Consider the following 144179-nt stretch of genomic DNA (forward strand, 5'->3'; position numbering starts at 1 on the left):
ATCGCCTCCTTTGAATTCCATGCTGTCACAGTTACCAGCCCTTTCAAGCTTAACATCCTTATCATTTATCGCCCTCCAGGTTCCCTTGGAGAGTTCATCAATGAGCTTGATGCCTTGATAAGCTCCTTTCCTGAGGACGGCTCACCTCTCACAGTTCTGGGTGACTTTAACCTCCCCATGTCTACCTTCGACTCATTCCTCTCTGCCTCCTTCTTTCCACTCCTCTCCTCTTTTGACCTCACCCTCTCACCTTCCCCCCCTACTCACAAGGCAGGCAATACGCTTGACCTCATCTTTACTAGATGCTGTTCTTCCACTAACCTCATTGCAACTCCCCTCCAAGTCTCCGACCACTACCTTGTATCCTTTTCCCTCTCGCTCTCATCCAACACTTCCCACACTGCCCCTACTCGGATGGTATCGCGCCGTCCCAACCTCCGCTCTCTCTCCCCCGCTACTCTCTCCTCTTCCATCCTATCATCTCTTCCCTCTGCCCAAACCTTCTCCAACCTATCTCCTGATTCTGCCTCCTCAACCCTCCTCTCCTCCCTTTCTGCATCCTTTGACTCTCTATGTCCCCTATCCTCCAGGCCGGCTCGGTCCTCCCCTCCCGCTCCGTGGCTCGACGACTCATTGCGAGCTCACAGAACAGGGCTCCGGGCAGCCGAGCGGAAATGGAGGAAAACTCGCCTCCCCGCGGACCTGGCATCCTTTCACTCCCTCCTCTCTACATTTTCCTCTTCTGTATCTGCTGCTAAAGCCACTTTCTACCACTCTAAATTCCAAGCATCTGCCTCTAACCCTAGGAAGCTCTTTGCCACCTTCTCCTCCCTCCTGAATCCTCCTCCCCCCCCCCCCCCCCCCCTCCTCCCTCTCTGCAGACGACTTCGTCAACCATTTTGAAAAGAAGGTCGACGACATCCGATCCTCGTTTGCTAAGTCAAACGACACCGCTGGTTCTGCTCACACTGCCCAACCCTGTGCTTTGACCTCTTTCTCCCCTCTCTCTCCAGATGAAATCTCGCTTCTTGTGACGGCCGGCCGCCCAACAACCTGCCCGCTTGACCCTATCCCCTCCTCTCTTCTCCAGACCATTTCCGGAGACCTTCTACCTTACCTCACCTCGCTCATCAACTCATCCTTGACCGCTGGCTACGTCCCTTCCGTCTTCAAGAGAGCGAGAGTTGCACCCCTTCTGAAAAAACCTACACTCGATCCCTCCGATGTCAACAACTACAGACCAGTATCCCTTCTTTCTTTTCTCTCCAAAACTCTTGAACGTGCCGTCCTTGGCCAGCTCTCCTGCTATCTCTCTCAGAATGACCTTCTTGATCCAAATCAGTCAGGTTTCAAGACTAGTCACTCAACTGAGACTGCTCTTCTCTGTATCACGGAGGCGCTCCGCACTGCTAAAGCTAACTCTCTCTCCTCTGCTCTCATCCTTCTAGACCTATCGGCTGCCTTCGATACTGTGAACCATCAGATCCTCCTCTCCACCCTCTCCGAGTTGGGCATCTCCGGCGCGGCCCACGCTTGGATTGCGTCCTACCTGACAGGTCGCTCCTACCAGGTGGCGTGGCGAGAATCTGTCTCCTCACCACGCGCTCTCACCACTGGTGTCCCCCAGGGCTCTGTTCTAGGCCCTCTCCTATTCTCGCTATACACCAAGTCACTTGGCTCTGTCATAACCTCACATGGTCTCTCCTATCATTGCTATGCAGACGACACACAATTAATCTTCTCCTTTCCCCCTTCTGATAACCAGGTGGCGAATCGCATCTCTGCATGTCTGGCAGACATATCAGTGTGGATGACGGATCACCACCTCAAGCTGAACCTCGGCAAGACGGAGCTGCTCTTCCTCCCGGGGAAGGACTGTCCGTTCCATGATCTCGCCATCACGGTTGACAACTCCATTGTGTCCTCCTCCCAGAGCGCTAAGAACCTTGGCGTGATCCTGGACAACACCCTGTCGTTCTCCACCAACATCAAGGCGGTGGCCCGTTCCTGTAGGTTCATGCTCTACAACATCCGCAGAGTACGACCCTGCCTCACACAGGAAGCGGCGCAGGTCCTAATCCAGGCACTTGTCATCTCCCGTCTGGATTACTGCAACTCGCTGTTGGCTGGGCTCCCTGCCTGTGCCATTAAACCCCTACAACTCATCCAGAACGCCGCAGCCCGTCTGGTGTTCAACCTTCCCAAGTTCTCTCACGTCACCCCGCTCCTCCGCTCTCTCCACTGGCTTCCAGTTGAAGCTCGCATCCGCTACAAGACCATGGTGCTTGCCTACGGAGCTGTGAGGGGAACGGCACCTCAGTACCTTCAGGCTCTGATCAGGCCCTACACCCAAACAAGGGCACTGCGTTCATCCACCTCTGGCCTGCTCGCCTCCCTACCACTGAGGAAGTACAGTTCCCGCTCAGCCCAGTCAAAACTGTTCGCTGCTCTGGCACCCCAATGGTGGAACAAACTCCCTCACGACGCCAGGACAGCGGAGTCAATCACCACCTTCCGGAGACACCTGAAACCCCACCTCTTCAAGGAATACCTAGGATAGGATAAAGCAATCCTTCTGCCCCCCCCCCCCCCCCCCCCCCTTAAAAGATCTAGATGCACTATTGTAAAGTGGCTGTTCCACTGGATGTCATAAGGTGAATGCACCAATTTGTAAGTCGCTCTGGATAAGAGCGTCTGCTAAATGACTTAAATGTAAATGTAAATGTTTGTCATTATGGGGTATTGTGTGTATATTGATGAGGAAAAACATGTATTGTCATTGTCATGTTCCTGATCTGTTTTCCCTTGTTTTTGTATTTGTTTAGTATGGTCAGGGCGTGAGTTGGGGTGGGCATTCTATGTTGTGTGTCTAGTTTGTCTGTTTCTGTGTTCAGCCTAATATGGTTCTCAATCAGAGGCAGCTGTCAATCGTTGTGCCTGATTGAGAATCATATATAGGTGGCTTGTTTTGTGTTGGGGATTGTGGGTGGTTGTTTCCTGTCTCTGTGTTTGTGTTCTGCACCGGATAGGACTGTCTCGGTTTTCACGTTTGTTGTTTTGTATTGTTGTAAGTGTTCACAGTTCGTTAAATTAAACATGTTGAACACTAACTGCGCTGCATTTCGGTCCTCTCCTTCATCCCAGGAAGAAAGCCGTTACAAGAATTAGATCGTAACGTAACAAAATGTGGGAAAAGGGAAGGGGCCTGAATACTTTCCGAATTAACTGTACATGCTTAATCAATAATATTACATTTTATCTGTAAAAAGCTTTTCAAAAACCCAAAGTGCCACAAAATTGTACATAATAAAACATCAGCTCAATAAAAACACATATGGTAGCTCTGCTTCTAGCTCCTAAGCAACTTTGCAGTATTTTGTTTTTTTGTGAGTTATTTCTTACATTATTAGCCCAGACTTTTTTTGTGTTAATACATACAGCCGGAAATAACTTTCGATCCTTTGCTCGTACCCCCCAGGGTAATTTCATTTATTCTAGAGGCTACTCCAAAACACTGCTGGCGGAGAAGAGGTATTCGGAGTGGACTTCTAGTCCGACTCAGGAGGCGTGCACACCATCCACCGCTTCAGAGTAAATTACTCGCTAAATGTTAAGTATTTTAATAATAAAGTAGACGAGCTCAGAGCGATGATCTCCTTTCAGAGAGACATCAGGGATTGTAACATACTCTGTTTTACGGGAAACATGGCTCTCTCTGGATATACTGTCCCCATCCATACAGCCAGCTGGGTTCTCAGAACATCGCACAGACAGAAATACAGAACTCTCAGGGAAGAAGAAATGTGGGGGTGTATGTTTCCTGATTAACTACTCATGGTGTGATTGTGATAACACGCAGAAACTCAAGTCCTGTTCACCCAACCTGGAATAGCTCATAATAAATAACCTCTCACTCGACATCAACAAAACAAAGGAGCTAACCTTGGACTTCAGGAAACAGCAGAGGGAGCAAGCCCCTATCCACATCGACGAGACCATAGTGGAGAAGGTAGAAAGCTTCAAGTTCCTCGGCATACACATCACTGACGATCTGAAATGGTCAACCCTATCATCCAGACAGCGAGGTCAGTACAGGTGCACCAAAGCTGTGATTGAGAGACTTAAAAACAGCTTCAATCACAAAGCCATCAGATTGTTAAATAGCCATCACTAGCTGGCTTCCACCCAGTTACTAATTAAACTAAAGTAAAAAAAATAAAAATAAAAAGTAACTCAATAAAATAATAATGTGGCTATGTACACGGGGTAACGGTTTTGAGTCAATTTTGAGTCTTCAACCATGCGGGGATGCAAGGTTGTCGAGGTCATTTGTACATGTCGGAAGTTTACATACACTTAGGTTGGAGTCATTAAAACTCGTTTCTCAACCACTCCACATATTTCTTGTTAACAAACTATAGTTTTGGCAAGTCGGTTGGGACATCTACTTTGTGCATGACACAAGTAATTTTTCCAACACTTGTTTACAGACATATTATTTCAGTTATAACTCAATGTATCACAATTCCAGTGGGTCAGAAGTTTACATACACTAAGTTGAATGTGCCGTTAAACAGCTTGGAAAATTCCAGAAAATGATGTCATGGCTTTAGAAGCTTCTGATATGCTAATTGACATCATTTGAGTCAATTGGAGGTGTACCTGTGGATGTATTTCAAGGCCTTCCTTTAAACTCAGTGCCTCTTTGCTTGACATCATGGGAAAATCTAAAGAAATCAGCCAAGACCTCAGAAAAGAATTGTAGCCCTCTACAAGTCATCGTCATCCTTGGGAGCAATTTCCAAACGGCTGAAGGTATCACATTCATCTGTATAAACACCATGGAACCACACAGCTGTCATACCGCTCAGGAAAGAGAAACGTTCTGTCTCCTAGAGATGAACGTACTTTGGTGCAAAAAGTTAAAATCAATCCCAGAACAACAGCAAAGGACCTTGTGAAGATGCTGGAGGAAACAGGTACAAAAGTATCTATATCCACAGTAAAACGAGTTCTATATTGACATAACTTGAAAGGCCGTTCAGCAAGGAAGAAGCCACTGCTCCAAAACCTCCATAAAAAAGCCAGACTACGGTTTGCAACTACACATGGGGACAAAGATCGTACTTTTTGGAGGAATGTCCTCTGGTCTGATGAAACAAAAATAGAACTGTTTGGCCATGATGACCATCATTATGTTTGGAGGAAAAAGGGGGAGGCTTGCAAGCCAAAGAACTCCATCCCAAATGTGAAGCACGGGGGTGGCAGCATCATGTTGTGGGGGTGCAGGAGGTACTGACTGGTGCACTTCACAAAATAGCAAAGTAGCAGCAGGTTAAAAACAATGCGTCTGTAGTTAAATCCGAGACATGTTACGTTTCGTATAGTATTAATTTGTGGATGTCCATCATCCATTTAGTATGATATGTTACAAATTATAATTCGCATGATATGTTACAAATTGCAATTCGTACAATATGTTACAGATATGGAAAATGCACAACATGTTACAAATTTGAAAAAACATATGATATGTTACGAATTCCAATATGTTGTGGCTAACATTAGCTAGGTGGCTTGGTGGCTTATGATAATTTTAGGTAGCTGGTTAATGTTAGCTCTAGGGGTTAGCGTTAGTGGTTAGAGTTGAGGTTAGGTTTAGCTAAAAGGGTTACGGTTAGGGTTAGGATTAGCTAACATGCTTCGTTTCTATGAAGCTAAACAGTAGTAAGTAGTTGCAGAGTTGCTAATTAGCTCAAATGCTAAAGGTGTCCTTGGCATTCACATTATATGCCCACCCACCCAGCCCGACCAACCACCCTCTGTTCCTATTTTATTTAACCTTCTATCTTTTGTCTCCATACCAAACGTAACATATGTTATCATACAAATATGAGTGTCCCCTACTTACGTTCTTTATAGTCTATGATACCAGTCCGGCTGATTTGACCAGAGGGAGGGGATGTAGCCAGTCTGCCAGGAGGTGTTTGTGGTTGATACTGGGAGGTGTTTGTGGATCATATTTGCTGGGGTTGAGTGGGAAAACTCTCTGCCAAGGTCCCTGACCAAACAGGTGCAGAGATGCAGAGCAGACTGAGCAATAGGTGGATTTCCCTCAAGTCATTGGATGCAGGGGATAGGTTCAGCAGTGCTGGTAATGTTTCTGGGTCTGCACACCACTTGTGCAAATGTCAAGCTGCATCGGTGAGGCTCCTGTTGCAGGGTTGGGGCTGTCATGGAGGGCAGCAGTGGCTCAAGCCTGTCCTGTAGATAGCCGTTTGGAGGGTAACCAAATGATGCCTCGGGTCATTGATCTACACAAAATACTCTATAATGTTAAATTGAAAAAGAACGTCTGACAAATATTAACAAATGAAAAAATATTCAATTAGTAAAATATATTAAATGTAGACTGCGTCTGTCACCAGGCCTCGACGAGTCTCCACCTGGTGGCTTCTCTGCCACAATACATACCATTATCTTTTTGTAATACTCAGTGTTACACTGTACTGTACTTACTACATTAACCCTAACTCTTACCCCAACCCAATTGGAAATTACAATACTTGTTACATTGTACTTACATGAATAGTTACAGAGTATAACCAACACTGCAAACTGTTAACAGGGAATACACACACAAGACCCACAAACTATTTATTAACAAGTACACAAGTAATTTTTATTTATGCAAGCACATTTTTTCAATTGAAATCCTGCTACGTAAGTAATCTTTCTGTTGAAAGTACAAAAGACTAATTGTAGGATAAAGCCGAAAGCATTGTCAAGTCATTTACTGTAGAAGCGACGTTGGCACAAGAATCAGTTTAAGACATGGTTGATAGCTCATTACAAACTAAACAGAGACAACTCAAACAATACAGTCTATTATCAGTAGTATAATGCTGTTAGCGTGGGGGGGGGGGGTTTAGTACTGCACATAAAGGGTTGACACAGCAAGACAGGCAAAGTGTAAATAAAATGACTTTTGAGTTAATAATTCTATACCATTAATGCATGTCCATGCCACGAAAAACATCTAAATTCACAGTCTTTACCTAACATTACAGTTATCCAACTCGGAGTTGAACATCAATGCGCTTACACCTAGAGAGAGCACAGAAATGGTCAAATAAGTTCCCAAAACTAGCTCTTAGAAATACTGATTAAACAAATATTGCCAGGCAATGAAATGGTAGGCCACCTTCGGAGTCCTATGGCATAAGGATGTGTAAGCAAGACAATCACATTTTTGATGTCATAAACATAATAACTAACTGTGTGACACACACTTTTCTTACGTCTGATGAATCCACCAAAAAGTGACATGTTACACCAACAACTTTTTTTATCATCAAGATTTTTGTAAGACTGAGAGATCAGTAGTGGATTCAACCACAGTAACTTATTTTTTATTATCTTATGAATTGTCCTGAATTTGTAGTGCTAAACATATAAGTATGCATTTATATCTCAATATATACAGCGCAGAATCTGCAAAAACTTGTTTTATACTAGTATTTATAAAGTTAAACTTTATGAAATAAAAAAAGAGGGTATGAGAACATATTTGCATGTGCTTGTGTGGCGTATGATTAATAAAGACATTCGAATCATTCCCAGTTCTTGGAACAGGATTCTCCAACCCTGTTCCTGGAGATCTACCCTCCTCTAGGTTTTTGTTCCAACCCCAGTTGTAACTAATCTGATGCAGCTGATCAACTAGTTAATTATTAAAATCAGGTGTGCTAGATTAAGGTTGGAGTGAAAACCTACAGGGTGTTAGCTCTCCAGGAGCAGGGTTGGAGAGCCCTGCGTTACAGTCGATACACAGCTTTAAATTCGCAAGATGCCTCATAAAGTAACAAAATTATTAATTGTTTATCATTTTGGGGACTAATTTTTTCTTGGATATTGACCTAAGTGTTTCCTGTTTAACAGGCTTGGCACAGCTAGAAAATTATATTTTTTTTAAGTAAAAATTTGGTAACACTATCGTGTAACCGGAGTAAAAAATAAAGAATATGCTAAAATATGATTCAAATTTCTTTCACTTCAAAGTTAATATTACTAGATCCCTGGCAGTACTGGTATGTAAAGGCTTCAGGAGATTTAAAAGTTCCCCTTTGTGATTAAAAATATTGAAGTCTTCAAAACTGATCACCCACCATTTACATAGTTCTTTAAAATGAGATCTAAATAGACACACAAACACGAAAAATGTGCTTGAAACCCTTTTAAGCCCCAACTGACCACCTCAAAAATGAAGAGAAATAAATAATACAAGGTGGAAAAATAATGACACTTGATCAAATCCAAATAAAAGTTCTCCAAAGTAAAAACCTATACGAAAAATACTGCTGCTAGCTACGTCTAATTCTACTAAATACTACCAAACTACCAAATACTATAAAAAACACAATAATACAGGTGATGATGATAATAATAATAATAATAATGCAGTCCATGAGAGTGATAATGGGGCTTGTCATCTGAAATGCTGTTTGGGGGGGTTGTATGAGGGTCCCCCGGACCACTTTGTCATATGATGCACCAGTGACATCAGAGGGGGCGAGGACCCCGGGCGCCACCCACCCCCCTCTTTAGGGGATGGTGGAGAGGAGGGGAGAGGGTGGCAGGGCCAGGCCTCCCGCTGGCCTTATGTGTAGGCGTTGAGACGTTCCTTGGAGCGGGTGGAGTGGATGTCGTGGAGCTCCTGCTCTTCTTTGGACTTGATGTCCTCATACTTCTGCATCCTGCACGCGTCCTTCACGTAGGCCCAGTTGGCCGACAGCACCATCAGGTAGTGGATCTGAAACAGAGATAAGTCCCCCATAAGTTCATTCAGGGAGAAAATAAAAAATGCCGAAAATGATTGGTCTTTCAATTCTCCACTGACATTGATTTGGGAAAGAAGAATGCCTTCCACGAAATGGAAGAAAGTGTACCCTATTTTCACCATGTACTTAATTGGAAAACACACTTTTTTTGGGTCCATTTCTCTTTCAAATGTGGAAAAGTCTTCACAAATGAATATACCCCTCTAATCAAGCTTCATGCTCTATCAGAAGAGAGATGTTCACATCATGACATCAGCAGAAATATAAAGTGCTATAATTGTGGCTCACGTCTTTTTTTCAAGCTGAAAAAAAGAGTTACAATAGGTCTTCTCGAGGCGAAAAACAATGTATTGATTATGTATGTTCTTTTTTTGATGTAAAATTGTGTAATTTCACTGACATGCCAGCAGGTGGCAGTACATTCGAAAAAATGGGCGGTATGCAGGGTTTCCGTGGCAGCAAAGGATCCTTTGAGACACTGCCATTGTGAATGTATTGTGCTTAAATGGCTGTGGTTGTTACATTGCCACACCTTTCGAATTGAATCTTGGACATTATTAGCAGCCTGCTAATGGATTTAAATCTACACAAAGACCAACTGGTCTCTAAAGGATTCGAACAAAAGCTGCAGTCTGAGCTGTGAGGACTGGAATAGTGAAAACACTCTACATCCATTCCGTTTATCATCTCGTCTTAGTATTTTGTCTTATTAATCATTTAAATAATCATTAATCGCTGTCTGTATCTGTGTACCACCACTGTTTAATTTTGCCAGCAATTTGTTTCGTTAAATGTTGCGCTGCACTTTGCACCATCATCATTGACTAACGACCACATTCCCTTTCTTAGAAAATGGCTCCTCACAAATTACTGAGTGATGTTTTCCCCAAGCTCTGGACCTTTCTTCTCCCAGTTTCCATGACAACGCTGTGACATGCCTTGCATCTCTGAGAGAGCGAAAAAATCTTCTCTCTCTACTCCGCCAAATACTGCCTCACTAGCCACACCCACACGCATGTAGCAAAACATAGATTTGTACTGTAGCTATAGAAATCAACCCAGTAAACGCTTGTATTCGACCTATTAATGTCATATTTAAAATGGCCACGTCAAATCAAAACCTTGTACTTCCATTTGTAAGCCTAGTTCAATAAAACAGACATGTCTGATTCATATTTTCTCACATGAGGAACATGAGGTATAATCCATACAGCGGCTTGTACAGATGTCAGCGGCTCATACAAATGGCATGGCCCATTAGATGTGATATTGCCTTCAAATGGATATGAATCAACGCTGTAATGTCAGATGGATCAAAACAGAGATAGAAAAGTGATTGGTTTTTGTGTCTCACCATAGCAATGACAGCAGCTCCAGCACCAGCCAGGGCACAAATGAACAGGTGGAATGTCATGTCCAGCTGTGTTAAAGACAAAGGAGAGGACTTGTTAGTCAGGCTTCCCCTTTAAACTCACCTTTTACTTTGTGGTCAAATGAATTACTTGAAAAAGAAAAGCCTTCGTGTAAATGGGAATGTTTTTAAATGCATGGTTATTCTGGCTTTCCAACATCACTATTTCAATATTACTTGAGATGTTTTATTACTTTGGAAGCAAGAATCACATATGGCACGAACAAACATATACTGTACTCACATGGTATGTCAATGTTTGTCAAGTGTTTTATTTGATATACCTCATTTGATTCACACATTTTATAAAACTTCTCAGAACCAGCACATACAGTTTTCCCCTCCCCAATTGGCACAATACCTGAAATGAGAGGAGAAAAAAAAGGCCACTTAGATATTTGCACCTGTTATTTCCACTGTGGCAAATACAAGACCGAAATCAAACTAAACCATGAACCTGTCCTTTACACATCATGCCTCTCCAAAGCTGTATTTCACCTTTGCAACCCATTCATGTGCAACAGTAACAACACTTAGTAAAGCTGTCCATCATTAGCTCACCCCATGGACAATACTGTATGTAGGAAAAACCCCAGAGAGAAGCATCAGACCAAGCTATATCCTGATTCTTTACCATACTGGCGCGGGTCCAAGCACAGAGTAGCCCCCTCCAGGATGGTGGTGTTTTGGCAAATGGTCCAGATGTTGAAGTACATGAAGACGGGGAGGGAGGTGAACGCTGTCACCCCGAGCCAAGCCAGCATGAAGATGTACGTCAGCATGATAAACTAAGACAGATAGAGGAGACTCGTTAGATTCCAGGTTGCAATTGCTATACCGTGCTTCAAAGAACGATTTAGGAATAACATTGACGTCCCACCAATTTCCTATCGGGATTTATTGAGACCGAGTCTGTATCGGTGTGTCCCAAACCTCTCCTCAGGTACTCCCCATTCCACTTATTTGATCTATTCCAGCACACCTAATTAAATTCATCATGGACTTGATGATTGGCCACTTGAAACAGGTGTACCAGTACTGGAATAGAAAGTGGAATGGATGGGGCTACTCAAAAGAAATTTGGGAAACATTATGCCCATTAACTTCTAAATTATTACAATAATTGTGATATATGGCAAAAAAAAAGTTTGGCCCCCTAAGGGCCATCGCATTACATACAGGTCATTCATATAAAACATAACGAGATACTCTTGAATGTCAATAAACCTTATCATGCAGTGATCAGTTATCCCTTACCCAAGCACTGACGCAACGTCCACAGGTGGTGATCTTAAAGTCTCCATACAGGTCCTTGATGGCTCCGCTGGTAAAGAAGCCCTCCACCATCAACAGAATGCCGTAGACAAAGAACGCTGAGGCGATGCCATAGATCACGTACTTGATTATGTCAATCCTAGGGGAAAAAAGGCAAATGTGTACTTTTTTATTTATACAGTAATTATACAAGTGACTTATTCTCCCCCAGAATGAAATCGGGGAGGGGGCAGTGGATCTGTTCTCCGTCCGTTAGTACATTAGTGCGGTCGTACATTCGTCACACGAGATATCTCAGACAGCACTGGACTGATTTTGACGAAACTTGGGTGAATGACCTGGGTGTCTTGCAATAGAGATTTGTAATCTAAAAAATTTCACTGATTGGAAAAAGATGGGTGCTATAGTACTCAACTGAAATTCCAAAATTACACCGATTGGCCCAAGGGAGGGTGCTATAGTGATCAACGGAAATATCAAACTTTGAACAAGCATGTCTCCTGTCATGTTTGAGCTATTGTCATGGAAATAGGTTCATATACAATACCATTCAAAAGTTTGGACACACCTATTCATTCAAGGGTTTTCCTGTATTTGTACAATTTTCCACATTGTAGAAAAATAGTAAAAACATCAAAACTATGAAATAACACATATGGAATCAGTTAGTAACCCAAAAAGTGTCAAGCAAATCAAAAGATATTTTAGATTTTTCAAAGTAGCCACCTTTTGCCTTGATGACCACTTTGCACACTCTAGGCATTCTCTCAACCAGCTTCACCTGGAATGCTTTTCCAACAGTCTTGAAGGAGTTCCCATATATGTGACCCGTTTCAGGAAACTAAACGTATGTCACGGGTCACTACTTCACAGGAAAGACATTTTTTTTTTTAAATCAAAATATCTTTTTGGGCAGAAATGACTTCTTGAAACGTGAACTTTCATGTTTTTAAAAACAAACTTGTATGCCATCTGTAAATACGAATAAAATTGTTAAATTACAAGCCTAGTTGGTTAAAACACAGAAAAAGTTAGCAACCTTCCCACTAGCCATGATTGGCTGAGATAAAGAGTGGACATGCTGAGCTGGACATGCCGAGAGATGAGTTTGGATTGGTCTGCCATATAGCACGCTTCTGTCAATTTGAGCTGGTCAGTATGTGTAATTACTCCTGTCTAACGCAGCTTTTTTTAATGTATCGTGTAGTTAAACTTAACAAAAGACTCCACTATGCAAGTATCCATTGCAATAGAATGTCACTGCAACAACTGTTTCAGAGCACTCTCGTCTGTGTGTGCCAGAGTGCAAAATAACGGATGAATTTATGTTGGAATGTACAGTACCAGTCAACAGTTTGCACACACCTACTCATTCACAGGTTTTTCTTTATTTTTACAATCTTCTACATAGTAGAATAATAGTGAAGAGATCAACACCATGAAATAACATGGAATCATGTAGGAACCAAAAAGGTGTTAAACAAATCAAAATATATTTTATATTTAAGATTCTTCCACCCTTTGCCTTGATGACAGCTTTGCACACTCTTAGCATTCTCTCAAACAGCATCACCTGGAATGCTTTTCCAACATTCTTGAAGGAGTTACCACATATGCTGAGCACTTGTTGGCTGCTTTTCCTTCACTCTGCGGTCCAACTCATCCCAAACCATCTCAATTGGGTTGAAGTCGGGTGATTGTGGAGAACAGGTCATCTGATGCAGCACTCCATCACTCTTCTTCTTGGTCAAATGGCCCTTGAGGATGACCAGTGAAATATTCCTGCTGGAGTGTGTGCTACGGGTAGGTGTTGCTATGGTGACCAGTGAGCTGAGATAAGGCGGGGCTTTACTTAGCAAAGAGTTATAGATGACCTGGAGCCAGTGGGTTTGGCGACAAATATGTAGTGAGGGCTGGCACACGAGAGCATACAGGTCGCAGTGGTGGGTAGTATATGGGGCTTTGGTGACAAAACGGATGGGACTGTGATAGACTATATCCAGTTTGCTGAGTAGAGTGTTGGAGGCTATTTTGTAAATGACATCGCCGAAATCAAGGATCGGTAGGATAGTCAGTTTTACAAGAGTATTATTGGCAGCATGAGTGAAGGAGGCTTTGTTGCGAAATAGGAAGCCGATTCTAGATTTAATTTTGGATTGGAGATGCTTAGTGTGAGTCTGGAAGGAGAGTTTACGGTCTAACCAGACAACCAGGTATTTGTAGTTGTCCACATATTCTAAGTCAAAACCGTCCAGAGTAGTGATGCTAGTCGGGCGGGCGGGTGCGGCAACAATCGGTTGAAGAGCATGCATTTAGTTTTACAAGCATTTAAAAGCAGTTGGAGGCCATAGAAGGAGTGTTGTATGGCATTGAAGCTCGTTTGGAGGCTTGAAATTAATTAAGGATCGGCATCCCATCAACGGGACAGTTGTAAATCATTCAGCGCGTTTTGTCAAGATCGCAGATTTTAGAGTAAGAACAAATGTCGGTTTATAGAACTGTCTTATATCGGCTGAAAGCTTAAATTCTTGTTAATGTAGCTCTACTGTCCAATTTACAGTAGCTATTACTGCGCAAAAATGCCATGCTATTGTTTGAGGAGAGCTCCTAACAACAAAACTGTTTTTTTCCCCACGATAGGTTTGATAAATTCACCTCTGAAGGTGAAATGTGTACTTACATTCTGAAATCTTGCTCTGATTTATCATCCAAAGTGTCACGCTCCTGACCTTATTTCCTTTATTTTGTCTTTGTTTAGTATGGTCAGGACGTGAGCTGGGTGGGCATTCTATGTTATGTGTTTCTATGTTTAGGTTCATTGTTAATTAGCCTGATATGGTTTTCAATCAGGGGCAGGTGTTTTACGTTTCCTCTGATTGAGAACCATATTAAGGTAGGCTGTTCACACTGTTTGTTTGTGGGTGATTGTTCCTGTGTTAGTGTTTATGCCACACGGGACTGTTTCGTTTGTGAGTGTTCGTGCGTTCTTCGTTGTCTGTAAGTTCTCATGTTCAGGTCTATTTACGTCGTTTATTGTTTTGTTGTTTGTTAAGAGTTTTTTTCGTGTTTGTCTTTCTTTAAATAAATCATTATGTCTTCATACCTCGCTGCATATTGGTCCGATCCTTGCTCCTCCTCAGACGAGGAGGAGAACGAACGTTACACAGAAAGTCCCAGAGATAACATGAAGTGTCGTTTGGTTAGATAAAATCATTTTTCATATCCTAAAAAGGTCCGTATAGCATGCACTAACGATTTTGTATTTCCACTCGTTCAATTTGCAAAGAAAGGAATCTGTGAAAATCTCACCCTAAATGTTGTTTCAACGAGTCAAATCACATTCGTATCCATTCCTCAGAGATCCTAGAAGGTAACAATACTTCACTATTTCATTAGGGGTGTAGTATATCTTATAGTGACCATATTTGTTCAGAGAGCGTCGCCTTCATGGCACACCGATGACGTGTGTGGCCATCTCTTGAACGACTGTATCTTTGTCAAATAAGCACCAATCGTGGTCAAACAAAGCTAGCTAGATAGCCAATGAGCTGGGCTTTATGGGAGTAAACTGTGTATATGTTGTAAAATGTAGTTTCTTACCTTGTATGACACCATGCCTTTCATTTTGGACAAAAGTATAAGGATATTCAGGGTTATGAAGTTATGAAAACTGGTTGTTTTGCAAATTTTGAACTTATAATATGGCTACTACTACTTGGAAAGCTAAATCAAAGTCCAAGTATACAGATTTGATGACATACTTGCAGAGAAATGGAATATGAATGTGAATGTCTTAACGATTTCCCCAAATGTACCTGTGGACTTCACACTAAAAGTCTTGAGGATCAGTCATACTCCAGGTTATCAATTTGAAACTTTGCACATACACTGCTGCTATCTTGTGGACACTATCTGAATTGTAACCAGAGTGATGGCTATAACAGTCATCTTTCTCTTGCATTTCAAAGATGGTGGTAAAAAAAAACACCAGTTGTTTTTTTCTTTGTATTTTCTTCTACCAGATCTATTGTGTTATATTCTCCTACATTCAATTCACATTTCCATAAACGTAGAAGTGTTTCCTTTCAAATGGTACCAAGAATATGCATATCCTTGCTTCAGGGCCTGAGCTACAGGCAGTTAGATTTGGGTATGTAATTTAGAAAAACATTTTAAAAAGGGGACTATCCCCAAGACGTTTTTAACACAGTGTCCAAAGAAGGGCCAGATGTATACAGAATGGTGTCGTCTGCGTAGAGGTGGATCAGACAATCACCAGCAGCAAGAGCGGAATCATTGATATATACAGAGAAATGAGTCGGCCCGAGAACTGAACCCTGTGACACCCCCATTGAACCTTGTGGCACCCCCAGCTTTCAAATCTTTGGGGATCTCAGACGATACAAAAGAGAGGAGGAACAGGCTAGTAATAGGGGTTGCAACAATTTTGGCTGATAATTTTATAAAGAGAGATTCCAGATTGTCTAGCCCAGCTGATTTGTAGGGATCCAGATTTTGCAGCTCTTTCAGAACATCAGCTGTCTGGATTTGGGTGAAGGAGAAGCAGGGGGGGCTTGGGCAAGTTGCTGCAGGGGGTGCTGAGCTGTTGGCCGGGGTAGGGTTAGCCAGGTGGAAATACGGCCAGCCGTAGAAAAATGCTTATTGAAATGATCGATTATCGTAGATTTATCGGTGGTGACAGTGCAGTGGGCAGCTGGGAGGAGGTGCTCTTATTCTCCATGGACTTTACAGTGTCCCAAAACGTTTTGGAATTAATGCTACAGGATGCAAATTTCTGTTTGAAAAAGCTAGCCTTAGCTTTCCTAACTGACTGAGTATATTGGTTCCTGACTTCCCTGAAAAGTTGCATATTGCGGGGGCTATTCAATGCTAATGCAGAATGCCACAGGATGTTTTTGTGCTGGTCAAGGGCAGTCAAGTCTGGGGTGAACCAAGGGCTATATCTGTTCTTAGTTCTACATTTTTTGAATGGGGCATGCCTATTTAAGATGGCGAGGAAAGTACTTTTAAAGAGCAACCAGGCATCCTCTACTGACGGGATGAGGTCAATATCCTTCCAGGATACCCGGGCCAGGTCGTTTAGAAAGGCCTGTTCGCTGACTTGTTTTAGGGAGCGACAGTGCTGAGGGGTGGTCATTTGACCGCGGACCCATCACGCACGCAGGTAATGAGGCAGTGATTGCTGAGATCCTGGTTGAAGACAGCAGAGGTGTATTTAGAGGGCAAGTTGGTCAGGATGATATCTAAGAGGGTGCCCATGTTTACAAATTTAGGGTTGTACCTGATAGGTTCCTTGATCATTTGTGTGAGATTGAGGGCATCTAGCTTAGATTGTAGGACGGGTGTTAAGCATATCCCAGTTTAGGTCACCTAACAGTAGAAACTCTGAAGATAGATGGGGGCAATCAATTCACATATGGTGTCCAGGGCACAGCTGGGGGCTGAAGGGGGTCTATGACATGCGGTAACGGGTGAGAGACTTGTTTCTGGAAAGATTTTTAAAAGTAGAATCTCGAAATGTTTCGGCACAGACATGGATAGTATGACAGAACTCTGCAGGCTATCTCTGCAGTAGATTGCAACTCTGCCCCCTTTGGCAGATCTATCTTGTCGGAAGATGTTATAGTTAGGGATGGAAATATCAGGATTTTTGGTGGCCTTTCTAAGCCATGATTCAGACACGGCTAGGACATCAGGGTTGGCGGAATGTGTGCTAAAGCAGTGAGAGAAAAAAAACTTAGGAAAGAGGCTTTTAATGTTAACATGCTTCATGCACCAAGGCTTTTACAGTTACAGAAGTCAACAAATGAGAGCGCCTGGGTTATGGGAGTGGTGCTGGGGGCAGAATAGAATCAAGGCATGATGTACAGGCCAGAGTATGGTAGGATGTGAGTACAGTGGATGTAAACCTAGGCATTGAGTGACGATGAGAGAAGTTTTGTCTCAAGAGAAACCAGTTAAGCCAGGTGAGATCACCGCATGTGTGGGGGGTGGAACAAAAGGGATATCTAAGGCATAATGGACAGCGCTAGGGGCTCTACAGTGAAATAAGGCAACAATCACTAACCAAAACAGCAATAGACAAGGCATATAGACATTAGGGAGAGGCATGTGTAGCCGAGTAATGATAGGGTCCAAAGAGTAGCACTAGATGAGTCAGGGAGCCAATTCCGTAGTCACTGCTTCGCTAGGCGAGCTGGAGACACGGTGATTCAGACAACTAGCAGGCCGGGGCTAGCAGATGGGCATCCGGCGACGTCGCAACGGAAGAGCATGCTGAAACCACCTCGGACGGTCCCGCGGCAGACCAGTCGTGTTGGATCGGCGGGCTCCATGTCGGCAGTAAAGGGTCCAGGCCAATTGGCAAAACAGGTGTTGTAGCCCAAGAATTGGCTGGTGGACCTCTTTGGCTAGCCTGGAGATGGGCCTAGCTCGAGGCTAGATCCAGGCTAACTGGTGCTTGCTTCAGGACAGAGACGTTAGCCAGGAGTAGCCACTTGGATAGCAGATAGTTAGCTGCGATGGTCCGGTGTAAAGGTTCAGAGCTTGCGGTAGGAAGATGTGGTAGAGAAAAAGCAGTCCGAAATGCTCTGGGTTGATATTGCCCTGGCAGACTGGCAGGAATTGACCGGGTTGAGGCTGGCTGATGTCTGAGTTAACGTTGAGGACCGCTAGCAGTGGCTAACTGACTTGTAGCTAAACTCAGCAAAAAAAGAAACGTCCTCTCACTGTCAACCAGGCACTATTTTCAGCACACTTAACATGTGTATATATTTGTATGAACGTAACAAGACTCAACAACTGAGACATTACCTGAACAAGTTCTACAGACATGTGACTAACATAAATTGAATAATGTGTCCCTGAACAAGGGGGGGGGGGGGGGGCAAAATCAAAAGTAACAGTCAGTATCTGGGGTGAACATCAGCTGCATTAAGTACTGCAGTGCATCTCTTCCTCATGGACTGCACCAGATTTGCCAGTTCTTGCTGTGAGATGTTACCCCACTCTTCCAACAAGGCACCTGCAAGTTCTCGGACATTTCTGAGGGGAATGGCCCTAGCCCTCACCCTCCGATCCAACAGGTCCCAGAAGTGCTCAATGGGATTGAGATCCGGGCTCTTCGCTGGCCATGGCAGAACACTGACATTCCTGTCTTGCAGGAAATCACACACAGAACGGGCAGTATGGCTGGTGGCATTGTCATGCTGGAGGGTCATGTCAGGATGAGCCTGCAGGAAGGGTACCACATGAGGGAGGAGGATGTCTTCCCTGTAATGCACAGCGTTGAGATTGCCCGCAATGGGAACAAGCTCAGTCCGATGATGCTGTGACGCACTGCCCCAGACCATGACGGACCCTCCACCTCCAAATCGATCCCGCTCCAGAGTACAGGCCTCGGTGTAACGCTCATTTCTTTGACGATAAACCAGAATCCGACCAACTCCCCTGGTGAAACAAAACCGCGACTCATCAGGGAAGAGCACTTTTTGCCAGTCCTGTCTGTTCCAGCGACGGTGGGTTTGTGCCCATAAGCAACGCTGTTGCCGGTGATGTCTGGTGAGGACCTGCCTTACAACAGGCCTACAAGCCCTCAGTCCAGCCTATTGCGGACAGTCTGAGCACTGATGGAGGGATTGTGCATTCCTGGTGTAACTCGGGCAGTTGTTGCCATCCTGTACCTGTCCCGCAGGTGTGATGTTCGGATGTACCAATCCTGTGCAGGTGTTGTTGCACGTGGTCTGCCACTGAGAAGACGATCAGCTGTCCGTCCTGTCTCTCTGTAGCGCTGTCTTAGGCGTTGCACAGTACGGACATTGCAATGTATTGCCCTCACCACACCTGCAGTCCTCATGCCTCTTTGCAGCATGCCTAAGGCACGTTCACGCAGATGAGCAGGGACCATGGGAATCTTTCTTTTGGTGTTTTTCAGATTCAGTAGAAAGGCCTCTTTAGTGTCCTAAGTTTTCATAACTGTGACCTTAATTGCCTACCGCCTGTAAACTGTTAGTGTCTTAACGACCGTTCCACGGGTGCATGTTGATTAATTGTTTGTGGTTCATTGAACAAGCATGGGAAACCCTTGCAATGAAGATCAGTGAAGTTATTTGGATTTTTACGAATTATCTTTGAAAGACAGGGTCCAGAAAAAGGATGTATAGTTAGCTGGCTAGCTTCTGATGGGGGTTCCGGTTCTAAAGAATAAAAATAGCAGATCCGTACCACATTGGGTGAGGCGAGTTGCAGGAGAGTATATTCAGTCCGTAGACGGAAAGTGACATTAAAATACATACATAAGAAATTAAAATATATATGAAGAAAACGATGTAAACACAATACAGGACGGGACAAGACAAATACACACGTCTGACTGTTACGCCATCTTGGAAGTTATCAATGTCATGATGTCACAGTCAATTCATTGAGATCAACCATTGTGTTACTATCAGTATAGTCTGGCAAGACTACTATTAGTACAAATGTCTGCCCGTAAAATCAAATCATTTTTTATATCAATGCATCTCCCTTTCAAGCAGTATAGTCCATTCTCTAACATACCGCCCATAGTCAGCTATCAACTTAAAATTTCCAGCAAAGGGAAAAAATCGAATTCTTTTTTTTCTCTCTCTCTCATTAATCCATTAATCCACACAACATACATTGGAATAATTGTCACTAATTGGAACAAAGAAGGAGCGCTGCATCATTCGTGGGGGACATGTTTGTCGACTTGTTTGAGACAGTGTTCTTTTACCAGAATACAATGTTTGTTTTTTCTGCCTCGTCTGCAATTACTGTACATAGCAGCTGCTTGGTATAGGAGTAACTTTCAGTTGGTACACAGCAGTACATCTTGAATGTTTCCAGTGTAGCTCCCAGGTGTGTAGTCTACTCACATGGTGAACACGTCCAAGGAATCCACGGGTCCCCGGACCACCTCGAAGTAGTTCTGCAGGATGGTGACGGTCCCGGAGAGGGCCTCGTGCCCGCAGCCGCAGAACAGTGCCACCCCAGCGTACAGCAGGATGGTAGCGATGAGCGACGGGTACGGGATGCCACCCAGGCATTTGATGCAGCACTCCAGGCATCCTGAGCACACACAGAGGAGAGACAGAGAAGGTCAGACATCACTCGTGAAAGATAAAAGGGAATTGTCACTATATGCAGTAAATCGCAGCCATGGGACAACAGAAGGTTGGAGAAAAACATGATTGAGAGTATTTGTTGAGAGTGCTGGACAATAATCTTGAGAGGAATCAATCAGACTAACCTGGGGTCAGTTCAAGGCCTTTTTCCGACCACGACAACAACTAAAATGTTGTTCTGATAGTTGGTAACCATTGTAGTAGTTACCATAATCAATATGGTAACTGTTTTTAAACATTAATATTATGTGACTGGGTGGCACACTTCATGGGGTTTCGACACAGGAAATTCTTGCCACGCCCTGACCTTAGAGTTCCTTATTATTTTCTATGTTTGGTTAGGTCAGGGTGTGACTCGGGTGGGAAAGTCTATGTTTTCTATTTCTTTGTTTTTGGCCGTGTGTGTTTCCCAATCAGAGGCAGCTGTCTATCGTTGTCTCTGATTGTGGTTCATACATAAGTTGTCATTTTCCTTTTTCGTTTTGTGGGATCTTGTTTTTTTTGTTTAGTGTTTCTGCCTGACAGAACCGTGTGCGTTTGTTATTTTGTTTGAGTGTTTTTGAATATTAAAATCATGAACACTTTCCACGCTGCGTCTTGGTCCACTCTTCATTCAACAAACTAGAGCCGTAACAATTCTTCACCTAAGAACAATGTGGTACAGTATGGTATCTTTATACACAGTGGTCATCCTCCACACATTGGTGAACTGCAGTCTAGGTCCAGAAATTGATATACAGCTTAGTATGAGGAATGAGATGAACTCAACTGAACACCTACTGAACCCAGCAAAGCCCTGGTGCAGTTGACCCTTTCAGCCTGAGCCCTAGGTGAAGTCTGACCTCTAGGCATTCAGGCCGTCCACTCTGTCTGGCCACACATCCCAGGGGATCAGGGGGAATAGTTAATAAGAGTTCTCCGTTCCTCAGTCTGTGTCTTTGTGTCTGTGAATGGAATGTAAGGATGTATTTGACTGGATTATTGTTTCATATTAGGAAAGCATCACACACCCATGGAAATGTTAATGCTTGTGTATGTATCTGGACAGTGAGTTAATCCTATGAGTAATGGCTGCTATGCCAACATACTCTACAAATACATTTTGTACATGCGTGGCTTTCTTTAAGGCTAATGCAATATGCATCAGGTTTGTCCCATTTCAATTTTATTAGTGAACCTCACTCCGGTCAGATATTGAGTCAAATAGTATTTGCTCTCCTCCCACTGCACTCTGAAATATGCTCCCCAAATCAATGAACAGCGCTATTGAAATGCACAAATGTAATTTCACGCTCATACGACTGGAGAATTTCCTCCAGTGCATCCACATCGCTTGATGAATTCTTCCCCATTCATCCTTATTCAATCCCCACTCACGTTTCCCATTCAAAAAGAAGTCTATAAACCAAGCCGAGTCCATTTTTATTGTAATTCTCAAAGATACCAATCAATTACATCTCCAACATAGCAGCCAGGCAGTCATTTACTCTATCACGCCTCGTGTTGATCTTCCCTTTCTCTGCGATGCGAACGCAATAGCCCTCTTCTTCCTCCCTCCTCCACGCTCTGCTTATGTTTCTATACAGACTGTGAATGGAATACCAAGTAGTCTAGCTAGCTGCCACAGCCTGCTAGGTTGGGGAGGGCTGAGAGTCTCAGACTGATCCTCATCCTAGGCTAGCCTATCTGCATCCTCGCAGTTGTAATCCAATGCCAGCCTGTATCGTCATGGCCGATTCACATCATTTCCCAGCTAGGACATCTCTATTTAAGGGCTCTCTTCACTTTCAGTGGGAATGGGTGACAATAAGAGTGTCAAGTGTGCCTAGCTGTAACAGAGACCTCTCTGTTGTATTGAGGGCATGCAACTTAATTGCCCATTGATGTTAATGACTCGTCATGTTCGTTAAAATGGTTTAATTAGGCTTATGCATTATTCAGGTGTGTCACCCATAATTGGAGGACACATTTATTTGAGCTGTATTTTAAAAGGGTAATCTGAAACTTTGTAATGCTTTACACTAAGTTGTGTCTATTTATCATTACAAACCATTAGTATGTTACAACACATGTAAACTACACAAGTTTAAAATAGGAACCTAAGGTAAACATGTATATATAAATGTTTGTCTTCTTTTCATAACTTATACATTTTTTGGCATAGCTTGGCTTCCACACTTCCATTGCAGAAACGTTGCAGGAATTGACATTAGTGTTGATGTATACGCCTGCCATTGGAATCAATAATGAAACACCGTGGCTGCTCACGACTGGACAGAGTTAATAGGCGGTGGTGGGATATATGGATCACTAGTCACGCCAAATACTGTTATAATATCCCTGGGACCTGAACAATGAAGACTAAAGCTACATGGGATAGTGTTGCCATGGCAACTGGGATGGATATGGGTTGACATCACATCAAACTCTGTCTCGAGGGATAGGGAATTCATGATTGGCAGGCAATTGAGGTTACGGTATGCTTTGTCAGTATAAAGGCAATTAATTGATGGTATCATATAATGACAAGGATCGGTAGCAAATTCGCATTAGACCAATAGGCCGATAATATACAGTATGTCGTCAATATATTGTATAAATAATTCCAACGACCGTATGTATCACCAAAAGATAATTTGGCCATATTTTCATTACTCATTCAATATTTATAAGCGGAGATACCATATCTTGGCATTAACACAGATTTCCATGGCACTTTTGTCTTCTAACAAGTTTTCAATCTCAACAACTCTCCACTGGAAAACAACAGCTACTCCTCCCAACAGCTACTCCACAGTCTAATTTCACAGCATTACATTGATCTTGAGATTCCTGACTCAATCTTTGTGTGTTGATGCTATGCTAAGGAAAATGACAACTAGTGTGAATTGACTGAAAGAGCCAGTGGATGCTTTCTTCATAATTTAGCAAGGCAGCACAGGCACAGCACAGCGCCAGCCACTTTCATCCGTTATTCACGGCGGCTGCAATAGTGTTACATTACCTGGGATGAGAAAGATCCCTTGAATGAGCTACCACTGGGTGTTCCAATTGATCATGTTCACAGTGAAATATGATTGGGTGTGTTGTTGTTGGGTATCAACTGGCCAAGATCAGTTTAGGTGCACTGTAAACCTTTCCCTGTAAAGCTACAGCGTTATACTGGTGCCAGAGTTGCCAGCTTAATGCTGTAATTTTGCTTTACAGCAAAGATGCTGTAATATTTTACAGTACTATTTTCCTTAGTAAAAACATATTACAGCATCCCTGCTGTAAATGTTTTGTGTATATGTTATGAAAGGGAGCATTCACTCTCTCTAGTGCGATGTATTTAGCAAGAAGACAAGGTTTGCTAGCCTACTGTAGGTACCAGTCTGTTTGTGCCATCATGCCACTTCTTGCTACTCCTTGTCATGCCAAAACTGAGAGCAGCTACAGTGTTGCTTGGAGACAAGTTAAATTAACTGTTACATCTGTTTTCACAGAATGGCCAAAGGTGGCTAATGGTTAACAATTACATATATTGTCTTTTATAGCCTACTTAACTCATATTTATAAATCAAATCAAATTGTAATTTGTCACATGCCCCCAGTTCAACAGGTACAGTGAAAGGCTTACTTGCAAGCCCCAACCAACAATGCAGTTAAAAGAAAATTTAAAAATACCTACGAATATAAAAGTAACAAATAGTTAAAGAGCAGCAGTAAAATAACAACAGCGAGGCTAAATACAGGGGGTACCGGTACAGAGTCAATGTGCGGGAGTGTCACGTTTCTGACCTATTTATGTTAGTTTGTTATGTGTGTTAGTTGGTCAGGACGTGAGGTTGGGTGGGCATTCTATGTTTTCTGTTTCTGTGTTGGTTTTGGGTTGCCTGGTATGGCTCTTAATTAGAGGCAGGTGTTTGGCGTTCCTCTAATTAAGAGTCATATTTAGGTAGGCGTTGTCACAGTGTTCGTTGTGGGTGATTGTCTTCTGTGTCTGTGTAATTGTTTGCACCATATGGGACTGTTTACGGTTTGTTCGGTTTGTGTAGTCTAATTGTCCTATTCGTGTGTTCTTCTTGTTTTATGTAAGTTCGTCGTATAGGTCTGTCTACACCGTTTGTTGTTTTTGTTAGTTTAGTCAAGTTCGTGTTTTGTTAAATAAATTATGTCTTTTCACTACGCTGCGCCTTGGTTCCCTCAATACTCCTCCTCTTCCGAAGATGAAGAGGAGGAGGGATGCCGTTACAGAATCACCCACCAAATCTCCAGAACCAAGCAGCGGAGTAAATGGAGTAAGGGACAGGAAAAGAAGGAGGAATGGACTTGGGACGATATATTGGACGGGAAAGGTTGCTACACATGGGAGGAGATCCTGGCTGGTAGGGATCGCCTCCCATGGGAACAGCTGGAGGCACTGAGGAGAGCAGAGGCTACCGGAGAGAGGAACCGGAGTTATGAGGGAACGTGTCTGGCACGGAAGCCCAAAAAGCCCGTGAGTAACACCCAAAAATTTCTTGGGGGGGGCTAAGAGGTAGTGGGCCAAGGGCAGGTAGGAGACCTGCGCCCACTTCCCAGGCTTACCGTGGAGAGCGGGAGTACGGGCAGGCGCCGTGTTACGCAGTAGAGCGCACGGTGTCTCCTGTACGAGTGCATAGCCCAGTGCGGGTTATTCCACCTCCCCGCACTGGTAGGGCTAGATTGGGTATTGAGCCAGGTGTCATGAGGCCGGCTCAACGCGTCTGGTCTCCAGTGCGTCTCCTCGGGCCGGCATACATGGCACCTGCCTTACGCATGGTTTCCCCGGTTCGCCTACATAGGCCGGTGCGGGTTATTCCACCTCCCCGCACTGGTCGGGCGACCGGGAGCATTCAACCAGGTTGGGCAGGCTCAATGCTCAAGAGTGCCAGTATGCCTCCACGGTCCGGTATTTCCGGCGCCGCCTCCCCGCCCCAGCCTAGTACCTACAGTGCCTACACTATGCACTAGGCTACCAGTGCGTCTCCTGAGCCCTGTTCCTCCTCCACGCACTCTCCCTGTAGTGCGTGTATCCAGTTCGGTGCCTCCAGTTCCGGCACCACGCACTAAGCCTCCTGTGCGTCTCCAGAGCCCTGTACACACTGTTTCTTCTCCCCCTACTAATCCTGATGTGCTTGTCCTCAGCCCGGTGTCACCAGTGCCGGTACCACGCACCAGGTATAGAGTGGGCTTTGAGAGTACAGTGTGCCCTGTCCCTGCTCCCCGCACTAGTATGAAGGTGCATATCCTTAGCCCGGTGCCTCCAGTTCCGGCACCACGCACCAGGTCTACAGTGCGCCTTATCCGGCCAGAGCCATCCGTCTCCCCAGCGCCATCTGAGCCATCCGTCTCCCCAGCGCCATCTGAGCCATCCGTCTCCCCAGCGCCATCTGAGCCATCCGTCTCCCCAGCGCCATCTGAGCCATCCGTCTCCCCAGCGCCGTCTGAGCCATCCGTCTGCAATGAGCCTGCAAAGCCGCCCGTCTGCCATGAGCCTGCAAAGCCGCCCGTCTGCCATGAGCCTACAGAGCCGTCAGCCAGACAGGAGCCGCTAGAGCCGCCCGCCAGACAAGAGCCGCTAGAGCCGCCCGCCAGACAGGAGCCGCTAGAGCCGCCCGCCAGACAGGATCTGCCAGAGCCGCCAACCAGACAGGATCTGCCAGAGCCGCCAACCAGACAGGATCTGCCAGAGCCGCCAACCAGACAGGATCTGCCAGAGCCGCCAACCAGACAGGATCTGCCAGAGCCGCCAACCAGACAGGATCTGCCAGAGCCGCCAACCAGACAGGATCTGCCATGAGCGTCGAGAGCCGTCAGCCTGCCATGAGCGTCGAGAGCCGTCAGCCTGCCATGAGCGTCGAGAGCCGTCAGCCTGCCATGAGCGTCGAGAGCCGTCAGCCAGCCATGAGCGTCGAGAGCCGTCAGCCAGCCATGAGCGTCGAGAGCCGTCAGCCAGCCATGAGCGTCGAGAGCCGTCAGCCAGCCATGAGCGTCGAGAGCCGTCAGCCAGCCATGAGCGTCGAGAGCCGTCAGCCAGCCATGAGCGTCGAGAGCCGTCAGCCAGCCATGAGCGTCGAGAGCCGTCAGCCAGCCATGAGCGTCGAGAGCCGTCAGCCTGCCATGAGCGTCGAGAGCCGTCAGCCTGCCATGAGCGTCCAGATTCGTCAGTCAGCCATGAGCTGCCCTTCAGCCAGAAAGGGCTATATACCCAGAACTGCCCCTCAGTCCAGAGCTGTCTCTCTGTCCGGAGCTGCCTTTCAGTCCGGAGTTGCCCCTCTATTATGATCTCCCTCTCTTTCTTGATCTACCTCTTTATTCTTATCTATCCCTCTGTCTTGATTTATTCCTCTGTCCCGGTGCTGTCCCTGTCATGGATGTTACAAAGAGGATTTTGTGGGATATGGGTGGACATTTTTAGGGGTAGATGGAGGTTGGGATTGACTATGGTGGGGTGGGGACCTCGCCCGGAGCCTGAGCCACCACCGTGGTTAGATGCCCACCCAGACCCTCCCCTAGACTTTGTGCTGGTGCGCCCGGAGTTCGCACCTTATGGGGGGGGTTATGTCACGTTTCTGACCTATTTATGTTAGTTTGTTATGTATGTTAGTTGGTCAGGACGTGAGGTTGGGTGGGCATTCTATGTTTTCTGTTTCTGTGTTGGTTTTGGGTTGCCTGGTATGGCTCTTAATTAGAGGCAGGTGTTTGGCGTTCCTCTAATTAAGAGTCATATTCGGTTTGTTCGGTTTGTGTAGTCTAATTGTCCTATTCGTGCGTTCTTCTTGTTTTATGTAAGTTCGTCGTATAGGTCTGTCTACACCGTTTGTTGTTTTTGTTAGTTTAGTCAAGTTCGTGTTTTGTTAAATAAATTATGTCTTTTCACTACGCTGCGCCTTGGTTCCCTCAATACTCCTCCTCTTCTGAAGATGAAGAGGAGGGATGCCGTTACAGGGAGCACCAGATAGTCAAGGAAATTGAGGTAATATGTACATTTACATTTAAGTCATTTAGCAGACGCTCTCATCCAGAGCGACTTACAAATTGGTGCATTCACCTTATGATATCCAGTGGAACATGTACATGTAGATATAGTTATTAAAGTGACTATGCATACATAATAACAGACAGTAGCAGCAGTGTTAAAGGGGGGGGGGGGGGCATAGAAAATAGTTTGGGTAGCCATTTGATTACATGTTCAGGAGTCTTATGACTTGGGGGTAGGAGCTGTTAAGAAGCCTCTTGGACCTAGACTTGGCGCCCCGATACCGCTTGCCATGCAGTAACAGAGAAAACAGTCTATGACTAGGGGGGCTGAAGTCTTTGACAATTTTTAGGACATTCCTCTAACACCGCCTGGTATAGAGGTCCTGGATGGCAGGAAGCTTGGCCCCAGTGATGTACTGGGCTATACGCACTACCCTCTGAAGTGCCTTGCGTACGGAGCCCAAGCAGTTGCCATACCAGCCAGTGATGCAACCAGTCAGGATGCTCTTGATGGTACAGCTGCATAACATTTGGACCATGATAGTTTGTTGGTGATGTGGACACCAAGGAACTTGAAGCTCTCAAACTGCTCCACTACAGCCCTGTTAATGAAAATGGGGGAGTGCTCGGTCCTCCTTTTCCTGTAGTCTACAATCAACTCTTTTGTCTTGATCACGTTGAGGGAGAGGATGTTGTCCTGGCACCATTCGGCCAGGTCTCTGACCTCCTCCCTATAGGCTGTCTCGCCGTTGTCGGTGATCAGGTCTACCACTGTTGTGTCATCAACAAACTTGATGATGGTGTTGGAGTCATGCCTGGCCGTGCAGTCATGAGTGAACAGGGAGTACAGGAGGTGTGTTACAGCGTGCAGATGTGTTGTTACCTACCCTTACCACCTGGGTGCGGCCCGTCAGGAAGTCCAGGATCCAGTTGCAGAGGGAGGTGTTTAGTCCCAGAGTCCATAGCTAAGTGATGAGCTTTGAGGGCACTATGGTGTTGAACGCTGAGCTGTAGTCAATGAATAACATTCTCACATAGGTGTTAATTTTGCCCAGGTGGGAAAGGGCAGTGTGGAGTGCATTAGAGATTGCATCATCGGTGGATCTGTTGGGAAGTATGCAAATTGGAGTGGGTCTAGGGTTTCTGGGATAATGATGTTGTGAGCCATGACCAACCTTTCAAAGCACTTCATGGCTACAGATGTATTACATCTGGAATCCTGGCTAAACTGCCATGTCATATTACAACAACAAAGTTAATGCCAACACAAAAACTTTTTTGTCCCTCTGACATCAATGCATGCGGATAGAACAGCAGGCTTTCTAGGAAACCATACACAAAATGTATAATTTTACCAAATATTTAGGAGGAGGTGAAGGAAGAAACCACATGGAGAAAGTTAGGTTAAAAAAGATTGTTGAAAAAGTCAAAATAATTTGTGTTAAAGGATGCTTGCATCTAAACCAAAGTAGATACTTTTAAGATTGTTCTATACATCAGTTGGGGGCTCAATGATCTTCGATATGAGGTCCAAACCTAGCATGAAAGTGCATCCTTGTGTGGGATAATATAATCAAAATGATTGCCTTGGGTTAAGTTGAGCCAATGGTTGAGTCAATGGAAAGCTGAGACAAAAAGTTTTCTTCCCAGGCATAATGCAAGGCGTCGCTGGGATAGGAGGTAACATCAGGCCTGGCCTATGTTAAAAGTGTAAGAAAATGTATAAAGTGTTTGTTAGGCGTTAAGCCTGTGTTAAAAGATGCTTAATTAAAGAGTGACTGCCCCTAAAAAAAAAAAAAAATCCCTTTGAAAACAGCCTATGTGACATCGATATGAGTAAAAAACATGTATTCTAGTGTCAAAATTGGCTACAAAGTGTAAATAGGATAATTTTGGTCATAAAGTCAGTCTCGTCTTAAACAAAGTTTGGAACAGTGCGTCCAAATGAGTAATTGAAGGTTGGGTTTGGATTATAATTATCTCAACAAATCATGCCCCTTTTTGCCAAGCTCCACATGCAAATCACCCCCACGCCCACTTTGCTTCCCTTCTTGAATGGGGATCTCTTTCATCACCCCCAACCAGCGCGTTCAAAGGACCACTGCCGTTTGAGACTGAAAAGCCCTATATGGATTGAACATGCAATGTCTGCTTCCAGCAGGATGCACAGCCAACAACTATGGTTGGAGCCTGTCATGATGCTGAATAGATGGTTGGAGTTTGTTGGTCCCCAGTGGTGGTGAGTATACCAGCAGCTAGACCATAGACTGCTGGTTATGTATTTGGTAATCTTATACACCTGTCAGCAACGGGTGTAGCTGAAATAGCCAAATTCACTAATTAGAAGGGGTGTCCACATACTTTTGTATATATAATGTATTGTTTTACGAATTCTGCCAGTAACAGTAATGGCAACATTGCCATTTAAAGTAAATTTGACCACATCATATGGCAAAGTTGTTTCCTACTAATTATTTGCCTACTTTAGCAATGTCATCATATTTCCATGCCACTGTAACTTAGTGTAATTTAGACTGAACAGTCACCAGCATCCGAGGTGCAATCAATGTCTATGGCACAAATAAATATTGGATGCAGCTATGGTGGTACTAGCTAACTCATGTCTGACTACTGTACAACAGTGTACTAACTAGCAGCAACAAACTCAAACCAACCCAGGGCCATAGCAAAACATGTCACAGTTGGTTGCATACTGTAACGTATTCACTGGCCTGAATCTAATTCAATCTGGAGCCAGTCCGTCTACATCTGCCATTATGGTCAGATTTGCCAAATGGAGGGTGAGGGAGAGCTTTATCTGTCTCTGTGTGTGGAGGAATGGTGGTCTAAAGTTTTTGTCCTCTGCTTGCACATGTGACGTGCTGGTAGAAATGAGGTAAAACGGATTTAAGTTTGCCTGCATTAAAGTCCCTGCCCACAAGGAGCGCCGCTTCTGGATGAGCATTTTCTTGTTTGCTTATGGCCTTATTCATCTCGTTGAGTGCGGTCTTCGTGCCAGCATCGGTTTGTGGTGGTAAATAGATGGCTACGAATAATATAGATGAGAACTCTTTTGGTAGAAAGTGTGGTCTACAGCTTATCATGAGGTATTTTAACTCAGGCGAACAATACCTCAAGACTTCTTTAATATTATACATCGCACACCAGCAGTTATTGACACATAGACACACACCCTCGCCCCTCGTCTTGCCAGACGTCGCTGCTCTGTCCTGCACATAAGATGTTACAGTTTTTAATGTCCCATTGGTAGGACAGTCTTAATCGTAAATTGTCCAGTTTGTTTTCCAATGATTGTACGTTGGTCAATAATATGGAGGGTGGTGGTGGTTTACCTACTCGTTGGCAAATTCTTACAAGGCACCCCTTTTTCTCCTTTTCTTCACGCGGGTGACTGGGATTTGGGCCTTGTCTTGACAAAGCAGTATATATATCCTTTGCGTCGGACTCATTAAAGAAAAATCTTTGTCCAGTTTGTGGTGAGTAATCGCTGTTCTGATGTCCAGAACTTCTTTTCGGTCATAAGAGACAGTAACAGCAACATTATGTACAAGATTAGTTAGAAACAATGCGAAAAAAACAAACCAAATAGCACAGTTGGTTAGGAGCCCATAAAAAAATATGGGACACCACACAGGAAGGTATGACCACTCTGACATGTTTCCAAGGTAGCCCTATTACCACTGGACGAAATGCCGATAGCCATTGTATCAGCTGGGAATGACAATGAAATGTGCACATTGTTATATTAGCAGAACACTGCTTCTATAGTATTATATAAAGGTTGTTTATTCTACATGGATCTGTTACTACATTTGACAGTTATCAAAACACTTAAGTTTAGAATATCTACATAAATTCAGCAATTGCGTTCTTCTCACATTACACTGTAGGCTACTGACCTATTCAAAGCTTCCTTTGGCATCTCACCATACACCTGCCTGTAGTTATTGAACTCAACCTGCAGGAGGTTTGTTTGTCTGCAGGCAAGGTTTTGACAGATGGGTGTGTCTTGGTGGTGGAAAGCACACACCCACATCAAACCACACCCCCAAGCCAAACCGCTCCGAATGTACACTGCTCAAAAAAATAAAGGGAACACTTAAACAACACAATGTAACTCCAAGTCAATGACACTTCTGTGAAATCAAACTGTCCACTTAGGAAGCAACACTGATTGACAATAAATTTCACATGCTGTTGTGCAAATGGAATAGACAAAAGGTGGAAATTATAGGCAATTAGCAAGACATCCCCAAAAAAGGAGTGATTCTGCAGGTGGTGACCACAGACCACTTCTCAGTTCCTATGCTTCCTGGCTGATGTTTTGGTCACTTTTGAATGCTGGCGGTGCTCTCACTCTAGTGTTAGCATGAGACGGAGTCTACAACCCACACAAGTGGCTCAGGTAGTGCAGTTCATCCAGGATGGCACATCAATGCGAGCTGTGGCAAAAAGGTTTGCTGTGCCTGTCAGCGTAGTGTCCAGAGCATGGAGGCGCTACCAGGAGACAGGCCAGTACATCAGGAGACGTGGAGGAGGCCGTAGGAGGGCAACAACCCAGCAGCAGGACCGCTACATCCGCCTTTGTGCAAGGAGGAGCACTGCCAGAGCCCTGTAAAATGACCTCCAGCAGGCCACAAATGTGCATGTGTCTGCTCAAACGGTCAGAAACAGACTCCATGAGGGTGGTATGAGGGCCCGAAGTCCACAGGTGGGGGTTGTGCTTACAGCCCAACACCGTGCAGGACGTTTGGCATTTGCCAGAGAACACCAAGATTGGCAAATTCGCCACTGGCGCCCTGTGCTCTTCACAGATGAAAGCAGGTTCACACTGAGCACATGAGCACATGTGACAGACGTGACAGAGTCTGGAGACGCCGTGGAGAACGTTCTGCTGCCTGCAACATCCTCCAGCATGACCGGTTTGGCGATGGGTCAGTCATGGTGTGGGGTGGCATTTCTTTGTGGGGCCGCACAGCCCTCCATGTGCTCGCCAGAGGTAGCCTGACTGCCATTAGGTACCGAGATGAGATCCTCAGACCCCTTGTGAGACCATATGCTGACACATGCACATTTGTGGCCTGCTGGAGGTAATTTTGCAGGGCGCTGGCAGTGCACCTCATTGCACAAAGGCGGAGGTAGCGGTCCTGCTGCTGGGTTGTTGCCCTCCTACTGCCTCCTCCACGTCTCCTGATGTACTGGCCTGTCTCCTGGTAGCGCCTCCATGCTCTGGACACTACGCTGACAGACACAGCAAACCTTTTTGCCACAGCTCGCATTGATGTGCCATCCTGGATGAACTGCACTACCTGAGCCACTTGTGTGGGTTGTAGACTCCGTCTCATGCTACCACTAGAGTGAGAGCACCGCCAGCATTCAAAAGTGACCAAAACATCAGCCAGGAAGCATAGGAACTGAGAAGTGGTCTGTGGTCACCACCTGCAGAATCACTCCTTTTTTGGGGGTGTCTTGCTAATTGCCTATAATTTCCACCTTTTGTCTATTCCATTTGCACAACAGCATGTGAAATTTATTGTCAATCAGTGTTGCTTCCTAAGTGGACAGTTTGATTTCACAGAAGTGTCATTGACTTGGAGTTACATTGTGTTGTTTAAGTGTTCCCTTTATTATTTTGAGCAGTGTATAATTACTTAGGTGTTGCCAGCTGTGGGTATGTGGGCAGGATTAAAATGAACTCAACCCAAGGAACACTGTTACGGTACCTTCAATTCCATGACATACAGTACCAGTCAAAAGTTTGGACACACCTACTCATTCAAGGGTTTTTCTTTATTTGACTATTTTACACATTGTAGAATAATAGCGAAGACATCAAAACTCTGAAATAACACAAATGGATTCATGGAGTAATCAAAAAAGGGTTAAACAAATCATAAAATATTTTATAGTAGCCACCCTTTGCCTTGACAGCTTTGCACACTCTTGGCATTCTCTCAACCAGCTTCACCTGGAATGCTTTTCCAACAGTCTTGAAGGAGTTCCGACATATGCTGAGCACTTGTTGGCTGCTTTTCCTTCACTCGGCGGTCCAACTCATCCCAAAAGATCTCAATTGGGTTAAGGTTGGGTGATTTTTGAGGCAAGGTCATCTGATGCAGCACTCATCACTCTCCTTCTTGGACAAATAGCCCTTACACAGCCTGGAGATGTATTGGGTCATTGTTCTTTTGAAAAACAAATGATAGTCCCACTAAGCGCAAACCAGGTGGGATGGCGTATCGCTGCAAAATGCTGTGGTAGCCATGCTGGTTAAGTGTGCCTTGAATTTGAAATAAATCCATGTCACCAGCAAAGCACCATCACACCTTCTCCTCCATGCTTCACGGTGGGAACCACACATGCGGAGGTCATCAGTTCACCCACTCTGCATCTCACAAGACACGGCGGTTGGAGCCAAATATCTCAAATTGACAGATCAAAGGACAGATTTCCACCGGTCTAATGTCCATTGCTCATTTTTCTTGGCCCAAGCAAGTCTCATTTTCTTATTGGTGTCCTTTAGTAGTGGTTTCTTTGAAGCAATTCGACCATGAAGGCCTGATTCATGCAGTCTCCTCTGAACAGTTGATGTTGAGATGTGTCTGTTACTTGAATTCTGTGAAGCATTTATTTGGGCTGCAATTTCTGAGGCTGGTAACTAATGAACTTATCCTCTGCAGTAGAGGTAACTCTGGGTCTTCCTTTCCTGTGGCGGTCCTCATGAGAGCCAGTTTCATCATTGCGCTTGATGATTTTTGCGACTGCACTTGAAGAAACTTTCAAAGTTCTTGAAATTTTCCACATTGACTGACCTTCATGTCTAAAAGTGATGATTGACTGTAATTTCCCTTTGCTTTTTTGATCTGTTCTTGCCATAATATGGACTTTTTTTAACCAAATAGGGCTATCTTCTGTATATCCCCCTACCTTGTCACAACACAACTGATTGGCTCAAACGCATTAAGAAGGAAATAATTTCCACAAATTAACTTTTAACACATGTTACACATGTTAATTGAAATGCATTACAGGTGACTACCTCAAGAAGCTAGTTGAGAGAATACCAAGAGTGTGCAAAGCTGTCATCAAGGCAAAGGGTGGCTACTTTGAAGAATCTGAAATATACAATAAATGTCGTTTTGTATAACACCTTTTTAGTTACTACATGATTCAATGTGTGCTATTTCTTAGTTTTGATGTCTTCACTATTATTCTACAATGTGGAAAATAGTCAAAAATAAAGTAAAACCCTTGAATGAGTAGGTGTGTCCAAACTTTTGACTGGTAATGTATATATATTTTTTCTAACTTCTCGCAAATCTCAGTTTTGGAAGAGACTGACTTTATGACCAAAAGTATCCTATTTACACTTTGTAGTACATTTTCACTCTAGAATAAATGTTTCTGACTCATATCGATGACACAAAGGTCATGTTCAAAACAAGAAGTTTCTTTTTAGGGGCTACCGCTCTTTAAAGGGACAGTGTGAGATTCTGGTAGACTTCCAGTCATTGTGCTTATGCTAGTTAGCATTGGCTCGCAAAACTACCAACAACTTCCTTCAAACTGCACGTACAGACATAAAAAATGGTATCCATGAGTTCATCTGAGTCATCTGCTTAATTGCCAGAATCTTGCACTATCCCTTTAAATGATGATCATACTATGCTCTTGAACTTTATTTGTATGAAACCTTCAACTTAGGACACCATTAAATATAAAATGAACTTACTACGGTACATCAAAACATGGCTACATGTGGATAAGCTCTAAGCTACAAATAAATGCTGAATCAAGAGACAGGCTCCACCTTCAATTGACCCTTCCCTATGCCCCGTCCCAGAATTTGGAGCAACCAATCGCAATGTTCTGGTGGATAGCAACTGGCATCAAGTCCAACTCCTCGATCAAGCTCAGCTTGGTTGAAGCCAATGAGGGCAATGGCAAAAACAGAGTTTATCAAATGACAAATTGTTTAAATTGGCTAAATAATTGAACAGTGCACCAAGGGTACTTGCAACTGTGATTCCTGAAATGCAAGGCCTGTTGGAGTATTTGTTAATCTGAAATTGCTTGGTTGCTGGTTAGCTAGATCTCAGTCTCATTGGCCACCATTGAAAGTGTTTCTAATGCTAGAACGCCAGATAGTTAGTTAATATGATTTGTTTACTCCAATTGAACGTTAGCTAGCTAAGTTAGCTAAACTTTGCAAAAAAAGAAATGTCCTCTCACTTTCAACTGCGTTTATTTTCACCAAACTTAACATGTGTAAATATTTGTATGAACATAAGATTCAAAAACTGAGACATAAACTGAACAAGTTCCACAGACATGTGACTAACAGAAATGGAATGTGTCCCTGAACAAAGGGTGGGCAAAAGTAACAGTCAGTTTCTGGTGTGGCCACCAGCTGCATTAAGTACTGCAGTGCATCTCCTCCTCATGGACTGCACCAGATTTGCCAGTTCTTGCTGTGAGATGTCACCCCACTCTTCTACCAAGGCACCTGCAAGTTCCCAGACTTTTCTGGAGGGATGGCCCTCACCCTCTGATCCAACAGGTCCCAGACGTGTTCAATGGGATTGAGATCTGGGCTCTTCGCTGGCCATGGCAGAACACTGACATTCCTGTCTTGCAGGAAATCACGCACAGAACAAGTAGTATGGCTGGTGGCATTGTCACGCTGGAGGGTCATGTCAGGATGAGCCTGCAGGAAGGGTACCACATGAGGGAGGAGGATGTCTTCCCTGTAATGCACAGCGTTGAGATTGCCTGCAATGACAACAAGCTCAGTCCGATGATGCTGTGACGCACTGCCCCAGACCATGATGGACCCTCCACCTCCAAATCGATCCCGCTCCAGAGTACAGGCCTCGGTGTAACGCTCATTCCTTTGACGATAAATGCGAATCCGACCATCACCCCTGGTGAGACAAAACCGCGACTCGTCAGTGAAGAGCACTTTGTCAGTCCTGTCTGGTCCAGCGACGGTGGGTTTGTGCCCATAGGCAACGTTGTTGCCGGCGATGTCTGGTGAGGACCTGCCTTACAACAGGCCTACAAGTCCTCAGTCCAGCCTCTCTCAGCCTATTGCCGACAGTCTGAGCACTGATGGAGGGATTGTGTGTTCCTGGTGTAATTAGGGCAGTTGTTGTAGCCATCCTGTACCTGTCCCGCAGGTGTGAATTTCGGATATACCGATCCTGTGCAGGTGTTGTTACTCGTGGTCTGCCACTGCGAGGACAATCAGCTGTCCGTCCTGTCTGCCTGTAGCGCTGTCTTAGGCGTCTCACACTACGCACATTGCAATTTATTGCCCTGGCCACATCTGCAGTCCTCATGCCTCCTTGCAGCATGCCTAGGGCACGTTCACGCAGATGAACAGGGACCATGGGCATCTTTCTTTTGGTGTTTTTCAGATTCAGTAGAAAGGCCTCTTTAGTGTCCTAAGATTTCATAACTGTGACCTTAATTGCCTACCGTCTGTAAGCTGTTAGTGTCTTAACGACCGTTCCACAGGTGCATGTTGATTAATTTTTTGTGGTTCATTGAACAAGCATGGGAAACAGTGTTTAATAGCTTTGACTGTATGCTTACAGTGCAATTGTAATAACAGTCCACCACAACATACCCAAGAATCTTCTGATTAGCAAGGGGTAGTCTGTTTAATTTCACTGTGTAATACAACCACAATTTGAGATCATTGAAGAGGGGTTTTCTCTTGTAGTTTGAATGAGGAATTGGGTTTCAGAGGGAAATGTTGTCTGATGTTGCAACAGTAACCAAGGGGGGCGGGCTTAGAGAAGGATCAATTGTCCCCCACAGAAAAAGCCCCTCTTCAAAAATGTAAGCCTGTAATTTGGCCGTGACTAGTCTCTCCAGTCCAATCAACAGAAGGCGTCTCGCTCTAATACAAAGAGAAAGGACAACCCCCTCCCATGACCCCTCCCCATTCCCACCTCTCTCCCATCTGTCTGCACCATGTCCGACAGGCAAAAGGGGTACACAGACACACACAAATGCACATAAGCACACAAACGTGCACGCATGCACAAACCCTCAGAAACCCATGACTCATATAAATGGTTGAGGTTGCCATCATATAATGGTCACCTCTCATAAAACATTGATGATGCAAAGTTTGATGATGAAGAGGTGAGGAGACAGAGAGAAGGAGAGAGAATACACGAGAGAAAGCAAATGAGTGCAGTTGGAGTGGCTTGTGGTGTACGTAAGGTACATTTGCACATTTATTTTTCACTAGATCTGGAAGCCTGGAGACTTACACTAAGCAGTGGGGGGGTATGGTTGAATGTTTTAGTCTGTGAATGTCGGAAGAGTTCGTGTCTTGACACTCGCTTTCCCTATACCGTTCGTTCGGCCTCTTCCCCTGCCTGGAGCAAGCAGGTTTTCAGAGCTCTCCACACCCCTTATTACTCTGTGCATGTTTAATCAACCAGTATGGTTACCATGTCAACCACGGTGCAAAATCTGAGAATAGACAGGGTACTTCAGAGCTGTGACCCAGTTACTGTGTGTCAACAAATTCACTAGGACAATGGGTGAATGAGACTCATTACACAGATAACCCTCTGGGGTGAAGTACAGTACAGGCCCAGGTCAGGTCTGAAAGCCCAGGCATTGGTTTTGAAAGGGACTGAATTAATCAAGCCCCCAACCGATGTACATGCTTCTGTAATGGTTGGTGAAATATTTAACCATGCTAGCAGGTTTCGTGCAGTTGTCTCCAATGTGTGATTTTAAGTTCAGTCCAAAATTATAAGATTTACCATTAAAGTTTATAGATGCTCAATTCATATTTCTGGTAATATGATCACATCATATAAAATCATAACTTTCGATAAAAGATAAGACATTCCCGACCGAAAAGTTATTGAAATATGGTGTCGTGTTTTTTGAGCACCTGCTGGACATTATTGAGAACAATGAGAAAACCCTCAGACGTTGGCCATTAGGGGAGAGTGGGGTATGTTGAGCCACCCTTTATACGAAATAATATACAAAATATATAATTTGACCAAATATTAATGAAGAGGTCATCATTTCATGGAGTCTGTGAAGAAAGAAACCACATGGAAAAGTGGTAAGCAAGTTAGGTCTGAAACTGATTTTCACCAAGTCAAATACATTTATTGGGTTAGAGGTTTCATGATGCTTGTATCTAAACCAAAGTAGCTAATTTAAAGATCTCTATAAGCTTCAATGTGAGGTCCTAAACCTAAAAGTCCTAAACCTGAAAGTGCATCCTTGTCACTGTGGGCTAATAGTCAAAATTGTTGCCTTGGTGTAAGTGGCATATGTTTAAATTGTAAACAAAAAGTACAAAGTGTTTGTTAGGTGATAAAACCTGTATTGAAAAGATTCAAATGCTTTAAAATGATTGAAAGACAAAAAATGATTGTGTCGAATTGTGTTTACAGAACATTCTGAAATATATAGGACCAGTCAAAAGTTTGGACACCCATTCATTCATAGGTTTTTCTTTATTTTTACTATTTGTACATTGTAGAATAATAGTGAAGACATCAAAGCTATGAAATAACACACATTGAATCATGTAGTAAGCAAAGAATTGTTAAACAAGTGAAAATAGAAGATTCTTCAAAGTAGCCACCCTTTGCACACTCTTGGCATTCTCTCAACCAGCTTCATGAGGTAGTCCCTTTGAATGCATTTCAATTAACAGGTGTGCCTTGTTAAAAGGTATTTTTTATAAAATAAAATGTTTATCCCCTTTTTTCACCCCAATTTCGTGGTATCCAATTAGTAGTTACTGTCTTGTCTCATCGCTACAACTCCTGTACGGGCTCGGGAGAGACGAAGGTCGAGAGCCATGCGTCCTCCGAAACACAACCCAACCAAGCCACACTGCTTCTTAACACATCACGCCTCCAACCCGGAAGCCAGCCGCACCAATGTGTTGGCGGAGACACCGTACACCTAGTGACCTGGTCAGCGCACACTGCACCAGGCCCGCCACAGGAGTTGCGATGAGACAAGGATATCCCTACCGGCCAAACCCTCCCTAACCCGGACTACGCTAGGCCAATTGTCCGTCGCCCCATGGACCTCTGGGGACCACTGCGCCACCCGGGAGGCCCGTTAAAAGGTCATTTGTGGAAATTATTTCCTTAATGCGTTTGAGCCAATCAGTTGTGTTGTGACAAGGTCGAGGTTGTATACACAAGATAGCCCTATTTGGTAAAACCCCAAATACGTCCATATTATGGCAAGAACATCTCAAATAACCAAAGAGAAACGAAAGTCCATCATTACTTTAAGACACAAAGGTCAGTCAAGTGCAGCCGCAAAACCATCAAGCGCAATGAGGAAACTGGCTCTCATGAGGATGGCAACAGGAAGGGATGACCCAGAGTACCTCTGCTGCAGAGGATAAGTTCATTAGAGTTACCAGCCTCAGAAATTGCAGCCCAAATAAATGCTTCAAGTAACAGACACATCTCAAAAACAACTGCTCAGAGGAGACTGTGTGAATCAAGCCTCCATGGTCGAATTGCGGCAAAGAAACCACTACTAAAAGACACCAATAAGAAAAAGAGACTTGCTTGGGCTAAGAAAAACAAGCAATGGACATTAGACCGGTGGAAATCTGTTCTTTGGTGTGATGACTCCAAATGGGATATTTTTGGTTCTAACCGCCGTGTCTTTGTGAGACGCAGAGTTGCATTCTGCAGCGATACGCCATCCCATCTGGTTTGCGCTTAGTGGGACTATCATTTGTTTTTCAACAAGACAATGACCCAACACACCTCCAGGCTGTGTAAGGGCTATTTGACCAAGAAGGAGAGTGATGGAGTGCTGCATCAGCTGACCTGGCCTCTACAATCACCCAACCTCAACCCAATTGAGATGGTTTGGGATGAGTTGGACCTCAGAGTGGAGGAAAAGCAGCCAACAAGTGCTCAGCATGTGGGAACTCATTCAAGACTGTTCGAAAACCATTCCAGGTGAAGCTGGTTGAGAGAATGCCAAGAGTGTGCAAAGCTGTCATCAAGGCAAAGGGTGGCTACTTTCAAGAATCTAAAATATATTTTGATTTGTTTAACATTGTTTTGGTTACTACATGATTCCATATGTGCTATTTCATTATTCTACAATGTAGAAAATAGTAAAAATATAGAAAAACCCTTGAATGAGTAGGTGTGTCCAAACTTTTGACTGGTACTGTATGTAAATATCTTTGTTAGAAAGTGTATCATATTTCCCTTGGCGGAGTGATGCTGAATGTAAAAGATGGCTCAACTTAACCCCACTCTCACCTAATAACTGTGACAACATTTTGGGGAACAATTGGTGGAATTCCCTTGACCTCCATAGGGATGCAGCTGGAGTCCAAAACAATGGAAGTGGAAGAGCAGGTCAGCTGGCAGTGGAGAGAGCCAGAATTCACTGTGTGAGAAGATTAACTCCATGGATAATCCGTTTTTGGGAGAGGGAAAACCATGTATGAAACCATGAAATGTCACAGGCCATGTTAGAGGGGCTCAAAATGTGCAATGCTGCATTATACCACAAATGTCCAGTTTGTAGGGGACAATAGAGCATATGATGTGTGGTAATGGTTCCAGATTACACATTTCATTAGTTTAAATGTGATATACTACAGCAATACAATACCTGATTTTTCCCTCTATTGAGCCTAGACTCCTGAGCACATTATCACACATTGGCAATAAAACTTGATCAACCGAGTTGAACAGAAGGAGATCTAATTCCTTCCCTTGGCTCAGGTAGTCTTAACAGGTGGGCCTTACTCAATTTTTCCTTTCGTTCAGAGCTGGAGCAGTCACAGCAGTATGTCATTACAATTGCTACCTAAAGTGGAATTGATTCCTCGGTATCAAGCGAGGACAGATTGTGACTTCATTCAATGTTTTAACATAACAAATTTGTTTTGATTTAAGCCATTTTTATTTTTGGGGAATTAGGATTGTCCACTGTTGTTGTCGTTGACTTGTGGCACGCGGCATGAAGCGCTACATTTGGCTAACAGATGAAGAGAGCAGCTGGTACATCTGACTCACAATCTGAGATTTGCAGTCTGAGGAGGACCATAGAGATCCCATAATACAATATTTTCCAATATTTGATCAGTTTCTTGAACCCTACAATAATTGTAAGGCCCAATCTATAACTCTGTAATTGACATAATTATTAAGAAGTACCCCTCTTCCATTAGAAAGCTAAACTACATCTGTAATATCAGTAGCAATATAACAGAAGATCAACACTAAGATGATCAATTCCTGTCACATGACAATTGAAAGTCCCTTAAAATAGACCTTGTAACCCTTTGTTAATGGTCAAAAAAAAGAATGTGATGCAAACTATTTGTGGGTGTTTATTGTTATTTTGATGATTTACAAAGCAGTACTGAGAGGTATAAAATATGCTCTTTTACAATGCATGTACAGTTACGTTGTGTCTGAAAACCATTAAATGTCATGTTACGTACAGTACGTGCATGACATTTGCTCTTCTCTCATGTTAGCCCCCTGGCTAGTCCATGGTGCCCCTAATGCCAGGAAAGGGCTCCAGATGACCTATAGAGCTCTGGTCCACATATAACAGGTGACCTCGTAGAAGGTGACAGTTGGTGGAGGAATGACCCCAGAGAAAGTGCACTTACAAGTGATTGTCCTCTTAAATACATCATGGACTCAGGGTTCTCTGAGGTTGGGGGGTCAGATTGTGACCAGACACCCCAAAATGATAGGTTTGGTCACATAGACTATTAAATAAAAGCATAACTGTTTAATGACGCTGCTTCCTGAGAGTTTGCTCAGATTTCTGGTTACAGCACAGAGCACATAACAACACTGTATATATAAGTGTGGGGGGGGGGGGGGGGCATGGTAAAAGCTAGGTGGCATGACTAGTGAAAGATCAACGACTTCAGTTCAGACTAAAATCAACGCTTCTGTAGCAGTGTTTGTCGTGGATAATCGTCTCAGAAATATAACACTATTATAAGAACTTGTAAAATCAATAAAGACTTTTAATACAATGTATCACAAGCCGGGGTGATCCGCGGATCACACACCTTCCCAGAGCACTGGCTCTGTCTTATATACACACACACACACACACATGAGAACATTACATACATTAATTAAATTACTTCTCCTAGGTCATCTGCCACTATTATCCTTCATTTCAGGCTTCCTGCTTGTTTTCGCCCAATAACGCCTGTATCCGCTCTTGATTAGATTATAATGGTGGCAGGACCCTCTTGTCTCCTAAAATTAATATATGTCTATCTTACCCTAAGCACTTATGGCCTTTACCCTAAGCACTTATGGCCTTTCCTCTCTATTTTATCTTCATAATGGTGTCCTGCTGTAACGTCCTGACCAGAGTTCTTATGTGTTTTGCTTGTTTAGTGTTGGTCAGGACGTGAGCTGGGTGGGCATTCTATGTTGTGTGTCTAGTTTGTCTGTTTCTGTGTTCAGCCTAATATGGTTCTCAATCAGAGGCAGCTGTCAATCGTTGTCCCTGATTGAGAATCATATATAGGTGGCTTGTTTTGGGTTGGGGATTGTGGGTGGTTGTTTCCTGTCTCTGTGTTTGTGTTCTGCACCAGATAGGTCTGTCTCGGTTTTCACATTTGTTATTTTGTTATTTGTATTAGTGTTACCGTTTATTCGTCTAATTAAACATGTTGAACACTAGCCGCGCTGCATTTTGGTCCTCTCCTTCATCCCAGGAAGAAAACCGTTACACCTGCTCTTTCCATAAATGCACTTCAAGGCACGTATGGCTTTGGCCATCTGCTAATCTTTGGTTTCCTGTATTTACCAGAATGGCAAATGCACTCATGTCTGCCTTCTTCTCCTATTTTCTAATGTACACCTGTCTATTGTTTAATAGTGTGATATCTGCCTCCATATGTAACAATAACTCCTACATGTTCCCGTTCATTGTTTGCAACAATGTCAAATGATCTCCACAACTCCTAAGAATGTCAAACGGAAAATAATTTGTCATCTAAGAAAACACCCCAAAACATTAAATATAGACATCATAAAGCCATTTGAGAGGCCCTCAAGGCAGGGACTCCAAGTCATTAATTGTCCTTCCTCCCAGGAGGGTTTTAAATCTCCGCTGTCATGTGCTCTTAAGCCAGTCTTTGATAACAGCAAGGTGACCATGCTGTTCTTTTCATCTAGCACCAACGTAGTACAATTTGCAGTGGGCATGGGAATAATTGTCTCATCCAAGCGACAAGAGACTTAGAACTCGTAATATAAGAGAAAGGCCCAATCTTCCCTTTATGAGGGGTTGTTGTTTTATAGGTAGTTTATAGATCATTATTAGATCATATGTAGTGTGTTAATCATTATTACATAGTTATAACTCAGTGTTGTTTTGGTGCTTGCCAAATAATAGGTTTATTTATGGCTGCACTGTGGATTACTACTGTTATTTTTTTTTAAGTATACCATAAAACACACAACCTCACTGTGAGGGTAATACTGTGAGACCATACTCAAGTCCCCCTCAATATGGCTACTCTAGCTGTGCATAGTCAAATGTATTTTCCTTGTGTCAGTACTTGAAATGTCATGACAGTTTTGGGGCAATTTTCTGTTTGTTTGATGTTGCTTTTTCTGTTTGGGGGGGGGGGGGGGGGGGTAGGGATTAGGTTTGCAAGGTGGAACCAAACTGCAAATATTAAAGGAGAACCAAAATTCCATTATTTTCTAGTGGGCAAGACACACTACATATACTATAGCAGCATGTAGGCCAGCCTATTACATTGGCGCTTACATTATTCATGCATTCGGACCGCATAATTGCAAACAGGAGCATCAAATCATCTTGTTTCAAGCACTAGACATCTAGCTAAGTGTCCCTAGATGAAGTTCTAGCATGTGTAACAGTGTTGCTTCCGTCCCTCTCTTTAGCCGAACCTGGGCTCGAACCAGGGCCCCTCTGAACACAGCAACAACCGCCACCCACGGAGCTCCGTTACGTATCGCTCCACAAAAGCCACGGCCCTTGCGGAGCAAGGGAAATAACTTCTTCAAGGTCTCAGAGCGAGTGACATCACCGGTTGAACACTACTAGCACATACCGCTAACTAGCTAGGCATTTCACACCGGTTACACCTGGTCCCGGACCTGTTTGTGCTGTATCCAACTCCTATGATCATTGTCCTGGTTTAGCATGACGTAAGGCCATAGGCGTTGGATGTACAGCACAAAAAGGTCTGGGACCAGGTTACTGAAGTTCATCAGTCAGTGTGTTGATTCAGTGAGGAAGCAATAAAGAATAACGTTAATGTGAAGCAGCACTCAGGCAAACTGCTTTAGCGCCATGTTTTATGTATAACTTTCCAGATTTGATGGAGAAGATATGTGCCAGTTGGGCTGCAGAACCAGTAGCGGAAAGCGTGGCTGGCTAAGTAATTGTATGTGGACTAACTAGCTGGTTCCTTCAGTCAAATGAATGGATGTGGTGTACTACATACATGCATGTAAAGCCTGGGTGCTAGTCTCTTTCAGATGGATCAACATTGAGGGAGATTGCCAACTGTATGATGTGACAGATTGGGATTCAAGGATATAGAATTCACACAGAGTGCACACCTAGTAACGGTGACTGATCGGTATTTAATCAACACTGCTATCAGGAAGTTTCCGGTAGTCATCCCACAGGTTGGAGACATTATAGTCTTATAGAGTCATGAACCATACTGTGAAAATAGAATTCCTGAGACAATGTCATATTGCAGCCACTAATGGTATTAACACCTTACCAGACAATAAAGGTATGCCACTTAGCAATAAGTATTTCTAGGTAAACTAGCATCCATGACACTCACACACACACACACAAACACACTCATATGCACACAGACACTGAGTACACTGATTGGCCAGGGTACCAAAATGTAATCTGCAGGAACGGAGCAGAGAGTAGCTGCAGGGATGATGACTAGACTTGGCCAGTGCCATGGTAACTGTTTCAGCTCTCACTCATGCCTGTGAAGCACTCACTGGTTTTCAGGGATGAGAGGAAGGAGGGTGGGAGGGACGGGGGGGAGGAAAGAAGCACAGACGTATGAAGCCCTGTCACGTGCACAGAACTTGGGATGGAGGGAAAAAAGGAAGGAAGGAGGAGTGAAGGGGGGTGACACACCTCAGAGAATGATAGCATCCTTTTGTCATACAGTGAGCAATTTTATTAATATGGAGGAATGCAAATTCAAACTAATGCCAGCGCCCTGGTAAACAAATGTATTTATACAGTACACAGCTATTTACCCCTCAAACATACACTTAACACTGGTTTAGTGGGAGGGGGTGGGTTTGCATTATAAATAGCAACCCCTCTGCACAAAGCAAACAACATACCCTGCATGCACATGAACAAGAGAGAAATTCTGACATGCAACAAATCCAGATTTTTTTTTGGGGGGGGGGGGGAGTTTGTTAAAATAATAAAAGAGCTTTGATTTAAATACAATAGCTGGACATGTGGATAGTCTGGATACAATGGTTTTATTAGTGAGCGGAGCTGGCTCGAGGTCTCTTGTCTTCAATGTTCCCCTGAGCCATCTCGACAGGCATGCGAGAGCCTTACCGAGACGCCTGTGAACAAAGACAATTCTCCCTGTGCTTTCACAGTCAACGCTCATAGAAGCAGTTCACACCACTCTCTGACTGTCTCGACAGCGGACGAGACACAAACACACTTCAGTCAAGCAGACACTCAGTGGACAAAGGAACAACCATAACAGATGCTCTTTATACCCAGAGTATTAACCAACTATTTACCCAATCCTTTCTGAATAAATAGTCCACTGACAGACAGACTAAGAAATTAGGGGAAGATTTTACTCAAAGGGAATCTCAATCCATCCACTTAAATGTAAAAAATACTCTCTCTTTCCTTACCTTTCTGAGTCTGACCCTCATCCAAATCTTCTTCCATCTTGGCTATTCTAGATGTAGAGCAACTAGAGATGTGACAGAAGCTCCTTGGTTTGCAGGTTCAAAACCCTGTTTCTTTGTGTCAAAGATAGTCCACAGAGCCCTCCTTCTCTCTCGCTTTCCCTCTTGCTCTCTCACTCTCTTTCTCGGTCTCTCGGTTCTGTGTTAAGACCGCTTGTCAGCAGTGATTTCATTCAAGTGGTCGTGCCGTGAAAGAGATCATTGCATCTTCACAGCGCTGTCCATTGCGAGCAGCTCTGGCAAGTGCTGGAAACCTGTTCTCTACAGTGGAGAAAAGGGGGGGGGTCTCAGTAGGCATTATGTTTGCAGGAGGGCGGGCTAGCAAGCGCAGGTGCTCAGAAAGCAGAGAGAGGCAATGGTAGAAACAGTCTCAACCATGAACACTGACCCGAGCAGGCGGAGGAGTTGCTTCGTTGGGTTGAATGTGTCCTTCGCTATCAAATAATGTTTTAAAACATGTTTTTATTCATAATGTCCATAATTTTCCACCTGTGGGCTGCCATTGTAGTACTCCATTCAAATACTGGTTCACTTTAAGACATAAATGGTCATACATGGTCATACAACAAAGAATAAAACTGTATTTAGTATATAATATCAGTTTAGTTGTTTACCTTAGGACGTGCATTAACCACAGTGATAAAATAATAAAATCCCCAAATTATCCTGCGGCATACTCTCATAGAAAACAGGTGCTAAGTAGAACCAAAAAGGGTTCTTCTGCTTGTCTCCATAAATATATACAGTCCCTTCAGTATGTATTCACACCCCTTGACTTTTTCCACATTTTGTGTCACTGGCCTACACACAATACCCCACAATGTCAAAGTGGAATTATGTGTTTAGAATTTTTTTTTTACAAATTAATAAAAAATAATAACCTGAAATGTCTTGTGTCAATAAGTATTCAACCCCTTTGTTGTGGCAAGCCTTTAATCAATTCAGGAGTAAAAATGTGTTTAACAAGTCACATAATAAGTTGCATTGACTCGCTGTGTGCAATAATAGTGTTGAACACGATTTTGGAATGACTACCTAATCTTTGTACCCCACACAAACAATTATCTGTAAGGTCCTTCAGTCAAGCAGTGAATTTCAAACACAGATTCAACCACAAACACCAGTGAGGTTTTCCAATGCCTCGCAAAGAAGGGCACCTATTAGTAGCAGACATCGAATATCCCTTTGAGCATGGTGAAGTTCTTACTTACACTTTGGATGGTGTATCAATATACCCAGTCACTACAATGATCCAGACATCCTTCCTAACTCAGTTGCCGGAGAGGAAGGCATTCGGTCAGAGATTTCACTATGAGGCCAATAATGACTTTAAAACAGTTATAGAGTTGAATGGCTTTGGTAGGAGAAATCTGAGGATGGATCAACATCATTGTAGTTACTCCACAACACTAACCTAAATGACAGCGTGAAAAGAAGGAAGCGTATTTACAGAATAATTTTTTGGGGAAAACATGCATTCTGTTTGCAATAAAGTAAAGTAAAAGTAAAACTGCAACAAAACCAAATGTGGCAGAGAGATACACTTTATGTACTGAATACAAAGTGTTATGTTTGGAACAAACACAACACATCACTGAGTACCACTATTCTTATTTTCAAGCATCGTGGTGGCTGCATCATGTTATGGGTATGCCTGTGATCGGCAAGGACTAGGGAGTTTTTTTAGGATAAAAAGAAACAGAATAAAGCTAAGGCACAGGGGCAAAATCCTAGAGGAAACCCCAGTTCAGTCTGCTTTCCAACAGGCACTGGGAGATTAATTCACCTTTAAGCAGGACAATAATCTAAAACACAAGCCCAAATATACAATGGAGTTGCTAACTAAGATTACGTTGAATGTTCCTGAGTGGCCTAGTTACAGTTTTGACTTAAATCGGCTTGAAAATATATGGTAAGACTTGAACATGGCTGTTTAGCAATGCTCAACAACCACGTTGACAGAGCTAGAATAATTTTAAAGATTAATGTGCAATATTGTACAATCCAGGTGTGCAAAGATCTTAGAGACTTACCCAGAAAGACTCACAGCTGTAATCATTGCCATAGGTTATTCTAACTTGTATTGACTCATATAAACACGTCGAAAAACCCTTCTCGCCTTCCAAAGATTCCATCTTGCCTTCCAAATAACCATCCCTTTCGTACAAAAACAGTTCTTAGGATGAAAACGTTTCTAGTCACAAACCCTTCCCACATGAAAATATACTATGGTAGAAATACTATGGTATTCACTGTAGTGAATAAAGTCCTCAAAGATACTACCGTGATAACGGTAGTATTTACTGTTGTATACTGTAGTATTTATAGATAACTAAATATTGGATTGATTGGGTGGATTGATGGATGGTAGACACTGGATGGATGGTAGACACTGAAAGTCCCCCAAGAAATGGTTGATGCATTTAAGTCCGGGAATATGTCAGTATCAGACAGGAAGGGTATGACGTATTGTGTTATTGTATCATGTTATGAAAGACAACCCCGAAGGGGTGTAATGACGTAGCATGCATTAATGTTGTTAAGTAAAACTACAGTGTGTCTGAAGTGATTTCAAAGAATCACATACCAAGCATTATTTATGCAAAGTACTACGTAACATACATTATATCTTAGGTGAAACTGGAAATCTGTGCGAAGATGATTCTTATCACTAGGATGATAACAGATAGATTACCACAATGTCTCACCTGATATCAGTTTACCATGCATGAACTGGGGTCCCTGATGATCTTCTTGGCCTTCCTGCGTAGGTGTCCTGGAGGGCAGGCAGTGTGCTCCCAATGGTGCATTCGGCTGACTGTACCACCCTCTGTACCGCCTTGCGGTCAGCAGTGCAGGTCAGTATGCCCCCTATGGCGCTCCTGTAGAACACTGTGACAGGCTGAATTTTTTCGGACTCTTGAGTTTGAAGAAACTCTGTCGTGGCTTCCTCACCATGGTGTCCATGTGGTTTGACTGTTTCAGCTCCTGAGAGAGGTGTACGCCGAGGAACTTAACATTTTTGACTCTCTCCATGGCGGACCCATTGATGAGGATGGGGGCGTGTCCAGCCTGGTTCCTCCTGAAGTTCACAATCAGCTCCTATGTTTTGCTAATGTTGAGGGAGTGTTTGTTTACCTGGCACCAATCTATCAGAGTGCCCACCTCCTCCCAGTAGGCCATCTCATCATTGTTGGTAATCAGGCCTACTACTGTCATGTTAGCAGCGAACTTGATGATGGAGTTGGACCTGTGACAGGCCACGCAGTCATAGGTATACAGGGAGTACAAGAGGGGATTGAGGATGCACCCTTGGAGGGCCCCCATGTTCAGGGTCAGTGTGGAGGAGGTAATGATGCCTACCTTCACCACCTGGTGGTAGCCCGTCAGGAAGTCCAGGACCCAGTTGCATAGGGAGGAGTTTAGTACCAGGGCCTTGAGCTTTGTGGTGCGCTTGGAGGGCACTATGGTATTGAATGCCGAGCTGTAGTCGATGAATAGCATCCTCACATATGCATTCCTTTTGTCCAGGTGTGTGAGGGCAGAGTGCAGTGTAATAGCGATTGCCTCATCCATGGATCTGTCGGGGCGGTAGGCGAATTGGAAAGGGTTGACTGTTCTTTGACTAGCCTATCAAAGCACTTCATGATGACGGAAGTGAGAGCTATGGGTTGGCAGTCATTCAGTTCAGTTACTTTCTCTTTCTTGGACGCGGGGATGAAGCAGGTGGGAGTAACTGCCTGAGCTAGAGAGAGATTGAAAATGTCTGAAAACACAACAGCTAGCTGGTCTGCAGACGGGATGCCGTCTTGTTTGAACGACTTACCTACGTCCTCCGTGGAGACCATAGCTCAGAGTAGTTATGCTCGAAGCGAGAGAAAAATGTGTTTAGCTCGTCCAGTAGGGCGGCGTTGGTGTCCGCGAAGTGACTGGCTTTCTTTTGTTATCCGTGATCCTTAAAAGACTCTGTCACATATACCTCTTGTCCGACCAGCTGAATTGCTCCTCCATTTTGTCTCTATACTTGTAATTCGCCATCTTGATCCATCTGTGTAGGTCGTATTTGTACTGTTTAACCATACAATTGTCCCCGGTCACAATCTCTCTTCTTCAATTACCGACAAGGCTGCCATCAATCCACGGTTGTTGATTCTTGTAAGTGTTGAAAGACACCATCGGTATCACGTCATCTATGCTCTATGCATTTTTTAAATAATTTGGTGACTGAGTCGGTGTATTCATTGATGTTATCCCCAGAGGCGACCCAGAACATATTCCAGTCCATTTGACCAAAACAGACTTCACCAGAACTTACCTCTTCAGTTTTTGTTTGTTGGCGGGGAGGAGCAAAATGGAGTCATGGTCAGATTTACCGAAAGGAGGAAAGGAGAGGGCTGGTAATGTTCTGATAATTATGTGAGCTGGCTAGCTACAGATGTAGGATTATAATTTGAGCCAGTTTTCTACAGCAGGAAAATAACCCTGCTGCAAAAGGAAATGTGAATTATTATGTGGAATATAATTGACATTTCTGCGGGGGTTGATACATTTTCACAGACTGTTCTCTCTGCTACCGCATGGCAACCGGTACCGATGCATCAAGTCTGGAACCAACAGGACCCTGAACAGCTTCTACCCCCAAGCCACGAGACTACTAAATAGTTAACCAAATAGCTACCCAAACTATCTGCATTGACCCTCTTTGCACTAACTCTTTTAACTCACATACGCTGCTGCTACTGTTTATTATCTATCCTGTTACCTCGTCAATTTACCCCTAACTACAGTTCCTTCAGAAAGCATTCTCAACACTTTACTTTTCCCACATTTTATTGTGTTACAAAGTGGGATCACAATTGATTTGTCATTTTATGTCAACGGCCAACACAAAATACTATTTTAATGTCAAAGTCTGAAAAAAATCCACAATATGTAAAGAAGTGTAAAAAATGAAACACTAATATATCTTGATTAGATACGTCTTCAATCCCCTGAGTAAATACACCTTTGGCAGCAATTACAGCTGTGAGTCTTTCTGGGTAAGTCTCTTACAGCTTTCAACACCTGGATTGTGCAACATTTGCCCATCATTCTTTTCAAAATTATTCAAGCTCAAATTGGTTGCTGATCATAGCTCTATACAACCGTTTTTAGGTCTTGCCATTGATTTTCAAGCAGATTTTAGTCAAATTTGTAACTCGACCACCAACATTCATTGTCTTCTTGGTTAGCAACTCCAGTGTATATTTGGCCTTGTGTTTTTGGTTATTGGCCTGTTGAAAGGTGAATTAATCTCTTAGTGTCTGGTGGAAAGCATACTAAAACCAGGTTTTCCTCTAGGATTTTGCCTGTGCTTAGCTCCATTATGTTTATTTTTTATCCTGAAAAACTCCCCAGTCCTTAACTATTACAAGCATACTGTACTCATGACATGATGCCCAAAATATAACACCTTGTACTGAGGACAAAAAGTAAATTGCCTTGCCACATTTTTTGGGGGCAATATTACTTTAGTGCCTTCTTGCAAACAGGATGCATGTTTTGGAATATTTGCATATACTGTACAGGCATCCTTATTTTTACTCTGTCAATTAGGTTAGCATTGTGGAGTAGCTACAATGTTGTTGATCCATCCTCAGTTTTCTCCTATCACAGCCATTAACTCTAACTGTTTTAAAGTAACTCTCTAAACATTTAATGCCTGTAACTTTGTAGTGACTGGGTGTATTGATACACCATCCAAAGTGTAATTAATAATTTCCCCATGCTCAAAGGGAAATTCAATGTCTGCTTTTTTTATTTTTACCCATCTACCAAAAGGTGCCCTTCTTTGAGAGGCATTGGATAAACTCACTTGTGTTTGTGGTTGAATCTGTGTTTGAAGTTCACTGCTCGACTGAGGGACCTTACAAATAATGTAGGTTTGGGGCACCGAGATACTGTAAAGTAGTCATTCAAAAATCATGTTTAACACTATTATTGCACAAGGAGTGATTCCATATAATTTATTATGTGACTTGTTAAGCACATGTTTTACTGTTTAACTTATTTAGGCTTACCATTCCAAAGGGGTTGAATACTTATTGACCTAAGATATTTCAAATCAAATGTTATTTGTCACATACACATGGTTAGCAGATGTTAATGCGAGTGTAGAGAAATGCTTGTGCTTCTAGTTCCGACAGTGCAGTAATATCTAACAAGTAATCTAACAATTCCCCAACAACTACCTAATACACACAAATCTAAAGGGGTGAATGAGAATATGTACATGTAAGTACATGGATGAGCGATGGCCGAGCGGCATTGGCAAGGTGCAATAGATGGCAGAAAATACAGTATATACACGTGATATGAGTAATGTAAGATATGTTAACATTAATAAAGTTGCATTATTTAGAGTGCATTGTATGAAGAGACTAGTGATCCATTTATTAAAGTGACCAGTGATTGGGTCTCAATGTAGGCAGCAGCCTCCGAGTTAGTGATTGCTGTTTAGCAGTCTGATGGCCTTGAGATAGCATCTGTTTTTCAGTCTCTGTCCCAGCATTGATCCACCTGTACTGACCTCGCCTTCTGGATGGTAGCGGTATGAACAGGCAGTGGCTCGGTTGGTTGATGTCCTTGATGATCTTTTTGCCTTCCTGTGACATCGGGTGCTTTAGGTGTCATGGAGGGCAGGTAGTTTGCCCCCAGTTATGCGTTGTGCAAACCGCAAAACCCTCTGGAGAACCTTGCGGTTGAGGGTGGTGCAGTTGCCGTACCAGGCCGTGATACAGCCCAACAGGATGCTCTCGATTGTGCATCTGTAAAAGTTTGTCAGGGTTTTGGGTGACAAACCAAATTTCTTCAGCCTCCTGAGGTTGAAGCAGCGCTGTTGCGCTTTCTTCACCACACTGTCTGTGTGAGTGGACCATTTCAGTTTGTCTGTGATATGTACGCCGATGTGAATAGGGTGGAGCTCCCTCTGCTGTTTCCTGAAGTCCAAGATCATGACATTGAATCAGAGATTGTTTTCCAATACCACACTCCGAGTCCCCTCACCTCCTCCCTGTAGGCTGTCTCGTCGTTTTTGGTAATCAAGCGCACTACTGTTGTGCATTCGTGGGTGAACAGGGAGTACAGGAGGGGGCTGAGCACGCACCCTTGTGGGGCCCCAGTGTTGAGGGTCAGCGAAGTGTAGATGTTGCTTCCTATCTTCACCACCTGGGGGTGGCCCGTCAGAAAGTCCAGGACCCAATTGCACAGGGCGGGGTTGAGACACAGAGCCTCCAGCTTGATGATGAGCTTGGAGGGTACTATGGTGTCGAATGCTGAGCTGTAGTCAATGAACAGCTTTCTTACATAGGTATTCCTTTTGTCCAGATGGGATATTCAATGTGCAGTGTGATGGCGATTGCGTCGTCTGTGGACCTGTTGGGGCGGTTTGCAAACTGAAGTGGGTCTAGGGTGGCCGGTAAGGTGGAGGTGATTTGATCCTTGAGTAGTCTCTCAAAGCACTTCATGATGACAGAAGTGAGTGCTATGGGGCGGTAGTCATTTAGTTCAGCAATCTTTGCCTTCTTGGGTACAGGAACAATGGTAGCCATCTTGAAGCATGTGGGGACAACAGACTGGGATAGGGGGTGATTGAATATGTCTGTAAACACACCAGCCAGCTGGTCTGCGCATGCTTTCAGCTTTCTGTATTAATGAATTTGCACAATTTTTTTAAAACATGCATGTGGGGACAACAGACTGGGATAGGGGGCAATTGAATATGTCTGTAAACACACTTTGACATTATGTGCTATTGTGTGTAGGCCAGTGCCAAAAAAATCTAAATTTTATCAATTTTAACTTCAGGCTGTAGCACAACAAAATGTGGAAAAAGTCAAGGGGTGTGAATACTTTTTGAAGGCACTGTTACCTCAATTACCTCGCCACAAGACATGCCACGAGGTCTCTTCACAGTCCCCAAGTCCAGAACAGACTATGGGAGGTGCACAGTACTACATAGAGCCATGAATACATGGAACTCTATTCCACATCAAATAACTGATGGATTTTGTATTGTAGATATGTGGCAGTGGTGGAGTAGGGGCCTGAGGACACACACTGTGTTGTGAAATCTGTGAATGTAATGTTTTTAAAATTGTATAACTGCCACTTAATTTTGCTGGACCCCAGGAAGAGTAGCTGCTGCCTTGGCAGCAAATAATGTGTATACATAATAAATACAAATAACTCTGCACTTCGACTCGATACTGGTACCCCGTGTATATAGCCAATTTATCATTAATTATTGTGCATGTTTTCTTTGTTATTATTATTGTTGGGAATGACTCTTAAGCATTTCACTGTTAGTTTACACTTGTTGTTTACAAAGAATGTGACAAATAACATTTCATTTGAAGCTTGACATTTCAAAGTGGAATGTACAAACTTCATATGCCTTTTTAAACCTCAAATACACTACAAGTTTTACATTTCCTGCATTGAAGGAAAGTTCTTCTGCAACAGGGTGATCAAATTAATATCCTACATCTGTAGCTAACAAGATAGCAATGAACCAAAACATTGTGTAGAAAATAGCTTTTAGTTGCCTGGCTTGTCCTAAATACATTTTGAAACAGATCAGGGAGTTTTCTGTGTGGAAAGAAATAGAGCATGTCATTCCGTTTCTGTGTTTATACTTAGGACAAGTTTGATGTCGGACAACAACAAAAGAATGTTCATGATTTATTGCGTGCCAAAAGCCAGTAAGATGAAAGCAGATGCTTATACTGAGGCGTTAGCGGGACTTTTACATACAGTATATTACTGCACTCATGACTACCTCGGTTGGCGGAAATTCAACTACAGGCTTTGTTACTTTCCAGATATAAAGAAAAGGTGGCAAAACGTTGACAGATTGGTCCAATTGGCGGCTTTTCGTCTTGGTTTGAAAGGGGTATAAGATCAGTCCCACTGTCCATGTAGTCTTATTCGTGGTTGTCACGCCCTGGCCTTAGTATTCTTTGTTTTCTTTATTATTTTAGTTAGGTCAGGGTGTGACATGGGTAATTTATGTGGGTTTTGTAGTGTCTAGGGTGGTTGTAAGGTTTAGGGGGTTTATTTAGAGTAGTTGGGTTTATGTTTAGTATAGTTGTCTAGATGTGTCTATGGTTGAGTGTAGGTGTTTAGGAAAGTCTATGGTTGCCTGAATTGGGTCTCAATTAGAGACAGCTGGTTATTGTTGTCTCTGATTGGGAGCCATATTTAAGGTAACCATAGGCTTTAGCTGTTTGTGGGGAATTGTCTATGTCGATGTTCTATGTTGCATGTATGCACTAGTTCATTCTTAGCTTCACGTTTGTTATTTTGTTAAAGTGGTTTCGTTTTGTGTTTGTTTTTCTTCTTAATAAAAGAAGATGTTCTTTTCACGCGCTGCACCTTGGTCCTCATTCTCTCCTATAGACGATCGTGACAGTGGTCATCTAAAAGGCAAAACTGATCCTAAATCAGCGGTCCTACACTGAGTAGCTTGATACATTTGGGAAAAAAGACACCTTCTGTGAATGTTCTGAGTGAAATTCAAACCATTGGTCAATGATTGGGAACATTAATTAAAATAATCTAACAACATATTCATATATTTGTTCACATCTCTGAATTTTTTTTTTTTTTTACAAAAAAAACAATTGCAGTATCTCTGTATTTCCTTGTGGTTATATTCCACTCATATCTATTCCCAGTATAGGTTAAACGGGGGGTAGATCTGCTCCACTGTCTTTTCACAATGATATGCTAAATTTAACTTCTATAGAGAGAATAAAAAGGGATCAATTTAGGGCCTGGTGTTACAGTGTAGGTATGGGGCCCTGTCAAAGGGCATTATTGGCATCATTAACATTATTAACATGGAGTTATCTAAGGTTAGATACAGTGGCAATGCTGGTAGAGTGGTGGGAGGCTGCCACTAAATGTCACCAGATAGCTGAATTTCACAGTTTACATTCCAAATTTCACCATATTACACTTTATAGTGCACTACTTTTGACCAGGGCCTGTATAGGGAATAGGGTGCCATTTGGGGCAAAGCAGTGTCCTCCCACTACATTACTTTTTCATTGGACTGTCATTGGCAGTTTGGTAATTGCTGTTTAAATTTTTATCTCAGCGATAAGGGGAAATGTATTTGAGCCAGCCTTATGAGAATGTAGCATGTACAGTAAAGTAGCTGACAGCTAATTAGTCATGAATGCATGTTTTTTTTACCAAATTTAATAAAATATGTAAATAAGCAACTGTGGTTCATTGCCTACACAATTATAGAACACTATATTAGCCTTTGCTATAAAGGATGCAGCGCTAAATACACACACACACACACACACGCACATACACACACGCGTATAAACACACACACACAAAGTGCCCCTCCCTTGGCTTGGATACCATTGCCTCACACACACAAGCCTGCCGTGGCTGCTTTGCTAATAGGGCTGGGAGATTTGCTGTTGGGGGTTGCCATTTTTTGTGGGGGAATCCTTAGCTCGCAAGCCCCCGCAATACCACCCTGGCTAGTCATGTTCCTGTCTGTGCTTTCAATGAGGGGGCTGACCTCCTCCCTCCTCGTGCCCACTTCCCTCCCTCCTGTTTAGCACTGTCGGTATCGATGGATGGAAAGAGAGAGAAAAAAACGGCAGATGGCCAAACGCTCCGTGAGGGCATCTAGGCAGTATACATCCCTCGCCAGTTGGCTGGCACTGCCAAGCCCTGTATGAAATGATGTGTTTGTGTGTGTCAGTGTGTGCGTGAATGTATTTGTGTACGCGCGTCCATTTTGAAATGATATGGCAGCGTTTGTTGCTCATCACAAACAGAAGGAGCCAAAGAAGCTCACGGTAAGCTTATTACCTTCCCTGGTTGCTCTCTATGTGCTCACACGTTGCCATAGCAACCAGCCCCAGATATTGTTCAATAGGAAAGATGAACAGGTATGGAATAAATAAAAACAGCTCCTCTCTAACCTCAGCCACTTACTCTATTCATCATTATGGTTTATTCCTACTCATTTCAGATGAACACATTTTTTTAAATTCACAATATGTGTTTGTTCAGTGGCATTTTTTTCTTTCCATTGAAATCTACTGTATTACTTGCTCAGCCTCGAAAACCCAGCAATTCCAATGCAAATCACTGGGCAACCGAACAAGCCAAGAGAGTGTTCGGTGTTAAGTGCTAATGTGTGTTCACGCCCAGTCGAGCTGAGAGAAATCAACAGAATCTGAAATATTCAAGAGGTCAAAGTTTACAGAACACCAGTGAGGAGGTTAATACTTGAATGGGGCTTTGGTTCTCTTTGACAACCATGGTAACAAGACGGGGGTTGTTTGAATGAAGCCATGGAGAGAGAATTTATGTTTCCTTTTAGGGAAAGACATTACAACACCACTATGGGGAGGTATTTAGTATGACTCATGTTTGCTGCATATCAACTAACATGCAGCTGACACTTAAGAAATGCTGCTAGTAGATTGCATATGATTTATCGATAGACATCATCTGTGGGTGAAGGGTAAAAGACCACATGCATATCCAACGGCTTTGAGCAGATGCTGGTTATCAAATAGCCTCAATGTTCAAAGGAAAAAAATAAGACTTGCCAGTATATTGTAGCAACATTTTGACCTTTAGATTTACCTGAAACATTGGTGCAATAAACACACTAAGCTATGTACAGTTAATGCATAAAATCTCTACAGGGTGTCGAAAGCATTCCACAGGGATGCTGGCCCATGTTGATGTTTCCCACAGTTGTGTCAAGTTGGCTGGATGTCCTTTGGGTGGTGGACCATTCTTAATCAGTGGTGGAAAAAGTACTCAATTGTCGTACTTGAGTAAAAGTAAAGATAACTCCATAGAAAATGACTCAAGTAAAAGTGAAAGTCACCCAGTAAAATACTACTTGAGTAAAAGTCTAAAAGTATTTGGTTTAAAATAAACTTAAGTATCAAAAGTAAATGGAATTGCTCAAATGTACTTAAGTATCAAAAGTAAAAGTGTAAACCATTTCAAATTCCTTATATTAAGCAAACCAGACAGCACAATTTTCTTGTTTTTTTTGTTGTTGACATTATTTTCTTTAGTAATGTAGTGAAGTAAAAGTTGGCAAAAAATATAAATAGTAAAGTACAGATACCCCAAAAAACGACTTAAGTATTTGAAGTATTTTTACTTAAGTACTTTACACCACTGTTCTTGATACACACGGGAAAATGTTGACCGGGAAAAACCCAGCAGCGTTGCAGTTCTTGAAACACTCAAACCGGTGCGCCTGGCACCTACTACGATACCCCATTCAAAGGCACTTAAATATTTGTCTTGCCCATTCACCCTCTGAATGGCACACATACACAATCCATATTTCCAATTGTCTCAAGGCTTAAAACTCCTTAATTAACCTGTCACCTCCCCTTCCTCTACACTGATTGAAGTGAATTTAACAAATTCCATCAATAAGGGATCATATCTTTCACCTGGATTCACCTGGTCAGTCTATGTCATGGTGTTGCTAATGTTTTGTACACTCAGTGTATATCACAGTATGCAGTCTCTCCCTTTCTTCACATTATCTCCAGGAGATCTCTAGCCAGATAGATGGGTGTCAAGCCTGAGGAACCAGACTAGCAGAGCAGTTTCCTATCTGCTAAACCACAGGCTTCACAGACCACATGAGGGGCTGGGCACACAGACAAAAACATGTATCAGGCTGTCATCCATAACAATAAGTTTACAGCTCAATTGTGAATTGAGCATCAAGGGCACAGGCTGCGGTGAGATTTAGGACCTTCAGAGCAGCCCATCGGGAGTTAGAATTGGCTTTCAGTGTAATCTGACTACTCTCAATCGAGGTGGAAAGCAAACGGAAACAGCAGCAAGTGCTAAGGGGTTTGTCACAAAAAATTCCCAAATTATGCAGGATGATAAGAAACTCTTCCAAACAAAAATAATATAATTGGTTATGAAGGTAAATCTTTACTTTAAATGTTGTACTGTACAAAATGCGGTCATACAATGACAGCAGATGTCATGACAGTTGACAGTGTATGGCAATTGCCGTGACACAGTCTTGTGGCAATGAAAATCGTTATGACGATGCAATGCCAGCAGTAAGCAGGCATATTAGCTGACCTAACAAAGGTTTGAAAGCATCTGCTAAGTGGCATATTTAAAATACAATTGTAACAAGTGTATAGTCAGTTGATATGAGCAGATGCCAGCTCTGGCAGTTGAAATATCAGATCAGTTCCAATCAACTAGACAGTTGTGTAAAGAAAATACCGTCCTAATAATTAGAAGCATGGTTCTGTTCATAGCCGTGGAAAGTAGGAGTGCTGAGGGTGCTTTTCTTTTACAAAAGTAGTACACTGGGCCTTTACTACTCCTGTATTCAGGGTTGGTCCTCGCCATTCTGCTGCCCTAGATGATACAAAAAATATTTTAGTCCCCACAAAACTAGAATTGTCTCAGTAAGCAAAATGACATTGAAGCTAGGTTCAATTTAGGTTCGGAATGAAAGGTGAAAGACGTTGAAATCAGGTTCTTTTTCGGTTCTGAATGAAAGTTGAAAATATGTATTTTTCATTCATTGAAAACACATTTTCCGGAGAATGAAAAAATACATATTTCCGTACGTTGAAATTAGGTACATTTTCGGCTCTGAATGAAAGTTGAAAAGATATTAATGTCTATATTTCAACCAAATCAAGGCCGGTTTAGACCAATTCTGAACCAAACACAGAGGTCTATGTTTGGGCCAAATCAAGGCTGGTCTAGACCGGACCAAAAACCAACGTCCGTGGAAATCAAGGCTGGTCTGGACAGGAACAAAAAAATATGTCCAAAAGACTTTGGCTTCGGTCCGTGCTTACTGGGGTGTAGCCTACTGGTGTCGGCCTGCAATGGAATTTTATGAATGCCCATCCATGTGTTAGGTCCACCATTTGTAAAACAGGCTGTTGCATTGGCTTGATTAGTTCTGATTCCTGTAACTAATCAATTTGACTATTTGAGCTCTGAATATCAGCTACCTCACTTTATCAGGAGTTATCCTGAGCCTATTTGCAATGTATTTACACAGCGGGAAATGCGCAAGTATTTTATTTTTTGCTATGATCAGCTCATACAAACATGAAACCATTGATCATGACATCATGACATTTGATTGGGCGGCATTTAGGTTAGGCTATTTGATCGGAGAAACCGGCATGATATAAAACATGGCTGTCTCATTACATTGTCATACATTTTATCTCCAGCCTGTAGGCTACATAAAAGGGCACATACTCGTTCTACCATACACTATATTTGCTACATGATTTATGCCTCTCTCCAACAGCACCCTGGAGCTCTGGGAATGGACAAGCAACATGTTTTGCGCCTCTGCCCTTGACAAAGTGGGCATGCTGATCACAGGGCGGCATCAGCGCTCACCCAAAAAGCCCATATGCCACTGGTTGAGAGAAATTGTCATTGGGCTGAATTATGTGAGGTTTTATGTGTTGTTGGAGGTGCGTCTTGGTCAGTTAAGTTCAGAAAATGTCTTTCTCTTCAATCTGCCACCATAGGCGGCCGCCTAATCCTGACTAAATAGCGTGCCTGCCTTGCCTGTATTAGCGGACCGATATAGCCCATTGTATAAGCTGTGCAAACAAAGCACACAATGGATTCAAGACAAGGTCGTTTTTATTGATCCCAGATTCTAAGTTTGTCAGTATCAAAGTAGCCTGTCATTTTTGATAATTTGTGAGGTATTAAAAAAAGATTCTAATAAATCTGGAGTCATCTAAAATTACGTAGAATTGTGTGAAATGCATTTCTAAAAGTCAATATTTTCCCTGGAACCTAGGCTACAAAGTTCAAACATGGTTACTATTAATTTCAATTTTTGTAATGTTCTGGCAACGTTCTCCAAATGTTTTGACATTGGGAATGTTCTCAAATGGTTCAGAGAATATTAAGAACCAACGTTGTTCTGTGAGAATTTTAGTATTTCAGCATAACAGTTTTCCTCGTGGTTCTATTTAAAGTCATGTTCTCAAATTGTTATGAGAATGTTAAGAAAACTTTACATATAAACCATAAGAAAACTTTAGTAATGTTCAGAGAAAGATCTGAGAATGTTTTTAAAAAAACGTATACATTCCATTTTCAGCATCAATAAAACGATCTCTTTCCTCTATCTTGTTAAGTGTGCTCAGATGTGTTGGCTGCCCACACTAATTGACCACACCTGATCTTAATGAGTGCTTGTTTCCTTTGAAATGGGGTTTGTTTGAATAGACTAAAAGTAACAGCTTTGTAAGCGTTAAAAAAACAGTCAGATGTGAGCTCCATCCTGGTGGTGCAGTTGAGTAGGGGACTAGTGGAATTCTATGATTCGAGTACAGAACATTATAGGTTCAAATTTCACTGAAGCCGTGTCACAATAAAAAAGAAGTGTGTTTGCATAATTAATGTGTAAGGAAATGTGTGTCCTATCTGTGCTTGGAGTTCAAAAAGGTTAAGCTAAAATAAGCTAGCAGTGTTACTAAAAGTCTTATTCAAACATTCAGTGAAAGTTGTAAGCAAGTTATTTAAAAACCTCCAAATAACCTATAATTTCTATATTCAGAGTGTTAATAAAACCTCCCAACAAAGCTTTCAAGGAACCAGAGTAAAGCATTCTCCGAACCGCCATGCAACCTAAAAAAAAAACGTTCCCAGAACAGGCAAAACTTTCACGACTGTTCTCAGAATGTTATGAAAACCTTTTACCTGTCAATAAATGTATGGCTTCGTTCCAACAACTCCCAAGGAACCAAATGTGTTATCAACATGGTTGAGATAGATGCACTGGGCATATTACTTAGCACTAAAATATATTGTAGTAACGAGACTTGACGCTCCAAATGAAATGAGGGAATTGGCAGACAGACAAGAGAGGCTGACAAATGTCCTTTTCACAATATTTTATTAAACGATGTGTATGTTATAACTGGAATGTTAATAGATAGCACGGAGCTATAATACGGCATGCATTTTTCAAAACTGCCATTGGTCGTGCTTTGATTTTCAAACTCCCCTTGCCCATTATTTTAAACCAGTCACAGCACTGCCACCTGCTGGTAACCAGCTGAAATTGTAATTTTAGAGCAAATACTAATGATTGAGCTACTGTAAGTGTAATGAACTAGTGAATAACTAGATAATACTGTAGCGACCCGCACAGACAGCTGTGTGTTATGTGTTAGGCTAGTAGGTGGTTGTGTTGTACTGACCAGTACCCAGTGTTCGCGGGGTCCGACATGTCAATCAACCTGCTATCTGCCAATCACGGGAATGCCTGGAATGTTCTGATGCCGGGCATCCTGGCGATTGGCGGAGTGGCGTGGAGGGGGGTTGGGCAGGGGGATGGAGCATTGGAAGTTAAGACCAGGTTTAGCCTTTGTTCTCCCTCTTACGTCTGGGCTTCACAAGAGAAGGTCACGGTTGGCTTGTGGTTCTTTCATTTATTTGGCGTGGGCTACGGCCAAACAGTTGTCTGTGTAAAGTTGGTTTAATAAACCGTCAATTCGCAAACTCAATTCTCTGTCTGCATAATTGTTCAATTATGATCTAGTCAGGTCGTTACATTGGTGTCAGAAGTGGGATCGGACCTCGCATCCACGACAGGGCGTGTGCTTGGCCGGTGAGCGCGTTCCTGTAAGACGTAGAGTCGCAAGCTAGCGCGAGGACGCGCTCTTTGAAAGGGAGGGAGTAGTGAGAGGGAGTAGTGTTTATAAGTAAGGGTTTATAAGCGCGGAAATCGACTCTGCCGCAGGAGCATGCTTTTGCGGCACAGTCGATAGCGCGCCGGACCTCGGGCTAGAAGGTCGAGGGTTCGAGATCTGCTCCTTGCTGTTTCATTACAATACCTTCCATGATAGTTATTAAGAACTGATGTGCTTTTATTAGAGCTATCGTGTCAGAGGCAAATCGGAGGCATCTCTCACAAATACACACCAAACGGCTGCATCTCCTGGCCTTTTAATTTGTAATCAGCGAGTGTCTGTCTGATACACCTTAATCTCCCTGAAACAGACGACTTTGCTCCCGATGGATGATTCACATGACTCTAAAAAAGGGAAAGTGAGAAGAATTGAAAGACAGCCTACAGTGAAGACCCAATGGCTGTGGAGGGAAAAAAATGCTAATAAATGTACACTCACTTGCGCATATTCTTTGAAGGAAATGACAAATCCAGGCTTTGTAGCCACTTGAGAACTTCTCGCAGCAAATCTGTCTTTTAGGTAGGCTGTGCAAAAGACATTGTTAGTTAGCCAATCAGCTGTAGCTAGCTTCTATGAACCAGCCACATGCTTAAAGACATGACACAAAAATATTATTTACTATTGCTTTTCCAATTCAGTATTTAGCTAAAGTTGTTGCTATAAAATACTGAGTCTTGTAGAAATATTTTGGTTAACGAGCTAGCTATGTTAACCTGCTTACTAGCCCATATATGATACATTTCACATGTTGATCAACAGTTCTATGGCAACGGACCTACTTCTTTCTCCCGGGAGAGTGAATGTTTTCACGGTAAGGTACATTGTTGCAACCCACTGGAAATGGAAAATGTTGGCACGTACTGAAAGACTTGCGTAATGCAAACTAAACCTTGAATTCAAAGCGTTTTATTAAGATAATAGCTCGCACCGCAGACAATGATATTGCACATAATAAAACACATCAAGCAATCAAATGTATGTCTATATTTTGGAGGATATGAATGCGTGAGTGAATTGTTCTCCATAATGGTAAGGATTTTGGTGAATTTCAAGTTTTGCCGATGCATAGGTCTAACGTAAATCACAGAACAGGGTGATAAACCATTATGTGTAATAATCAAAATTAAGCACATTTTTTCATAAAACGCATGCACTTTAAATTGTGCTATTGTACAGTATGAGCATGTGCCAGACATTTTTATTGACTAAATAGTGAAAAGAGGCACTCATTTTCTAAGTGTGTTTAACAATTGAGCTCTGGATTTACATGAATCTCTCCCTTGAAAATGTTCATAGCAAACCATGGTTGTTGGTCATTGCTCCAATCCCAAATTTGAGCGTTTGATCTTGTGAACCACACTAAAATCCAGTATAAGCTATATCAAGTATGTATTTCATTCCTTAAAGTGCCAGTTGTGTCAAAAGTGCTCCTTCAACCATTGCAGGCTGTTGAGTTCCCATGAATGATTGACAACATGGAAGAAGCCACCACCACAGCGTATGGAATTGTGATGTTCTCTGCTTATCATCTGTACTGGAGGTAGTTCTTGAGGGGATTGGGCAGGGGTAGATGGTTGACGAGGTGAAACCTGTCGCGGCCCACACAGTCACGGATGCGCTGTCGACACAGCTGACTCAGTGGTTGGGGCGTGGCTGAAAAAAGGAAAAAACATATCATGATGGATATAATATAATGGAAAGCTAGTTGGACTTGGCTAATGAAGCAAAAACACTACGAGACTTTGGCTATAGGAATTTACAGATTTCAAAAGATGACTGGATAAGCCTATAGAACTTACCCTCATAGACCAAAAGGAACCCCTCTGTCAGGCTGCTGGGGGGAGCGGCCTCCACAGGTCTCTGGAACTCCATGTTCCTGGCGTTGATATCTGCCCCGAAGTCCAACAGCAGCTTAACAATGGCTGTGCAGTCCTTTTCAGCGGCAGCATGTAAGGGAGATTCCATATATATACCTTTCTGTACATTTGCTCCTGCGTGGAGGGAAACCAAGGTAAGCATACTATGGATTTGATACACATTTAATAGTCCTTGGTCATTCAGTTACAGGAATTGAGTACTCTATGGCTGGTATAACACGATGTATTTAGACTTGTGTGCACTTTTATGCAGGTGGGTGCAACATATTAGTGGTGTAGAAAAGAGCAGACGCTCCGAGCTATCCCACCAAGGCCAAGCTACTACTGCATATTGAGAGTGTTATACATATACTGTACATTTCACTACTTTGGGAGACAGTAATAATCTTACCACTAGTTTTCACTCCTTCTCTCATCATACTATGGTGCTTTGGCAGAGAAGAGGTGCATGTGCCTCACCTTCCCTCAGCAGCCTCCGGACACACTCTATCTCCTGAGAGACACAGGCGGTGTAGAGGGGCGTTCCCAGGTGAGGAATTTCAAAGTCCACATCTGCTCCCCATCTGACTAGAGTCTCCACACACTCACTGCTGCCTGCCCACAATGGGCACATACATGGAAGTCATTAGGATCAACTTTCCGATTACTGCGGTGTGTGTCTTAGCTAATTATTTCTGCACCCGTAATATAATCTAAGCATTATGGGACATACACAAACATAATTCAAGTCAGAGTATCTCAAACTTGCACTGTTACGTCAGATACTGTACTCTGATTGGTGACATTTTGATTCAGATTTTTAAGTTTAATATATTTGCCTCAATCCCATGTTAGAATACAGTGCAAAGGTCAGTGAAGCATACTTCAAGGTTTGTCCTAGATGAATTAAGATAAGGATGTTGGAGTGGTACTGGTACTGAGCATACCTTTACTGCTGGCTTCGTGAATGGGCGAGGGCTGAAATACCAGCGCCTCGGGTTTGGCCCCGTTCTCCAGGAGGACCTCTGCACATGATACACTACCCACTGAGCACGCGTTGAACAGGGGAGTTACCCCGTCAATGGTGGTGATGTTCACCTGCACAGAGTCTCATGTTAACTGACCACTCAGCTGAATAACATAGCACCATTTTGGGGCAGAGGAAAAATAGAAAAAAAGTATTTTCAGAAGCCTTATTGACACATTTCTTAATTCATTGTTTACTGATAATTATTATTGTTTCATAAAAAATTTAAAATATATAGTATTCTTGATTATTACTGTATCTTCTTCAGTGACTCACATTGGCTCCTGCAGCGATCAGAGCTCTGGCACATGCTACATGGTCTTCAAAGCAGGCCTCGTGGAGAGGACTCACATGGTCTATAGTGACCGCATTTACATTGTGGCCCTGTGGGAGCAGCAGAACACGACCATAGTACATTGCAGAAGGTAAGCAGTGGGTGCACACACTGAATTGAGTTGGATTACCTTTGGCTCACCTGTAAAAGTAGATTCCTCAGGGCGAAGAGACGACCTTGGCATGCAGCATCATGTAAGGGTGAGCGGTCTGCCCAGGACCCTGCAGCAAACATAAATGCTTATGTCACTCATAACAACTTAAAGTCTTACAGTTTTGATGAATGATTCTATTTCATTGGGCAAACACACACACCTGGGTCAATATCCAGAATAACGCCAGATGTGTTTCAGACTGCGTCATCATTGTTGCCTCCCTCCATATCACTGATCTATAACACTTCTGAAAATGTGGTATTCTTTTTCTCTTAGTTTGAGGTAAAGTACTAAAGTTCCATGCAGTCCAATCGTGGGATGAGTATATGCTGAGCCAATATGTCTACACTGGGAATAGCCGTAAAATCGCTTGACTCTCGTTTCAAGTTATCTTGAAATAACCTGCTTGATGTAGCAATCAAAGACCAAGGCGCTGTAAGTCAGAAACAAAAGTTATGTGAACTACATCGCTGACCTTTAAACAATATTTTACTTTGTGTTTCTGTTTGCTGCATTAGTGCTCCCTTTCCATGGACCAAGCATGTTGGCACACTTGTCTGTCACTGACACTGAGAAGTTTAAGTGTTGTTTTGGTCTGCAGGTCTGTCTACTGTACACATACCTTATTCGTAGATGCTAACTGCTTTAACGACTATTGACGATAGTATCTTCTGACTGGGGGAGTTTTGTTAACCTTGACGCTTGCTCTAAACATTAACACGCAACGCTTGCGGTACGCTTTTGGAAACATAAGGAATGTATCTTGGGCTCCCGAGTGGCGCAGCGGTCTAAGACACTGCAGGAGGTGTCACTACAGTCCCTGTTTCAAATCCATGCTGAATCACATCCAGCTGTGATTGGGAGTCCCATAGGGCGTTGCGCAATTGGCCAATAATTGTCTGGGTTTGGCCGGGGTAGGCTGTCACTGTAAAATAAGAATTTGTTCTTTAACTGACTTGCCTAGTAAAATAAAAAAAAATCTTTCATATCAGCGAGAAATAACTTTCTAAAGACAAAAGTTTACATTTCTAAATACCTTCATAGGGTTAGTGTTCCCACACAGCCATATCTCCACGTTACATCACTTGTTTACGGAAGTCAGATGGACGACACAGACGGCCACCTGTTCTAGTTAGCTATCTAGCGTGCTCGGGAACACCTGTGTGTAAGCGTAACAGGGAGGAAATGTAGTTTGTCAACTGGAGGACCACACAGCTCTGTGCACAACTTCTACAGTAAGTGTCTTTTTTTTTATTTGAAAGATTATTTCTCGCTGATTTCGAAAACTGTTTTGAAGCAATGATTTTTTTAAACTTTTTTAAACGTTAAAACGCAGCATCGGAAATGTAGTTCTCATGGAGCCAAATGTGGCCGAATGTAACCGCTGAAAACCATACATAAGGAGAAGGGTATTCGAGAGCTATAGTACACGACAGTCGGGAATGGAAACTAGGGCAAGGGGGTGGGGAGGCACCGCGTGGTCCCGTTCTATTAATACAGCAGGGTAGAAATTGAACTGACCAGTATGTACTGTGTATACACAGTAACGTTTCAGGTACTTTTCGTGTTATTAAGGTCAATAAAGTGAGTATATGCGTTATTCTCAGTATTCAGTGTGTAGCCTAATCATAAAACAAGAGACCCATTCCATCAGTTAATCTCTTCCTAAATATGAACTATTCAGTTTACAAGGCGAAATGTAACGGCAAATATAAATAGCACAATCATTTGAATATAGTCAGTATTCCAATGTTCCATTTATTTTTATTTTTACAATGGATCAATGCAATTGAGAGATGTGTGTACTCACTGTGTCCTTGACCAAAATCATAGAACTCTGCAGATATCCTGGCTGCCTCCTTGCGGTTCCCTCTGATGATGTAAAAGTAGGAGAGGCAGTTGAGGCTTATCTTAATAAAGAGCTTGAAGCAGAACAGTGCCAGAATGGTGAGGTAAACATTGGAATAATGCAGCGAAGCAAACGGATTCTCTGTTGCCTCTGTCATATTGCCCCTTCTTTTGAACATGGCTCTGCTCTACTGAGGGGATCATATGCCACTCTCAAGCAGTCCTCCACTGAACTAGCTGATATAATATTGTCCAGCTGCTGTTTCTGTGCCTGTATTAAAATAGTGGCTCTCGTTGTCATTGTGTTGCAGTGGAGTGCCATTTCTATAACGGAAGTCAATATCATCCTGTAACCATGATACATATTTTTTTTGAACAATCAAAGCATGGAGCAGTGTTCACTTGGTTGCAATGCATTTTAGGGGCTAAATTCATTGCAACAAGTAAACCAGACTGTCAATGGTCCAAAATAAAGTTATTCCATAAGGATTAGGGGAATGGTAAAATGACGAGTGCACTTTTAATCCAGGAACAAGGAAAATGCCTACATCAAGGCTACATTTCCAACTGTACATAAATAAGACAGATCCTTTTTAGTATGTTGTATATGCAGCAGAGGGCAGTATAGGTTAGCCCATGGGTTTTTGACTAGATGTGTCAAAATGTACCTTTGTCAAAATGTACCTTTCGTAGCAGGTTAGGATAACTTGCAGTTTAGGAGAATGAATGTAGAAGGTTAGGAGAATTGCATTAAGGTTAGATAAAGGGATAGGGCTAGCTAAAATGCAAAAAATGAAATTTGACATGCACTGTATCTTTTCTAGATCTGTAACTGGAGGAAAATGGGGGAGGGTTATGCTTTTTCATTTTCAGTGAAGGGGAAGGTTTAGTAATTGAAAATCTAATCCAGGGGAGGGTCATGTAAATTATTAAATCTGATTTTTAATTAGTTTCTTACTAGGTTATATATTGATGCGTGTCCGATGCCACCCCTCATCTCTGATTCTCAGCTGGGCACTCAATATCAAGTGCGCTGATAGTCTATTTAGTGTGGTCTCAATCAAATGATCCATAGGCTATAGGCTACAAAGGGCATGCACAGAGCAAAGTTATATTTAATAATCACCACCTTCCGGAGACACCTGAAACCCCACCTCTTTAAGGAATACCTAGGATAGGATAAAGTAATCCTTCTAACCCCCCCCCCCCCCCCTTAAAAGAGTTAGATGCACTATTGTAAAGTGGTTGTTCTACTGGATATCATAAGGTGAATGCACCAATTTGTAAGTCGCTCTGGATAAGAGCGTCTGCTAAATGACTTAAATGTAAATGTAAATATTTCAAAGATAGCTGCTGGGATGGTATAAATTAAACTAGGCTGCATCACACACTGCAATGGATATTACAACCCTGAGCCTCAGCCTGTTCAACTTTCTTGTTTGCTGTTTAACCATTGGCTGTGCTGTGTAGGGCTACGATGGGAGTAAAATCTTCTTCAGATTTTTTACATTTATTAGGCCTAGTCCAAAAAATGCAATATCTTGCGCGCGCACTACCCTATAGCCTATGTTCTGTTCAGTTTGAGAAAGAGAGTGTTAAGTGAGAAGGAGGACCGGAGGTCAACTTTGATAGCTTTCTACTACTATAATTGATTTTCTTGCCCATGTCGGCCTATTTATCCGAGTTATTTACCTCACAATAAGCCAGATTCGAGTAACTTACATTGTGGTGCTGAAACTCAAAGCAATCAATCGGAAATGGACAGCTCATGGTGATGAAAGTAGGCGAATTCGAGTAGGCATAATTCATTTCAACAGTCTTCATTTGAATCCGACTTTGCTAACAACAAGGGCTTTGTGTTGGAGCCTATTTCTTCCTATTGAAGAAATAAGAGGTAGGTCTACCTGTTTGACAGAGGAAATTAAGCTACAGGCTGCTATATCCATAGATTTGTCGGTCAATTGCTGTGTCAGTGAATGGCTAAGTTAAAACCAAGACTTGAAATGAGAGGGTATGCCATAGGCCTACCTTTTTATTAAAGAAAATGGCAAAAAGCACAGGCTTGTTAGCTTTAGACTTGGAAGAAAATGAAACGGATCCTAATATATTAAGTGATCTATAACGGAGCATAGGTCCTTTTGATGCTTTATACTACAAACAAGATGTAAAATACCCGGGAAAGACGTGACTCCGATACACATGGGGATATCATTGTTTCATTAACATTCAGAGGCTGAGCTACAACCTATAGCCGAGGAAACAAAAAAATGACTTTGCTTGAAGTATTCTAATTCCATCACTATCAGTTGATTTAAGCCATTCACTTTCTGTGCAATAGACGATGATTAAACACAGACAGCTTTTAGGGAAACACTTGCGACCTCTCGTTGGGTAGAAGAGTAGCCAGCAGTTAAAGCCTACATTTTTTTGCATTGGTAGGTCTACTCTGTTTGGGGTGGAAAGGTAGGCCAAACGTTTGAAAGTACCATGCTCAGATTCCTAATGAATGCAAGCATGGGCAGTTTTGTTGCGATCAAGAAACGCTGATTTGGCATTGGAGAAAAATGATAAGATGAACACAGAGGCTTATCTCTCTTTCCATTCTTATAGGGAACCCAAACTGGCTGCGCACGTGCGCCATCGTGCATACATTTATTTTGTCCCCCCACACCAAACGCGATCACGACACGCAGGTTAAAATATCAAAACAAACTCTGAACCAATTATATTAATTTGGGGACGGGTTGAAATGCAGTAAACATTTATGGCAATTTAGCTAGTTAGCTTGCACTTGCTAGCTAATTTGTCCTATTTAGCTAGCTAGCTTGCTGTTGCTAGCTGATTTGTCCTGGGATATAAACATTGAGTTGTTATTTTACCTGAAATGCCCAAGGTCCTGTACTCCGCCAATTAATCTACACATAAAACAGTCAACCGAATTGTTTCTAGTCATCTCTCTTCCTTCCAGGCTTTTTCTTCTCTTGACTTTATATTGCGATTGGCAACTTTCATAAATTAGGTGCATTTCAAAAATTATGTTTGACCAAATACAATGCTATTTGTCTGTAAACAAATTAACAACAGACTTTCAACATGCTTATAGAGAAGGGCACTCGACATGTACTGCACTGACACACATGACCGATGATTGGTTGAAAGAAATTGATAACTGTTGTTGAGAACTTAAGTGCTATGGCTTTTCAACCTCTGCCATATCATGGATTCAGAGCTATCTATCTAACATAACTCAAAGGGTTTTCTTTAATGGAAGCGTCTAATGTCGAACATGTAATGTGTGGTGTACCGCAGGGCAGCTTTCTAGGTCCTCTACTCTTCTCTATTTTTACCAATGACCTGCCACAGGCATTAAACAAAGCATGTGTGTCCATGTATGCTGATGATTCAACCATATATGCATCAGCAACCACAGCTAATGAAGTCACTGAAACCATTAACAATGCGTTGCAGTCTGTTTTGGAATGGGTGGCCACTAATAAACTGGTCCTGAATATCTCTGAAACTAAAAGCATTGTATTTGGTACAAATAATTCCTTAAGTGCTAGACCTCAGCTGAATCTGGTAATGAATGGTGTGGCGTTTGAACAAGTTGAGGAGACTATATAACCTGGCGTTACATTAGATTGTAAACTGTCATGGTCAGAACATATAGATTCAATGCTTGCAAAGATGGGATAATAAAGAGATGATCTGCTTTTTTGACACCACTCCAAAAAGCAAGTTCTGCATGCTCTAGTTTTGTCTAGTCTTGATTATTGTCCAGTCGTGTGGTCCAGTGCTGCAAGGAAAGACCTAGTTAAGCTGCAGCTGGCCCAGAACAGAGCGTCACGTCTTGCTCTTCATTGTAATCAGAGGGCTGATATAAATACTATGCATGCCAATCTCTCTTGGCTAAGAGTTGAGGAGAGATTGACTGCGTCACTTCTTCTTTTTATAAGAAACATGAATGTATTGAAAATCCCAAATTGTTTGCATAGTCAACTTACACACAGCTCTGACACACACTTATCCCACCAGACATGCCACCAGGGGTCTTTTTAGATCCCCAAATCCAGAACGCATTCAAGAAAACGTACAGTATTATATAGAGCCTTTATTGCGTGGAACTTCCTTCCATCTCAAATAAACAGCAACACCTCGTGGCACAACACCTCTCCCCTATTTGACCTGGATAGTTTGTGTATGCATTGATATGTAGGCTACGTGTGCCTTTAAAAAAAATGTATGTAGCTCTGTCCTTGAGCTGTTCTTGTCTGTATTATGTCGTTCTGTATAATGTTTCATGTTTTGTGTGGACCCCAGGAAGAGTAGCTACTGCTTTTGCAACAGCTAATGGGGATCCTAATAAAATACCAAATACCAAAACTGCGTGTCCTGATCGCAGTTGGTGTGGATGGAAAAAATTATAGCACCCGCCCGGTCTAGTCAGCATGTAAGGCTCTGGTCTGTCCAAGAAGTGATGGTAAATGGTAGACATGTTCTCTGCTATCCACTTTGTTTTAATTATTATTTGGGGTGTAGTGGAGGGTCACTTTTTAAGCGTTCAGGGACGGTTTAGGTAAAATATGTTTTGCTGAACAGAGGGCTGTCAATTTTCATTTTAGAGATCAAATTCTCCATGTAACCCTTATTATAAATAACGTTCACTCCCTTATTGTAGCTAGCTAACATTAGATAATTGTAACACTAACTAGCTAACGTTATTTGTTGCAGAGGAAGGCCACCAATAACACCTTCTGGATCTTCACTGGCCGCCAATACACAGTTGAGATCCTTTGAAAGGGACTCTTCATGAACATTGGCCAAAGAGCGCTAGGTAGGTAGCTAACTAGCTGTTATTATGGGGTGACATTATTTGATTGAAATGACTGACATACCACCCTTGTTAAATGCATTTCTGAACTTCTTGCATTTCATGCCGTTGTCTTTATTTCTATTTTATATATGGCAGAGTCCACTTTGGTATGGATGGCTCTATGCGAATTAACCCCACTGAGCAAAATCAGAAAGGGATCATCCCCCCCTGTGCTGGAGATCCACCTCACCAATGACATAGTCTGCGTCTTTGACTCCACTGTGGAAATCACCTATGGGGATATACTGGGCTAATTCACACTGGGCTGGAACAAAGCCTGCAATCTCAGCAGCCTTCGAGGATTGCAGTTGCTTATCCCTGCCACAAAGCACTACTCTTTTGTTCTTGGCATGAACCCATATAGTTCCAGGTATGCCTTTTGATTGCAATCATTCTAACATGCAATTTTGTCCTTTACCACACACAAACACACACTTTTGATCGCAGACTGACGGAGGACTGTGAACAGATAGTTAAAGCTATGGAGATGCTGGATGTCTTCTCTATGTTCAGCTTCTCCCACGCGAAGGAGATGGTGAGGAGGCAGAGCTGTAGGTGCTGTACTCCTAGACCAGGCCATCCTACCAGGAGTGGGTTACGTCATTAAGAACAAAACCCTGTTTTACCCCGGTCTTCACCCTTCTATTAAGGTGGGTAAGGCTGATACACCATCATTTTAGACAAACACATTATGAGCAGGCTCAAGTCATATTTTGGATTGACTCTAGGCTGTTTAGAAATGGGCTTTGGATTAATTTATTCATCACTGTTGTGACTGAGTAGTGTACTGTAGATTCAGAACAATGATGCATTGTTATAGTTTTGCTAAATGGTTCAGATTTCATAATGCTAATTAAAATGGAACCAAATCAATGGCATGCGTATAACTGTCCACATTTTGATTGCCATCTTGTAGGTCAAGCAACTCATGGAAAACAAGGTCCACCATTTTGTGAAAATGACATAAGATTTCACTCTTCTATTTTACAAGGTAGGCTACACATATCAATACAATGGAAGCAATATCCTATATGCTAAATTGCCACTTAATTTGACAGACACTGTACAGTAGTTTAAAGATCGTGTATTATCAGCCAAAGTGAAAACAGGTTTTTAAAAAACAGAAATACCTTATTTACATAAGTATTCAGAACCTTTGCTATGAGACTCAGAATTGAGCTCAGGTGCAATCTGTTTCCATTGATCATCCGTGAGAAGTTTATACAACTTGATTGGAGTCCACCTGTGGTAAATTCAATTGATTAGACTTAATTTGGAAAGGCACTCACCTGTCTATATAAGGTCCCACAGTTGACAGAGCATGTCAGAGCAAAAACCAAGTCATGAGGTCAAAGGAATTGTCTGTAGAGTTCAGAGGCAGGATTGTGTCGAGACACAGATCTGGGGAAGGCTACCAAAACATTTATGCAGCATTTAAAGTTCCCAAGAACACAGTGGCCTCCATCATTCTTAAATGGAAGGAGTTTGGAACCACCAAAACTCTTCCTAGACCTGGCTGCCCGGCCAAACTGAACAATCGGAGAAGGGCCTTGGTCAGGGAGGTGGCCAAGAACGTGATGTCACTCTGACAGAGCTCTAGAGTTCCTCTGTGGAGATGGGAGAACATTCCAGAAGGACAACCATCTCTGCAGCACTCCACCAATCAAGATTGAACTCTTTGGCCTGAATGCCAAGTGTCATCTCTGGAGGAAACCTGGCAACATCCCCACGGTAGAAGCATGGTGGTGGCAGCATCATGCTGTGGGGATGTTTTTCAGCGGAAGGGACTGGGAGACTAGTTAGGATTGAGGCAAAGATCCTTTATAAATCCTTTATGAGAACCTGGTCCAGAGTGCTCAGGACCTCAGGCTGGGGCGAAGGTTCACCTTTCAACAGGACAATTACCCTAAGCACACAGCCAAGACAACGCATGAGTGGCTTCAGGACGAGTCTCTGAATGTCTTTGAGTGGCCCAGCTAGAGCCAGGACTTGAACCCCTGAACAATCATCTATGGAAAGACCTGAAAATAGCTGCACAGCAATGCTCCCCATCCAACCTGACAGCGCTTGAGAGGATCTGCAGAGAAGAATTGGAGAAACTCCCTAAACTTTTACTTTCACTTTACTACATTCCCTGATACCCAAAAGTTTGACAGGAAAATAGTCCAATTAACAAACTTATCAAGAGAACATCCCTGGTCATCCTTACTGCCTCTAATCTGGCAGACTCACTAATCACAAATGCTTCGTTTGCAAATTATGTCTGAGTGTTGGAGTGTGCCCCTGGCTATCTCTCAATAGAAAAAAAATCTTAATACACTGCTCAAAAAAATAAAGGGAACACTTAAACAACACAATGTACCTCCAAGTCAATCACACTTCTGTGAAATCAAACTGTCCACTTAGGAAGCAACACTGATTGACAATAAATTTCACATGCTGTTGTGCAAATGGAATAGACAAAAGGTGGAAATTATAGGCAATTAGCAAGACACCCCCAAAAAAGGAGTGATTCTGCAGGTGGTGACCACAGACCACTTCTCAGTTTCTATGCTTCCTGGCTGATGTTTTGGTCACTTTTGAATGCTGGCGGTGCTCTCACTCTAGTGGTAGCATGAGACGGAGTCTACAATCCACACAAGTGGCTCAGGTAGTGCAGCTCATCCAGGATGGCACATCAATGCGAGCTGTGGCAAGAAGGTTTGCTATGTCTGTCAGAGTAGTGTCCAGAGCATGTAGGCGCTACCAGGAGACAGGCCAGTACATCAGGAGACGTGGTGGAGGCCGTAGGAGGGCAACAACCCAGCAGCAGGACCGCTACCTCCGCCTTTGTGCAAGGAGGTGCACTGCCAGAGCCCTGCAAAATGACCTCCAGCAGGCCACAAATGTGCATGTGTCAGCATATGGTCTCACAAGGGGTCTGAGGATCTCATCTCGGTACCTATTGGCAGTCAGGCTACCTCTGGCGAGCACATGGAGGGCTGTGCGGCCCCACAAAGAAATGCCACCCCACACCATGACTGACCCGTCACCAAACCGGTCATGCTGGAGGATGTTGCAGGCAGCAGAACGTTCTCCACGGCGTCTCCGGACTCTGTCACGTCTGTCACATGTGCTCATGTGCTCAGTGTGAACCTGCTTTCATCTGTGAAGAGCACAGGGCGCCAGTGGCGAATTTGCCAATCTTGGTGTTCTCTGGCAAATGCCAAACGTCCTGCACGGTGTTGGGCTGAAAGCACAACCCCCACCTGTGGACGTCGGGCCCTCATACCACCCTCATGGAGTCTGTTTCTGACCGTTTGAGGAGACACATGCACATTTGTGGCCTGTGCATATATTGAAGCAACATCTCAAGACATCAGTTAGGAAGTTAAAGCTTGGTCGCAAATGGGTCTTCCAAATGGACAATGACCCCAAGCATACTTCCAAAGTTGTGGCAAAATGGCTTAAGGACAACAAAGTCAAGGTATTGGAGTGGCCATCACAAAGCCCTGACCTCAATCCTGTAGAAAATTTGTGGGCAGAACTGAAAAAGCGTGTGTGAGCAAGGAGGCCCACAAACCTGATTCAGTTACACCAGCTCTGTCAGGAGGAATGGGCCAAAATTCACAAAACATATTGTGGGAAGGTTGTGGAAGGCTTCCCGAACATTTGATCCAAGTTAAACAATTTAAAGGCAATGCTACCAAATACTAATTGAGTGTATGTAAACTTCTGACCCACTGGGAATGTGATGAAAGAAATAGAAGTTGAAATAAAGAATTCTCTGCTGTTATTCTGACATTTCACATTCTTAAAATATCCGTCCTCATGATGCCACCTATTTTGTGAAGTGCCAGTGCCTCCTGCAGCAAAGCACCCCCAAAACATGATGCTGCCACCCCCGTGCTTTACGGTGTGTGTGTGGCATGGTGTTCTTCGGCTTGCAAGCATCCCCCTTTTTCCTCCAAACATCCCTAGGAGACAGACCGTGTCTCCTTCCTGAGCGGTATTACGGCTGCGTGGTCCCATGGTGTTTATACTTGTGTACTATTGTTTGTACAGATGAACGTGGTACCTTCAGGCATTTGGAAATTGCCTCCAAGGATGAACCAGACTTGTGGAGGTTTACACATTTCTTTCTGAGGTTTGGGCTGATTTCTTTTGATTTTCCCATGATGTCAAGCAAAGAGGCACTGAGTTTGAAGGTAGGCCTTGAAATACATCCACAGGTACACCTCCAATTGACTCAAATGAGGTCAATTACTCTATCAGAAGCTTCTAAAGCCATGATATAATTTTCTGGAATTTTCCAAGCTGTTTAAAGGCACAGTCAACTTAGTGTATGTAAACTTCTGACCCACTGAAATTGTGATACAGTGAATTATAAGTCAAATAATCTGTCTGTAAACAATTGTTGGAAAAATTACTTGTGTCATGCACAAAGTAGATTTGCAAAAACCATAGTTTGTTAACAAGAAATTTGTGGAGTGGTTGAAAAACGAGTTTTAATGACTCCAACCTAAGTGTATGTAAACTTCTGACTTCAAATTTAGATACTGTGGTCACCTCGACAATAACCTCGAGAGAGGACAGACCAGAACAACAGTTTAGTTTAGGGCATTTGTAATTCAGGAAATCCACACAGTTGACCCCCCCCCCCCAAATTGTCTTATACTCCTGTACCATCTTGCCAATCTCACTGAGGCGTTACAGGTCAGGGAGTCAGAGGGCTAATACGTAGGGAGAAATACCGACCATCCAGCAGACCCAATCTGGTGAGATTTGTTATTGAAGCAGGACAAAAACTTGAAATGGGGAAAACTACAATTAATTTGAAGTAACTGTCATCCATTACCAAAGTCTATTTTTCCCTTTTACTTACAGGCATGTGAATAAAATCTATTTGAATATTTACTAAAGGGCCCCAGGGGACAGGTAATTCCCTCTTTGGACACATGACTCACATCGTGATTCATGCATCCTAAAAAAAAGAACAACACTGCCTGTTAAATCAAAAAATGAACTAATTATAATAAATCAAATTGAATTATCTCTTGATAACTGTATAAGGAAATAATTGTATCCCTTAAGGTAATGGTAAAATAGACTAGAGACAGCTCTCTCTCTCTCTCTCTCTCTCTCTCTCTCTCTCTCTCTCTGTCCTTCTCGTTGGCCGAATCACACATAGGACTTTGATAAATTCTAAACTTCTTCACATAGGACTATTGTAAAATTATAAACTTAATTATTTGTTTTTACATAGCCCATTAACTATGTCTGATGTCTTCCAAGTAAACGTGATCAGGCCTCACCAGGAAGTCAGAACAGAGGTCAGAGGTCAGTCAGCCCTATTAAAAGTGAGTGTTTCCTGTACTTCAGACATTAACCACTAGCACATATTTCATTAACAGGTGGGTTGTGTGTGGGTGCTGGCATGTGTGTGGCAAAAATAGTAGGGTTAACACAAACAAAATGGTCAGGACTTGCTTAATTTGGGAGGTCTCTATCCAGCTGTAACTGGGTGCTTTTAACCGCTCTCCCAAGCCACCTGCCCCAGGAAGCCCTTCAGAGGAAGAGATACAGAATCATTGATAAACATTTTTTTTTAACTTGGTACTTGCAATTCCAGCAGTCCTGGAAGAAAGGAAATAGACATGTACTTATTTTTCACTATGCTACATTTTAATCAGTCCTAAAAATTCTTAATCTGTTTTTGAGTGTTCTGCCTCTTGGGCAGGAAGTCTTAATAAATCCATGTGTATACAGAATTATACTTCAGACACATTTATACTCCAGACATATCAGATGATACGGTGTCCCGTAAAGCTGAATTGGGCACCTTCTAAAGTAAACAACTCTCTTCTAATCTTAATCTTTTTGACCTGTTTCATTGATATACAATTCTGTACAAACTGTCCCTAATTACCCCTCTGTGTCTCTTACAGAGACAGTTTGTTTGAGTTCAGTGTGTACTGGCGGCTATCTATTGTTCCACAGGTAGGATATCTCTAACCCAAACAACAGATTACTTAAACACGAGAGTAGTGGACCAGGCCTTGAAGAGTGAGCAGCCTCTAATTTAAAATCAGTCCCAATGCTAAATCCCTCTGTTTTACTCCTTCAAGTTAGCAATCCAATAATTCAATATTTTACTATCTAAAAGCCAATTACCATTCTTTGTTACTTTCACTCATCTCCATAATCTATTTCCTTCAACTTAGGACTCCTTTCTTCCCAGTACGAATACCTAATCACTAATACTTAAACACACAGATAACTCTCAAACCACATTTAGCTTTTTTCAACTATTGCAAGGGTTAAAACAAAACAAACATGATACATTTCTCCATATTGGAAGGCATTGATTTCCATTTTAGTATACCTTCAAAAATGACTATATTGTTATTACCAATCTTTGTTGGCTATTCACTTTCTGCTTCAATATTTCTTAAATGTCTATTAGTTTAAGATTCATATGTAATGCTCTGGAGAGATCAATGTGTATTAACTGGGTTGGCACTGTCTCAGTCCCCAGTAGATGTCACACTCGGTCCATTAGAAGACTGGCACCTGAGATAGCAGGGAAACAGATGCAGTATCCATTTTGCCTTCTCACAAATTGGTTTAGAACATCATCATTTGGGATATCAACGGATACTCCATCGGGAGTACAATAAATTGTATGCATTTAATAATAGTGAACAGAACATCATGTTCAACGTTCATTAGTTCTATTTAACAGGGGGCTTATTTCAATGCAGTACCAGGGCGGAGGACATCTTCTAAGAGTTCATTAGTTATATTGGTTAGGAGTAAGTCAAGTCCTGTACAATGCTTTAAGCTTATCATACAAATGATCCATCAAGGGACCACTCTGTACGGAATACTTTTTTACTCCATTTATGTACGTCTACGTGTGGGTGTGCTAGTTGTATATTATTCTTTTTCTATTCTTACTTCAACAGATCATCACAATAACCCATTATACAAATATCATTTACAAATATTCATCTCTAGTAACGTTCATATCTCCTTACGCAATAACGTTATACATCAAACTCTACCTGTAGATCCAGCGGCGCCGTTGAACAGACCCCTAGATAACGTTACAGATCGAAAAAATCAGCTCACAGAACTGGTTGGCGCGTTCACTCACCTCTTTCACACGTGAGCTAGTCCCTGGCAGCTCTCCTTCACTCCATACTTAAAAGCTCAATTTCAATCCTCTAATTATCCACATTTCAATCAATAATTATATTATCCAATTTCCTATGAGCTTAACACCCACATTTCAATCAATCAGCTTCACACTGGGGCTAGTCCCCTGTTCAGTTAATTTGTCAAGCACACAATACTCTCATCCACATTCACTTAGTACTATTCCCAAACCCACTCAGTAATCTCCCTTATTACTCGTCGTTACGTCTTAAGCATACATGTGTCTTTTGCGGTTCCTCTATAGTCTCAATAGTTACCATAGTCTCTACAGTATCTAAACTCTCTACAGTGTCTGTAGTCTATGTAGTCCATAGTCTCTACAGCATCTAAACTCTCTACAGTATCTATACTCTCTACATTATCTAGAGTCTGGTGTCTCTATTATGTAGTCGTAAATGCCATAGTCTCTGTAGACTCCGTAGTCTTATGCCGTAGTCTTATGCTCCCATCCAATACATACAGAATAGCATCTAGTGCACCTTATGCTATTCTCAGTGGTTCCCCGACCACATAGACACTTCTCACCAATGCCTAAAAATAACACCTCATGCTATTACCTGCCATGTTTATCTCACTGCGTCAGGGTATTTAAGCCTACACATACTGTAGATGCATGGAAGATAATTTGGCCGATGAACAGTGTGAACCTCAACACCCCCTCTAACCGGCTGAAAATGGCCAAAGTGGCGCTCAGTATGGGCCTTCACCACTTCTACCGTGAGACCCGAGTCCGAGCCAGCAACCTGTACGCAGCAGTTGAAGCAGTTGCTTTTTCTCTCAGGAGTGCGACATGGATGCATGTGGAGTGAGCGTGGAGAGAGATCCAGTCCAGACTTCTCTCATGCTGCTGGTGTGCTGGTAGGAAAATGGACAAAGACATAATGACTGTAAAGGATAGTGGGGGCACAAGTGATGAGTGATGACCACAAGCGATGAGAAAAGTGAGGGTCTTAAATGAAAGTGATAGAACCAACTTGAAGCACAAAGGACTGTCATTCTAAATTTGGGTTGGATAATAGTATATCAATAGTTATAATTATTTGGAAAGGCGAGGCTTCTAGAGATAGAGCTGTGCCCTAAAAAAGGAGGAGAGACACTAGATTGTAGCTTGGGCTAACCTTGCAACCATCTCATTCCCTAGCAAGGTTGGTGTGAAACTGTTATAACATGTGTTTTTTCTTTCTCTTCCCTGTGAAACATTATTAACCTGCTGTAAGGCGATCTGTGCCTCTCTGGCTGATCATCTTTCAGCGGTTATCTTGTTTTCTACTCCTCCAGAGAACGGTGATACTGTTAGACGCCGACTCTGGATGAGCCCCCATATCCCCCTTTAGATACAGACGATGAGTAATGATTGTAGGTTGTTTTCTTGGTCATCTAAACCCTTGGCCTGTTTACATCACGTGGAACACTGAGCTGATGAGCCAGCACCAACCTTTTGAAGGTCTTAGCAGAATTGTTAAACAACTGGGTTTTCTATTTTGACTGGTTGATGTCCCAGGGACAGTTAGTGAAAAACATAGGTCAATGAAACCCGATTAAACAGCCATCACTAGCATAGAGAGGCTGCTGCCAACATACAGATTCAAATCACTGGCCACTTTAATAAATTGAATTAATAAAGGTATCACTAGTCACTTTAAATAATGCCACATTAATGATGTTTACATATCCTACATTACTCATCTCATATGTATACTTTATTTTATACCACCACCCTATTGCATGTTGCCTATGCCGCAAGGGCCATCGTGCATCCATATATATATATATACATATTCTTATTCTATCCCCTTACATTTGTGTGTATCAGGTAGTCGTTGTGAATTTGTTAGATTACTTGTTAGATATTACTGCACTTTTGGAACTAGAAGCACAAGCATTCGCATTAACATCTGCTAACAATGTGTATGTGACCAATAACATTTGATTTGATTTGGGGATTGTAGTAAGAAATATGGAAACAATGGTTAAAATTGAGAGATTTATTGACTCCTGAATCTACAGATCCGTTGTGTATGTGTGTGCATTTTTGATACTCACTCCCATTACTAAAGTGTAACCTTTATTATGATAATAGCATTACCATACTAATTTGATTGTACATCCCAGAATGAAGGGTTTGAAATTATGAAGTGTCTGGGTTTTTTCTGTGTTAATTTACTTTAATAGAGTATAAAATATTTTGATATAGAAGCTAAAATCTAAATGCTTACATTAAAATGTAATGATTATTATCACACAAGTGATAAGAGGATCGAATATAATGGGAATTTTAATGTTTGTGCTTTTCTTATTACTAATTTCTGTCTGCTACTCATGTGCTGTTCTAAGAACCAATGTATGTGTTCATGCAAGTGGCTGACTACAAATCCTCACTATCAGTAGCTGCAATTTGGCAGTACGCCAAGACCATGTTTTGAGAACAAAAGAAAGATATCTCAGTTTAGGTAGAAGAAGCCTTGTGAGGTGTTGGTCTGTCACGTGTTATGAAACAGTATTGGTCGGTCACATGAATGAAACAAAAGGTTAATGATTAATTAATTATGCTAAATAAGGCAAATATTCTAGAGGCGAGAGAAACGCACACCTATTTAGGCGAAGTGCTGGCTAGCGGAGTGGAACACTTAAAAAAAATAAAGGAGAGCCGCACACTAGGAACTCAGATGCAAAAATATTTACGTCCAATGTTTCGACAGACAAGCTGTCTTCATCAGGGTATAAACAATAATGCAAATATAACTTGTCTGTGTATAGCTGTGTATAAGTGTCGTGATGTTGCTATCATTAATGTGATGACATGCTATTTATCGAATAATTAACTGTTTATTATTACGTGATTAAATGAATCATGTAACAATTAACTCAGTAACCTGGGGCACCACGGGAAAAGTTTGTTTAATGAGTTACCGTTTCCCAAATTAACTCAAAGAATATATCAGAATCTCTATCACAGCAGTCAATCATTTCTTCATATCAGTCTCATTCTGAACGTCGCAAGGGCTTTTAAATCTGCACAAACCCCGGGTCTCACTAATCATACCATACCACACAAATTGAGTTGATTATTTATTTACTAACAAGCTAAATGTTAACATAAGATACACACACACACACACAGTCTAGGATATTGATTGGAACTTAATACAATGACAACAGATCCCTTGCAGACCAACACAATATGACACGTGTTACACAAGACGGAGATTTAAAGAGAGCGAGAGAGAGAGAGAGATAGAGAGAAAAGCAACATATACATTTGTAAACTATGCTAAGTTTAGCCCTAACACCTTGTCCCGAACTGCCGCTCTTATTTACGTGTTGAAGGTCTCAGTTGGGTATCTTTGTCTGGTCGTTCTCCGTTATCGGGTGTAAGTCACTGATTGTTCACAAGATATCACAATGTCCTTTCTCTTAGCTGTCTGTTTCCTTGCTCTCATTCTGTGAGAGCGGTCTTCTGAGGAGGCTTATAAGCCATGTCGACACTTCCAGCTTGGGAATGAAAGCTGTGTAGACAACCGGTGACTTGAAAATAATTACCGGGTGGTCCTGCTTGAATTCACCTTCTTAGATACAGTACTCAACCATAGCATTGATTGTTAAGAGGTACCTTTTTCCTCTTCAACCTCGTGTTGCATTTCGGGGTTGTGACAACTCGTGGACCTCGGCTGCAGCTCGTGGTCCTCTAGTCCAGTATGTTAATTCTTAACTCACATGCTTTAAACCCTCGGGTCAAAAGGGGGCGTTTCCGTCTTTATGACAAGCTCTCTGGGTTCCCTAGGGCGTAGCTCGTTGTGAGGCAAGGTATTCGAATTTACTACGATCTCGTTTAGACAACTAAAATCACCGTTCATTGTCACAAAAACATTCTCTTTAATCTGGATATTTTCTACACAATGTAAAGAATGTAAACATCATATACACATTATGAAAACTCTTCAAGTTCCAATGTTTTCATTACAACGTCCTCATTTAACTAATTTAACAGAAAATCGACATTCATTTTCATATTCCATCTATCATTGTTGCCACCATTTTGGCTGATGAAATACAGTATAATGTCCCAAAGTAAATTTTTTGCATGTTACAGTTCTGAGGTAAACTCTCCAAAAGGCCCACACAGACATTCCAATCACCAACAGTAAAGGAAAAAGGATTTGTCCTCCCCTCCAAATCCCCCCTTCTCCCCTCTATGTGGGAGAGAGAGAGAGCCCTGTATAGTTGATCCACGGTAACCTGATCCTCACAGGCCAGTCATGACAGTCCCCCTCTGGTGAGTTCAACTTGGAAGGATCCTGCATTTTGCAACCCACCATAAGAATGATCATTGGATGTCCTGGTTTGTGGATCATCGTAGCAGTCCCCCCCTGGTGGTTTAACCTGGTAGGATTTCTGCAATCTGCAGACCACCACCAGAATGGACAGGGGATGTCCGACTGTAGCTCAGTGTTCCGGCCCGTCATCCAGTTGTAACCAGCTAGTGGATCTAGGCAGTAACTTAGGCAGACGTTAATAACACTCATTCAATACATCATTACATTTCTAACCCAAATGAGCAGCATTGTGGCACTAACTTCTGGTTGTATGGGGAACTTGTTTATGGCTCTACATACATGAACAAAAGATAGAAAATATAGCTACCACACCTAATCATCTAATTTGGACTATGTTCTAACTGACTAAATCATGGCATTGTCTCTATTGTCAGATCTAGGGCGATCCTACTTGAAGGTGGGTAGTTAAGGCACTTGGAAAAATGGTACCCTGAATGACAAAGCTTACATTGGGGACATTACGGTGCTGACCTAGCAAATTTGGGAGAGGAGGCTGGTGATGCTGTGGATGGACCCCTGATGGGGTTTCAGGATCTATTGGCAGCTTTCCGAAAGTCGGGATCGTTTCCGTCCTATGGGTGATCCTAATATAAGACCTCATTAGGTCTTCCATTGCGCCAAGGGAAATAAGACCAAGGATCATGGTACCAGTCAGGATACTGTCCAGCACCGTCCAAGAGCGGGTGACAGACCAATCTTTTGGCTTGTAGTCAGTCGGGTCAACTAAAAGTGCCTCATCCAGTACGCTAAGATTAACAGTCATTGGTCCCTCGTACTAGATTTGGCTTTGAATGACTCGTGGTAACTCAAGGGAATGCTTAGCAAAAGCGTCAAGCATTTCAATATCTGTGTCTATCCTGTTGTCGGGAAGTTGGTATAGACCGAGGTCGTCTATGTGGATAATCACCCACTCTATGTTAAGGCACCAAACAGTCTGGTTGGGGAGGTTCAGTTGGGTGGTTGAGTCAGGACATTCGTAAGTCATAGTGGCGGATGCAAACGGGGTGTTAACCAACCATTGATTCCCAACAACCTCCACTTGTGTGGTGGTGACCCCATCCCTTGCTGTTAGTTTGGCTCTACAGTGTTCTTCGCTGGTGATAGGCTTAAGACCACAAAGATGCTCAGTGTTATCCCTGACGAATGGTTTGCTAAGACAGAGGTAGTGGAGGTCTTTGGTTAGAGTACACGTTAACAGGGGTGAGATAGAAATCTGGATTATTTTCCTGATAAACTACGACTGGGGGTGTGGCAATTTTCACATGGGTGCTGTCACGACAAAACTCTACATTTAGAACCATTTTCAATCTATAGATATTCTCCAGTTCAACAACCAGCAGCGTCAGTAAAAATCCCACTTCATTGCGGCCAATATCAACGTGTATTGGGATTGCCAACCCCAGACTATAGGCCAAATATGACTGTAGTGGCCTTATCGAGGTTGTGGTAGCTGAGGTCAATTATGTCGGGAACCATTGAGAGGGGCACTAGATATGAGGGGATTCTATTCATGGCCAAGTGGTCCATAGAAGAGCTAACTTCACCAAGATAATCCTCCATCTGTTGGGTTGGTTTTGACCAGGGTGTCCAGAGTGTCAGGATCGGCTGTAGGAACTCCATCCTACGATACACATAATTCGAGATATTGTTTGATATTTTCAGTTATTTGCTTTTGTAAATGAAAAATATTTTGACACAACAACTTGTCTGATTTTCTTATTTTGACCAGCACAGCACAAGATAATATCAACAGTGACAACAAACACATATCTTGTAGCTGGGAAGTTAACACATACTGAAAGGAAATAAGGAAAAAAGGAAATGTCCTAGACAGGTTAAGAAAATATATTAGGGGCAATGCATTGATCTCCTTGAAGGGATCAGCTGAGGATACTTAAGAATGTTCTTAGTACTTCTGACTTGCTAGGTTTCTGTCTATTCGGTGTTGGCTTGCACCCCTTCTATTTCCATGGGGGTAGTGTACTTGGTTCCTGTGGACCACTTTAACGTGGTGTTTTGTCAACCCTTGCTGATTCTGATTTGATAAGCTACAGGTGACAGTTTCACCACAATCTCGTGTGGCCCCGTCCAGTGGGGCAGGAACTTTGTTGTGACGGCCGCTGGTTTGGTGTATATGTAGTACCACACCTTATCCCCGACCTCGAACACCTGGTGTGAGGCCTTTTTGTCGTAATGGGTCTTGTCACCTTCTGCACTTCTTTCCAACTTTCCTTGAGCGTAAGCAAAGGTAGTCTGGAGGTGGGTTCGCAAGTCCGTCACATATTGATGAGCCGTGTAGGCGGTGGCTGCAGCGACACGTCCCGGTTGGTACAGGAGATGGTGGAAGTGTCATTTGCCGGCCCGTCATCATCTCGAATGGTGTTATCCCAGTAGACCTGTTGCTTGTGGGTCTGATGCCATCAGTACCAGTGGGAGTTTGAGGTCCCAATCTTTGTGGTTGGCTGCCACATATTTCCACAGGATTCTGATGATTGTCTGGTGGCTCCTTCCTACCCTGTCGGAGCTCCTAGGGTGATGCGCGATGTTGAGTTTATCTTTGACTCTCAGGAGCCGCCACAGTTCGGTCATTACAGCTGCTTGAAAAGTGGGTTCCTCTGTCACTGTCCACAGGTTTCTCCTGGCAGGCCGAAACGTCTGAAAATGTGGTTGAGCAAAAGAACGTCTGTGGTGTCCGGCGTGACACTGGTTGTGGGCAGGCACTCCACCCACTTTGTGAATGTGCAAGTCATTGTGAGGAGATACTTGTTGCCTCTGGCCGACCTGGCAACTGGGCCAGTCGATCTGGATCGAGCTCCAGGGGTAAGGGTGCAAGGGTGCTCTGTGAATTGGCTTGGAGGGTATTGTGCCATGTCTTGTTCCATGTGAGGCCAGTGGGCCACCTGTCACAATGTTTCACATGTAGCCTTGACCCCCCCTATGGCCTCCACATGACTCTCTGGTGGGCATAGTTAAGTGCTAAACTGGAGAGAACCTTCACAATGCATGTGCCTGATGGTCTATTTTGGAGAGCGTCTGTCGCAATTTCTGCAGTTTTTTTTTGCTTGTGGCATCGATATCTAACATTCTCAGCCCTTCGGAATAGTTAGGATTTGCATCGCTGCTGAGGTCAGCGATCAATCTTCCACGGGTGAGGGTTCACTTATTAGCGGGGGAATGGGTGGCAACCCATCTTATAGCTTGCTCATTATTATGTTTAGCAGTTGTTTCAATTTATGTAAAGTTTGGGTTTTGAGTTGGATGATGCAAACACAATTTAAATCAGTTTATAGACATCCATGAATCATCAATACTGGATCAGTCATGTGGGAGTTGGCTATTAATGCACTTGCAAATTTAATTGATTCATCAATTTTTATGATAAATCAAACCTGTATAGGCTATTTGGGAATTCAACTTTAATTAACCTGAAATTGTTGCTGTATCCAGGGCCCGCTCAATCAGGAAACAAGCCCACAGGCTTGGACTATAGACTCAGATACAAATGTTGCGACTCACAAAGTAAACATCGCAATAGCCAATTCCACTCAAACTCCGATGATTCAATCTGTTTTAACCATGAACACAAATGACACATTACGCCGGTGCGAACATTCACTCCACTTTGTGGGGAATATGACCACAAGACGCAACTCAAAGAGGCCATGCCTCAAAACAGTCCTGGAGGATTGCTTAACCTGTGATGCGCTAATTGATTCACGCTCAACAATATCGCTCATCTCTCAAACATTGTTCAATAATCTCAAAGGGGCTTTGGACCCAGCAAAACATTGGTTAAAAACGGAACGATGCCACACTAAACTTTGAGGTTTCACTCAGACTACCTTGCCTCTCACAATACGACTCATGCTGAAACTACACTTCCAAGACATATTGCTTGTTCACCCTGTGTATGTTACTAGCCTCGAAACTGAACATCTGCTACTCAGAGCAGATTTGATGGATCTGTTGGTCCCACTGATGGATTGGAAAAACAACCAATTGTGGTCACAGGTAACCGTCTCCACTGACCACACCATCTTCTCCTAACGGTGGCTGCAACACAGTCCTCCACAAGGTACTTTTGATAGATACTCCCATTGGGAAAAATACTTTTTGACACCTCTTGGTGCAGAATCTGACTCAAGCCGATATTACGATATATCACCACATCCAATCAGCAAACCTGATTGGTTGTCCTTCTGGAAGGTTCTCCCAACTCCACAGAGGAACTCTGGAACTTTGGCCGGGTGGCAATCATTTTAATTCACCACAGGTGGACTCCAATCAAGTGGTAGAAACATCTCAATGATGATTAATGGAAACAGGATGCACCTGAGCTCAGTTTCAAGTCTCATAGCAAAGGGTCTGAATACTTATGTAACTAAGTTATTTCTGTTTTTGCAAAAAATGTCTAAAAACATGTTTTTGCTTCGTCATTATGGGTGTAGATTGATGGGGGGAATCATTTAATCCATTTTAGAATAAGGCTGTAACGTAACAAAATGTGGAAAAAGTCAAAGGGTCTTGGTTTCCTTTATCGTAATCACTCCTCTTTCACCCCAGCTGCCAAACTAAACATGATTCAGATGTCAATCTTACCCATGCTAGATTACGGAGACGTAATTTATAGATCGGCAGGTAAGGATGCTCTCGAGCAGCTAGATTTTCTTTACCATTCGGCCATCAGATGTGCCACCAATGCTCCTTATAGGACACATCACTGCAATCTATACTCCTCTGTACACTGATCATCTCTGTATACCCGGCACATGACCCACTGTTTGATGCTTATTTATGAAACCCTGTTTGGCTTCACTCCCTATCTGAGATATCTACTGCAGCCCTCATCCTCCACATACAACACCCGTTCCGTCAGTCACATTCTGTTAAAGGTCCCCAAAGCACACACATCCATGAGTCGCTCATCTTCTCAGTTTGCTGCAGCTAATGACTGGAACGATCTGCAACAAACACTCAAACTGAACAGTTTTATCTCAACCGCTTCATTCAAAGACTCAATCATGGACACTCTTACTGACAGTTGTGGTTGCTTTGCCTGATGTATTGTTGTCTCTATCTTCTTGCCCTTTGTGCTGTTGTCTTTGCCCAATAATGTCCTTACCATATTTTGTGCTGCTACCGTATTGTGCTGATGCCATGTTGTGTTGCTAACATGCTGTGTTGTCATGTGTTGCTGCCATCCTATGTTGTTGACTTAGGTCTCTTTTTTTTATTTATTTTTTTATCCCATTTTCTCCCCAATTTTCGTGGTATCCAATCGCTAGTAATTACTACCTTGTCTCATCGCTACAACTCCCGTACGGGCTCGGGAGAGACGAAGGTCGAAAGCCATGCATCCTCCGAAGCACCACCCAACCAGCCGTACTGCTTCTTAACACAGCGCGCCTCCAACCCGGAAGCCAGCCGCACCAATGTGTCAGAGGAAACACCGTGTACCTGGCCCCCTTGGTTGGCGCGCACTGCGCCCGGCCCGCCACAGGAGTCGCTGGAGCGCGATGAGACAAGGATATCCCTACCGGCCAAACCCTCCCTACCCTGGACGACGCTATGCCAATTGTGCGTCGCCCCACGGACCTCCCGGTCGCGGCCGGCTGCGACAGAGCCTGGGCGCGAACCCAGAGACTCTGGGTGCGCAGTTAGCACTGCGATGCAGTGCCCTAGACCACTGCACCACCCGGGAGGCGACTTAGGTCTCTCTTTATGGAGTGTTGTGTTGTCTCTCTTGCTATGATGTGTGTTCTGTCCTATATTTTTATTTCATTAATTTTTAATCCCCCGTCCCCGCAGGAGGCCTTTTGGAATGCAATTCAGTGTGCCTTAAATTGTGGAACTTCTTTCCTTCTTAATGCGTTTGAGCCAATCAGTTGTGTTGTGACGAGGTAGGGGTGGTATACAGAAATAGCCCTATTTGGTAAAAGACCAAGTACATATTATTTCAAGAACAGCTGATGTATGCACATACATACATACATACATACATACATACATACATACATACATACATACACTACCGTTCAAAAGTTTGGGGTCACTTAGAAATGTCCTTGTTTTTGAAAGAAAAGCAATTGCCAAGAAACTGAAGATATCGTACTACTCCCTTCACAGAACAGTGCAAACTGGCTCTAACCAGAATAGAAAGAGGAGTGGGAGGCCCCGGTGCACAACTGAGCAAGAGGACAAGTACATTAGAGTGTCTAGTTTGAGAAACAGACGCCTCACAATTCCTAAACTGGCAGCTTCATTAAATAGTACCCGCAAAACACCAGTCTCAACGTCAACAGTGAAGAGGCGACACCGGGAGGCTGGCGTTCTAGGCAGAGTTGCAAAGAAAAAGTAATATCTCAGACTGGCTAATAAAAATAAAAGACTAAGATATGCAAAAGAACACAGACACTGGACAGAGGAACTCTGCCTAGAAGGCCAGCATCCTGGAGTCACCTCTTCACTGTTGACGTTGAGACTGGTGTTTGCGGGTATTATTTAATGTACAAGTCAAAAGTTTGGACACGCCTATTCAGTCAAGGGCTTTCCTTTATTTTCACTATTTTCTACACTGTAGAATAATAGTGAAGACATCAAAACTATGAAATAACACATTTCGAATCATGTAATAACCAAAAACGTGTTGAACAAATCAAAATATATTTAATATTTTGGATTCTTCAAAGTAGCCAGCCTTTGCCTTGATAACAACTTTGCACATTCTTGGCATTTTTTCAACCAGCTTCACCTGGAATGCTTTTCCAACATGCTGAGCACTTGTTTGGTGCTTTTCCTTCACTCTGCGGTCCAACTCATCCCAAACCATCTCAATTGGGTTGAGGTAGGGTGATTCTGGAGGCCAGATCATCTGATGCAGAACTCCATCACTCTCCTTATTGGTCAAATAGCCCTTACACAGCCTGGAGGTGTGTTGGGTCATTGTCCTGTTGGAAAACAAAGAATAGTCCAACTAAGCGCAAACCAGATGGGATGGCTTATCGCTGCAGAATGCTGTGGAAGCCATGCTGGTTAAGTGGGCTTTGAATTCTAAATAAATCAGACAGTGTCACCAGCAAAGCACACGCACATCATCAAACCTCATCCACGCCTTACAGTGGGAACCACACATGCGTAGATCATCCGTTCACCTACTCTACGTCTCACAAAGACACGGCGGTTGGAAACAAAAATCTCAAATTTTGTTTTATTTTATTTGACCAAAGGACAGATTTCCACCGGTCTAATGTGCATTGCTCGTGTTTCTTGACCATAGCAAGTCTCTTCTTATTGGTATCCTTTAGTAGTGGTTTCTTTGCAGCAATTCGACCACGAAGGACTGATTCACGTAGTCTCCTCTGAATAGTTGATGTTGAGATGTGTCTGTTATTTGAACTCTGTGATGTAAGTAACTCTGAAGCCACCGTAGTCATAGACTGTTTTCTCTGCTACCGGAGTGCCAAGTCTAGGTCCAAGAGGCTCCTAAATAGCTTATACCCCCAAGCCATAAGATACTTGAACATCTAATAAAATGGCTACCCAGATTTTTGCATTGCCCCCCCCCCCCCTACTCTCTGTTGTTATCATCTATGCATAGTCACTTTAATAACTCTAACTACATGATCATATTACCTCAAGAACCTCAACTCACCGGTGCCCCCGCACATTGACTCTGTACCGGTCCCCTCCTGTATATAGTCTCGCTATTGTTATTTTACTGCCGCTCTTTAATTACTTGTTACTTTTATTTCTTAAACTTAGTAATTTTTTTAACTGCGTTGTTGGTTAAGGGCTCGTAAGTCAGCATTTCACTGTAAGGTCTACACCTGTTGTATTCAGCGCATGTGACTAATAATATTTAATTTGATTTGCCCCTATTCGTTTATTACTAATACCAATGAATTGAATACAAAGAGATAGTAATTCTGACTTTCATTGTGTTGTTTGTTTTTAGCAAATAGTTAGCCCTCTTTTGTTGGTCTGCGAATGGAAAACTTTTGACTTCTTATAACATACTTACATTTTACTTCTTGGGTAGAAGGAGTCTAATATTTAAATTATTTATTGATTACGTTGAAGCCAAAGTTAAAAAAAAATTGATTCAACTGATTCATCTTTTTCTCAAAATAAGTTAAACTTGTCAAGCTTTTCTAAAAAAAAAATTCAATACTTAATAATATTGTTTTATATTGCTCTGCCTTTACAGCATTGCCTAATAATATAAAAAGTTGAGCAATTCACTAACTCGTGCATTTAAATGTGGTCTCTTAAAGCCACAGGTTATTGAGGTGTTGGCGTACAACTTTCATTACTCTCTTTTTTACAACTTCACATGTAAATCCCATGGGATCACAGCTGAGGTGAGATGATGGGTGATAATAGCACAAGAGAAAAATCAAGACACGATTCAGCTCGTATTATGGGAAACTGTTGAAAGAGATCATTAACTACACTTTTTCTATTTTACTTTGCAAATCGTTTGTTATGTTTCTATTTAAAGCATGGCAGATCCTCCCGATTTGTTTCATGACCATAGGGACTAAGAGTTCTATGATTAGCCACTCTTGAGATGATTAAATATAGCTTAGAAGACAAATTCTATGCCACACCAAAGTCAGTTGGTTCCATTTGGAGTAAAACTACTAAATCTGAAACAGATGGTAGAGAGATTTGTCAAGAAACCTGACTTTGTAACACATGCTCAATGAAGATGTTCATGGGGAGTGATAAAAGGTCAGATAAAAGACCAGCAGTGTTTCAAAGGAAGCAAATGGGGTAAGACGCCAGCTAGGTAAACAGGGATGGCAGCTGCCTGACCAGAAGAAGAACATTTTTTCTTTAAACGGCTGGCATTGGAATAAGCGTTGAGCACAACAGATCTGCCTTTAAAGGAATCAAAATGCAATTAAACAAAGCATTGATTATTGAAGTATTCCCACAAGAAATGATGTAGCTATTTAGGGAAGATGAAGAGAGAATGAAAAGGATGGTAGACACTTTTCAAAATGTGTATGTCAAACAATGCCAACAATCCTAAACAACTCCTTGTTTATTTAAAGTTCATGGCCGACTCTACAGAAGTACAGAGAATAATTTATTGCATTTTGACAACTTACGAATTAAAAATTATTTAATTGAAAACAAACTCCTTTTTTAATCTTTAATTCTGATATTTGTGTGAAGAAAAAAGTTACACGAGTATAAAAATTGGTGAACAATGTGTATTTGACACATTACCTAGCTTGAAAGTCAACATTTTCAGCTGCGTCAAATGTCCATTGCTGTATTGCCAAATGTTGGCAAATTTCTAGCTTTCATTAAAACAGTTAAGCACTTGCAAAGAGAAAACCGCTAACTTATTTATCCATTTTTTTTTAATCAATGTAGTTTGGGAATGCACTAGCCTCCGCAAAAAAACAACAACCCAAAAACATGATAGGCAAAAAAATATATAATAAAATTAAAATATTATATTTACTATTTTTATTTCTAAAATGGCTAAACCAGGGCACCAAGATAATGGTAGCTACACTCAGACGTTGTACGACACTAAAACTATAGTTAGGGGAAAAGTTAAAAGAAAAATGAGAAACATAATGAGTTGAATATCAAAATAGCATTTTATTTTTATTATCAAAGAGTAACTATAAACTTTAATCTGGCACTGTTTTTGAACCTCAAAACCAAAAATAAGCAAAAAATACTTATCCAAAGACAAAATTCAAACACTTATCTTCAAGACCAGCATGTGGTTTCCTTTATGAACTTTAATAACACCGGTGGATTAGGTACATTTCTGCTCAGTCAAGCACCATTTTCAAGAAGCTGTGTCACATTAGTGGATACTCATACTGCTCACAGGGCCGGTTTTGACTAGAGGAAGTGATTTTCGTAGCAGGTTAGGAGAATTTATGCAGCAGATTAGGAGAATTAGATTAAGGTTAGGAAAAAGGGTTAGGGGGAGCTAAAATGGTCCCAGACGCGACTCGAAAATATCTAGCTATAATTAGTCCTGCCCTGAGAACAGTCTTGGTTCCCACTAATGCGATTCTGCTTTAAAGAAGCTTAGGTATGGATATATCCTTTTGGTTTACAAAGCAATTGAATGCCGCAAATCCTCCAAATAGCCTTGCTTTTGAGGCTACTCAAGCAGATCTCAATATTTTCTTTTGGTTGAAGCATTTAAGAACTGAGACATACTTAAGGTTTGTTTCTGGATAAAAGGCTAAGACAGACAGTGCTTCTCACATTTCAAACATGGCAGTGCTTCTCACAATTCAAACTTGGTGTTTTTTAATAAGTCAAAACTTTTTAGAAAATGTTTAAAGGACATATCCCTTTTAAAAGTAATTTCACAAAACATACAATAGGTAATGGCATGTAAGAAGCAAGATTACTCAAATGGAGCCCTGGGTGGAACTGGTCAAAACACAATGCTGTTTAAAATCAAAGTAAAAATAGGCCTAACTATCATTGTATTGTGGTCGTATCTAGTTAAGGACATCAAACATATGTACCCCAAACTTTTAACACTCACATATCCATAGAGACTCAACATTTACAATGACCTCTTCTTCAGTTGTGCACAATCCAGTAATCAATTCAAATGGAGACAAATGAGACTGGTTCAGAGGACGTCAAGAGAACGAACCGCACTTGGCCCTTTAGCTTAAACAACCGGTATAAAGCCCAAATAAAAGTTCCCATTTGGGACAAGGCCGACTCCTATCACTTTCAAGGAAGTTAATGCAGTGTAATGTGTTTGGTGCTATACTCTCCAGTTACATAGAATGACTCTTGGAATAGCCTCCTGTGTTGTTTCTCAGAGATTGCTGCTGTCACAACTAGTGAATGTGAACTGCCCAACACTGCAATTGATTGACGCCAGATGCCAAGGTGGACTAGAATTGCCTCTTGCAATCTGCCGGTGGAGTGGAGTGAATGGTAGATACAGACTATGTGCTGTTTTTTCTTCTTTTGACTTGAACAAGGTAATCAGAGCCCACATCATGCATCAGTAGCTGATTGCCAAATGAACATGAATTATTGAAGAATGTGTTCAATGAGATGAAATGTGGGGTATCTTATTTTGGCTCAGACCCCAGTTTATGTCCAACTCATTCACAATGTAATTTACCGATAGATCCAGTGGATGGGGCTGAAGTGTAACTTCTGGCTACAGTTATATTGCTCTCAATCCCATCACCCTACATTATGATGAACAATTATTGCAAAATCCTTATGATCAGCAAAATTGATTGATCCACAGAATGGATTGTTCTTGTTACTCCAACCTCCAACAGACAAAACTTGTTAAAGAAAATCTGGGACATTCAAATGAGTATCGTATGCTATGTTTGGTATGCTATGTATTCCTTTGTGGATGTCTTATCCATTTTGTATGATAGAGTATGTTCCGAATTCCAATTTGTTGGGGCTAACGTTAGCTAGGTGGCTAGCGTAAATTGGGTTAGGGTTAAAAATCATGTCAAACTCTTATTGCGCACAGAGGGATTCCATGCGACTTGTTATGTGACTTGTTAAGCATATTTTTACTCTTGAACTAATGTAGGCTTGCTATAACAAAGGGGTTGGATACCTATTGACTCAAGAACTTTTAATTTTTAATTAATTTATCACATTTTCAAAAACATTATCCACTTTGACATTATGGGGTATTGTGTGTAGAGCAGTGACAGGAAATCACAATTTAATCCATTTTAAATTCAGGCTGTAACACAACAAAAATGTGGAAAAGGTCAAAGGGTGTGAATACTTATTGACGGCACCAGTGGTGGAAAAAGTACCCAATTGTTATACTTGAGTAAAAGTAAACATACCTTAATAGAAAATAACTCAAGTAAAAGTAAAAGTCACCCAGTAAAATATTACTTGAGTAAATGTCAAAGTATTTGGCTTTAAATATACTTAAAAATCAAAAGTAAATGTAATTGTTAAAATGTACTTAAGTATCAAAAGTACAAGTACAAATCATTCCAAATTCCTTATATTAAGCAAAGCACACGGCCACATTTTCTAGTTTTTTTTTCATTTACGGATAGCCAGGGACACTCCAACTCTCAGACATAATTTTCAAACGAAGTATGTGTTTAGTGAGTCCGACAGATCAGAGGCAGTGATGATGATCAGGGATGTCCTCCCTGGTCCCATTTTCCTGTCCTGCTAAGCATTCAATATGTAACGAGTACTTTTGGGTGTCAAGGAAAATGTCTGGAGTATAAAGTACATTATTTTCTTTAGGAATGTAGTGAAGTAAAATTTAAGTTTTCAAAAATATAAATAGTAAAGTAAAGTACATGTACCCCCCAAAAACGACTTAGTACTTTATTCATTCATTAAAAAACTTTACACCACTGGAAGGCACTGTATACAGTGCATTCGGAAAGTATTCAGACCCGTTGACTTTTTCCACATTTTGTTATGTTACAGCCTTATTCTTAAATGGATTAAGTAAAACCATTTCCTCATTCATCTACACACAATGCCCCTTAATGACAAAGTTAAATAGTTTTTAGAAATTTTAGCAAGTTTATTACAAATAAAAACCAGATACCTTATTTACATAAGTATTCAGACACTGCTATGAGAATCAAAATTGAGCTCAGATGCATTCTGTTTCCATTGATCATCCTTGAGATGTTATTGCAGCTTGATTGGAGTCCACCTGTGGTAAATTGAATTGATTGGACATGATTTGGAAAGGCACACACCTGTCTATGTAAGGTCATACAGTTGGCAGTGTATGTCAGAGCAAAAACCAAGCCATGAGGTTGAAGGAATTGTCTGTAGAGCTCCGAGACAGGACTGTGTTGAGGCACAGATCTGGGGAAGGGTACTAAACATGAGCAAAACTGAGCAATCGAGGGAAAAGGGCCTTGGTCAGGGAGCATGGTGGTGGCCACATCATACTGTGGAGATGTTTTTCGGCAGCAGGGACTGGGAGACTAGTCAGGATCGAGGGAAAGATGAACGGAGCAAAGTACAGAGAGATCCTTGATGAAAACCTGATCCAGAGCACTCAGGACCTCAGACTGGGGTGAAGGTTCACCTTCCAACAGGACAACGACCCTACTGTAAGCCCATAGCCAAGACAACGCAGGAGTGGCTTTGGGACAAGTCTCTGAATGTTTTTGAGTGGCCCAGCCAGAGCCCGGTATTGAATCCGATCGAATATCTCTGGAAAGACTTGAAAAAAGCTGTGCAGCGATGCTCCCTATCCAATCTCACAAAGCTTGAGAGGATCTGCAGAGAAGAATGGGAGAAACTCCCCAAATACAGGTGTGCCAAGCTTGTAGCGTAATCGCTGCCAAAGGTGCTTCAATAAAGTACTGAGTAAAAGGTCTGAATACTTATGTAAATGTCAGATCTGTTTTTTGTATTTTATTAATTTGCAAAAAAATCTAAAAACCTGTTTTTGCTTTGTCATTATGGGATATTGTGTGTAGATTGATGAGGGGGGAAAACAATATAATCCCTTTTTGTATAAGGCTGTAATGCAACAAAATGTGGAAAAACTTAAGGGGTCTGAATACTTTCTGAATGCACTGTATATTTCCACACTATGAGGTTAAAATAATACTAGGAAATTGTGAAAAGTATGATAATGCTCTTTTAGTATAAAAGCTGTTTGAAAAGACCGCCTTAAATTTCAACCTGTTTTGATGGGATGGAGTTTTGGCTTGCATGGTGACATCACCAGGCGGTAAATTAGTTCATTGACCAATAAAAAAGAGAGTTCCAAACCTCTCTGCATATAACAACTAGTATTCAGTTTTCCACTCCCCACTCAGCCCACTCCCAGTCAGTCCCAGCAAATGTTAATTGTACCGAGAAATTATTTGATATTGAGATTATAATTTTTTTTAAACGGCTGCATTGAATCTAGGAAAACATCATCCAAAACTTTGTTTATACTCATTTTGGCTCTTCATCTAGTAGAATTCGATGCACACTTTTCCATAATGCATTGGAAGAGGTGGGCAGCGAGTGATAGGCCCTAGTTCTCTTCAAGTAGCCAAACAACAAAACTAGGCTACTTTATTAGAAAGATGCCGAAAAGCGAAGCTTCGGCGGTGGTGTTCAAATGAAATAATCACGAGAATTGCATATACGCTACATCTTTTTGTGGCCTGCTGGAGGTCATTTTGCAGGGCTCTGGCAGTGCACCTCCTTGCACAAAGGCGGAGGTAGCGGTCCTGCTGCTGGGTTGTTGCCCTCCTACGGCCTCCTCCACGTCTCCTGATGTACTGGCCTGTCTCATGGTAGCGCCTCCATGCTCTGGAGACTACGCTGACAGACACAGCAAACCTTTTTGCCACAGCTCGCATTGATGTGCCATCCTGGATGAACTGCACTACCTGAGCCACTTGTGTGGGTTGTAGACTCCGTCTCATGCTACCACTAGAGTGAGAGCACCGCCAGCATTCAAAAGTGACCAAAACCTCAGCCAGGAAGCATAGGAACTGAGAAGTGGTCTGTGGTCACCACCTGCAGAATCACTCCGTTTTTGGGGGTGTCTTGCTAATTGCCTATAATTTCCACATTTTGTCTATTCCATTTGCACAACAGCATGTGAAATTTATTGTCAATCAGTGTTGCTTCCTAAGTGGACAGTTTGATTTCACAGAAGTGTGATTGACTTGGAGGTACATTGTGTTGTTTAAGTGTTCCCTTTATTTTTTTGAGCAGTGTAGATACTTTTGTACCCGTTTCCTCCAGCATCTTCACAAGGTCCTTTCCTGTTGTTCTGGGATTGTTTTTCACCTTTTCGCACCAAAGTACGTTCATCTCTAGGAGACAGAATGCGTTTCCTTCCTGAGTGGTATGACGGCTGTCACGTTCCTGACCTATTTATGTTAGTTTGTTATGTGTGTTAGTTGGTCAGGACGTGAGGTTGGGTGGGCATTCTATGTTTTCTGTTTCTGTGTTGGTTTTGGGTTGCCTGGTATGGCTCTTAATTAGAGGCAGGTGTTTGGCGTTCCTCTAATTAAGAGTCATATTTAGGTAGGCGTTGTCACAGTGTTCGTTGTGGGTGATTGTCTTCCGTGTCTGTGTAATTGTTTGCACCATATGGGACTGTTACGGTTTGTTCGGTTTGTGTAGTCTAATTGTCCTATTCGTGCGTTCTTCTTGTTTTATGTAAGTTCGTCGTATAGGTCTGTCTTCACCGTTTTGTTGTTTTGTTAGTTTATACAAGTTCGTGTCTTTGTTAAATAAATATGTGTTCAAACTTCGCTGCGCCTTGGTTCCCTCAATACTCCTCCTTTTCGGTCGAAGAGGAGGAGGACCGCCGTTACAACGGCTGTGTGGTCCCATGGTGTTTATATTTGCGTACTATTTTTTTGTACAGATGAACGTGGTACCTTCAGGCATTTGGAAATTGCTCCCAAGGATGAATCGGACTTGCGGAGGTCTACAATTTTTCTCCTGAGGTCTTGTCTGATTTCTTTTGATTTTCCCATGATGTCAAGCAAAGAGGCACTGAAGTAGAAGGTAGGCCTTGAAATACATCCACAGGTACACCTCCAATTGACTCAAATTATGTCAATTAGCCTATCAGAAGCTTCTAAAGCCATGACATCATTTTCTGGAATTTTCCAACATTTTTAAAGGCACAGTCAACTTAATGTATGTAAACTTCTGACCCACTGGAATTGTGGTACAGTGAATTATAAGTGAAATAATCTGTCTGTAAACAAGTGTTGGAAAAATTACTTGTGTCATGCATAAAGTAGATGTCCTAACCGACTTGACAAAACTATAGTTTGTTAACAATACATTTGTGGAGTGCTTGAAAAACGTGTTTTAATGACTCCAACCTAAGTGTATGTAAACTTCCGACTTCACCTGTAGTTGATCAGGTTGTTGATTGTGGCCTGTGAAATGTTTTCCCACACCTCTTCAATGGATATTGGCGGGAACTGGAACGCGCTTTCGTACATGTCGATCCAGAGCATCCCAAACATATTCAGTGGGTAACATGTCTGGTGATTATGCAGGCTATGATATAACTGGGGCATTTCCAGCTTCCAGGAATTGTGTACATATTCTTGCGACATGGGGCCCTGCATTATCATGCTGAAACATGAGATGATGGCGGTGGATGAATAGCATGACAATGGGCCTCAGGATTTCGTCATGGTATCTCTGTGCATAAAGTTTGCCATCGATAAAGTGCAATAGTGTTTGTTGTCTGTAGCTTATGCCTACCGATACCATAACCCCACCGCCACCATGTGGCACTCTGTTCATAACGTTGACATTAGCAAACTGCTCGCCAACACGATATCGTATACGTTGTCTGCCGTCTGCCCGGTACAGTTGAAACCGGGATTCATCCGTGAAGAGCGCACTTCTCCAGCGTGCCAGTGGCCATGGAAGGTGAGCATTTGCCCACTGAAGTTGGTTATAATGTGAATCTGCAGTCAGGTCAAGACTCTGGTGAAGACGACGAGCACGCAGTTGAGCTTCCCTGAGACGGTTTCTGACAGTTTGTGGAGAAACTGTTCAGTTGTGCAAACCCACAGTTTCCTCAGCTGTCCAGTTGGCTAAAATGACGTTGGCAGCAGCTTATGGTGGAGAAATTAACATTAATTTCTCTGGTAACAGCTCTGGTGGACATTCCTGCAGTCAGCATGCAAATTGCACCCTCCCTCAACTTGAGACATCTGTGGCATTGAGTTGTGACAAAACTGCACATTTCAAAGTGGCCTTTTTTGTCCCCAACACAAGGTGCACCTGTGTAATGATCATGCTGTTTAATCAGCTTCTTGATATGCCACACCTGACAGGTGGATGGAGTATATTGGCAAAGGAGAAATGCTCACTGATAGGGATGTAAACAAATATGTGTGCAAAATTTGAGAAAAAAATGCTTTTTTTGCATGTGGAACATTTCATATATTTTTTTTCAGCTCATGGCGACCAACACTTTACTAGATGTGTTTATATTTTTGTTCAGTGTAATTTAAGTGTCCCGGATTTCCGTTTACTATGTTACGTCTACCCCTGAGTCCAGGTTGGTTCCACCCCTTTATGTTAATGTATTAATACATGCAAAATAACCTGGTGCATTTATGCAAATAACATTTTCTATATCTTAACACAAAATATGAAAAAAATACCAGATACCAGACAACAACAAAATGTGTATATATATGAGTGCATTCTAAGCAAAGAAAATGTACATTTGACAATAAATTGAATTGCTGAATTCCCACCAAAATCCCTGAACTCAGTAAAATTGTTTATGTGCTATAATTCAGTCAATATCTGATGGATTATAACAATTCTAACATTTTGGAGTATCTTCATCCATTTTCCAATGGTTGCGTTTATAAAAATTGCTTTTAAAACCTTTTAACAAATTTGATGACCATTGTTCAAGTTTCGATGGAGTCACTGATTAACTGTTTACTCTAATGGTAATGTTGTGCTACGTTGGCGTCAACCTTAACAGAAAGCTGAGGGGGCAAGTAGTACATGAAGATGGCTGGGGGGTAGTTGGAGAATTTTGCATTTTTCAAACACCTGAAACAGCTTTTTCCTGCAATCTAGAGCCATGATCTTTATGCTTAATTGAATGTAAAAAGATATGTCTTTGTCTGTATATCTGAGCATACCTCTTGAACTGTCTGTGTCCTCCTAACTGGTGTTTTTTTTTTTTTTTTAAGAAACAAAATATCCTTCCCAGCTAAAATCTGGGTAAAGGATTGAAAGGAATATGAGTCTTATTACGTACATTTAGTTATTGCTTGCTTTTCTAAAGTCTACCAACCATGCCAGTATGCATGCCAGCTAAGATAGTTAGCCAAGCTAGCTACTCTAACTTGATTGATAGCCTGAAATGGCTTCTTGGTAGCTAGTTGGGAGATAGGTTCCCAATCTGGTCTAGCTAAAGCCAACTTCTAATTTCGTATTTCTTCAGAGAAATACTACTAGCCACTTAGCAACTACTAGCCACAGGACAAATCTGAGGGGTTATAAGGCAGTTAACCCACTGTTCCTAGACTGTCATTGAAAATAAGAATTTGTTCTTAACTGATTTGCCTAGTTAAATAAAGGTTAAACAACAGAAAAGCCACTGCCATGCCCGTGTCATGATTTAATAGTGAAATGATGGTATAGTACCCCATGAGAGAAAATAGGTTTGTTCTTGAGACTGTTGGCATCATGTGTTTTGAGTTCAACTTCCTGTAGTTAACACTAAGGTAGCAAGCAAACATTGTGGATCTAAACACATTTCAGGTAGCTGTTCCTATCCCATCTTTAAAGGTCCACTGTTCTTAAAGAAGGTAGCCTAGAGGTTTAGAGCATTGGGCCAGTAACCAAAAGGTCACTGGTTCAAATCCCCGTGCCCACAAGGTGAAAAACCGTCCGATGTGCCCTTGAGCAAGGCACGTAACCTTTATTGTTTATTTAAGTCACTCTGGATAAGAGCGTCTGCCAAATGACTAAAATGTAAAGTGGCGGGAGGCCACAATTTGACATGTTGGAGTTGCGGGCCTTTCATTTCATCCATTCACTCTGTGCCATTGCATATACACAGAGCTGAATGAAGTATGCGGGCTATGATCAGCACAATCAAACAGTGATTGGCCCTTCATATTCAGATAAGACATTGCCTAGGAAATGAATGCGGTATCAATTGACATCTTTCTTTTCTCTCCACTGCATTCTTATTTCTTTACCTGCTTTGTATTCCATTGTAGCTCTTTGACCATGCAGAGCCAAAATCCAATCTATCTTGTTTTCATTTGTACACAAAGAAGTGTTCAAAGCACAGGAGGTTGGTGGCACCTTAATTGGGGAGGATAGGCTTGTGGTAATGGCTGGAGCGGAATATGTGGAATGATATCAAACACAAAGTTTCCAGGTGTTTGATGCCATTCCGTTTGCTCTGTTCCGGCCATTATTATGAACCGTCCTCCCCTCAGCAGCCTCCTGTGGTTCAAAAATATTAAAGGTGCAGTATCAAAATGCATAGTTAGAACCAGATGATATTACCAGTGTTGTTATTGACTGTCTATAAAATGAAAAAACCTTTCCTAGAGGTTATCTATACATTATATCATCTTGCTTACTAACTCCAGTCTGTGTTAAAGGTGTTAGTGTTTTAGGTAGGTGTCTGTATTGCTAGGTACACTTCAGGAAATCAATTCGGTCAATCAAAGGCCAAAATAATTCAATCTTAAATCAATTCAGTCAATCAAAGGCCAAAATAATTCAATCTAGCTCTGTTGTTGTATGATTACTGACCATAATTTTTCTTTGGGGAAAACATGCAGAATGACGTGCAGTTAATTAAAATAAATGTTGGAGAAATTATAATTGTGATTGAATTAGATTGTCAACTTGTTCACCACATTTTGAATATGAATTGTTTAGTGGGCAATAGCTCCCAATCAGTCTTGGACACTCTCTTTTCCCTCCTGGGTTGAGATGGAAACAAAACAACCGAAAGCATACATTCATTTGTGTTGTAAAGATTTAAGAACACCTATACCCTCATTCAATTAAAGGGCAATTTATTCCAAAGCAACAGAAAAGGTCCCCAGTACCACTAAGAGTATTGCATTTCCTGGTTTGATTTTTTCCCCCTTTAAGGCTGAGAGAAAAGTCTTCCTGACTTGGATTCAAGTGGCGTTGTTGTGAGGCAATGGATCCATTTTATCGAAAAGCGCTCAATGTGTCACTCCAAATAATGAGGGGAATGACGAACTACTTTAAATCCTGTGTTCAGGATTTATCAAAGTTATCAGTGACAGCTCTTTAACTGGCACCTGTCTCTAGGAATCAATGTAATTGACAAACTGTTTTGTTCCCCACCATCTGGCTCTCTGTTAAAAACACCGTGGGGTCTGATTTGGAAAAAAGCAGCGATGCAAATGTGTTTCCTAGTGTAAATGTGTACAGTGTGTGTTGCAGTTTTGGACAAAAACACGATCGTTGTATACATCATGACCTATGCATCTGAATAATGTGATTGTGATATCCTTCAACTTCTGATATTGATCTCAATAAGGTGTTTGTGGAAACATGGAAACGCAAATGCAATGCTCTTTTACAGTGGAAGTAGATTGTCCCAGAGGGAATGTCCATAGGGGGAGCAGCAGTGGGAAAAGTGAAGTAAACAATAATAAAAATGAATATACATATTTATTACTGTAACAATGATAAATATCCATGGGGGGGGGGGGGGGGGGGGGTCAGGTTGGCAGCAGAGGGACAGGGGGAGCAGGTAGCTGCCTAGTGGTGTCTATTCAGCATCCTGATGGTCTGGGGAGGGATAGAAGCTATTGGCCAGTCTGACAGTTTTTGCCATGATGCTCCTATACTGCCAGCATCTTTAAAACAAAATAAAAAATGCACCTTTATTTAACCAGGTAGGCCAGTTGAGAACAAGCTCTCATTTACAACAGCGACCTGGCCAAGATAAAGCAAAGCAGTGCGACAAAAACAACAACACAGAGTTACACATAAACAAACGTACAGTCAATAACACAATAGAAAATCAAATATGTATAGTGTGTGCAAATGTAGACAAGTAGGGAGGTAAGGCAATAAACAGGCCATAGAGGTGAAATAATTACAATTCAGCATTAACACTGGAGTGATAGATGTGCAGATGATGATGTGCAAGTAGAAATAATGAGGTGCAAAAGAGCAAGAGGATAAGTAACAATATGGGGAGGAGGTAGTTGGGTGTGCTATTTACAGATTGGCTGTGTACAGGTACAGTGATCGGTAAACTGCTCTAACAGCTGATGCTTAAAGTTAGAGAGGGAGATATAAGACTCAAGCTTCAGTGATTTTTGCAATTCGTTCCAGTCATTGGCATCAGAAAACTGGAAGGAAAGGCGGTCAAAGGAAGTGTTGGCTTTGGGGATGACCGGCTTTACCTAGCATAGACTTATAGATGACCTGGAGCCAGTGGGTTTGGTGACGAAAATGTAGTGAGGGCCAGCCAACGAGAGCATACAGGTCGCAGTGGTGGGAAGTATATAGGGCTTTGGTGACAAAATGCATGGCACTGTGATAGACTACATCCAGTTTGCGGAGTAGAGTGTTGGAGGCTATTTTGTAAATGACCTCGCCCGAAGTCAAGGATCGGTAGGATAGTCAGTTTTACGTGGGTATGTTTGGCAGCATGAGTGAAGGAGGCTTTGTTGTGAAATAGGAAGGCAATTCTAGATTTGATTTTGGATTGGAGATGCTTACCGCCAATCTGTAAATAGCACACCCAACTACCTTATCCCCATATCTATAAGTCTATGCTAGGTAAAGCCGGTCATCCCCAAAGCCAACACTTCCTTTGACCGCCTTTCCTTCCAGTTTTCTGATGCCAATGACTGGAACGAATTGCAAAAATCACTGAAGCTTGAGTCTTATATCTCCCTCTCTAACTTTAAGCATCAGCTGTTAGAGCAGTTTACCGATCACTGTACCTATTAAGGTATCTTTACTTTTACTCAAGTATGACAATTGAGTAGTTTTTCCACAACTGCCCACGACTGCTTGGGCTCACACATTTCCAACTCTATCATCAAGTTTGCTGACGACACAACAATAGTAGGCCTGATTACCAACAACGACGAGACGGCCTACTGACAGGAGGTAGGCACTCTGACGGCGTAGTGCCAGCTAAACAACCTCTTCCTCAACGTTTGCAAAACAAAGGAGCCAATTGTGGACTTTCAGTAGGAAGCAGGCTGATCGCGCCCCCATCCTCATTAACGGGGCAGCCATGGAGACTGTCAAAAACCTCAAGTTTCTCGGCGTACACATCTCCGAGGAGCTGAAATGGTCAAAGCACACGAACAATGTGGTCAAGAAGGTACGACAGCAACTTTTCAACCCCAGGAGGCTCAATAAATGTCACTGTAGGCTCCAGATGACTTTTGTGTCAGGAAAAATGTATGGGGTAAAAAGTACATATTATTTTTTAGGAATGTAGTGGAGTAAAAGTATAAGTTGTGAAAACTATAAAAGTTCAAGTACAGATCCCACGAAAAAAAAAAAAAACTTTAGCAGTACTTTAAAGTATATTTACTTTAAAGTGTGCAATGGTGATTGCATCGTCCGTGGATCTGTCGGGGCGGTAGGCGAATTGGGGATGGTTGAGTGTGTCGGGGAGGAAGGAGGGGATGTGGTCTTTTACTAGCCTCTCAAAGCAATTCATGATGACGTAAACGAGTGCTACGGGTTGGGATTCATTCAGTTCAGTTACTTTCCATTTCATGGGTACCAGGATGATAGTGGACATTTTGAAGCAGGAGGTGATAACGGCCTGAGCTAAACACGTCGTGCTTCCATTTGTCTTTGAAAATAACACAAACTGTCAATTAAAAACTTTATAAACCACCTCTCCACACCTCTGTGACTGACTACATTTGGTTGAGGTTTCCCCAAAATACTAATGAAATCATCAAATGTCATAAAATGTAAAGTATTTCTTGTTTTGGTGTGAAGGATGCACAAGGCCTCTCTCACAACAGTCCTCATTAAAGGAGCTCTCGGCGAAATAGCGACGAAGCCTTCTTTTAACACCATGAGACCATTGGATTATGTTTAATTTATCGAGCACAGGGAGAACCCTCGCTCTGACACGAGCAGCAGGGGGTCTGTAGAAGCGGGGCAGCATTTCGGCACAGCAAAGCTTTGAAAGTCTCTCCCTAAAGAAGTGCTGGATTGAAAAGCTAGGGCTAATAGGCTACGCCTGGCACGTTACAGCCATAGACAGGCAAAGTGATCCTGAATGTCTTGAACGTTCATTTTTTAATTGCCCGGCTTCTCGTTAGATACAGTTGAAGTCGTAAGTTTACATACACTTAGGTTAGAGTCATTAAAACTCATTTTTCAACCACTCCACAAATGACTTGTTAATAACTAACTATAGTTCTGACAAGTCGGTTAGGTCATCTACGTTGTGCATGACACAAGGTATTTTTCCAACACTTGTTTCACTGTATTACAATTCCAGTGGGTCAGAAGTTTACATAGACTAAGTTGACTGTGACTGTAAACAGCTTGGACAATTCCAGAAAATGATGTCATGGCTTTAGAAGCTTCTGAAATGCTAATTGACATCATCGGAGTGAATTGGAGGTGTACCTTTGGATGTATTTCAAGGCCTACCTTCAAACTGACATCATGGGAAAATCAAAAGAAATCAGCCAAGATCTCAGAAAATAAATTGTAGACCTCCACAAGTCTGGTTCATCCTTGGGAGCAATTTCCAAATGCCTGAAGGTACCACGTTCATCTGTACAAACAATAGTACGCAAGTATAAACACCATGGGACCACGCAGCCGTCATACCGCTCAGGAAGGAGACGCGTTGTGTCTCCTAGAGATGAACGTACTTTGGTGCGAAAAGTGAGAATCAATCCCAGAACAACAGCAAAGGACCTTGTGAAGATGCTGGTGGAAACAGGTACAAAAGTATCTATATCCACAGTAAAACGAGTCCTATATCGACATAACCTGAAAGGCCGCTCTGCAAGGAAGAAGCCACTGCTCCAAAACCGCCATAAAAAAGGCAGACTACGGTTTGCAACTGCACATGGGGACAAAGATCATACTTTTTGGAAAAATGTCTTCTGGTCTGATGAAACAGAAATAGAACTGTTTGGCCATAATGACCATCGAAATGTTTGGAGGATAAAGGGGGTTGCTTGCAAGCTGAAGAACACCATCCCAACCGTGAAGCATGGGGGGGACAGCATCATGTTGTGTGGGGGGGCTTTGCTGCAGGAGGAACTGGTGCACTTCACAAAATAGATGGCATCATGAGGAGTAAAATGATGTGGATATATTGAAGCATCATCTCAAGACATCAGTCAGGAAGTTAAAGCTTGGTTGCAAATGGGTCTTTCAAACGAACAATGACCCCAAGCACTCTTACAAAGTTGTGGCAAAAGGGCTTAAGGACAACAAAGTCAAGGTAGTGGAGTGTCCATCACAAAGCCCTGACCTCAATATTATAGAAAATTTGTGGCCAGAACTGAAAAAGTGTATGCGATCAAGGAGACCTAAAAACCTGACTCAGTTACACCAGCTCTGTCAAGAGGAATGGGCCAAAGTTCACCCAACTTATTGTGGGAAGCTTGTGGAAGGCTTCCCGAAACATTTGACCCAAGTTAAACAATTTAAAGGCAATGCTACCAAATACGAGTTGAGTGTATGTAAACATCTGACCCACTAGGAATGTGATGAAAGAATTAAAAGCTGAAATAAATAATTCTCTCTACCATTATTTTGACATTTCACGTTCTTAAAATAAAGTGGTGATTCTAACTGAGCTAATACAGGGCATTTTTACTAGGATTAAATATCAGGAACTGTGAAAAACTGAGTTTAAATGTATTTGGCTAAGGTGTATGTAAACTTCCGACTTCAACTGTACATGTCGTTACATGATAGCAAGACATGAAAATGTGGACCTAGACATATGTTCGCTTGTGAAACCATCCTTTACTGAAATAATTTTCCTAAGGATCACTCTTAAGTCTTGGTGGAAAATGGTCGCCATTAATAACTCAGTGCTGTGACCCTCTATGCAACCCCCCGTCGAGAAACACATGTGTTCTCTTTCTGTTCATGTGCTCAAGGTGATTAATTAGCAAAGGTCCAGACTGTATCAAACCATCAGTGTCGCAATAGATAGTCACATGAAAAAACACAGTATAACATAAATTACAAGTCTACACTTCAATAAAATCCAGAGACAAAGCACCATAATGATGACCAAGTCTAAGGATGTGTTTTTAAAAGCTTGTCTTCGTAAAATATATATGGTGTTGAAGTAGTTTGATGTACATGTACCGATGTCGACTTTTCTACTAATGAGAAACGTATCTTAGAAGAATGTCTCCAGAGAGGAAAATACTCATTTATAAGATGTACACATAAACAAATGGTTAACTGAAACAACAGTGATTTTGTCTTGGTATTTGTTAGTCTGAGAGTTAGCAAAGTTTTAATGAGCATTCCCAGTACACAATGTTGGATATGAAAAGGGCTGGTTATGATTTTTGAAAACTCTTATTTACTGTAACTGTCACTATCGTCTTGCGGTGAGAGAGAGGACCAAAGCGCAGCGTGTGAAAAATACATTCTCTTTATTAGAGATGAGTGAAACACGAAACGAACACTTAAAACAAAACTAAACAAAACAACAAACGACCGTGAAGCTACAAACGTAAGTGCAATACAAAAGCTACAAACGTTCTACATAGACATAGACAATTACCCACAAAAGCCTACTGCCTATGGCTGCATTAAATATGTCTCTCAATCAGAGACAATGAATGACAGCTGTCTCTGATTGAGAACCATTCAGGCAACCATAGACATACCTAGACACCTACACCTACACTCAAACACAAACCCATCTACTCTACCTAAACCCCCTATACCATACAACCACCCAAGACGAGATAAAAACACACAAACATCCCCCCTGTCACACCCTGACCTAACCAAACTATTATAGAAAACAAAGATAACAAAGGCCATGGCGTGACAGTACCCCCCCCCCCCAAAGGTGCGGACTCCGGCCGCAAAACCTGACACAGAAGGGGAGGGTCCGGGGTGGGCCTTATTATGGCGGCGGCTCGGGTGCGGGACGTGGCCCCCACTCCACCATTGTCAATACCCGCTTTGGTGGCTCTGGTAGATCCTGGCTGACTGGCGGCTCTGGAAGATCCTGGCTGACTGGCGGCTCTGGAAGATCCTGGCTGACTGGCGCCTCTGGCAGATCCTGGCTGACTGGCGCCTCTGGCAGATCCTGGCTGACTGGCGGCTCTGGCAGATCCTGGCTGGCTTTGAAGGCTCAGGACAGACGGGCGGCTTTGAAGGCTCAGGTCAGACGGGCGGCTTTGAAGGCTCAGGTCAGACGGGCGGCTTTGAAGGCTCAGGTCAGACAGACGGGCGGCTTTGAAGGCTCAGGACAGACGGGCGGCTTTGAAGGCTCAGACAGACGGGCAGCGCAGGCAGCGCAGGCGGCACTTGGCAGACGGACAGCTCAGACGGCATTGGGCAGGCGGCAGACTCTGGCCGGCTGAGGCGCACTGTAGGCCTGGTGCGTGCTACCGGAACTGGAGGTACCAGGCTAAGGACACGCACCTTCAGGCTAGTGCGGGGAGCAGCAACAGGACGCACAGGACTCTGGAGACGCACAGGAGGCTTGGTGCGTGGTGTAGGCACTGGTGGTAATGGGCTGGAGACACACACCACAGGGCTAGTGCGTGGAGGAGGAACAGGGCTCTGGAGACGCACAGGAAGCCTGGTACGTGGTGAAGGCACTGGTGGTACTGGGCTGGGGCGGGGAGGTGGCGCCGGAAATACCGGACCGTGCAGGCGTACTGGCTCCCTTGAGCACTGAGCCTGCCCAACCTTACCTGGTTGTATGCTCACCGTAGCATACAACCAGTGCGGTGAGGTGGAATAACCCGCACTGGGCTGCACGGTGTCTGCCCGTACTCTCGCTCTCCACGGTATGTACAGGGAGTTGGCTCAGGTCTCCTACCTGACTTCGCCACACTCCGTTGTATCCCCCCCCCCCCCCCCCAATAAGTTTTTGAGCTTGATTAACAGGCTTCCAGCCTCGCCTCCGTGCTGCCTCCTCATACCACCGCCTCTCGGCTTTAGCTGCCTCCAGCTCTTCACGAGGGCGGCGATATTCTCCAGGTTGAGCCCAAGGTCCCTTACCATCCAATCCGTCCTCCCATGTCCAGAAATCCTGTGTAGGTTGCTCCTGCTGCTGCTTAACACGCTGCTTGGTCCTTTTGTGGTGGGTAATTCTGTCACGATCGTCTTGAGGACAATGAGTGGACCAAGGCGCAGCGTGTGAAAAATACATCTTCTTTTATTTGGAAGTTGAAAACGAACGAAAACAAAACAACAAACAGACGAACGTGAAGCTATAAAAGACTAAGTGCTAACATGCAACATCCCCCCTTTCACACCCTGACCTAACCAAACTATTACAGAAAACAAAGATAACAAAGGCCAGGGCGTGACAGTAACAAAACGAGCAGCTATGGTAACTCAAGACATCATGACCATTCTCCTGGCAGTTATGCTCTTACCTCAGCTGAAATGTGTAATGCATACAAACGTTTTAAGGACATTGTTATCAACATTTCTGAATATGTGATCATAGCAATTACATTGACATAATGTCAAACAGATGCTACACCTGCTCAATTGTAATTTGAAACATGTTCTATCCTTAGATTGTGTAGCATTGTTATGTTCACAAACATACAATTGCTGCGTACACAATCATGGGAAATTGGACTAATGGGAAATTGTTGCAGGGACGGACTGGCATATGCCATATAGGCTAGTCCATCTTCAGCCCAGTGTGCTGGTCCATCCTTAGCTCAGGGGCCCTGTAATAGTTTTTGGTGCGCAAATTGATAATTATTTGGCAACAATGTCGGCCTGTGTGGGCGCCTTGAGGAAAACAAATGGACTGTTGTGTTAGAAATGCCCGGACTGATTTCTGGTCCTAGTCTGTCCCTGAATTGATGCATCCACACACATTGATTTTCCAGGTTACTGTTCTACATTAAAATTATAAGTTTTCAATTGGGCATCTGTTTATGGTGAGCTGTCAACAATTACTATCATTCAATGTTTTCTTGTTTTATACCAGGAAACATAGCATACCACCCTGCATCCTACTGGTGCCTGAAGCTAAGCAGGGTTGGTCCCAGTATGGGGGACCAGATGCTGTTGGAAGTGGTGTTGAAGGGCCAGTAGCAGTTCCCCAGGGCATTGATTGGGGACATAGGGTGAAGGATGCTGTCTTTCGGATGGGACGTTAAACAGGTGTCCTGACTCTCTGTGGTCACTAAAGATCCCATGGCACTTATTGTAAGAGTTGGGGTGTTAACCCCAGTGTCCTGGCTAAATGCCCAAACCCCAGCTTCCAATTGGCTCATTCATCTCTCCTGTAACTATTCCCCACGTTGTTGTTGTCAATGAGAATGTGTTCCCAGTCAAATTACCTGGTAAAATAAAAAACATACAGGATGTAAATTACTTTAATGAGTGATTGAATAATTATGAGAATGATGAACATTTAGCATCCCCAGATGGCAAATTTTGGTGTTTTTACTTACATCACCACTATTACTCATCATCCTTCTCATCATTATCATCTTAAAAACAACTGCTATGACATCATAATCAAAACCCCTACTAACATCATGATCATCATCATCACCAAAACTATTGCTATCCCTTCGATATCACTATCAATAGCATCATCACCGTCATCATCAAACATTACCACAATAATTATTAATTTCCCCATGGTTAAAGACAATGTTCATTATTCCAATACCAGATGGACCCTGTTAACTGCACACGTCTGGTGAGTGTTGAAGTGTCAGCTTCAGCATGGGAAACAGCTGGGAGGACATGGCCTGTGTTTTGCAGCTGGTCTGCACTCTTCAATTATTCAGGCCTCAAAGCTGTCTCGTAGCAGGCTGCCTGAAGCTCTCTGGCCCCTTATAGCCCTAATAGCCTTCCTTTTATACCTCGTTTTGAGTTTGAGTTTCACCGGCCAGGACACATTGTAAATGGACTCCTCACAGCGGTGTTATTGCGCAATATCAACGCCTCAACTGTTTGACACTAGAGAACAAAACACTGATGTAACCTAACCTTATTCTTAAAAAAAAAAAAATTGTGCCGTCTTCCTCCCAATTGAAGTAATTTACTTCCACGAATTGAAGATATTAGTCTATTTATAGCAGACTTTTCTTTGTCTTTTTTTAACCCAAAATATCTTTATTAATTATTGACTCGTGCCCTGAAGGAAAGTGGCTAAAGACCCTCTCTCTTTTTCCTCTCTGAGCCTCCCTTGAAGAAAGAAATGGTTATTTGATTGAGCGTGGCATGCTGGTGAGATGAAAGCCTAATTATCTCTTAGAAAACGAGTTTTAATTAGGAGTCTGACGCCAAATCGACGCGCTGAGAATTTGTACTTTGTGATGGATAGTGTGTGCATCTCCTTAGTGACTACAGATAGAATAATCTGGGGGATAGAGGTGGGGGGGGGGGACTCTGAGGGTGATGCCAGACGAAAAGGGCGAACAAAGTGCAATACCATGATTCATGGTGTAGGTCAGAGAGAGAGAGAAGGAAGGGAAAGTGAGAGAGAGAGAGAGAGAGAAAGGGGGAAGAGCCCACGAGCGACTGAGTGACCATGACGGGTCCCATTCCAGTACAGCAGATTGGTTATCCCCTATTCACACTTCTCTCTACTCTGCTTTTACCTCCCCTCTCATCTCAGCAGGAGGTCGCACAGTCGTCATCTCCTCTTCCCCCAACTCTCAGGCTGCTTCGCAGATAGCATGCAAAATACATAATCAGTAGATAATCAGTCAACGGCTGTGTTTTGAGGAGGTGGGGTGGCACTTTGGAGTGGGTGGAATGTGTTGCGTTGGAACACAGTTTCATCATGCAAAAATACATAAAGTGGGGTCCAGATTTATTGGATCTTTCGATATAGATGAGCAAAAAAGACTGTACAAAATAAATAATCCAAATACTTAGCTATATTGTATGCTAAACATTTTTTTTTATACCAATACATTTGCTCAGAGAAAGAGATTTTGTTAAACAAGTAACAAAACAAACCTAAAAAAGATGGGATCCCCAGTTTTCAAAATTCCAGCACCCTCCCCTTGCAAGGATAACGAAACTGAGCCTTTTCCTAAAATGTTATGAGATTGGATAACACATTGGGAGGGCTCTTAGACCATTCCTCCATACATAATCTTTCCAAATCCTTGACACTCTTCATCTGTTCTTATGGACTGCCCTCTTCAATTCAAATCACAGCTTTTAAGTCCGGAGATGAGATGACCATTGCAAAATGTTGATTTTGAAGTCAATGAACCATTTCTTTGTGGATTTTGATGTGTGTTTAGGATTATTGTCTTGCTGGAAGATTCACGTACGGCCAAATTTCAGGCTCCTGGCAGAGGCAACTAGGTCTTTGGATATAATGTCCTGGTACTTGGTTCATGATGCCACTGACAAGGGCCCCAGGACCAGTGGAAGCAAAATAGCTCAATAACATCAAAGATCCACCACCATATTTTACAGTAGGGAATAACATATTTTCTGCATATGCACCGCCTGGATTGGAACCGGTGCTATAGTCAGAGGACTGGTGCCAACAGTATTTTTTGGGGTGATCTTTATCAAGGGATCCAATAATTCTGGACCCCATTGTATATGTTATGTTCCCGTGGTGTATGTCACAACAGTTATGTATGCAAATTAATCCCAGAACAGACCATCATTTTAAATACGATTATGTCTATGCTTAACTTGATTATGAGTTGCCGAATGTAGGCTACTGGAGGTGTGCTTTGGCATTTGAATGCCATCATAACAAAACCTTTTTTTTTTTTTTTTTTTTTACAAATTCAACCTCACTGAAAACCCTGGACAGTTTGTCTACAGAAATGAACATATGTTGATTCACACAGTTCCTGAGAAATATCTGTACCCAAAAGACTGTGCAAGTGAATTTTCTGAAATCAATTAGGCTGCTGTGTTTATTGTGTGACTATAATTATTTGATGATTCCCATCCGAAACCAACTAATTCATCCAACTTTGGCTTTAGTCTTCTACACTGTATCAATCAGTACCATGTGAATTGCACTGTCATGTACTGTGTGTATCTATTATACTGTTTAATCCGTATGTCACTATCTTAAGTTCCCCTGAGGACAACAAAATGATTCTTGTAGACGAAAAAGAAAGAGAACCTCCGCTAGGATAGAATAAAGGTCTTTGTAGATTGAAGGTGATCTTTGGCATGAAAAAAAACAACAAGGACTAAGGCACCGTGTAGAATTAATTCGAGAGCATGGGACCATGAGGTTCTATCTGCATTTTTGTCAGAATGTAGTTTTTGCCATAGCCTTGTTCTGTTCAATGTTCTCTAAATACAGTATATAGTACTCTAAATACCCTAATTTATGCTGTTAAGTTCAAAATAATGCAATCAAAAAATTGCTGACACCATACAAACCAATGAGGTTCGGGAACATTAAAGCCAATTATCTCAGTATCCTCTTCTTGCAACTAGAACATAATTGTCCCAAGCTCTCAAATTGTTTGTTTTGTAGTGGTTAGTCCAAAAACCTGTGTTTATGTTTTACTTTTGTAATTTCTCAATATCCACAAGTAAATACATACAATTGAAGTCGGAAGTTTACATAAACCTAAGCCAAATACATTGAAACTAATTTTTTTCACAATTCCTGATATTTAACCCTAGTAGAAATTCCCTGTCTTAGGTCAGTTAGGATCACCACTTTATTTTAATAATGTGAAATGTCAGAATAATAGTAGAGAGAATGGTTGATTTATTTCAACTTTTATTTCTTGCATCACATTCCTAGTGGTTCAAAAGTTTACATACCCTCAATTAGTATTTGGTAGCATTGCTTTTAAATTGTTTAACTTGGGTCAAACGTTTCGGGTAGCCTTCCACAAGCTTCCCACAATAAGTTGGGTGAATTTTGGCACAGTCCTCCTGACAGAGCTGGTGTAACTGAGTCAGGTTTGTAGGCCTCCTTGCTCACACACACTTTTTCAGCTTTGCCCACACATTTTCTATTGGATTGAGGTCAGGGCTTTGTGATGGCCACTCCAATACTTTGACATTTTGCCACAACTTTGGAAGTATTCTTGGGGTCATTGTCCATTTGGAAGACCCATTTGCGACCAAGCTTTAACTTCCTGACTGATGTCTTGAGATGTTGCTTCAATATATCCATATATTTTCCCTACTCATGATGCCATCTATTTTGTGAAGTGCACCAGTCCCTCCAGCAGCAAAGCACCCCCACAACATGATGCTGCCACCCCCGTGCTTCCCGGTTGGGATGGTGTTCTTCAGCTTGCAAGCATCCCCCTTTATCCTCCAAACATAACGATGGAGGACTATGGCCAAACAGTTCTTTTTTTGTTTCATCAGACCAGAGGACTTCCCCCCCAAAAGTACGATATTTGTCCCAATGTGCAGTTGCAAACCGTAGTCTGGCTTTTTAATGGCGGTGTTGGAGCAGTAGCTTCTTCCTTGCTGAGCGGCCTTTCAGGTTATGTCAATATAGGACTCGTTTTACTGTGGATATAGATACTTTTGTACCTGTTTCCTCCTGCATCTTCACAAGGTCCTTTGCTGTTGTTCTGGGATTGATTTTCACTTTTCGCACCAAAGTACGTTCATCTCAAGGAGACAGAACGCGCCTCCTTCCTGAGCGGTATGACGGCTGCGTGGTCCCATTATGTTTACACTTGCGTACTATTGTTTATACAGGCGTTTGGAAATTGCTCCCAATGATGAAACAGACTTGTGGAGGTCTACAATTATTTTTCTGAGGTCTTGGCTGATTTCTTTTAGATTTTCCCATGATGTCAAGCAAAGAGGCACTGAGTTTGAAGGTAGGTCTTAAAATACATCCTCATGTACACCGCCAATTGACTCAAATTATGTCAATTAGCCTATCAGAAACTTCTAAAGCCATGACATCCTTTTTCAGGATTTTTCCAAGCTGTTTAAAGGCACAGTCAACTTAATGTATTTAAACTTCTGACCCACTGGAATTGTGATACAGTAAAATATAAGTGAATATAAGTGAAATATAAGTGAATATTTGTATTACAGTGAAATAGAAGTGAAATAATCTGTCTGTAAATAATTGTTGAAAAATGTACTTGTGTCATGCACAAAGTTGATGTCCTAACCGACTTTCCAAAACTATACTTTGTTAATAAGACATTTGTGGAGTGGTTGAAAAATGAGTTTTAATGACTCCCACCTAAGTGTATGTAAACTTCCAACTTCAACTGTACACACACGGAGAAAGATACTTCAAACGAGACCAAGGCACATCATGAATAAACTGTTAGTCAAAACAAAATTCAACTGAGAAATAAATTAAAAGAGGATACCTTGGTTCCAACTAGGGACATGGTCAGCATATAATTTTCGGCACTATTACGTACGGCATAAAAAAGTCAGTCATTTCATGTCCCATTTCTTCCCATTGCAGTGAAATGGATGACATTCAGCTTCTGCTTTGTCACACTGCCATGGCTCATAACTTCAGATGGCCTCTTGACAAATTAACCTACGGCCGGAGATTCACTCAGCCTTGTCACTCCTATGAATTTATCATGAGTAACGTCATTCACTCTAGGGACAGATTTTCTTTACCATTCGCCTCAACAATTGGGGCGGCAGGGTAGCCTAGTGGTTAGAGCGTTGGACTAGTAACCAGAAGGGTATGCAAAGTTTCACAAAAGCATAACACTCATGTTTCTTTCTTTAACAGACATATAGGTTTTTCGACATTGTGTGGGACTGGAAAAATCATTTTTGGAAAGACTTATGAATGTAGACTTTATAATACATTATAAGCACATTTACACCAGCTTATGAGCACTCAAATGAGCTTAGAGCAACCAAACTAAGAGTTGATTTAAAGTTTGACCCAGTGTTTTCCTTCCTCAACTGAGGATGTGAAGATTGTTTTTTATTTACCTTTATTTAGCTAGGCAAGTCGGTTAAGAACAAATTCTTATTTTCAATGACGGCCTAGGAACAGTGGGTTAACTGCCTTGTTCAGGGGCAGAACAACAGATTTTTACCTTGTCAGATCGGGGATTCGATTTTGCAATCTTTTGTATAATAGCAGTGGTAGTAATAGTAGTAAAAACCAATTATAATATGGATATAGTCTATTATCAGTAGTAGTAGCCATTTATCTTAGGAGTAAGGTCATCCATTGGATTTACTTGGTCCATGGTGATAGCTTTAGGCATGCTATGTTATATTAATATTACTGTGTATGATCATATATTCCTTATAGCAGGGCATGTAAACACTTAGTGTTACATTTTGTATCACTTAATGATGATTGTAATCAATATTTTAAGCATAGAATCAAGTAAATGTCCTTTATGAGAGGAGTTAAGTTCCGCAAGAATGATCTGTTGTAGAATATAGCCTCAAATCACAGGGAGAGTCACACAATTAGTAGAAATGTAAAGAAATCAGTACGGACAAATCACTGTAGCCTACAGTATATCACAGAGCGATTTCATAGCAAAAAAAGATCTATGCATTCAAAAATATATCTTGTTATCTCCCTAAACAATGAATTATGCACTAATATGCTAGATCTAATGGTAAGAAGCCTACTAGAATACATGACTCAACCCTCCAATCATTTATCGCTTGGAACAATGTTTAATTGCCATGGGAGAACAATTTCAAGTCAATTATATCAACTCCCCGCTGCTCCTGTCCTCTGTAGTGCTCCACCAAGTAGCCATGTGAGGCTCCTCTCATCTTGAAAAGATATGGAGGTAATTATTTTCTTAAATGCAAACTTAATTTACTAAGTCTTACTTTATGCTTCCACTGGGCGGTATAAGATGGTGGCCCATCCTCCATTTTGTAGGTCAGTCTTTCATTCTCCAATGCTCAACAGACAGACAAACTGTACAAAACAGCTGTTACGGTGATTGACAGCTTGTCTTTTGCTCTGGAGTGGCTAGTCATTACATGGGGGTGGTTAGGCCTATGTGCAAAGAGGCATTGCTCATAAAACTTTCATAACTTTCAAATTCTTTGATATGTTTACTTCTATGCATTATATAATTTGTCTGGGACACTAATAAAGTTGAGTAGCACATATGTGGATCTGTCTGTTGATTGACTGAGCTCAAGTATATTATTTAGTATTGGTCAACTGTGAAGGAACCCAATTATTTGAATGATTGAAGAATGTGAGGTACATGTACAGTAATTACTCCTAGTTTTGTTGTTGGCTAACTGAATTTCTGCCGTGGAGTTTGGTCTCAATTCTGTAGCCTTCAAATCCCTTTATGGTTTCAATTGTCGTTGCTTTTTTCTTCTCGTTAGATCAAGCTGTCACGTTGTTTCATTCAGGCGACAGCCACATAGTGGACATGAAGGCTTGATGAGGATGGCGGAGGTGGTGATGGGACCGCAGACTGCACCATGAAAAATTCAAAGACCTCAAGCTGCAGCAAATGAGGGTACGTTTAAGGTGTGTGTGAGTGAGGAAGAGAACATGTGTGTGTGCGTGTGCACACGTGATGCAGTTTTACTGAGTTACAGCATTGTTTATGTAGATCCGTCTGACACTATAATGAGCATTACTTGATTGAATGTAAAGTATCATGCAGTCATGTTGTCAGTGGTGGAAAAAGTATTCAATTCTAAAACTTTAGTAAAAGTAAAGATACCTTAATAGAAAAAGAGAAAGTCAACCAGTAAAATACTACTTGAGTAAAAGTCGAAAAGTATTTGGTTTTAAATATACTTTTACAATCAAAAGTAAATGTAGTTGCTAAAATATACTTAAGTATCAAAAATAAAAGTAAAAGGATGAATCATTTAAAATTCCTTATTTTAAGCAAACCAGACGGCACAATTTTTTATTCATTTTTATTTACGGATAACAAAGGTATTTGTGTTTAGTGAGTCCGCCAGATCAGAGGCATTAGGGATGACCAGGGATGTGATAAGTGTGCGAATTGGGCCCTTTTCTGTCCTGCTAAACATTCAAAATGTAACAAGTACTTTTGTATGGAGTAAAAAGTACATTATTTTCTTTAGGAATCTCGTGAAGTAAAAGTTGTCAAAAATATAAATAGTAAAGTAATGTACAGATACCAAAAAATCTACTTAAGTTGTCACATGATCTGTTTCACCTGTCCTTGTGCTTGTCTCCTCCCCCTCCAGGTGTCACCCATCTTCCCTACTTATCCCCTTGGTATTTAAACCTGTGTTTTCTGTCTGTCTGTGTCAGTTCGTCTTGTTTTGTCAAGTCAACCAGTGTGTTTCTCCGTACGCCTGCTTTTTCCTCTTCTCTGTTTTTTGCTAGTCCTCCCGGTTTTGACCCTTGCCTGCCTTGACTCTGTACCTGCCTGCCTGACCATACTGCCTGCCCTGACCTCGAGCCTGCCTGCCTCTCTGTACCTCCTGGACTCTGACCTTGTTATGATCTTTGCCTGTCCACGACCATTCTCTTGCCTGCCCCTTGGATTATAATAAATATCAGAGACTCTAACCATCTGCCTCCCGTGTCTGCATCTGGGTCTCGCCCTGTGCCCTTATATAAGTAATACTTTCAAGTACTTTACACCACTGAATGTTGTATGTAGCAAGATATTGCATCAACATTTCATTTAACCCAGGGGATGTTGTCTCGGGTGCCGTGGGATAAAAAAGAGAGACAGAGAGAAGATTTTCAGAGATCTGAGGGGTGCTAAACTGATATAAATTGTGTTTGTAGACGGCAGAAACCCCATGTCCATAGAGTTTGTAGGTATTAGGGAGGGAAACTGTCTGTTCACTGTTGAAATTTGATTACAGTATGTGAAGAATAAGCCTGGCCAAATACTATTTCAATAGCGTGTTACATGTCTCTCATAAGTTCTCTTTGATATTGGTAAAAACAAGTCTGGTAAATGATCCCTGTGCAAAAAGTTGTGCTCAGAATGAACAACAATCATATATTTTGTCCTATTTATTCAAGCTAATGTATAAATAGGACTGGTATGGCAGTTCTTTATAACCACTCACAATTGTCCCCATAACGTCCAAATGGGGGCTCGTGTTCGAACAGTAACACCAATGGAATTGAACAGTTGGCTGTACAAAGCAAAGGGCCGGGGTTGCTTTCCCACAAGTAAGAAGCAGGACAACACAGTGAATATGGCTTGACTGTTTTGATCCTCTTTCAAAGTTGTTTAGATTCTTGGTCATGCATGAGGCGCGATATTGGAAACGGCAAGCTAATTTGACTTGAAATATTGTGACTTTAGATACTTGTGTTTGGTTATAAGATCCCTTATCTTACTGCTTCAGCACGGTGACTTTGCCCTCCTGTTTGCCTGTCTGTCAGCAGAGAGAGAGGAAGTTGTATGAGTGGATTTAGATTGCATTTCCCGTCCCTTGTTGTTATTTTGGGGGCGAATAACAGATTGCTCCTCCACTCACAGGCAGCAGTAGAAATCACTCTGTGTGTAATCAATCCTTTAGAAAAAAGTCAGTGTGCCCGCTGCTGGACTCAAAATCTAATGAACGTGACATTAGGGATGCGGGTATCATTCACTTGATGAATTACAGAATGTATAACGATTATGGAAATCGTCATCGACTGATCATCCTTCTCAATTTATTTGTGCTCAGTGCCACTTTGGCCCCGGACTAAAATGTTATCATGTCATGAGTGTGCAGCATGTTGTCAATGCTGGCCGTGGCCTTACAGCAGTGGGTCTCTTTAGCTCTGGTGTACGTCACGTCATCCATCCATTCAACAATGGAGTGGACTGTGGAAATGCTAATTGGTCAATTGACTGGTCTGCGTGTCCATTGGCCAATGAAAGTGCCAGGCCTCGTTTATGCACTTGGGACACTTGCCATGAATACAATTGCTTCAATGTGATATTACGAGACAATTTACAAGCTATTTCCATGTGTGCACAACCTTTAATGTGTTCAAATGTGTAAAAGGGGGCTTGTTAGCCTTGTGTGAGTATATATGTGTTATGCAGTGGTGGAAAAAGTACTCAATTGTCATACTCGAGTAAAAGTAAAGATACTTTAATAAATGACTAAAGTTAGTCACCCAGTGAAATACTACTTGAGTAAAAGTCTAAAAGTATTTGGTTTTAAATATACTTGAGTATCAAAAGTAAACGTAATTGCTAAAAAATACTTATCAAAAGTTAAAGTATTAATCATTTCAAATTCCTTATATTAAGCAAACCAGGTGGCACAATGTTAATCTTTTTATAAAATACAGATAGCCACCACTGGTGCTATCATAATACACGAACGAGAAAGTGATCAAAATATTTAGGCCATCCTGTCCACACGGTGGGATAGAATCCCCGAGTTGTGAATACATTAGAATATGATTAAACCCATGACATCCATCATTTGCACCACACTATGGTACATTTTGGTAAGCAATAAATCCCAGTTATGTCAATAGAGCTCACTAGACTTCCATTTATGAAAATTGCATGGAATATGAAGATTCGCAAAGGACCAGACTCAATGAATGCTGTGTGATAGAGCCTCTGGAGAGTTTCCAATCGCTGCTGCAGGAATGTCGGATCATAATGGAGAACATATCTCTTCATTAACTGGGGGTTGGAGGAGTACAGTACAGCTCTGTATGGTTCAGGCACTGATATATGGGTCTCTCTCCATTATGTTGCCTCTGCACATTCAGCACACAGTAGTGGATCTCATACATGTGTAAAAACAAGTTCCATTTCTTGGTAGAGCAAAGGTGTGTGGCAGAATGATGGTTTTATGTAAACGCTGCATTCCAAATACTTTGCATTATCTTGAGAAAAAAAGAACAGTTATATTAGGTGTTAACGTGCCAGCAGCATACCACCCTGCATACCACTACTGGCTTGCTTCTGAAGCTAAGCAGGGTTGGTCCTGGTCAGTCCCTGGATGGGAGACCAGATGCTGCTGGAAGTGGTGTTGAAGGGCCAGTAAGAGGCACTCTTTCCTCTGGTCTAAAAAATATCCCAATGCCCCAGGGCAGTGATTGGGGACACTGCCCTGTGTAGGGTGCCGTCTTTCGGATGGGACGTTAAACGGGTGTCCTGACTCTCTGAGGTCATTAAAGATCCCATGGCACTTATCGTAAGAGTAGGGGTGTTAACCCCGGTGTCCTGGCTAAATTCCCAATCTGGCCCTCAAACCATCATGGTCACCTAATAATCCCCAGTTTATCCCCCTCCTCTCCCCTGTAACTATTCCCCAGGTCGTTGCTGCAAATGAGAACGTGTTCTCAGTCAACTTACCTGGTAAAATAACGGTAAAATAAAAATAAATAAATAAATACGTTTTGGTGAGTGTGACTGTGACAAAAATGAGGGGACACGAACAGGTATAGGCCAATTTAAAAGTATTCTTTATTATTAAACAAACTATTAACTTAAACTAAGAAAAAGGAATGAGGTGTGGATGTATCATAATGTAAGGTGTATGTAAAGTGCATGGATGCGTGAATATGTGTGTGTGAACATGACTGAGTGAAAACTATGCAAAACTACAAAGGAACAAACAAATCATGAGCATACCTGGAGGAGCAGAGAGGGAGAGAGAGGTGATTAGTAAGCAGTTTTATACCCTGAGCCCAGGTGGCTCCAATCACTTAACGACCCTCCTCTGCCTGCAGGAGGAACCGCCCCCTGCACTGTAGAGGAGGAGCCGTGACAGTGACTGTTACAATTTACTATTATAAACACTCCATGAATTTGGCATGTCAAATCACTTGGTTCTCTCGCAAATCAACATGTACACATTCAAAATGATATTCAATAATCTTTCTAGCTGAGTTAATGTCAATACTCGCTAGTCACCCAGATTTTAAACACAGCAATGTACTGTGGGCTACATGAAGCTGTGACATGTATTTCAAGTGACATCTTTCAATTGACACTTCTTTCCAAATCCTATTTTGTGCAACAATGAGCCCTTCAAAGTCACATTTAGGTAAATCTAATCAATAAAAATGTTATTGGTCACATACACATGTTTAGCAGATGTTATTGCAGGTGTAGTGAAATGCTTGTGTTTCTAGCTCCGACAGTGCAGTAATGTCTAACAATTTCACAACAATACACCCAAATGTAAAGGAATGTAATTAAGAATATATAAATATTTGGATGAGTAATGTCGGAGCGGCATAGACTAAAATACAGTATAATAGAATACAGTGTATACATATGAGATGAGTAATGCAAAATATGTAAACATTATTAAAGTGACTAGTGATTTCAAGTCTATTTATATAGGGCCGCAGCCTCTAAGGTGCTAGTGATGCCTTTAACAGTCTGATGGCCTTGAGATAGAAGCTGTTTTTCAGTCTCTCGGTCCCAGCTTTGATGCACTTGTACTGACCTCGCTTTCTGGATGATAGCGGGGTGAACAGGCAGTGGCTCGGGTGGTTGTTGTCCTTGATGATACTACCATGATTGATGATGATGACAGCAGTCAAATACATTTCTGCTCCTGTGACTGATTGTACATCCTTCAATGGGAGAATGGTCAGTCATTGGTACATGCGAATGTGTCAGTCAAAGGCAAGCTTACAAGCCATCCATCATTCAAACTGCTCAACGTAACTAATTTCTGATGTCAGGTGGTGTTTTTATGGAGGTTGTTTTTCAGGTGTGTTTGCCCTTGTTGGTATTTGTCCCTTGGATTTTACTTGGATGACTTTTCATGTTTCCAATTTACCGACTTGTTTTTGTTTCAAATTTGATTTCCCTTTTCACCATCCCAATTAACTGTGTAATTCTTTATCTGCAAAGTGAACAACTTAATTGCATGAAATTAAGTCATGAACTATTCCTTGTCATTTCATGGTGTATTGATTAGTTCAAAGGGCAAGTCTGACTCAAAAGGTTTTAAACCCCTACATCTTTCAAACTAGGTTCCAACACAGGTCAGTGACGTAACATGTGAGGCTTTTCCCTCGGGTAAAATTGAAATCCCTTCTGTATAACCAAAGGGGAAAGCGTTTTTTTGTCTCTTCTGAATGAATTCATTTCCACATGAAAGGAGATGTTCTGTCCAATCCTTTTATACAGTTCCATTTAATTGTGGAGCACAATACTGTATCAACAAAAGGCTCTATCCAATACATTGTGTGGATAACACACTGTACATACAGTATAGTGATCATAGCCATTGATACTCTTATGTAGCTATCCATGTAACTGACAAAAGAAGCCATTATTCTGAACATACAGATACCCTCAGTGTTTGATTCCACAGTGGCAAATTCCCAGACAGAGGAGGAAAAGTGAATTAATAATTTTTCAATGTTGCTTTATAATGTCCAGAAGTAACTCCACTGTCCCTATGGCTTGGCCCATTTGTTTTCTCTGGTGAGTCAGTGCATCTGTAACACACATGGAGTCTTGGAGATTTTTTAAAATGTATGTATGAAGATTCTAGTTTATATTTTGAAGGTGCATATAAATGCAGGGTCAGCTGCAGAAGCAACATAAAATAGTACAGTAAGTTGGTATACTTAAAAAGTAATATACGGTGGGCACTGGGAAGAGTTTGCGCTTTTAGGAGTATTCCATTGGTTCAATGATGTACAATAATAAATAATGCATTATGATTAAAAGCGTGAAAATTATAATTTGAGCTCATGACACGTCAAGTTTGTTCATCACTGCACTACATCGTCCATGTACTGTATGTGGATATGACTATTATCTCCAATAGAGGGCATAGTAGACTGTATGGACATGTTAGTGCTTATGGCTGTAGTAGAGAAACCCAATACTTCCAGTAGTTCTTAGTTTACAAGTTCACCCATGACTCTGTGGCTGCACACGACTCTAACACCAACTGAAAGATTAGTGGAATCTGTGTGGGTAGCTGGACAGGTAGGATGACTGACAGTGAAGGTGAACAGCTGGTCACGTGTCAGGTGACAGAGGAATGGACGAGACTGAGGCAGGAATTCCTTTAACCATAAAGTGGTATATTTACTGAGTAGTCTGTGCTGCATAACAAAGGAAACAAAATAACATGTATCCAATCAAATTCATAATCACAAAGATCAAATCATAACAAACATTCATTATTAACATATTTAGGGAATTCAACAATCCAGTTCATTAAGAAGTCGATAGTAATCATCCGTGAGTCATTTAGGCTCGTAACAGTTTATCATAAATCATGAAAGAATACAAACAGTGAATGGTTATTCAATCTATAATCCCCATTAGTTTGATATCAAAGTCGATCAGTTAGCAAACAATGACGTTTCTCATTTCACCCTTTCAATTGTCTTCATGTGTACATGTAATTAATTTCATTACATATTAACCATATCGATTGCATAATTGGCCTATGAGGATCCGTAGGGCCGTGATCATTGACTATTTTCATTACACAATATGTTTGAAGCGTGCGCTCCAAGCCGCGCTCCGCGGTAATAACTATAAACAATAACTGATGGCCCACTCTCCCGATCGCAACAGATAGTTCAGATGAAAGGTAACAGAGTCGGTGGACTTACGTGGATTCATGGACGCACAGAACTTCTGGAGCAGACTAAGTTAAGGAAGAGAAAGCAGCGAGATCAGGCGATTCCGTTTTCCTCCTTTTATAGGGATGAGATCTGTCGGTCATTTCCACCTGACCTAATTAAAGCGCCCCTGGCCCAGCTGAGTAAGTGGCCATGAATTAAAGGATTATTCCACCAACTCCATGGGCCTTTTCTACACCAACATCATGTATGCTGACAAGACTGTGGTAGACCTGATCACCGACAGCGATGAGACAGCCTACAGGGAGGTCAGTGACCTGGCAGTGTGGTGCTGCTCTTTCCCTCAACGTCAGCAAGATCAAGGAGCTGATCATGGACTACAGGAAACGGGGTTAATTGTTTGGGGTTGTTTGGAGGTTTTTGGGGGATCATTTGGGTTGATTTTAGGTGCTTGAACTTTTTAGGGCTAGGGGGCAGTATTCGGTAATTCGGATGAATGACGGTAAGTAGGATATGCATATAATTGGTAGCATTGGATAGAAAACACTCTGAAGTTTGTAAAACTGTTAAAATAATGTCTGTGAGTATAACATAACTGATATGGCAGGAGAAAACCCGAGGTCAAACCATCTAAATTAATTCAGCCCACCACTGTTTCCATTGGATGTCAAGTTTAATATGAAGGGAAAACCTCCCAGATTGCAGTTCCTAGGGCTTCCACTAGATGTCAACAGTCTTTAGAAAGAGTTTCAGGCTTGTTTTTGGAAAAATTAGCTAGAATTTTTTGTTTTTCTAAGTGGCTCCCATTTTGGCTGTAGTGTTTTCATGCGTGTGGATGAGAGCGCGTTCTTTGTTGTTTATCTCCGGTAAAGACAATAACGATTCTCCGTCTTAAATTGTATTGTTTATTTACGTATTACGGTACCTGAGGTTTGATTATAAACGTTGTTTGACTTGTTTGGAGAAGTTTATTGGTAACGTTTGGGATTCATTTTGTATGCATTTTGAAGGAGGGAAACCGGTGGATTATTGAATGAAGCGCGCCAGTTAAACAGAGTTTTTGGGGATATAAAGAAGGACTTTATCGAACAAAATGACCATTTGTGATGTAGCTGGGACCTTTTGGAGTGCCAACAGAAGAAGATCTTCAAAGGTAAGGCATTTAATACTGAGACATTCCATCATTAGTATTATTAGGAGTCAACATATCTACAATCATGGCGACAGCAACATCTGTTACTACTAAAAACTCTTGCTGCTTCCACAATGATCTTCAACTTGGCAGTTGTCCTTTCCACAAATGCAGTCAGGTTGATAACCTTTCCAATGAAGGCTATAAAGTCAATCTGATTAACTATTAAGGTGTCCAACATTGTGAGAACAAGATTTCTTAACAGGTCTCATATCTGTGTCTGGACCAATATAAGCAACATTTCCTACAGTAGGTACACTTATCCCAGGACTGTCTCCATCATTCTGCCTAATAGTTCTACCAATCTGCCTTGCAGCCGCTGCATGAGAGACATTGAGATATTTTATATCTTTGGGTCTCTAGCCTTTTTCTGCATCTGACATCTGGACTGTGATCCCCCCATAATTAAAACAGTTAACCTTGACATTGTTTCCACATTCACCATAATCATGTTCCCCTTCACACTTGGCACTTGGAATCTTTTCTTTCCTTTGCACAGAGTTGCTACATGTCCCATTTTTGGGCACCTTAATGGAGGTGGGACAAACTCTCTAACAGTGAACGCCAGGAAGCCCATGTGTACTTTCTTAGGTACAACCTTCTCAAACATTAATAATACAGACAGGATTTCACTTCTCTGCCCCTCTTTCTTACTGAACAGCCTTTTGGCTCCAACCCCTATGCCCCTCTCTACATAATCTATGCACATAGATAGTGGAACCCTAGAAATGACCCCGCTCAGCTTAACCGAAGCGCCAGGGACATGACTTGTGATTTTATTCCCATTGAGAGTTTTCATTTTCAGAATCTTTGAGAGTTTTCATTTTCAGAATCTTTCTGAACATGGTCAGCACAGAATATTAACAGTCTACCATTACCAATAAACCGTGCTAATGTGACTTCACCTATATCTTTCTTAGTGGCATTAGCTAATCGAATAGTGTGCAGATGAGACCCTGTGGTCGCATCAAATGCGATTACAACTTTCCATTACTTTTGCTTGTCACTACCGTCACCCTCTTCACATTCCACACTAGAAGTGCCACTGCTGTCTTTCTTTCTCTTTTTACTTCACCACAGACCATCCAGGTCCATGACGTTCATCATCACCACCCATTACATCAGAACTATCATCCATGTCGACCACAGTCCAGCACAGCTGTTGCTAAAACCGCCAACAATATAAAACGATGGATTCTATTTAGCTTCCTAGTTTGAAGTCGAACCCTCGATGCCGCCTCCTCTGTAACTGGCCAATGCGCATCTCTATTATTTTGCTTTTATTACGCTTCTGTGTGTTTTCAGTAACTGCATGGGTTGTTTGGCACTGAACTAAAAGGAATTCAGGTATTTAACAAGGGAAATTGATTGCAGGTGCACTCAGAGCGTAGAGATGTATAGAGACCTCCAAAAGCCTGTGTAACATGGGCAGCGCCTTTGCGGACTGATACGTAATGATCTCTACACATCTCTATGGCTCAGAGGCGCCTGCAATTAAAGGGACCGTTAACAGAAAAAGTAAAATTAAAGGGACAGTTAACTAAAAAGTGTCATAAAATGAGAGCCTTTTCTACAGCGGTTGTTTGGGCTTCTTTTCGGTACCTGTTTGGGGTTGTTTGCGGTCGTTTGGGGTTCTTTTGGGTACCTCTTTGTAGTAGTAGATTACTTTCAAGTTTGCTCTTATTGATTTTGCTCCTCTCTTCTCCTCGCTGACCTACTTTGAGCTCCTTCATCTTTTTGTTCAACTTTTGTACTATCACTTTCTATTTCAACTAAACTAGGGACATATTGCAGAAGAGAGACATTTGTGCATTGGAGCCTGTGAAAGGAGGAGTATGGGACATACATTTTTCGAAGAATATGTAATTTTTTTTGGCATGCCCTTAAGTTAAGATTGAAAGGCAGTTTGAGATAGATTGCTGGTCACTTGTCATTTATGCAGAAAATGCCATTTCAAGAAGGGAACATTTTGATGTGCTGGGAGGATAATGGCGACGCAGGGGTTGGTTTCGATGGGTAGAGAGAAGCTGTCGTCTGTGATAACTTCAAATGCGGGGGAAATTCATGAAGGGGGATTTTAAAAAGTGACCAGTCAGAGAAGTATTGGTAGGACCCCCTACTGTGTGCTGGGCCTGCCACAGCTATAGTTTACATTTATGTTGTACCACTGTACTGTTCTTGTAGAACCTGGCAGAGCTCTTGCTTCTAAAGGTTTTTTAAGTGGAATTAGTCAATGCTATTGTAATGAATGAAACTCCTTCCGCCAGTCGATTCTTTAAATGCTAACATTTGAAGACCATCAGATTGAGTTTTGTACGTTTTTATTTAAGTGTCTTTATGACTCAAGTAAATTCAAAGCGATAAGCCAAATGTTACATGATTAAAGAGGGAGGGGGTACACACCTACACCTAGACACACACACACACACACGCACACGCACACGTGCCATCTGGCTAATGCCAGATGGACTGGACAATTTTTTTTAAATTCACCCAACTTATTGTGGGAAGCTTGTGGAAGGCTACTCGAAACGTTTGACCCAAGTTAAACAATTTAAAGGCTATGCTACCAAAAACGAATTGAGTGTATGTAAACTTCTGACCCACTGGGAATGTGATAAAATAAAAAAAGCTTAAATAAATAATTCTCTCTACTGTTATTCTGACATTTCACATTCTTAAAATAAAATGGTGAACCTAACTGACCTAAGACAGGGATTCTTTACTAGGATTAAATGTCAGGAATTGTGAAAAACTGAGTTTAAATGTATTTGGCTAAGGTGTATGTAAACTTCTGACTTCAACTGTACATGTCTAAACAAAAGACTCCACTATGCAAGTAAACATTTCACTGTATCGTTTAAAGCTTGTGTATCCTGTGCATGTGACGAATAAAAGTTGATTTTATTTGATCCAGTTTGTCTTTACCAGAGACGGTAATGTGAAGAACATGACCTGCACCAAAGTCAAATGAGGATATAACGTTAGGCCAATGAGACAGTATCCAAGTTCTAAAATTCTCTGGTAGAATGCCCTGCTTTCACTTTGTCACACTCACAACCATAATCTATTTTTCTGTAATTAGCTCGCCATTAACATGCAAATAATGATCTTGTTGTGAGTTTATTTTCCTGTAATAATGAATACAACTTAGCTAAAGTTAAGACGTTGTTATCTATATGATATGGTCATTACTTGAACTGGCTAGCCAGCTAACTTAACGCTAGCTAGCTAGCTAACAAGATAGAAATGAACCAAAACATTGTTTAAAAAGTTGCTTTTAGTTGCCTGATTTGCTAGAATGACATATGCTAAATTCATTTTTAAACGGATGGATTTATTGGTGTTAAAATACACCAGTTAAACTATTTTGGACCACCAGGCTGCTGATGTCATCCAGCCTGTCATTTTTGTGTTCATACTTTTTCATAACAACAACGACAAGTTTGATGTCGGATGACAATAGCATGTTCATGATGTCTACTGTTTACAGACATGTCAATAGACGTAGTATAAACCAGCCTTTAGTCTTGAAATCTTTGGTTGTTTAGTACACTACCTTACTCACTCTGTTTAGAACATGGCCTCACATGTGAATCCTTAAAGAGATGGGTGGTGCTAAGGCTTAAGAGGGTATGAATGATGCTGAATGGGTGTAGACAGAGGTGTACCAAAAGGTGTACAAAAAAGTACAAATGCCATTTTCTCAAAAGTGGGGTTATCAACTTTCAAATCAGAATTACTTTACCATTGTTCCTCAACTGTAGTGTGATATAACATTTTATAAACTCAGCAAAAAAAGAAACATCCCTTTTTCAGGACCCTGTCTTTCAAAGATAATTCGTAAAAATCCAAATAACTTCACAGATCTTCATTGTAAAGGGTTTTAACTCTGTTTCCCATGCTAGTTCAATGAACCATAAACAATTAATGAACATGCACCTGTGGAACGGTCATTAAGACACAAACAGCTTACAGATGGGAGACAATTAAGATCACAGTTATGAAACTTAGGACACTGAAGAGGCCTTTCTACTAACTCTGAAAAACAGCAAAAGAAAGATGGGGACCTGCTCATCTGCGTGAACATGTCTTAGGCATGCTGTAAGGAGGCATGAGGAGGACTGCAGATGTGGCCAGAGCACTAAATTGCAATGTCTGTACTGTGAGACGCCTAAGACAGCACTACTGGGAGACAGGACGGACAGCTGATTGTCTTCGCAGTGGCAGACCACGTGTAACAACACCTGCACAGGATTGGTACATCCGAACATTACACCTGCGGGACAGGTACAGGATGGCGACAACAACTATCTAAGTTACACCAGGAAAGCACAATCCCTCCATCAGTGCTCAGACTGTCCGCAATAGGCTGAGAGATGCTGGACTGAGGGCTTGTAGGCCTGTTGTAAGGCAGGTCCTCACCAGACATCACCGGCAACAACGTCGCCTATGGGCACAAACCCACCGTCGCTGGACCAGACAGGACTGGCAAAAAGTGCTCTTCACTGACGAGTCGCGGTTTTTCCTCACCAAGGGTGATGGTGGGATTCACGTTTATCGTCGAAGGAATGAGCATTACACCGAGGCCTGTACTCTGGAGCGGGATCGATTTGGAGGTGGAGTGTCCGTCATGGTCTGGGGCGGTGTGTCACAGCATCATCGGACTGAGCTTGTTGTCAATGCAGGCAATCTCAACTCTGTGCGTTACAAGGATGACATTCTCCTCCCTCATGTGCTACCTTTCCTGTAGGCTCATCCTGACATGACCCTCCAGCATGACAATGCCACCAGCCATACTGCTCGTTCTGTGCGGGATTTCCTACAAGACGGGAATGTCAGTGTTCTGCCATGGCCAGCGAAGAGCCCGGATCTCAATCCCATTGAGCACGTCTGGGAGGGTGAGGGATAGGGCCATTCCCCCCAGAAATGTCTGGGAATTTGCAGGTGCCTGGTGGAAAAGTGGTGTAACATCTCACAGCAAGAACTGGCAAATCTGGTGCAGTCCATGAGGAGGAGATGCACTGCAGTACTTAATGGAGCTGGTGGCCACACCAGATACTGACTGTTACTTTTGATTTTGACCCCCCCTTTGTTCAGGGACACATTTTTTCAATTTCTGTTAGTCACATATCTGTGGAACTTGTTCAGGTAATGTCTCAGATGTGTAATCTTATGTTCATACAAATATTTTACACATGTTAAGTTTGCTGAAAATAAACGCAGTTGACAGTGAGGACGTTTCTTTTTTTACCGAGTTTAGCTCTGAATCTCTACTTTATCCAATGCAAAAAACACAATTTCAAATTTTGCAAAAGTTTTTTTAGGACTTTACTGTTGGATGACTACATGGCTACTAGCAGTGGGCATCACAGGCGGCTGGTGGCATCTTAATTGGGGAGGACGGCTCATAGTAATGACTGGAACGGAGGGAATGGAATTAAACACATCAAACACGTAGTTTCCAAGCATTTGATACCATTCCATTTACTCCATTCCAGACATTATAATGAGCCGTCCTTCCCTCTGCCGCTTCCTGTCTTGGTTATTATATTTAGAGTTAGTGATCCAGCTATTTGTCCTTTAAATTTCCACTTCCTTAGGTGTTGAACCCCAAATTAATTAACCTATGGTATTAGTTAGTGCACATAAAGATGTATGTAACTGATCTTTATTGAACAAAAGAAATAGAAATTCTCGAGTCCTATTTTGAAAGTAAAATAGCAACTACAGTCTAATTGTCAACCCAAAATTGATGACAATCACTGCATTAGGCTGCACATCAAAATATCTTGAATCATGCATTCCTGCTTGGACGTGTTAGATGAAAGAACTTATTTATTGAGCTGGCAGCAAGCGCAGTGATGTGGGCTGGTGAGGCTAAAATGCCAGGGCCGAATTCTTGTCCCAGTCTGCCCCTGCGCTCACACGCACATACACACTTATCATAAGTATAGCCAATATATTTAGTACTGTGACTTGTGTAATTAAGTGATAAATGCCTGAGAAGCCATGTATGGAGGATATATTGACACAGGTGTTGTTGGCATGGCAAACCATGCCAATATATCCTCCAAACACCAGCTTCTCAGGCATTATCACTTTTATACAACGGGTTACCAGCATATTCAAGTAATTATATACATATTTTCATAAAAAAACGTTATTTTGATGAATTTATTTATAATTTTTAATCCAAAAGATATAGTCCACTACACAAATCTAGGGTTTCTACACAAGCCGGCTGGTCGTTTGTTCTAACTGTTCGGTTGCCAGTGACGCGACCCAGTCTTTTTGTTTTGTATCTATGGACGCGACCCAGTCGTTCTTTCTAAATGTTCCATTGCCATGCTGTCTGACAACGTTCTTATCCCTTGCTTGCTAGCTAGCCAACTACTGGTAATTTACAGTCACGTCAAAAAGTGCAGCCAGAATAACAGCAAAGTATCTCCCTTTGCATTTGTTTAAGCTGTTTTCTAGTGAAATGTATTTGGTACAACCATAACAATGATCTAATGAGGCGCGATTTCTCCTGGCATAGAAAATGTGCTCAATTGTCAGGACTTGTTCAGAGGAGCTAGCGAACAACACAGCTAACATAATCACTTCAAACTGAAGCTGGAAAGACTGCAAACTAGCTGCACTTCGTTAAGTTTTTACCTTTTTTCAATGTATATATTTTTTTGTATATATCCATAAAAATTATGCCAGCTGGTTCATGATTTCTACTGGCTGAGAAACGCTGCCTGCTGGCCTGTCTCGTCCCGACTCGCAACACTTTCATTACTATGGGACAGCTGGAGATCAAATGTGAATATTGAAACAACGTGGGAGAGAGAGACAGCAAGGTTTATACAAATCTCCGCTGTTGAAATCTAAATGTTAGTCTAAAAGAAATGTGAGCTAATGTCTAGATACTTTTTTTTACATAGAACGCCGTTTGTGTCTTTGCATGTCAAAAAAGATACACATCACATAACACTATCTGACGTGTCAAATAAGCTTGTTGACCAATCAGGACCTGAATATGACTGCGCGTCACATAATAATTTAACGCCTTCATAAATGTTTTACGTAGTTATTACACATTGATTACACTATCACTCATATTTCATATGTCACAAAGATTCATCGAACGTATGCTATGATGCTGGTAAAGTTGTCACGTGCACCTACAGTGCTGGTCATAAAAAGCTAGCTAGCTCATGGATGCAAACAATGTTCTTCCCCAAAACATAGCAAAACGACAATCTGTTTTAGTAGCTATAGTTAGCTAGCTAACCATCTAGCTAGGTGTCATCATCTAAAATAACCCTAATTTATAAAATATTTCTTATATGATGAATTGGGGTCTGACGCATCTATGTGAAGCTAGCCACAATAAGGATTAGCCCCAATAGTGGACTTTGCGGTTTGCCTTCAAAATAAAAGTATGTGATTGACAGTGATGCCAATGAATTAAAATTGTAGAATTATGACATAATTGAATAAATCATGCTAAACGAGGTTGGAATGTTATCTAAAATCAACAAAAGAAAATTTGTTAATTTGACAAAAATCTGTTGAAATCACACTGGATGTGTTAGACTTTAGAATTGCATTAGGGGCATACTTATTTCACTGTACAGCCTTACCTATGGATTGTGGATCAAAGACATGGAGTATCAGTCTACTCAGTGACACCCAGAGAACATTAGCGTCATAGCTCTTATTGTGGGACTCTGAAATAACTGTGAATTGAGCCACATTTATTGTCAACCTATGTGCATTGAACACTATTCCAGAGGAAAAACAATACTGCGTGGATGTTTCGGAGTCTGATAACTCTGAGGAGGACATTGAGAAACAATATATTGGCTATTGAGTAGACTGATACCCCATTTCATTGATCCCCAATCCTTAGGTAAAGCTGTACAGTGCAATATGAATGTCAATGTACACAATAGGCTGACTGGGAAGGGGATTTCACACAGTCACAGTCCCGCGATAAGAGCTACAATGCTAATATTTGCCTAAACTCTCCACAGTAGTGTTCTGTGGGTGTCACCGAGTAGACTGATACTCCATTTCATTGCTTCACATTCCAACATTGTTTTACATTATATAGTCTATGGCATGATTCCACCAATTGTAACCTTCTGCATCATTTTCAAAGAGGTTCTTTTATTTTGAAGGCAAACAGCAAATTCCAATATTGTGCCTAATCCTTATTGTGGCTAGCTTCACAACACATAACCTGGTCAGGTCGAGCCTCGTGAAGCTAGCTGACTGCTTATAACACAGTTTTGGGCAACAGGGTTTAGTAGTTGGCTAGCTATTTCTTTTCATGAACTGAAGTTCAATTTCAATAGGCGAACAAAAAGTGACTACCTAGCTAATACCAGAAGTCGCTGTCCAAAACAACATTCTACAATTAAACTGTGTTATTTGACATGTATCTTTTTTGACACGCAAAAACCCAAACAGCGTTCCATATTTTTATAGTGGAGATCAAGTTTATAAAGAGCCTGGCTGGGCTGATGAGACAGTGGATTGCGCAGTCCGATGTAACAGAAGCATTTTAATGTAATACATTTGGCCGGTGGTAACTTGTGGAATAGACACCGGCTGGAATGCGGTTTTAACCAATTAGGATTAGACCCACCAGTTAAATAATTAAGCAATAAGGCCAGAGGGGGTGTGGTATATGGCCAATATATCACGGCTAAGGGCTGTTCATAGGCACAACACAACGTGCTATGGCCATATACCATAACCCTGAGGTGTCTTATTGCTTTTATAAACTGCTTACCAAAGTAATTAGAGCAGTAAAAATACATGTTTTGTCATATAAGGTCAACTATAAGGTCTGATATACCACGGCTGTCAGCCAATCAGCATTCAGGGCTGAACCACCCAGTTTATAATAACTAATAATTTAATACATAAAGAAATGCATTTGTACTGGACATATATAGACTACTTATCACTTAATTTTGAAGTGATGGTACTGTTTAATACTTACCATTGGTTTCTCCTATTATTCAAACGTTTCATGAACTTTTTCATGAGCGGTGGCATGTGACATATTTGGGAAGATTTACAAGGATATCAGGAGCAACCCGTAAAGAAGAGGGATGCGCTGCGCATTTCTTTTGCTAACAAGTGCATACAGGACAAAACAACCGTTATTGGAGAGCACTATTACTAAAAAGCCTCACGATTAAGAAAACGTTCTCTGCATGACGAGCAAGAAGAGTCAGAATTGCTGCAGGCAAGGGAATTGATACTCCTGAGCGGACGAAGGTGATTGGAAGAAATATTAGCAGTAGCACATGAGTTTGTGACACGTCTTTTCCTCCTGAAACCTTGACATGCAGCACAGCACACCTTCACACTGCATGATAGCGTTGTCTCGTGTTATGCTAAGGAAATTGCAACAAAGAAGAGTGCTTGGCACACATTTTTTTAAAGGATATTGAGGGTGTGATTGCGGGAAATTTCACTCACCACCATCACCGACGGACAACGCGGTGCGCAAGTTTGTATGTCTGTTGTGGAAGTTTTTCAGCAGCTCCGGACAACGGGATTGTTCAATTAGTTGCATCAGGTAAGGGCAAAAACAACTAACGTTAGGCATTTACCTTTTGTTTTGACACCTGCATGATTATTTACTGCTATTCTGCTATTTTATGATTCAAATTGATATATTTTTTTATACACCTAAATGGTTCACACTGCTTTTCAGAAAATGTGCCTAAATAACGTTACACGTGGTGTTCTAGGGCTACAGTTTCATATCAGTATATGACTGTTTCTTTAGAATTTTATCATATGGCGGATTATATTATACTGAGCCGCGGTGCACTGGGCAAAAGCCAGTCATATCATCAGGCGAAAACGGGGAGGGAGGCGCGCCATTCTCAAATCTAACAGTAATCTGTGCTGCTCTGTCAATTTGTCAAGGCAGTATGGTGCATCGCCCAAAAACATAGCCTACAACATCTCTTATCAATAAAATACATGTTTGAAGTTTGTAACAATTTTTCATTGCATAGGCAGAAAGCGTTTTTTTACGAAAAGCAATCGCTTGTGCACGGGAAAACACCGAATTTGACTAATTAATACTTATTAGTGTGCAATGCAACCTGACCTCAAGAGAATTTCATATTATTATGTATGTAAATCCGAGACAGATACTATTTTTAATATGATATTGTATGCTACAGTTAGTATGGTATGTATTAATTTGTGGCTGTCCATCACCAATTTCGTTTGATATGCTACGAATTACAATTCGTATTATATGTTGCACGTCGGATTTAGTACATTCAAGTACAGGTGCGGTCAGACGGCATCAACTTGCTTTTACCAGTGTGGCATAACATTGCGTCCAGTAAAGCTTTACTTTTAATAGTTCCGACAAGCAGCAGCAGCACTCAATACATCGGTAATGGGTTATTATTATCGATCATTCCTCTAGGTCGAAATAGACCGACTGTTCTTGGTATGTCCAGGGTTAGTTTGCTCACTCTTGAGTTGTCGATTTGTTTGTAGAGTAGGCCTATGCCTGATTAGTGTACTGGGATAACATACACATATTTGCTTACCTGTTCATCATAGCCCTTACTGTCTAGATACATGATTATATGATAGGTTACCATCAAAGCATGATAGGCAAATCTTGCAATGTGACTGATGGATGGGCCTATTTTCCTTTGCCTGTAACATGAGTAGGTAATACGTCAATTCTGTAATGCTTAGCGAGTTTGGTAGGTTACGTGTGTATGTTATTATTTGTGACCTGGCAACACCCCTGAGGGCATGAATATACAGTATGATGCATAGGCTAATGCATAAATTATTATAAATGATCTTATAATGCATTATGAAGAGGGTTTTCATAGGGATTAGTACCAAAATATCAAGGATATGCCTGATATGACACCTTGTCCAATGACAGCCACAAAAAAATGATGCCAAAGGAGATGTTGCTTGGGGTTGGAACTATAGTGCACTAAGTCGCCAGTCCATTAGTCTACACCTTATTACTTCCATTACTTACCTATATAGTAATTCATCTGATCCCCTCAGTCATGATGGGGTTAATTGAGTTCATTTGAGTGTTTTTCTCACTTTGGAGCTGGCAGTGAGGCAGTCACTGAGGTCTGGTCCACCTAAATGAAATCAGACAACTTCTATTGCTTTACTACATTCACAATCAGATTTTCAGAAAAGCTTTATTGTAATAAAATGAATGTCCAGGTGTTTCAGTATTTATACTGATCAATTTCAACACCAATGGAACATCAGCTGAACAATGCTTAGCCTATTTGAACAATATCCACACAGAAGATGAAATAAATGATTTACTAGACGTGGGCTAGTTTCATTAATTCCATGGGCCTACAATGTAATTAAGATTTAAATTTTAATCACATCAGTTGCCTCATTCTTCGAACCGAATAAACATGTTGTCTTCTGTGATGAAGACTGGGCAGCAGGATGGTGCTGGGTTGGACATCTCCCTCACTCCTATTATCTTGCACATTAAATATCTATTGTGTCTTGCCATGGAGGCTCAGTAGTTGACCTTATGAAATGTTACATTAGGGAAAGGGGGATACTTAGACAGTTGTGTAACTGAATGCGTTCAACTGAAATGTGTCTTCTGCATTTAGCCCAACCCCTCTGAATCGACATCCACATTTTCAGTGCCCCGGGGAACAGTGGGTTAACTGCCTCGCGCAGGGGCAGAATGACAGATTTTTACTTTGTCAGCTCGGGATTCAATCCAGCAACCTTTCGGTTACTGGCCCAACGCTCTAACCACTAGGCTACCTGCACCATTAGATACTGCAAATAGCATGGCCGAGGGCATCTGTTTCAACACGTCAAAGTCAACATGTGATGGTCCTCGCATCTTGTCAAACTGCTCACAGATCCCTGGGCTCAGCAGATCGGTTTAATGCTATATTTGCTTTGCATAATTGCTGGCCCCAATCTGCTACTTTTAACACCCAGCCTGCTATGCCTTTGTTTGGCTGATCTGTTATCTCACCTAGTTTTTCTGAATTCTTACTGAATCCTCTTGCTGTTGTTTGAGTTTTTTGGGCTGTGAGAAAGATTTATATTTTTAGCTGTGAAATGGTCCAAACAATATTGTTCATGAATAAATATGGATGGAGTATGTTTTATTCATTTTATATGACTGTACAAGAAAGCAGGAAGGAATCTTAGGAATTGGGTTCCACTTTTATTTCAACTAGTTTAGGTTTACATTTTGAAATAATAAATGAAGGAATGAGACGCTAGCATAATGTAGTATTTATGTGTTGTTGCAGCAGTGCCATGGATGGAAGTAATATGCTACCATGCCATTTTGAAGTGAGCATTTAGGCAAAGCTTGTGGCTCTCAATCAGACTGACAATGATTTTCTTTAGAATTTTTGAAATTGTCTCAAGTGAAGAGATTGACATATGTGGTCTTAATAGATCATAGTTAAAAAGGTCCAGTTGATGCATTTATCTCTCTGGAATTAATTTGGATACGCTTTACACTATCAAACAGTTATGCTCTCTTTCAACTTGACACTTTTGCTCTGAAAGTCACCCAAGGATTTTGGAGGATTGCATGCTCTTGAAATGTGCTTATGGCAGGGATATTTGATGACAGCTTTTGATGTATAGCCACCATGGTTCTTACCTACACAATGTACTGTTGAAAAGGAGAAAACATAACATGTAAGGGCAGTTTGCTACAAAGGATAGCTTGGCTAAAACTGTTATTACATTTTTTAAACACCTACTACTCTCAGCCTTAAGGTACTGTATTTTAAACCATGGCCACTATTGAAACACAATTTACCATCTCTATACAGTATACTTAGTATCCAAGTCACTTATTTGGCAAACTGAGATAATCTCAGATGCTTTGGCTGTATACATTCCTTTGGAATTGTGCGTCATCTACAGTGCCGAGTGAAAATCTACACACCCCTTGCACAGTCTGCACATTTTGCTGCCTTAAAATGACATCTTAAAAGGGATTAAAGTCGATTATTTCCCCTACAGATCTACACAACATACTCCACATTTTCAAAGTGAAAGGAAGTTAGAGAAACGTTTTCAAATATAAAAAATTATAAAACAGAAGATGTCTTGATTGCGTATGTCTTCACAGCCCAGAGTTAGTACTTGGTACACCTTTGGCAGTCAATACAGATTTGAATATTTTTCAATAATATTCTACCAACTTTGCACAACTCATAGGGCATTTGTCCGTAGTTTTTTTCAAAATTGCTTAAGTTCAGTAAATTTGGTTGGAAATCGTTGATGGACAGCAATAATTAAACCTTGTTTCTGATTTTCAAGCATATTTAAGCGTTTCTGGACTGAGACTAGACCACTCAGGAAATGTATTTTATGCCAAAGACACACCAGAATGGCTTTTCAAGAGGTGTTAAGTGTTCCTGAATGGTCCAGTGTCTGTCTTGACTTAAATCTGCTTAAAAAAAGGTTTTATATTGCTGTCCATCAATGATTGCCAATAAAATGTAATGAGTTTGAGCAATTTTGACAAAAACAATGGATATATGTTGCCCTAAGTGTTGGTAAAATCTTATTCAAAATGATTCACACGTGAAATGCCTGCCAAAAGTGCTTCCACCAAGTAATAACTCTGGGGTGTGAAGACATACTCAATTATTATATCCTCATTTTATATATTCTATAATTTTACTTTTACTTTGAAAATGGGGAGTAGGTTGTGTAGATCAATGGGGGAAAGAATCTATTGTAATCCCTTGTTTAGAGCAAATTTTAAGGCAGCAAAATGTGAAGACTGTGCAAGGAGTGTGTAGACTTTCACTAGCGACTGTATGTCATACACGCTTGTGTACATTGGTTTCCAGCAGCTCCTGCTCAGTAGGCTTGTGGGGGTACTTGTTTTTCACTATGTGGCATGGGACGTCATAATTATGTTTTTATGGTTGAAATCTGTTTCTGTGGTTCCAAGTGATGTCACATAGCTTGTGTGATGACTAGTCTTTTCTATGACCTGAATACATGCCCAGACTTCAAACGATTGAACATATTGAAGAACGATCTGGCCTTAATGCCCATGTACTCTTATCTTCACCCGGCACAGCCAGAAGAGGACTGGCCACCCCTCAGAGTCTGGTTCCTCTCTAGGTTTCTTCCTAGGTTCCTGCCTTTCTAGGGAGTTTATACTAGTCACCATTAGAGGTCGACCAATTATGATTTTTCAACGCCGATACCAATACCGATTATTGGAGGACAAAAAAAGCCGATACCGATTAATCGTCCGATTAAAAAAAAAATATATATATATATATATATGTATATGTATTTATATATATATATGTATATGTATTTATATATATATATGTATTTATTTGTGTATATATATATGTATATATATATATATGTATTTATATATATCATACACACACACACATTTTTGTAATAATGACAATTGCAACAATACTCAATGAACACTTTTATTTTAACTTAATATACAGTAATCCCTCGTTTATCGCGGGGGTTACGTTCCGAAAATGACCCGCGATAAGTGAAATCCGCGAAATAGAAAACTTTTTTTTTTTTTTTACAATTAGCAACTATTACATGTATACAAATACAGTGACTCACGTGTAGGCCGTTTCACTGCTCTTCAGACTGGGCCGCTGCATCCTGACTGCGCTCTGCAGTGTTCTCTTCTTCTGAAGCCCGCGGTGCAGGTGTGTTTGTTCGGGAGAAGAACATAGTGATAGGCAGCTGTTGTCGCTCTTTTTTCTTCTTTGCAAAAAGATCCTTGTACACCGACATGCCACCATCGATTACGTTGGAGAACTGTAATGAACGGCTCATCAAAGGGTCCCATTCCTCAGCTACTCGCTTAAGTTCAGTGGCCATTCGCACCATGGTTGCTAAGCGATGGTTGCTAAGCGATGATTTTATGTACGTACACATAACTGCACGAGACGACAAAATGATAGCACAATTCGTAGCATGTTTTGATACAAGAAGCGGGAGTGAGTTTTTAGCGAATCAGAATGCAGAGCACAATGCACCAAAAAAAAAAAAAAAAATGCATTATGAAAATCCGCGAAATAGCGAATCCGCGATAAGTGAACCGCGAAGTGGCGAGGGATCACTGTAATACATAAATAAAATCAATTTAGTCTCAAATAACATGAGAACATATGTTAAAACGAACCACCAGCTTTCATGGGTCTTCAATATTCCCAGTTAAGAAGTTTTGTGTTGTAGTGCAGAAAGCAGAGCTTGTCTGCATGGTCCCCTGTCAGTCTGTTCCTCCGCGAAACACAGACCTTATTTGAAGTAGATCAAGACATTCTCTATGGAAGACATGAACGGTAAAATAACGAAGGAACCCCTTTCAATTACAGGAATTATAACGCGTCGACTATTTCTCTCTAAACCATATACCTTTGACTAATCCGGAAACTATCACCTCGAAAACAAAACGTTTATTCCGTTCCGTATGAGTCTAAATATTCCTGTTACATTGCACAACCTTCAATGTTATGTCATAATTACGTAAAATTCTGGCAAATTAGTTCGCAAAGAGCCAGGCGGCCCAAACTGTTGCATATACCCTGATTCTGCGTGCAATGAACGCAAGAGAAATGACACAATTTCACCTGGTTAATATTGCCTGCTAACCTGGATTTCTTTTAGCTAAATATGCAGGTTTAAAAATATATACTTG

The 144179-nt window shown here is 41.9% G+C and overlaps 3 protein-coding genes and 1 long non-coding RNA gene across 7 annotated transcripts in view; 2 read left to right on the forward strand and 2 right to left on the reverse strand.

Moving 5' to 3' along the window:
• Window positions 1–6656: 6656 nt before the first annotated feature.
• Window positions 6657–47026, reverse strand: LOC129827964 (neuronal membrane glycoprotein M6-a-like). The gene is made up of 7 exons (XM_055889280.1): window positions 46643–47026; window positions 20445–20637; window positions 11509–11665; window positions 10886–11039; window positions 10536–10612; window positions 10195–10260; window positions 6657–8812 (listed from the first exon to the last, which is right to left on the reverse strand). The coding sequence occupies exons 1-7, from the start codon at window positions 46677–46679 to the stop codon at window positions 8660–8662; spliced, it is 837 nt and encodes a 278-aa protein (XP_055745255.1). The 5' UTR covers window positions 46680–47026; the 3' UTR covers window positions 6657–8659.
• Window positions 47027–64367: 17341 nt separating this feature from the next.
• LOC129827965 (ankyrin repeat and SOCS box protein 5-like) lies at window positions 64368–69036 on the reverse strand. The gene is made up of 7 exons (XM_055889281.1): window positions 68659–69036; window positions 66836–66915; window positions 66637–66744; window positions 66281–66431; window positions 65814–65948; window positions 65277–65468; window positions 64368–65130 (listed from the first exon to the last, which is right to left on the reverse strand). Exons 1-7 carry the CDS (start codon window positions 68873–68875, stop codon window positions 65003–65005), a joined length of 1011 nt encoding a protein of 336 aa, XP_055745256.1. The 5' UTR covers window positions 68876–69036; the 3' UTR covers window positions 64368–65002.
• LOC129827966 (uncharacterized) lies at window positions 67793–121272 on the forward strand. 2 transcript variants are annotated; one of them, XR_008755233.1, is made up of 7 exons: window positions 67793–68083; window positions 73428–73530; window positions 73666–73939; window positions 74083–74219; window positions 74486–74560; window positions 120099–120235; window positions 120945–121272. It is a non-coding gene; the product is annotated as an uncharacterized LOC129827966 (long non-coding RNA). The 2 variants fall into 2 exon arrangements; XR_008755232.1 differs by having other exon boundaries at window positions 67796–68083; window positions 120099–121272.
• Window positions 121273–137538: 16266 nt separating this feature from the next.
• Window positions 137539–144179, forward strand: part of LOC129827967 (teneurin-3-like) — a 223676-nt gene continuing 217035 nt past the window's right edge. For all 3 annotated transcript variants that reach the window (XM_055889282.1, XM_055889283.1, XM_055889284.1), the window contains exon 1: window positions 137539–138032. The gene's annotated coding sequence lies outside the window, so the exon portion shown is untranslated. The remainder of the gene's footprint in view (window positions 138033–144179) is intronic.

The sequence above is a fragment of the Salvelinus fontinalis genome, chromosome 29 (genome assembly GCF_029448725.1).
Source record: "Salvelinus fontinalis isolate EN_2023a chromosome 29, ASM2944872v1, whole genome shotgun sequence".
In the NCBI taxonomy this organism is placed as follows: domain Eukaryota; kingdom Metazoa; phylum Chordata; class Actinopteri; order Salmoniformes; family Salmonidae; genus Salvelinus; species Salvelinus fontinalis.

What these genes read in the sequence shown, in the direction of transcription:
- LOC129827964 (XM_055889280.1), bottom strand. Translation starts at nt 46,679, where the DNA reads ATGGAAGAAGATTTGGATGAGGGTCAGACTCAGAAAG. An exon ending in TGAGGGTCAGACTCAGAAAG is followed by an intron (nt 20,638 to 46,642) that starts GTAAGGAAAGAG and finishes GTGTGTGCTCAG; the next exon opens with GATGCCTGGAGTGCTGCATC. An exon ending in CTTGGACCCGCGCCAGTATG is followed by an intron (nt 10,613 to 10,885) that starts GTAAAGAATCAG and finishes CTCTCATTTCAG; the next exon opens with GTATTGTGCCAATTGGGGAG.
- LOC129827965 (XM_055889281.1), bottom strand. Translation starts at nt 68,875, where the DNA reads ATGTTCAAAAGAAGGGGCAATATGACAGAGGCAACAGAGAATCCGTTT. An exon ending in TGATCGCTGCAGGAGCCAAT is followed by an intron (nt 66,432 to 66,636) that starts GTGAGTCACTGA and finishes GACTCTGTGCAG; the next exon opens with GTGAACATCACCACCATTGA. An exon ending in GTTCCTTTTGGTCTATGAGG is followed by an intron (nt 65,131 to 65,276) that starts GTAAGTTCTATA and finishes TCCTTTTTTCAG; the next exon opens with CCACGCCCCAACCACTGAGT.